This window comes from Tasmannia lanceolata, unplaced genomic scaffold (genome assembly GCF_043159265.1).
Source record: "Tasmannia lanceolata isolate RefF3 unplaced genomic scaffold, GAP_Taslan_0.1 ptg000015l, whole genome shotgun sequence".
NCBI lineage: Eukaryota > Viridiplantae > Streptophyta > Magnoliopsida > Canellales > Winteraceae > Tasmannia > Tasmannia lanceolata.
This window is the reverse complement of record NW_027518692.1, coordinates 37,661,732-37,805,489: the sequence shown is the minus strand read 5'-3', so window position 1 is coordinate 37,805,489 and position 143,758 is coordinate 37,661,732. Positions and strand designations below refer to the sequence as shown.

General features: G+C 38.7%; 9 protein-coding genes and 1 long non-coding RNA gene across 16 annotated transcripts; 3 read left to right on the top strand and 7 right to left on the bottom strand.

Annotated features, from left to right (window-relative positions):
• The first annotated feature begins 7,299 nt into the window (after positions 1-7,299).
• On the top strand, positions 7,300-15,097 carry LOC143847084 (Galactose oxidase/kelch repeat superfamily protein). The gene is made up of 2 exons (XM_077355764.1): positions 7,300-7,673; positions 13,173-15,097. Exons 1-2 carry the CDS (start codon positions 7,611-7,613, stop codon positions 14,415-14,417), a joined length of 1,308 nt encoding a protein of 435 aa, XP_077211879.1. The 5' UTR covers positions 7,300-7,610; the 3' UTR covers positions 14,418-15,097.
• Positions 15,098-17,683: 2,586 nt separating this feature from the next.
• LOC143847083 (uncharacterized) lies at positions 17,684-25,315 on the bottom strand. Its single transcript, XM_077355762.1, has 2 exons — positions 24,802-25,315; positions 17,684-17,947 (listed from the first exon to the last, which is right to left on the bottom strand). The coding sequence occupies exons 1-2, from the start codon at positions 25,273-25,275 to the stop codon at positions 17,942-17,944; spliced, it is 480 nt and encodes a 159-aa protein (XP_077211877.1). The 5' UTR covers positions 25,276-25,315; the 3' UTR covers positions 17,684-17,941.
• A 2,714-nt stretch (positions 25,316-28,029) lies between these two features.
• Positions 28,030-35,366, bottom strand: LOC143845893 (uncharacterized). The gene is made up of 2 exons (XM_077354299.1): positions 34,779-35,366; positions 28,030-28,253 (listed from the first exon to the last, which is right to left on the bottom strand). Exons 1-2 carry the CDS (start codon positions 35,262-35,264, stop codon positions 28,209-28,211), a joined length of 531 nt encoding a protein of 176 aa, XP_077210414.1. The 5' UTR covers positions 35,265-35,366; the 3' UTR covers positions 28,030-28,208.
• Positions 35,367-54,123: 18,757 nt separating this feature from the next.
• On the bottom strand, positions 54,124-56,276 carry LOC143847082 (non-specific lipid transfer protein GPI-anchored 6-like). The gene is made up of 4 exons (XM_077355761.1): positions 56,163-56,276; positions 55,379-55,783; positions 54,562-54,645; positions 54,124-54,360 (listed from the first exon to the last, which is right to left on the bottom strand). The coding sequence occupies exons 2-4, from the start codon at positions 55,716-55,718 to the stop codon at positions 54,203-54,205; spliced, it is 582 nt and encodes a 193-aa protein (XP_077211876.1). The 5' UTR covers positions 55,719-55,783; positions 56,163-56,276; the 3' UTR covers positions 54,124-54,202.
• Positions 56,277-60,873: 4,597 nt separating this feature from the next.
• LOC143847080 (carbon catabolite repressor protein 4 homolog 1-like) lies at positions 60,874-77,770 on the bottom strand. 2 transcript variants are annotated; one of them, XM_077355760.1, is made up of 13 exons: positions 77,631-77,759; positions 76,998-77,343; positions 72,497-73,268; positions 71,696-71,782; positions 71,524-71,607; positions 71,361-71,447; positions 71,163-71,249; positions 62,921-62,974; positions 62,723-62,814; positions 62,495-62,609; positions 62,268-62,418; positions 61,935-62,089; positions 60,874-61,568 (listed from the first exon to the last, which is right to left on the bottom strand). In XM_077355760.1, the coding sequence occupies exons 2-12, from the start codon at positions 77,153-77,155 to the stop codon at positions 61,944-61,946; spliced, it is 1,833 nt and encodes a 610-aa protein (XP_077211875.1). In that variant the 5' UTR covers positions 77,156-77,343; positions 77,631-77,759; the 3' UTR covers positions 60,874-61,568; positions 61,935-61,943. The 2 variants fall into 2 exon arrangements, with proteins under 2 accessions (XP_077211875.1, XP_077211874.1); XM_077355759.1 differs by having other exon boundaries at positions 76,998-77,770.
• Positions 77,771-88,901: 11,131 nt separating this feature from the next.
• Positions 88,902-90,875, bottom strand: LOC143846200 (uncharacterized). The gene is made up of 2 exons (XR_013234694.1): positions 90,305-90,875; positions 88,902-89,345 (listed from the first exon to the last, which is right to left on the bottom strand). It is a non-coding gene; the product is annotated as an uncharacterized LOC143846200 (long non-coding RNA).
• A 5,273-nt stretch (positions 90,876-96,148) lies between these two features.
• Positions 96,149-105,737, bottom strand: LOC143847078 (methyltransferase). Of its 4 annotated transcripts, none has more exons than XM_077355754.1 (10): positions 105,521-105,737; positions 105,330-105,412; positions 105,153-105,263; positions 104,862-104,966; positions 104,081-104,185; positions 103,509-103,647; positions 102,227-102,342; positions 102,076-102,132; positions 96,855-97,012; positions 96,149-96,541 (listed from the first exon to the last, which is right to left on the bottom strand). In XM_077355754.1, exons 1-10 carry the CDS (start codon positions 105,651-105,653, stop codon positions 96,514-96,516), a joined length of 1,035 nt encoding a protein of 344 aa, XP_077211869.1. In that variant the 5' UTR covers positions 105,654-105,737; the 3' UTR covers positions 96,149-96,513. The 4 variants fall into 4 exon arrangements, with proteins under 4 accessions (XP_077211869.1, XP_077211870.1, XP_077211868.1 ...); XM_077355755.1 differs by having other exon boundaries at positions 96,845-97,012; positions 105,330-105,418; positions 105,521-105,736; XM_077355753.1 differs by having other exon boundaries at positions 105,330-105,418; positions 105,521-105,736.
• Positions 105,738-106,399: 662 nt separating this feature from the next.
• On the bottom strand, positions 106,400-116,694 carry LOC143847079 (translocator assembly/maintenance protein). Of its 2 annotated transcripts, none has more exons than XM_077355758.1 (10): positions 116,510-116,694; positions 116,323-116,382; positions 116,081-116,140; positions 115,931-115,999; positions 115,484-115,579; positions 111,020-111,124; positions 110,867-110,944; positions 107,567-107,695; positions 107,089-107,186; positions 106,400-107,005 (listed from the first exon to the last, which is right to left on the bottom strand). In XM_077355758.1, exons 1-10 carry the CDS (start codon positions 116,606-116,608, stop codon positions 106,870-106,872), a joined length of 930 nt encoding a protein of 309 aa, XP_077211873.1. In that variant the 5' UTR covers positions 116,609-116,694; the 3' UTR covers positions 106,400-106,869. The 2 variants fall into 2 exon arrangements, with proteins under 2 accessions (XP_077211873.1, XP_077211872.1); XM_077355757.1 differs by having other exon boundaries at positions 107,089-107,194; positions 116,510-116,689.
• A 172-nt stretch (positions 116,695-116,866) lies between these two features.
• Positions 116,867-117,955, top strand: LOC143845560 (uncharacterized). The gene has a single exon (XM_077353942.1). The coding sequence runs from the start codon at positions 117,043-117,045 to the stop codon at positions 117,769-117,771; it is 729 nt and encodes a 242-aa protein (XP_077210057.1). The 5' UTR covers positions 116,867-117,042; the 3' UTR covers positions 117,772-117,955.
• Positions 117,956-133,041: 15,086 nt separating this feature from the next.
• On the top strand, positions 133,042-137,167 carry LOC143847076 (transcription factor BHLH094-like). 2 transcript variants are annotated; one of them, XM_077355749.1, is made up of 6 exons: positions 133,042-133,924; positions 134,576-134,779; positions 135,066-135,131; positions 135,409-135,477; positions 135,564-135,635; positions 136,689-137,167. In XM_077355749.1, exons 1-6 carry the CDS (start codon positions 133,604-133,606, stop codon positions 136,803-136,805), a joined length of 849 nt encoding a protein of 282 aa, XP_077211864.1. In that variant the 5' UTR covers positions 133,042-133,603; the 3' UTR covers positions 136,806-137,167. The 2 variants fall into 2 exon arrangements, with proteins under 2 accessions (XP_077211864.1, XP_077211863.1); XM_077355748.1 differs by having other exon boundaries at positions 133,044-133,924; positions 136,677-137,167.
• The last annotated feature ends 6,591 nt before the right edge of the window (positions 137,168-143,758 follow it).

Genomic DNA, 143,758 nt, shown 5'->3' with positions numbered 1-143,758 from the left:
TTGTTTTTGTTGATTGCTTCTCATGTACTAAAGATTATTAAATTCTCTGGTTTAATAATCAAAGCATAAACTCCAAAAGTGTATTAGTGCAAGTGTGGTTGACTGTTTCTACAAACCACTTGCATTTCAGGTATAATTTGTGTCTAAATTAGAGTTGCCTAGTTTTACTTATCACTCCCCCTCACATGTGGCCCCACACTTTTGGATTGGCGAGTCCATGTGGATTTTTAATATCGTGGAGGTATGAACCCATGACCTTTTCTCTGGTACCATGTGAAACAACCAATTACTCAAAAAGCTTAAGCTGTTGGAGAAGGCGTTATTTAATCTTTTTTACTTTAGCACGCTCGATCATGAAAAAAATCAACGGTATAGCTTGTCTTTGTGGAAACCTAATCAAGGCTTGATGGATCACTAAACGAACAAAGATAGAATCAAAATGCCTTTTTCAAAGCATAAACTAAGGAACTTTCTTGGATCAAAGGCCTTATTTCAAGATTTATCTTTTAAATTTTGAGGTATACCCACATTGCATTTCTACCCTACAAGCAACATTTTTTGCATTTTTTTGAGTTATCAACATAATAATGTTCAAGCAGCTGCTAAGAGGGTTTTGTGAGTAGGAGAAAGAGTCTATTTATTTACAAAGTTTATATTCTACGAGACATAAAATATAAATGGGTGTGATATACTGGACTCTCAACTTCATCTCTAGTATCATAATCATATCAATTGCGATTAGCCAAATTCTTAATTAAAGTGCTTAACTTAAAAAATAGAGTACGGAAACGGAAGAATCCGATGTACGTTACGGTTAATTTAGGTGGCATTCTAGGTGCCACATTTGATGTAGGATTGCCACATGGCACTACAGTTTTTCTCTTTTTTATATGGTCACATGGTGCCACATTAGCCGTTCCAAGTGCAATAAGGGTGCGCAACGTGGCATGTTGAGTCATGAAATACTCATAAAAAGGCTAGGTCTAAAGTACTCCTATTTTGCCTAAGATAATGAGGATCTTGAAGAGCATACTTAATTTCATGATTTGGGTTAGCTCGAAACATGATTTGAAGGCCTAAGGAGCCTTTTTATTTATTCAAATTTAATAATCTTTAGTACATGAGAAGGTACATTTTCTTAGTTCTCTGGTTTCATAAACCCTTCTTTTTTATGTCTATACTTCATATTTTAAAGATTTTTTTTCCTTTTTTATTTTCTTGGAAATATGAAATCTTCTGATTGTTATTGTGTTTTCTACTATTGAAAATGATTATTGTAAAATTAGATTTGAGGAAATTGTTTATTGCCTATATTTACCCGGATCAGTTTATATTCAGAGGCTTATTTTAGTCCTGCATCCAATAAGGGCATATTTGTAAATGTCTTGTTGAAATGGTGAACAGAGACAGTACATAGAGTTCAAGAGAGTTTTGTTAAAAACTCTCATTTGAAAATTTCAATGCTTGCCCTCATTTTTGTGGGATTGTGGGACCATTATTTGTTAAAGTATGTGGTTTTTTGGGTTGGAATTTTGTTATCTGAAATGGGCTCACATTGAGATTCCTCTTCTCTCTCCTTTCTTGTCCCCAGGTTGCGGCTACAAATTACTAGGCTCGTACTTTTTCTCGTAAGGATTCGCATTTGAAAAGAAACTATTCAAGGATTTGTTGATAGATCGCTGATTTCAGATACTACCAATCGTGACTTTAGTGCTAACTTTAATAAGTGGGAAAAGATGGTAGTTGCTTTTTTCCTTTTTAACTACTAGAACCACATATTAAGTCATCTATTGCCTTGTGAACCACAACAAAAAGTTGTTCACACACATACTTTACTATTAACAACAATCTTTCTCAGGGAGATTCATTGACACTGACAATTGTCCAATTTGTAGAAAATGTTAGATATCGATTGAAAAGTTGTTTGGTAGAGTTTTGGATTTATAAGAATATACTTTGATTTTGTAGCGTACTAAGGGTGTCTATTTTGGGACTTTGAAAGTGCTAGATCAACGATGGTATATAGAATTCTAGCTTCTGATTTTCACTGGAGCATGGCTGATGTTATAGTAGTGGAGGGATACTTGTCTCGAAAATCATCTCATTGTGTATCTATCGCCACCTCATTTGAGATTACCGTTGTTGCTGTGGTCAATCCTAATATATTGAGTTTAATCTTTAGCTAATTTATCAAAATTAATGTCCTGTGATCTTCTCTTTGAAGTGTCTTCTTCAATCTTTTTTAGTTGAAACTCTAAATATACATTCTCAATCTTGATGGTTCATGCTTGGGTAATCCCGGTCCTTCAGGGATTGGAGGGGTTCTAAGAGATGAGCATGGCGTCACAATTTGGGCCTTTTCGGGACCGATTGGTGTGGCGAACTCTGACGAGGCAGAAATTAGGGCTGCCCTTCAAGGTATCAGATTCGCCGATTCTATCAATATGGATAAGTTAATATTGGAGGGGGATTCAGTTAACGTCATAAGGTGGCTCAAGGGTAGCAAATCCTTTCCTTGGAGATTTGATGCTTGGATCGATGAGATTAGAGATCGGATTGGACGAGTGAGTATTGCCTTTATTCACGTCAAACGATCGGCTAATGCAGAGGCAGACAAACTAGTTAGAGATGGAGTTGGTAGACAGGAGTTGGAGCTTTTTGATTTTCTTCCCCCCTAGGGATTTCATCTTCTTGTATCATTTTTCTTGTATAGCCTCTGTGGGTTGACCTTCTCAGTCGGCTCCGCTCCGATCTTTGTATTTTCTTTTTCATTAATGGTAATCTACCATTCAAAAAAAGAAAAGAAAAGTTAAGGAACATTGAATCTAGAAAACAAGTCCCCATCTCTGCCTTTGGACCTCATTTATATCGTATATTTGCTTGACCAAAGTTGTTATACACTTCGTATTGTGTCTTTGCAATTTTTTGTCATTAGAAATATATCTTTCGGGAGTGGCTTTTCATGAAGTTGGCCTCTCTTGCGAACTCCTTACAGGGACTGAAATAACAAGAGCAAGGTTTACCCAAAATTAACTCTCTACCCAAAGAATAATCAACCCACAGCCACGAGGCAAAAGAAACAGTTTAATTTGATGAGGTGTTCTTTTTTTTTTTTGTCCATGTTTCTTGAATGGTGTTGAGTTAGTTTTAAAGTAGATTCTACCATCGGTTTTCAATTTTCTTTTCCTTTCCATTTTTATTGGATTTTTGTAAGCTATAAATAGAGTGACATGAGTTTGAAATTTCGTTGTCTTTCTTTGCGCATGTCATTTTATGAGTTGTACAGAAAGTAAACCACAAAACCATCACAATAATATCTTATTATTGTGCGATTTAGTGACAGTTTCACATTTATCCATGGATGTATGAAGAATAGTGAGTCATATCTTTGTAGCTTATGATTTAGTGACAGTTTCACATTTATCCAATATTTAATAAAACTCCAGAAAGGAACACACCCAACAGGATTCTGGGCAGAGCAAAGGACGAGCAACAATGGTGTTCTATTTTACTAGCTCTTCTCATTTTTCTGACTGCACATATGTTGTTTTAGTGCATTTTGGTTTCAGATCATGTTATTTCTTGTTTTGGGTAATGGATTTGGCTTCAGATCATTTCATCTTTTGTTTTAGTGCATCTATGGCCCCTTTGAAAATTGGAATTTTAATTTTTTCAGAGCATCTGCTCTTTATTTTGTTGATACATTTCAAACCTTGATGGTGTAAAGAGAAGGCTTTTGCTTGTAGTTGATGAATGCTAATTTAGTAGTGTAACATGCTCTGCCCTAACTTGAGAGAACTCTCAAGTCTCAAACATTATAGTAATGTCTTTAGATAGGCTTTGGGCATGTTTGGACAATTAGAATGTGGCAGTGAATCCTGGCTGAAAGGGGGTGAATTTATCAGCCCCTAAAGAAAGGTGTTTAATAAAGTGAGGAGTAACATTATGACAACAAGGGGTCCATGATATCATTTTTTCTTAATCGCATTTCATGATTGGCTGTTGCATGTGAGAACTGCCACGTAGGCTCACTTTTCAGCAGATTTTGTCTTTTTCATTTGATTCATCTGATGCTCTAACATGCAACAGCCAGCCACGAAATGCCTTTCTGTGATGGTCCCTAGCAAATCTCGAAGTTATAATATTCATATCAGTGCTCTTCTCCACAGGGATAGAAATCTTTTGACGAGCTGTTTCAGGGATTGGCTTGTACCTTGCTTGGATAAAATGGGGCTGTTGTCTCCACAAGGATAGCAAGCGGGGATTTATGTTATCCTAGGATAGGCTTGTTATCTTCTCTTATCAGCCCCAAGCAGCAGGATAGTGAATCCTCAGTTCACTATTCCAGAAACAATTTATCCGATGATTCCTATGCCAGTGGAGAACAGCTCCATTGCAAAATTAGAATGATCTTGGTTTTTTAATCAGCATTTAGACGAAAATTGGACATAAAAGTAGGGGTGCAACTCGGGTCGGGTTTGAAGAACCCTACGCTACCCGAGAAATATCTCGGGTTGGGTTGGGTTTTTTCCGGAAAACCCACGATTCCCAAACCCGGCCCTACCCATGATAATTCTTGGATTGGGTCGGGTTTTTTCACCTTGACGCGTTGTAGAAAAAAAAAACAAATTTTCACACAAAAAATCTCTAAATATATGTAATCAAGTGTATAAATTTAAGAAGGAAATTATATTTCCTCATCACAAACATGATCAATGAAAACAGTTATGTCAATATATTGAAAAATAATTTGCTATGTTAATCAAGAGATAATTAAAAATGTCATAGTACCTACATAAGTCGAGTCGGATTTCACATTTTTTTTCTTTAAACCCGACCCTACCCAAGATTGAGCCGGGTTTTTTAAACTAAAACCTGACCCTACCCATGCTATTTTCGGGTTGGGTGGGGTTTTTTGCAACCCTACTTAAAAGACTTTCATTTGGTTGGACAGTTGACACAGCACCATCAACTTGAAAGTCAGCCATTAGAAATCCAAGTTGGGCCCACCATATTAATGCTCCAGATCAATAAATCAACTATCCATCTAACTACTACTTGACATCTCCACCCTACAATGGGGACCACTTTCTAACTTCCATTTTCTGCTACTGATTAGATGGACAGGATTGTCTGGTCACTGTGACATGTCAACTAGCGGGCCCACCAACTGAATTAATAAGCATACGATGGCCCACTTTGCTGGACCAAAAAGGAAATATTCCAAAAAAAGGTGAAGATTTGTCTACGAGTTTGACAGGTTACCATAGAACACGAGCTTGATCGGTTACCATAGAACACTCAAGGACATAAACATAGGAAGAGATTAGGAGAAACAAGGAAGGAGATAATTTTAATTTAATTTACTTAATCTAAGAAAATTGTGATGATTTTCTTTTTCTTCCTTTGGGTGGATGTTTAACAACAGCACATCAATGCTACGTTTAGGGGAGCCTTAAACTTATTCCTAATAGGGCGTTTTAGGCCCCCCCATTATATAAGTTTGCGTGCTTGCTCTATGAATGTATTGCAATTTGCAAATTAGACACGATTTCTCTAGGTACTTGAATAGTTAATAGAAGAAGAACAAATGAGAGTAGGAAGTCAGTGTAGAAAGGCTAGCGAAAAGTGTTAGAACAAACCCAACTATATTTTACAAGCAGAGCAATCATATCTTCACTACACATGTGGGATGCTTTGTATCTCCCTAAACCATTTTATGGAAGCTGGCCTATTGGTCTTTAATTGACATAAAATCTCAAGAAATGACTTCTGTACTCTCAGTATCTCTTTATTTTGATCACTTCAAATGTTATTGAAAAGGCCAATACTCACAATTAAGTACATTTTAGTTACCTAATTCAGAATTAAGGGTTTATCCATGATTTGTCCTTCTTGTTTACTAAAAAGTTAGCACCCCACATAGAAATAAGTCTACTTACTCCCATTGGTTGAAGATCTTTGACCCTCCTACAATGTCACAGGCCCATAAATTGCACCAATGGGAAGGGCGACGAATGGCAACCCCTAATTTTTTTATGATCGCGGGTTAATAGATCGATCCTCGTTCTTTTATGTGATAATCAACAACATTTTATCTCAATGATTTCTCACTGTATTTTTTTTTTACGGCAACGATTTTACTATTACTATTAGGTAAATTTGTCTGAGAATGCTAATGATGCCGTTGGATAAACGACTCTCGACACGTAGAGTGAAGAGCCAGAAGGCGTACCAAAATAAGGTAATGACAGTAAATAAAAATCGAATAATATCTTCGCATACGTTAGTGAATGTAATGTAGTCGTCATTGTAATTAATCTCTGCGTCGGACTCCTAAACAAAGTGTTAATGCTACAGTATATATAAGCACAGCCATTGTGAGAAGTTTTCTGTGGTATGTATGTCTAGGGAGCCCTTGCTCTCCATGGTTGAAGAAAAGGCATTGTGAAAGCTTTGAGTGTTTTCAAGTTCATTTGTCTGTTTAGAATTCTTGAAATTTCAAAGGCAAGATCAGTAATCTCCCATAAGGTGAACCATAAACCTTCTTTCTGTGATAGCAATAGATCACATTTCTGAAAGTGATAAAAAACACATTTACTTACTCCTTTGCATTTTTTTTCTATCCTTTTGTTATGTTGTTTTTCCCAGGAGCACAACTTGGGCCAGGCTCAACCCGAACCCAAAGAGTACAAGTCGATTAAGGGTCCGGTTGGTTTCACACTTCGTTGAGTTGGGTTGGGCTAGGATTGGGAAAAGTGACCCAATTTGATTTTGGATTGGGTTAGGGTTGGGGCCTTGGGCGACCCAAAGAGACCCAACTCGGGCCATTTCACTAATTTTATCATGATTTTAAAAAGGGAGATGATATTTTCACCCCCTCTGTAGTACGCATTCACCCCCTTATAACGTGAACGGTGGGTAACTTTAATGCTATTTGACGTCAAATCATGTTAAAAGGGGGCGAATGCGTACTCTCAGGTGGGGGATGAAAATATCACCGTTCTATTAAAAATCTTAGGTTATATTTCCTTTTCTTTTTGTATTTTTTCCCATTTTGCCCTGGGGCAATCCGAACCCAACCTGACTCAGCCGGACCCAATTTGAAAAAGACGGGTTAAATGGGTTGGGTTAGGGTTGAGATATTTAGAGGTAGTAAGTTGGGTTACGGCGGACCTTCATCGACACGGGCTCGGGTTGGGCTAGGGTTTGGCCTCAGCCCGAACCGGATCCGGCCCGGCCCGATCTGCACCCCTCCTTTTTCCTATTAAAGAGTTGACTAGTGACACTTTTGGTGTGTGTTTGGGGAGAGTGGGCTTGACTTCCTGCCGTGTGAGAGGAGAAAAAAAAAAGGATAGTAATTTCTTATTTTTTGTTTAAAATGAAAAAAAAGACCACAAAAAAGTAGTTGTTGAAAGCCATGGTTCCAGCTGTAACTTTGGTTACAAAAGATTGAAGAAAAAAATGCATAGTGCTCACGTTTTGAAGATGATGTTTTTGTTGTTTGCATTTCAGAGAAGGAACAATGAGGTCATATGCCTCTATCTTTTGACACCCTTTTGCCTTTTTTCTTGACAAGTTTTTTCAGATGATGTTTGTGGGTTTTTGAGATGGAGATCGTTGAAGCTTCTTCCAATATGCAGAGAGATGGTTCTCGAGCTCAAGCCCCATTGGTAAGCTGATTTTCCATTTTGTTTGACATTGAAATCTTTATTCTGTATGTTTCTTATAATACCCAGATTCAGTTATGTGGGATGTTGCAGATTTTATGCTGAAAAAGTGAAAGAATAGTATATAGATGTTGGGTTTTTGTTTTTAGGGCTTTTAAAGTAGAACTCTGTGCTATCACATTTTTAGGGGTTTTATGAAATCAATTTTAAGGTGGGATGGGTTCCAGATCTGTGGTTATTTGGAAATGGGTAGATTTCTTTTTCTTCTTTAGAGAATGAAATTAGTTGGTGGCATGGTCTGGGAGTAGCATTTTGTGAATTCTTTCCTCTTATTTTATTTGAATTGCTTTATGGGTTTTGGTTCTGATGAGGGACTAGGCAGTGATATTCATATAGTCCACATGGTCGCCTAGTTAATATTCCTTTTTCTTTTTTGGATATTTTATATATTTTTTCTTGGGTTTTTGGCTGTTGGATTGTAGACTTGTTGTGCACACAGTTTCTGTCAGGTGCAGGTTTTACAGCATTACGCCATTTTCAGACCGCTATTTGTTTGTTAACATGTGTATTTTGAGTCTATTTATCCATTGTGCTGTTCAGAGTTTCTTGAAAAATATGGTCCCAAAATTAGCTACATGCTTGCTTTGGATTTCTTTTCTGAAGCCAATAAAATAAAAATCACAGGATTACATCAAAGAGCAACACCTGCTCAAAATACAATTTGCCCTTCCAATTCCTTTCTTTGCTAGACGACTGGCAATTTCATTTGTGCTTCTAAGGATAGGCCGACATCCCTCTACCACACCTCCCATCTCGTTTAAGATCTGACCAAGCCTCCATGGACCATCCTCATCAATGTTTATCCATTAGTTGACGTTTGATGAATCATCTTCGATTAACAATCTCCCTTATAACTCGGATTTAAAGAGTCGTATACCTGTTAAGGGTGCTCATACTTCTCTGTTGAGTCTGTATGGCCTATTCGCCTCGAGTAGGATAACATAATATCTCCCTTCTCATCTCTAAAGATACCCTACCCCTAACGGACCAGGGTTGCCGAGAGAGCATCCATCAAAGTCCAGTTCGACAATGTTTGGGAAATGAAGTCTCCATTTTTCTTTGGAATTGCTTCAAGCATTTCCATGTAGCTTGTTTTCTAGTGGAGGTGTTTCCATCAATTAACACCAATTCCCAGGGTTGTTGTCAGTTTTACAAAACCTACTGCGTTATCCAATCACACTATTGCAGTGAAGAGGTTTAAGCACATTAGCTAGTTCTATAAAACCTACATCGTGTAAACAATTCGCCGTGGGCAGATTGTTTCAGACACGTTTCCTATACCAGCCTTTGCCTGCACGCTAGCTGAAAAATCCACTGCCTTGCGCTTTTAGGTCTCTGTGTTGTCAACATTTCACCATGTATGAAAGTTGGTCAGTAAAAGTGCTGATTTTGAAACTTGATATGGTTTTTATTATATAACAGAGTTATCAAACTAATACTCCTTTTTCTACTATTGTTTATCTGAAAATGCCCTTCCTACATTGATTATGTATTGTAATTTTTGTAAGTCAGCTCATTTTCTTCGGTACCTTCGCAACCATCTCTTTATGGAAAAGTTACCAAAACAAGTGGGTGACTGGGTGGCAAGGCCAGCTGCCTTTTGCATGTTTTGGTTGCTCTATGTTAATGTGATTATGTAGTACTTGTTGCATGATTACTTGGTATATCCGGTGTCTTGGTTTTGCTTTATGACATGGTTATTTAGTCACTTAGTTGATTTTATGCCTTGTGTTTGAAGTTAACCACTAATCTTAGTTGCCATACAAAAAAAAAAAAAAAAAACTACTAATCTTAGTCAGTTAACAAATTAGATGTAAATCTTATGAATATTATCTTTGTTTTTTGTTTGCTATAATTTATTTTTGATCAATTCAACTTTGAAATGAAAATTTCATTAATAGAAATAATATTAGAAGAGATTTTACAATTGATTTTTATGCTTTCAAGTCATGATGTGAATAATGAAATGCTAGGGTGACATGGTGTGTCCTTGAGCCATGGTGTTAAGAGACATCCCTAAATCCAAAACGCCAACCATGAAATACCATCACATGTGGCGTGTGAATATGGACATGAATAGTGACTCATGAATAATGACTCATGATGTGAATAATGAAACCCTATCTGTAATGTTTGTCCATATATATGTTAGAAAATGAATTCATTCGTGACGAAGAAGTGCATTGTTCGTCTAATGAAGCACCAATCACAAGTTTCTTACAGACAATGGGGTTTCAATATTATTCATTGCTTGCAAAGTACTAAATATAAACAGTTTGTGTAGAACCATGGTTTTAAATTTTGACCGAAATCCGAAATTCGGACCGAAATTTCAGATTTCGGGCGAAATTTCGTTTTTTCCGAAATTTAACCCAAAAACCTGTTTTTTTTTTTTTTAAATTATTTTAATATTTTACCGAATTTTTATATCAAATAAAATACTGTTTTCTTTGTTTCGCTGGATTTCGGCCGAAATTTCGATTTCCGGGGGGTCTGAAACCGGTATCGAAACTGAAAAATTTAAAACCTTGTGTAGAACTAGTGTGTGGTCCGTGCACCGGTTACATGCGATTAAATAAGGGCTTACAATATTATGAAGAATCTCAGAATCTCATAAATATAGACAATCTCACTAGATGTGAGGTAGGTAGCCCTCGAGAGAGATTACAATTTTTTTAAAATGGTTCCATAGATATTACAATTTAACTATCAATTTTCTTCTATTTGAATTTTCAATACTTTTTTTTGAATGGTAAATTTTCATTACTTTTATTTTTGAATGGTAAATTTTCATTACTTTTATTTTTGAAAAAAGGATGCCTTTTATTAAGAAAGAGGATTAACTATGGCCAATGCACATCGGGGGGTGAAGAATTCCCCATAAAGAAAGAATCACTAGAAGCTCTGTATTTAGCTAGATGACCAGCCAGATTGTTGGCGCTTTTAGGAACAAGCGCGAAAGAAATACTTCTGCTCACACACGGCTCTAATCTCGTAAAGGAAATTAGAAAGTCTCCATGAGCCATTGCTAATCCCTTTTGCCCACACCAAGGTGTTAGATAAGTCGCTTTCTACTTCCAAGTTGCTCTTTATCTGATTCAGGAACATGCTCAAACCCAGGTGATGAGAATTTAGGCCCAGTAAATGGCATATTTGCCCAATAGGATTTTAGGGATTTATTTCCATGTTATTTGGCTTTAGGATTTTTATTTTCATGATTTTAGTTTTAGGATTTTTATTTTCTATGTTACTTTATTTCCAGGTTATTTCAATTGCCTATATAAGGCCATGTATTGGAGATTAATAGTTTTTGATGAAATAATATTGATTGAGATTTCTCTCCTCTAATTTCTGTCTTTCTATTCTCCTTCTTCCCTCTTCCTACTACTTCCCTTCTTCTTCGTCTTCTCTTCTCTGTCCTACGGCAGTTAGTTTTCCCAATATCCGGAGGAATCGGAGGTGTGAAAACGATAGAAGGACCTCCTATTCTGATGGTCGCTTCCATAAACTTCAATGCAATTTGGGTCTCATTCCCGGGGTCCACATAAGAATTGCCTTGATAATACCTTGAATTGGGCCCCAATAAACTCGAAATCAACTTATCCTTCTGAGATTTGACCCCTGCTGATTTAGAGTGTGTGCATATGTTTGACAAACTTTCCGTACGCTTCGCCCAATGCTGCCTCTTAGAAAGTCTGAGATGGCCCACCTTAGCCTTGTGGGAAGTAACCCGGCTTCCATTACATTTGAATTTAGAACTAGTTTTTCCTTTGCTGAGTTCTAATTCCATCAATGTTTCCTTGGGAGCTGAAACAATGCCACCTAACACAAGGGAATTAGCAGCTGTGGACTTCCCTAAACCCTACTTTAAATTAGAAGTTTTGGAGGGGTGAGAAAAGATTTCATCTCACCCTTCCACTTTTGGTAATTCTTCTTGCAGGCTCTGCCTGCCATCTCTGACAATCAGCGAGAAACTCTCCTGGATGTAGGATCTGCAGTGCCTCTTACCGGCCGTTGATCTCATCTTCTCCATCTATCTGGTGGTAGTGGTACAACATTGCCTTTTCCGATTCAACGGTAGGACAAAGATCTGCTGCCTGGTTCACCTTCTCCTTTCTGATCTGCTGCCCGGTTCACCTTCTCCTTTCTCCTTAGGCTTTGTTCACTTGTTTTCCTGGGAAAGGAAAAGCAAAGGTTTCCCGGGAATCTGACGTGGCATTAGGAAAAGAAATCCAGGGAAACTGTGCAGGAAAAGGTTTCCCGCGCTGTTCACTTGCGCAGGAACTGTGCAGGAAAAGGTTTCCCGAGAAACTGCTTGCCCACTTTTTTCACTAGTTTTCCTGGGAAAGCAAATCCGACCAAAATAAAGGGAAAAGGAATCTTACACTTGTGAGAAAAGACTCATTTCCACATCATTTTTCCCAATTTCCATGTCAGATGTGACATTTTCCACCTAGGCTCCTTCAAAATCCTGTGAAGACAAGTGAACATGCGAATTTTAGCTTTCTCGGGAAAAAAGGGGGTGTTTTCCCGGGATTTTGTCTCCCGGGAACGCGAGTGAACAGAGCCTTAACTGATCAGCCGGAGATTCGGCCCGACGAATTTCTTCTATGAGCTCCTTTTCTTCGAGAGTTGAACTTCTACCATGAACTGCTCCTCCTCCACCTCCAGGCAAATATGTTTTGGAATCTGAAAACCAGTAGTGATCGATACCTTCTCCCTAGCAAAATCTAGGTCTACCACCTCCAAAGTTTTGGGAATGATTTCCTCCACCTTGCCCATGCTATTGCTCAACTTGTTGATTTTTTTTAATAGACCTTGTTGAAAATTTCCAACGTGTGGAGAGGAACTTTATAAAACCGGATCCAAACTTGCTTGGAGAGGGTATGCAGGTTTGGATTCCATTTCAAAAAATCCCAAAAGAAGAACGATACCATTGGTTCCTGAACGTTGTGGAATTTTTCAGCTTCAACCTCCGTGGAGAAAATAAGCAAAACAAACAGATCCCCGACCCTCTTTATATCCGTAACCCCTAGATATTTTGACTGCTCGCCTATAATCTCCCTAGAAACTCCCTGGTCGAATCTTCCAAGAAGACATTGTTGAAGGATTCAGCTTCTTGAAGATACAGAGACCGCATCCACTAGGAGTGTACCTTCTGGGGGTTGCTACTTTCTATACTCTGAGCTCCCATATCTCAAGGATGTGAACGGTGAAAGTGAGCATTTATTGCTCCACAAATAGAAAAGCTGTTTCCTTTTTATTTATGCATATGATCATTTACTGATTCATTTTGACTTTCGGCAAAATTTTGCTTATTATTTGATATCTTAGTTGAAAATGCAGGCTTGAAAAATCATTATGCTTTAATTGATTTGTCATCATTCTATCTTGAATGGTCAGTGGTCCATTAACTGTATGTTAACATGGATCAAATTGCAGGTTGAAACTGTGTCGTGCTATTGTAGAGTAGATTCAGGCTTAAAAACTGTTGCGGTTGCAAGAAAATTCGTCCCTGGATCAAAACTTTGTCTCCAGCCTGATATCAAACCCCAAGCGCACAAGGTTAAGAACTCACGTAGGGAGAGGAATAGAAACCAAGCCCCATTGCTGCCAGGCCTTCCTGATGATCTTGCTATAGCTTGCCTCATCCGCGTTCCACGTCTTGAGCATAGCAAGCTTCGACTCGTCTGCAAAAGATGGTTCCGGCTTTTAGCGGGGAACTTCTTTTACTCACTCAGGAAAAACTTCGGAATGGCCGAAGAGTGGGTTTACGTAATCAAAAGAGACCGTGATGGAAAGATCTCTTGGCATGCTTTCGATCCTACCTATCAACTTTGGCAGCCACTTCCACCTATCCCTAGAGAGTATTCCGAAGCCCTAGGGTTTGGTTGTGCTGTTCTCAGTGGTTGTCACCTTTACTTGTTCGGGGGAAAAGATCCACTCAAAGGGTCTATGCGACGTGTCATCTTTTATAATGCCCGGACAAATAAATGGCACAGAGCTCCAGATATGCTTCGGAAACGACATTGTTTTGGTTCCTGTGTCATAAACAACTGCCTTTATGTTGCTGGTGGGGAATGTGAAGGGATCCAAAGAACCTTGCGGTCAGCTGAGGTTTATGACCCCAACAAGAGCAGATGGACCTTCATTACCGAAATGAGCACTGGTATGGTGCCCTTCATTGGGGTTGTTTACGATGGAAGGTGGTTTCTCAAAGGGCGTGATTCTCGTCATCAGGTCATGAGTGAAGCCTATGTACCCTCTACCAATCACTGGTGTACAGTCAATGATGGGATGGTTCAAGAATGGCGTAACCCTAGCATTTCATTAGATGGGAAGCTCTATGGGTTGGACTGCAGAGATGGATGCAAGCTGAGAGTCTATGATCGAGTTACGGATTCGTGGAACAAGTTCATTGACAGTAAACTCCACTTAGGGAGCTCGCGAGCCTTGGAGGCTGCGGCTCTTGTTTCCCTCAACGGAAAGATTTGCATAATCCGTAATAACATGAGTATTAGTCTGGTTGATGTTTCTGGTAAACAATTGGAGAGCAACACTCATCTATGGGAGACTATTTCCGGCAAAGGTCCCCTCAAGACTTTTGTTACAAACTTATGGTCTAATATTGCAGGTCGAAATGGTCTCAAGAGTCACATTGTCCACTGTCAGGTGCTTCAGGTCTGAGGAAGTCTTTTGAAAAATCTCAACTTGCTTCCGCCTTTTCCGAATGAATTCAAGTGATTTAGTGCAGAGTTTCTGGGATATGCTGATATTGGGAGATGATTGAAGCGATGGGTTTTCATATGGAAAAGAAAAACTTTAAAAAGTTCTTTCAGATCACTTTCATTCACATCAAAGAAGATAACCCTTTTTCGTAGGCCTGATAAGGAAAAACTGTTTTCAGTTTATGCGACATCGAACAGATTAATATGCGGGTTACATATAGGAGAAAAGCAGTAGTGAGAGAGTTTGAGGAAATTGAGAAAATGCTTCGAAATTTAGAAACAGATAGTGATACCAACTTGTAGACGTTTTACTGCATGTTCTCTTGATTCATGTGTTACAAATTCAAAAGCATTGTGGGGTCCAATCAATTGAAAAGGATACAGTGATAGAAATCTTATTCCAGTCTGGAAATCCATACATTTTTTTTTTTAGCATAGAAAGGTTAGCCATTTGAACACCTATGAAAGGAGCAAAATACCATAGGCCTTTGCAGCTTCAGGTATGACTTATGGTTTTGGTGTCTGTTATGGGTTACTAGTATGTGAACTCTCTTGAATGCTTTGTGAATATTGATGTAGATCACCCATACAATCCATTAGAATACATAGATTACATGTTTCTGTTTACCAAAATGTGGTATCGTTCATCACTTCATCCACTAATTATGGTTGAAGGCAAGTTTGTTTTGCTTAGTGCAGAGCCTACAGTAGCTTATTTTAACAAATGAACAGAACTACATTAGATCTTATTGAACCCTTCTTAGATGAAGTTTCTCTTTTCAAAACTTCTCAAACAATGGAAAATTAAGAAAATTTGAAGGAGTTTTTCTTTTCCAAACTTTTCCAGAAATTTCCTGCAATCCAAACTAGGTCTTGGTTCCATTGTAGATGCAGACATCTCAATTTCTAGTGGCTCAAGTCTAGAGTGGCTGTGTCTAGGGCTAGATTAAATTTTGGGTATGTCTACGCCTAGTAAAACCGTATGTAGTTAATTTTATGGAGAAGATTTTTGGGGCAGGGCCCAACAAATGAATTGTTAAGATCATTTCAATAAGTGGGCTATACTGCACTTATTTCTAGAGAATTTCAGGCCACTCTATGGCTTCTCTATATTATGAATTATAAATGTGCCTCTTGTTTTTACCATGGCCTCTCTCTTTTTGGGGGGGTTTGGAACTGGGGAAAAGAAAATGATCGAAAATAATATTTTCCATGAGAAATAAAATTTAAGGGTCTAGCAGGTTTGCAGTTTTCCTTGTAATTTGGGGGGAAAATCCATTGAAAATGATTTTACCAAACGCTAGAAAATCTAATACCATCCATCATGCCAACATAAGTCATTGAAGTCCCAAAGTCACTCTTATTTCTAATTGCACGTGGATGAGATCTGAGCCATTCTTGGCTTACCTATCGGATGGACAGTCTAGATCTCAGAAAAATAGGATCCCATTGTTTTCAAGAAACAGCGTGGTAGATTGCTAAGGCCCTGTTTGTTTTGGATTTTGAGAACCGATTGCGAGTCCAAAACTGATTATTGGACCCAAATTTAGGCCCTGTTTGTTACGGATTGCGAGTCGAAAACTGATTATTGGACTCAAATTTAGGCCCGTTTGTTTTGGATTTTGAGAATGGATTAAGATTTGAAAACTGATTATTGGACTCAAACTGATTATTGGACTCAAATTTAGGCCCGTTTGTTTTGGATTTTGAGAATGGATTGCAATTCGAAAACTGATTATTGGACTCACAATCCGTTCTCAAAATCCAAAACAAACAGGGCCTAAATTATCTATGTACATTCCCTGACTCAGAAGATCACTATTTCCAGTCTCCTCATTGTCTTATCTCTGATCTCATATAAACAGTATCTACAGAATCAAAAGATCCATATGGGGCTGTTCATCATGGGGATAGAAATCCTGGACAGGCTGTTTCTGGGATTGAGTACCCTGCTGGTATAAGTTTTTCTCGAAATTAAATTGTCCACGGTTCACCAATTTTGTTCTAGTAATATTTTATCCAAGAACAAAGGTCGACATAAACAGAGAATAGCAAATATATCCATGGATGAAATAAAACCTAGATAACTATCCCCATGTTGAACAGCCCCTTGTGGGACAAGAGTGGATAACTTATTCTATTAATACTTGTAGAGTACAACTCCAAATCGTCGGGTCCAACCACTGCACAGTGACCAACTTCCTAATTATAGTCTTGCATCTGGGTTAGATTTGTCAATTTAGCAGTAGCACAGTTTTACAGAAAATATTTCAGAACATTCACTAATTGGCATATCTAAAACTGATAAAACTCATCAGGTATGCTGCAGAAGGTGAGAGATTTAAGGTTCCAACCATCAGTTGAAAACAACTTAAAACACATATGCTATCAGCAGATTATCTGATACATTTGAGTTAACTACAGCTTACCAGATATTAAAAGGAAAAAATAAACAGTAAGGCAATTGTTAGGTTTTGTATCTGGTTTCAATATTAAGAACTGCTATTAGCACTTGCTGGTCCTGAACTTGACTTGTTTTATTTTGACGTCTTCGGGAGAGTTCTGATCAAGATTTGTTTCTCTGGAGTACCAAAGGCGAGCATAAAATACTTCCAAAAAGAAAGTTATAGAGTAAGAGGTCTGGTAATAAACTAGCTCGATTGGGGAAGGCCAATCATATTCAACCGGCTTTGGAGTGAGTGATGATGGATCTGGGCCTGCTAAAAAGAATCTCTTTTTTCTTTTGACCCCAAGTGAGAAAGCAATTGTCGGGGTTTTGTATATGGTTTCAAAATTAACAAATTCTCTTTGTGCTTGTGCCTTGTTTCAATATGAGGTAACTCTCTGTGTCATGTTTACTAGCTAGTGTAGGAGTGAGTTGGGGTTTTTGGTAGGCAAAACGTAACGTAGACACTACTTGGAGAGTCTCTCAAGGTTTCCTAGTTAGACTAAAGTTAGATGCTAGTTTTAGGATTTTAGAATAACAACTTGGTATATAAGGTCTCTTCTAAAACCATGCAACTGAATAAAATATCACATGAGATGAGAGCAGAGAGTAAGAGAGGAAGGGTTAGAAAGAAGAGACAAAGGGGTTATGATTGGGCGAGAATTGTTTTGAGATCTTGGCCTTTTGATATTGGGTTTTCTCCCAGTAATCCTTGTATATTCTAATACTGGAAGATCAATTCCCGTTCTATAGATGTAGGCTACAGCATGGTCACGACATGGAGAGAAAGACGCGTTGTCCGTGCATGTTTTTTGACAGAATATATAAAAGAAACACAGTATTACAATCATTGGTCTAAGACAACATTTAGGTCTGGTTCTGTTTTTCCTAGTGCACAAACATTTACGTAAGAACTCACAACCATAAGGGCATTGCCTGTTTTTATTGCTAGTACACGACATTTAAACGAATTGAAGAGCTTGAGACATGGAGAGCTTGAGACAGAAGTAGCACCAACACAGAATATTATCACTGGATCACACCTGCAGGATTCAAAACATTGTCATTATGACTATGAGGATTATTTGGATTCCCACTTGGTAATTAAAATCAAATTGCCACTTGACAGCTCCTTTCTGGAATCTGGATATAATCTCTGCCATCTTATATTAGCCAGCAGCAAATTGAGACCTACCATGTGTAAAATGTACTGTGAAATTCTGAGTAGCTGCAGACTACAGCATGGTCATTCTGCCTTAACCATGAGGTAATAAAAAAATGCACTAACAGCTTATAGCGGAAGATTGGCATAATTCTTCTGGAATTAGCTGGAAAATGATGTAACAAAATGTATGTTGGAGTATAATTTTGTTATAGAAAGGATAATGGACCTCAAAGATGCACAAAATGGAGATAATGGGCCACATGAAAAAAATGATGTAATTTAAAAGCATTAGAAACAATGGCAGCCAAGAAAAATGAAATAAAAGATCACAATACAATATACTTCTACTGTAAATTCAGTGATACATAGTGGTGACCTCATTTTGTTATGTCATAGTCCAACGAGTGGTGGATTGCAAACTGGACGTGTGCCCATTCCTTGAGAGCGAGCCACTTTCTTCTATATCTTTCATCAAACAGATCCCATAAAGCTTCCCTAGGTTTTTTGATACAAAGAGGGAGCCTGAGCTACCATTCAAAAAAGAGAGGGAGCCTGAGCTGAGATATGTAAAGGAAAAGATCCTTTCTTACAATCCATCCTTCTAGAAACCTCTTCATGAAAAGAATCTTCATATCCTACTCACAACAAAGAACTCTCCCAAAAAATTAACATGCCCCATAAAACTGAAAGGACATATCTCAAGTTAATTATCAGAATCTCAAGACAACAATGTAATGTCAGCCAAACGAAGGTGAAAGTACCGTGCTCCCGTCCCTACTTATGTAGCCGAACTTGAAAATTCTCAAAGCACAACAATAATCCAAGTACAAAACAAATATTTGATAAAATCTACATTAGAACCATGGGAAGTGATATATCCACCCCTTTTGATCACTTTGGGACACCCAGCAGCAGTGTATTAGTGACTGTAAAGGGGCTGATGTACTTCACGTCAGAAGTATTCGATGGGGCTGATTGCCACGTACACTGCTGCTGGGTGTCCCAAGTAATCAAAAGGGGCGGATATTTCACTTCCCTAGAACTATTTGTAATATTCCTGAATGCACTGTAAATTATAGATTTAAAGGTAACATTCCATAAAATTAATTGAATTGTCAATAATTTTAGGTGGTGTTTAAGAAGGGGCCATGTGAACGGGATCTTAGATTCTTTTCAGTTCTCTCTAGAAAATCAGATAACAAAGGCCAATGGGAGGTTTTGTCCACAAACCCCAAAAACATGAAAAATAAATACCTAAAACATGCCCCATGTTATGATCTAGATATGAGATTATATAAGCAACTAGATTGAAGAGAAAAGACCAACAATGAACAAAATCTTTCATCGAAATATTAACGACATAATGAGACAGTATTGCCTCCACAGAAAAGACAGTATTGCGGTGGGGAAAGGTTCCGGGGCATGGAGATCTATATGCTCGGCTCAAGAATCTTTTTTACCCCACCTCAGATTCAAAGCAGGAAAAGGTATTCAATTAAATTCTGGTTGGATCTATGGATTGGGACTCAAAGTCTCAAATCTCGATTTCGGGAGATCTTCAGAATTGCCTCCAATAAAGAAGCCACAATTGCCGACTATCTTAGGCGGACTGAAAGTTCAGCTGGAGTCTTCTGGGACATCAGATTAAGACGCAACTTGAAGGATTCCGAGATTGAAATATTTACATCTCTTATTGAATTGCTAGAGGGTCACTACATATCCCCAATGGGTGAAGACGAATGGATTTGGCACCCTGATCCTGGTGGTATTTTCTCGGTTTGATCTTTCTTACGTCTGTTGAATGAAGGTTCGGATCCTGATTTGGATTACGCTCGTATTTGGCGTAATATTGCTCCTCCTCGGATAATGGCATTTATGTGGACGGCTGCTCACAAATGTATCAACACAATCGACAGACTCAAACGTCGCGGTTTTCATATTGCCAACAGGTGTGTAATGTGTATGTCTGATGAAGAGAACATTGACCATTTATTCGTCCATTGCCCTTTCGTCTACTGCATATGGATGGCTATATTCAAATTATTTGGGGTAAGCTGGGTCATGGATTATCGAATAGATCCAATGATTACTCATTGGAGGGGCATTTTCAATCGCTTCATCGGCAAGAGCATGTGGGCTGCTGTGCCTTTTGCGATCTTGTCGCATATTTGGTTGGAAAGCAATTCAAGAATATTTACCGGTAAGGAAAAATCGTGGCGATACATCCTGCTTGAAGTGAAACTATCTATTATTGTTTGGGCCCGACGAAATGATGAAATTCCCTACTCAGCAGGAACTATTATTCGACAGTGGTGCTCCGTATCGCATGAGAAGAGGCGGATTAACCAAATTACCCCGAAATGGAATCCACCGCCTGAGGGGTGGATGAAGTTGAACTTCGACGGAAGCGCTCTAGGGAATCCAGCCCGGCTGGGATCGGTGGCATTCTCCGAAATTCTGATGGGGAAACAATTATGACCTACACAGGTCCGGCTGGTTGTTGCGACGCTAACGAGGCGGAAGCAAAAGCTCTTCTAGCCGGTCTAAAATGGTTCTCAAACAACAGACTTGGGCCTCTTATGATTGAAGGCGACTCCTCCAACTTTGTGGGCTGGGCAAGGAACAAAGGGGGAGGTCCTTGGTGTATCCATGCTATTATCGACGAGATTCGGGACCTAGTGCGGGACATCAAACCCTCCTTACAGCATCAAAGAAGGACTGCAAATTCCGATGCGGACGTCTTGGCTAAAGAGGGGGTTCACTTACCGGGTTTTCGATTAGTTTATCAACCCGTATCGGACTCTCATCCCAATTAGGGGCTTCTGTTTTTTCTTCTGATTTTCGGGAACATCTTGTCCCCGATTGATGTATTTTGGTGCTATTCTCATTAATAAAGTTACTTTTCAAAAAAAATAATGAGACAGTATTATCGGCATTATCGAACTCCAACAGAATCCCAAATGAGGCAATAAACAGCAGTAATCCATGGGTTCCCATACGATTAGCATGCTAGATACATTTATCTTGCATAAGCCTTATCTAGTTATCTGCAATGCACTAGCAGTGGCTCAATTCTTTCCTTGGTCGACCTTGAAGTAGTTGGAAAGGATGTAACACTCCAATGGTAGAACACATGCAACTAGGAGAGGTATCCTTGCAGGATCCTCACTAAGATTTGCTTCAATTGAAACATAACTCCTAAACACAACTGAATACAAGTCTTACTAGGCGATGGGCACATTTCAACCCCTCAAAACTACTCAAAGCTTGTCCTTATCTTGAGATTTCTTTGAGACCTACCTTAGCAAATGTACATCATCATTCACCCTCGCAGATACATTGGACCTCAGAGTTAGAGTCCTTGATAGAGTTGAGGGGTTGTGGCAAGCATGGCACCTTAAAGCCATAATAACGTGTTATGAGGGGGTGTGTTGGGGCAGCAGGGATATTTTTCCAAAGCCGAAGTTATGTGAGTGAAAATGGAAGAAGGATGGTGGCGGATATAGCATCTATACTTGGATGTAGAGGATCTTTTTTTTAAAAGGTCTTGGATGTAGAGGATCTGATCCTCCATGTTCTTATTTGGGACTGCGATTATGTGTGTGAAAGCTGAATAAAACTAAATGGAACCTGATAATGGAGCACTTTAAAATAAAGCTTGCATAGAAAAAAGGAATCCTATCCCTTGATGGAAGAATAGCCTTGATTAAATTTGATCTTGCTAACTTGTACCCATACTCTGTATGTTCCTATTTTCCAACCTATGCAGTGTCATTGATAGAATGGAGAGTATTCAAAAGAAGTTTTCCTTACATGATCGCGGCAGCAGGGTGGTGGTGGTTAGGTGTACGGAGATTAAAGGAAATGAACCAATCACTCTTAAGCAAATAGCTTTCACAAACGTGAAGTCTAGAATGCCCATATCCACCTAGATGCTAGCTTATCTTACCTTTCACAATAGCTTCCGGAGCCAAGAAATCTCACCTATAACCCCACAAAAGCCAAATTGGTACCATTTTTGTGATAATCAATTGATCATAATACAATGCTCATGAAACAAAGTCTAGAATGCCCATATCCACCTAGATGCTTGCTTATCCTACCTTTCACAATAGCTTCCGGAGCCAAGAAATCTCACCTATAACCCCACAAAAGCCAAATCGGTACCATTTTTGTGATAATCAATTAATCATAATACAATGCTCATGAAACAAAGGTCCCAAATACACTCCTTAATACCTAGAATTATGAAAGTTGCTTCCAGATTTTATTGATCTTGGCACAATCATGCAATGCAAGAAAGACCTCTATCAGATCTCCTTTAATGATATCTCAACAAGATTAACAAATACCAAGAGGATCCATGCATCCCAAGATCTATACTAAGATCAACGAGATTAAAAAATTCCAAGGGAGGATCCATCCATCCCAAGATCTATCCTAAGATCAACAAAATTAAAAAATACCAAGAGACCAAAATCACAAAAAATACCAAGAGAAGATCCATCCATCCCAAGATTTATACTAAGATCAAATGCTATCATTTTAAGCTCCTCTTCTTTAGAAACTCTATAATCATTTATCAAATTTATATAAAGGATACCAAAATGTGATTCATTAGTTGTCAGTTTCCTCCACTCATCAACCATATAAAGGTGGTGAAAGTAGTTGAGAATCACCTCCACCACCTCACTTGGCTACACATAAAATCTCCATCTAAGCAATTAGTCTGATATGTTTACCTATTCCGAGTATTTTCTTTAGAATTAAATGTCTAGTGGACGAGCTTAATTCTGCTGCCTGCCTTGAGCTATATAACCATACATTTCTGCTTTCACCTTATTTTCTCTTTGGATGCTTTTACCAAGAAATCCCTCTTTAGTGACACCCTTCCTATCTTCTGTGGATGTATTGGAAGATATTGAGGTGTTGCCCATCACCCAATATGTCTTGGTTTTCTAGTTGGATGATAGAAACAACAGTGTATGTACCACTGTCCGATACCTACAATATTCATCTAAAAGAACACATCGGATCATGTAATTCAATGTTTTCCTTGGCAGGGGCGGAGTAAGGAATTTACACTTGGGGCGACCGGGGGGGGGGGACTAATTTACACTTTGCCTGCATTGGTCTTTGGGGTAGGGGGGTGACACATTATGATGAAAGGAATGTGAAACTCTATATGTGCCTGGTCACTGGACTAATTTACACTTTGCCCCCCCCCCCCCGACACACTATTTGTGCCTCCGCTCCTGTTCCTTGGGTGACACATTATGATGTATCATCTGATACACACCAGAAATCCGATACTCTCACTAGATGAAGACCCGACTCTTCTTTGTTTATTACATTGTAATTCAACCCCAACAGTTATAAATTACTTGTAATGTATAGATTATATAAGGAAATGAGAACCATGCTCCTTTATTTTATGATGACACTCCTTACTTTATTAATCATTTTTATGATTGGTTGTCAATAGTTCTCGGGAATTATAACAACTAATTAGAAAAGTGTAAATAAAGAGAGAAGTGTCATTATTAAAACAAGGGACACCCAATCAAAATGCACATTTTCTGCTTCAAAAATCTTAACTCCATGAGAAAGAAAGCAGCACAATAGTTTGGTTATTATATTTAGAATTAATTATTTTTTTATGGTATATTTAGAAATAATTATGCATGAATGGAAGTTAATTGCACTATCATGTGAATGTGAACCTGGATTTTGTTTTGAAAGGAATGAATGTGAACCTGGGTGGAACAATTACTTCTTTTTTTTCTTCTTCTTTTTTTAAATGGAACAATTACATTTTACATGAATAATCCCCAAAAGTGAAACATGGAAAACTGAACAATTTGAAATATACTACGAATCTAGCAAATCAAAAGATTTGTGCCACTCCTAGAAGTGTCTTTTTGGAAGCTAATTTTGTTTAACTTAGTTTAATGTTATTTTATTTTGAGAGATGTAGTGAGGACAAAAATTCTGAATAAGTCCATATTAGGCAATCAAGAATGTTAAAACCACAGCTTGAATATGCATCATACAGAGAAGCAAATCAACTAGTCCTTAATTAGCTTTCTTTAAGTGCAAATGAAAAATGTCAATATGTTTACTTGCCATCCAGAATGATTGCAGATACGCACAAAACAAATGGATGAATAATAATAAAAAGAAAAATGAAAACATTCAAGTGGACTTTTAGTTAGTCACCATGGAAAACCCATAAACTTATTTACTGAAGAGCATAAGAAAAGCCGATGGTCCTCATGACCATCACCCTAAAACCTAAATTGTGCTCCATCCAATCTACACCCAACCATTGACTGGTTCCAATACACCCACGAGATGGAGATTGGGTTGACCCACAATTTAGAGAGGTCCCACAAGCCACCAAACCAGGAATAAAGGCTGAATAAATATTGGAAAATAATATCAGCACAGCCATGTTTTAATAATTGTAGTAAGTTTATCTTGTCTTTTATCATTTAAAGAGCAGTCAAAGGTAAAATATTATACTTCCCAAAAAGCTCTGACAAGCCAATTAAAAAAAAAAGACAAGCAGAGTTTATGCAATTATTAAAACATGGTTGTGCTGCTATCATTTCCCTTAATATTCTAAGTCAGTGTAATTAACAGCAAGTAAAAAGGGGTATTACCGTTGGTTGTTAAAGTAAGACTTCTGAAGAAAGAAAAAGACAAAGATCTAGGGTTAGGGTTTTATACCTCTGCAATAGAAGAAACACCTCTCAGACTCTCTTGCAAGGCCTTATTTTTACAGGTGGGAATGCTCTCAAACTGCTTCACAGGAAGCTTTTCAGACAGAAACCCGACGTGGAATTCGATCTCGTTCGATCCTTCTTCCATCTCGATGCTCGTAACCGAAACCCAAACGAAAACCTTCTTTGCCTGAATACCGGAAAGATCCGATATGCTACCGTACGAGAGTTTTCCGGTGATTTTTTTGCTGTAATAGACGAGATCGTCGAATTGCACGTAGCACGAGTGAGATAGTTCGATCTCGAACGTTCCGTCGTCTGAGAGAGAGTATGCCGTAACGGAATCGGGCACGAGGCCTTTCGGGAGGCCGAATTTCGGGAGGAGATCGTGGACCGAGTTGGGAGTTTCGGAATCGGATGCCGAAACTGTTACGATATAGAAGAGAAGGGATAAGGCGAGGAGTGAAAGAGAGTTTGACATTTTTTGGGAGGAGGAACTGGTCTGAAGAAGACTGAGGAGGAATTGTCTTATAAATAGACGGGAAAGGAATCAAGGATAACGTCAGTGAAGGGTATTATGGTCATTTTATACGTGTCGTTATTCTTGACCAATAATGATAAGGTAACCGATTTGGGGACCAAATGTGGAACCGAATAAGAAATCTTTCCTTCGGCCTTTTGGCTTTTTTTCATTAAATTGCAAAACAAACCCTTCTATGCCATGTGGCATGTGGAGATTTGTTGGGTTATACTCTCGGTTCCACTCGGTCTCCATAACTGCACTCATTTTTTTATTGGTAGTTTGATGCGAATTATTTGCCTTGGGTTAGAGTTGAAGTTATTTAATTAATGGCGGGGGCCCATAGTGTAATTAATAATCTTTTAGTCACTGAGGGCGCCATTTCAGCTGCTTTAGCAATTAGCATACCTCTGGAAAGAGGAAGGTCTACTGGTTAAGTAAAAAGAGGAATGCTAGATTCATAGGGGCCCTTGCAAAATAAGGGGCAAAGGGCACACCTATTGGTCAAAAACCATTAAAGACAGTTATGATTCCAATTTTATGTGTCATCTTTAATGCTATTTGACCAATGAGGGCGCCCTTTGCCCCTTATTTTGCAAGGGCGCCTGTGAATCTAGCATTCCTCAAGTATATAAATGATTAAATAACACCGACTGTTTGTTTAAGATTATGACAACCGGTTGGGATTGCTAAACCAATTACTGGACTCAAATTTAAATGTAATTTTGAGGAGTCCAATATTCAGTTTGGCACTCACAATCAGTTGTCATAATCTTAGACGACGTGCCTTTAACAATTTATGCTATTAGATTAATTGGTTGTTTCACATGGTATTAGAGTTATTGCCTCTCGGGCATGTCCCAGGTTCAAACCCCAACAACGTATTTGGCCAACTTAGAAAAGGGAAAGGTCTAGAATCATCCAATTAGTGTGGGACCAAGGGCAATAGGCTTAACTTGTGATGGCGGGCCCTATCAACTTACACGTGATAGCGACCCTACAGGCTGAGGTTGTCCCAACCTTACCCTGTCCTCGAATTATTTTTCTTCTGAACAGGCTATGAACAAAGAGAAATTATATGATGTCCGACCGTGAAAATGTAAAGGGCGGAAGGAGACAAAACCTGCTGCCTTAGTTTTTGATCCAAGGAAAAGTAAAAAACGGGGCTTTCCCTTGGATTAAAAATCAAGGGAGAGAGGTTTTCTCTCTCTCCGCTCTTCATTTTCACGGTCGGGCATCATATAATTTCTCATGAACAAAAGTGCAAAAGGTTATTCAAAACATTCACTCTTTTTATATTTACTTTCGATAACATTTTTGGAGATACTGTGTGAAATAATTTGTGACTTAAGCCGCTCCGTATATCCCAATTATACATTGGTGTGCGACATTTGATTATTGGTGTCTGACATTTGATTTAACATATAACATGTGTTTTGATTAGGGGTGGCAACAGTTCGGTTTTGCTTCGGTTTGACCCCAAACCGGAACCGAACCGAACCGAAACACTCTGAGCCGAACCGAACCGATCATACACTCCAAACCGATGAAAAGGAGCACATTTATCATTTTCCTATGAAAGGGGCGCATTTATCATTGTCCAAACCGAACCGAAACCAAATCGAAACCGAAACCGAACCAATCATCGGTTCGGTTTTGCCAGCTTGATTGGGTGAATAAGATTGCCATTCAGCAGGGGACTAGGCCACTATATAAATGGCTTTCCAATGGATTAGTAGATCAACAACCCTAACTAACATACACACATATGGTAGAGCTTGTAGTCCATATTCTTTTTGAGCATTCCCAATAACAGATATTGGATCTGATCGATATTGATATACCATCGATATTGATATACTGAGTATTTGGAATTGAATATTTTCGGCAGTAGATCACAAAATCTTGCCAATTTTCTGTCTAATGAATGAGTCCGTTTTAAAATTGCCAGGCCTTCAGGCCACTCCCGGGTCTATGCTTCAACAGAAATTACACTTACTGTTGGAACCCATTGATTAACGTGTCATATTAATTCTGTGGAATTAGGAAACATGGGTTGGCATGGATTGAGCTTTTGCTTAAAAAATGAATTGGATTTCTCATAACTTGATTACCTTACAAGGAAAAAATCTCAATTTGAGCATATTGTCAGCATTCCTCTTTTTATGATATAGAAGGTTGAAGGAGATTTCATATAAAAATTTCTTATTTTTAAGCCTAAAAAATGAGAACTTTCGGCTCCAACCTCAACTTTCAAATCGGAATTGTTTTACTTTAAACCCATTAGTTTATCCGTAATTGGTAGGTGGGCCCTTGAACAAACAATCGAACCATTATAGACAACATAACATTTTATTGACAGGACAAAATTACTCTTAGGAATGCTAAACTGAAGGTCGCCTTAGGAAAAAAAAAAACATGATTTCTGCAAAGGCACCCTCTATTTCATGAGTTAATTTTCAATAGAGTAGAGAAGTCATCTTCAACGGCTAAACAACACCGACACCACCGGAGTCTCATCTCTTGAGTAATACGTCAGCATAGAGTCTGGCTGACAAGAGGATGGACACAGCAGTGAAAAATCAATCTAAAAATTATGTTTTGATTATAAATTTTACTATGGAAATAATGCTCTAATCAGGTCTTGTTCATCAATACTATGGAATGCATTTCTAAATGGATTTGGCATAATTAGATTTAGGAACGACACCCATAGAGAATAACAACCCAAGTGCAGATAGAATTTGTCTATTGAGTTAAAGCACACACATATAGATCTTCATCAATGGTCTACAGAGATAATTACAAGATTTTGGATCGTAAAGTGAAGGGTTGATTGTGCAAGAATTGAGTTTACTCAGACCTTGCTACATTCGCATGTAATGTGTCCTTGTCTACTCTGTAATTAGCAAGGTTGCTTCCCTTACTGGTGCTGGAACCTGCAAAAGTTGAAAACCATAAATCCAAGTTAGCAGAGCTGAGAGAGGGGTGGATTGATCAGCAACAGGAGGAATTCATTCTTTTTTAAGCATATATTGGTAGCCCCGTAGCAGCATTAGAATTCAAGACTGAAAAATAGTTACCAACTGATTCACAGTTCTACAATAGGAAAGGAATAAAGGGAAAGCTTCCCAGATCACATTTGGGCTCTTTTTTGGCCGACTGAAGGAACTCTCTTAACACAAGCCCTTTATAGTCCATGAGCAAAGCCAACAGAAAGAGACATTATCCTGTTGATAATCCATTTAATTTTAATGCCATATAGACTTTATCAACTAGGACAAGTGTATATATGCCAAAGAAACAGAAAGTTCAGTCACATCATCTCAAAAGCACTGGGAAATCATGCAAAGCTTTTCCTAGACCAAGAGTTGGTACGTAGTCTTTTAGTATTAAAAAAAGGTACTATGTGAGAGTTGGTACACAGTAGTTTAGTATTAATATCGAACATAGAAACTAATCCCTGCGCACTCAAAGACTAATTTTTCTCCATTGTGTGTGCACCCACCCACCCACCCACCCACCGGCATATACTAAAAAGGCTTACTCTAAAAGATGGGAGTCCCATTACTTAGTCTGAAAAAAAGTTGGGTGATACATGACATGTGGAGCTTAGTACCGAACATTGAAAGCGGAAGAAGGTTTGGCGAATAAGCACAAGCTCCTAAAAGTTGTGACAGGAACGAGTAAAGACACTCTACATGTGACACCTCTCCTAGATAACCTTCACCAAGAGCAAACACAGAAAAGTTTTCAACCATGATTGTTTCTAGCTTATTGGTTCTTTGATTCTGTTACAAAAGCTTCTTTTTGTACCGTTCAATTCAAAGAAACAAAAATGTAATAAAAAAGAAAGAGAAGGAAAAAATACTGATCTATATATTAATAGATCAGTATAAATATATTTATTCACTGCAGAATAGCTAGAGAGGTTTGGGGTGGCATATTGTCAAGATTTGGGATAGAGCGGGTGTTCCCGGCGACTATTAAAAAGTTGTTTGAAGGATGGACTTCGACTCCTTGGAAGAAAAAAGGAAAGGTGATTTGGTTGCTCTCTTTTCTTGAAGTTTTGTGGGTGATATGGAAAGAGAGAAATGACAGAGTATTTGAAGGTGTGGCAAAGTCTTCCAATTTTTCTCTTCACAAAAGTTATTTCTTTAACCATTGTCTGGGCCAAATCCATTCCTCTTTTTTGCTTTGTTTCGGCTTTTGAGTTATGGGAGGGATGGAAGGTGGTATGCAATAGTATGGAGTCCAGGCCAATAGTTATCCAGAATTGGCAACCCCTACCAAATGGAATGCTGAAACTTAATTTTGATGGGTCGAGTGTTGGAAACCCGGGACCCTCTGGCATTGGGGGTGTTCTAAGATATTCAAGGGGGGAGGTCTCTTGGGCTTTTTCAGGACCGATTGGGGTAGCGGATGCTAGTGAGGCGGAGGTTAGGGATGCTCATAAAGGTATCACTTATGTGGATAGAAATAGCCTGGACCAATTGATAGTGGAAGGTGATTCTCTCAATGTCATATGGTGGCTCAAGGACTCTTTGGTTCCCCCATGGAGGTTTGCTCATCTGTTTGATGAGATCAGAGATAGAGTGGAGGGCTACTCGGTTACCTTCTGTCATGTTAGAAGATCAGCAAATGGGATTGGAAACAGACTAGCCAGGGAAGGAGTAAATAGTCAGGACCTTCAAATGTTTGATTTCTTGCCCCCATAGGAGGGTTGTCTGTTTGTTTCTTTGTTTTATATCTTTATTTTTGTTCTTTTTTCTCTTTTCTGTATTTGGGTGGACCTCCTCGGTTCTCCTTAATTATTACTGAAAAGCTTCTACCATTAAAAAAAAAGAAAAAATACTGATCTACCATCCATCCTCGAATTTACATATAAACCCAAATTTATCTAGGGGACATATAAATGATGCTTCATTAAATTGTTGGTTAGGTTCAGAAATATATCCTTTGCCTGATAAAATCAACACATAAGCCTTGGATGATTCAATGTGCATGAATACTGTTAAAGTATAAAAGATTAAATACCCTCCTTCTCCAACAACTTAAGCTTTTGGAGAAGTCGGTAAGTTTCTAACATGGTATCAGAGCCAAAGCACTCGAGTTCAAACCTCCCTGATGTCAAAAAAAATAAAAATCCACAAGCAATTGTCGGCCCAAGGTGGGACCACATGTGCCCCGTGTTTGCCAAGTGGGCCACACAGGAGGGGGAGTGTTAAAGTATAAAAGATTAAATACTGCCCTTCTCCAACAGCTTAAGCTTTTGGAGAATTCGGTAAGTTTCTAACAAATACAAACCTCACTGTGCACACAACATGCATATGTATCCATAAACACATAATTCAAAACATGAAGCACACTTGTGTCGACGGTTCACTACTATACCATCAAAAATATTTATTCCAGACAGCAGATGTGAAAGAAAACATGAGAATATGGGGTGCAAAAACAGAGAGGTTGAGGACAACTCTCATTCAGAAAATGTCTAAGGAAAGCTTGAGGTATGTTGCAATTTATAAAGAAACAAAGACAATGCTATGGAAGTTAAGCACCAACAGATGGCATACTAATAGCAGCTGAGGCACAATGATGTCAAGCAACCATGTACAACCTTTTTGCCTAACTTCCAATCATTTTACATGGGATGCTTTGAAGGGAGATGAACAATGTCATGAATTATGTGAAGGGATTATCTGAAGGCCCATAGCTTCTAGCTTCAACCATTTTGGAAATAGGATCTTTTATCTGCTTTCTCAATCCATCTTTGCTCCGCCAATAACGGGCAGCCAATAAAGAAGCGGACAAATTGGCTAAAGATGGCATCACTTGTTCGAGTCTTTTTACTAGCAAATTCTTTTCCCATCGTGTAATCATTGTGAGGTCTGTATTTTTTCCCCTTGGCTAAAGATGGCATTGCTCGGGTCTACCTAGGGGACATCTGGTCCTCTCTTGTATATGTTTCTTTTTGTGAATACAAATTACCATCTTAAAAAAATCATTTTACATGGATACACACACACACACACACACATTCATTTATGCGATTAATTTGTGATTTTCATTTGTCTTAATTGTGATTGCTGTTTTCTTAACTACACATGCATCATATATATTAGGAATGCAGGACAGATAGCGACAACGATAAGGTAGTAGACTGTATGGAAGCAAGCCAATTGGCTTCTCAGTTTGAAACTGCCTTAGCATGCGAAGCAGTAGAAACGCTATCCACATGATGAAGTGATGGGTCCCTTACCTATTCTTGTGAGTAGAATGGCATGCAATTTAGGATGGGATCAAGTTGATCATTAGTATCCCAGAAAGGAAGAGAATCACACACAAAAAAAAAGAGAGAGAGGAAGAGATGCGAGAAAGATAAAATGGGAAGAAAGAGGGCATGGATCTTAGAAGTACGAAACGGGTACTGGGGCAGGGGCAGGGAAGCTGGAGTCTCTAAGATTGGGAGTGCCATAGGAGCGTTTATATAATATATTTTTATGTCTTTCAAAATCCAAGTACATCAAAAAATAGTAATTTCTAACCATCTTCATAATTCTTTCAAAATTTAAGTACATTCAAAAGTAGTAATTTGTTATCATCTTCATTCTCGTTTCCTATCTCCTCGAGCCTTCTAAAGACTCCTTTGTACTTACTCCAATGAAGTATTTTAAAGAGTTTGAGAAGTTTGATGCACGGAAGTTAGTGATGATGAGACTGATGGAGTAATAGGAGCAGGTTAGGAGCACCATGGAGCGGTTTCCAGCTCTTCGGGATTGTGTTCCTTGGTCGCTCCTTTCTAAGGAGTGGAGGAAGGAGCGACGAATCACAGTTCTAGCATGGAAGCGGCACCCATGAGGAAGATTCCTCCTTTTACGGCATGGATAGAAGCACCAACTTAGGATATGGAGAACACAAACAAAATTGATTGGCTTATTGATTTGAAAAAATAAAGGGGTTGGGGGGGAACCTGTAGGCAGATGTATCATTATCCGGTTATCCCAAAGAAAGGAAGCCTAGACTAAAGCTACTGTGTGCAGACAATGTTGGGCTTAGGGAACCCCATGAGTTCTAAATAAACTCATTGGGTCCAAGTAGAGAAATCATCTGTTCTTCCCCAAATCAAGATAAAATTGTCGGTTACAGAACCCTTTTGTCCCTCTCATTGTACATTTAATGCTAGAAAAGAGCACTATGTGCGAAGACAAAAAATTTCTAGAGCTATTCAACATTTGCTTTGCTGGGATTGTGATTTGCAATGACAGAAGAACTGGACATTCGATCTGAAACAAACTTGATATCTAGTTCACCTGCTTCATCATAAACAAATTGTTGGAATGTAAGCAATAGTATATGCCCATGAAACAAAACCCAAAAATTTGCGAGTTATATTTTCAAAATTCGAGTATCGGAGCTTTTGAGTAAACAATCTGTTGGGAAAGTTTCCTTGTTTCCCATAACTTGGTTTTCCAAGTTCTGGTTTGCACCCCTGTCAGTTTTGAGTAGTACTATGATGGGTGACCTCTTGGGAAGTCCTCGTGTTGCATCCCTCTAACCTTTTCAGAAAAAAAGAAGGTTCTAGTGGGTAACCAAAATAGAAATGAGACGGTTTAGGTTTTTGAAAAACCCAAGTTTAAAAGGGAAACTGCACGTACAAGTGTGGTGGCTGGAGAAAGTGAGGGAGAAAGAGAGAGGATAGAAACGGAGAGAGCAAGAGAGCGAAAGAGTTTCCTCTCGGGTTTTCTCTTGTGGAGTTTTCTCGGGTTTCTCTTGGGTACGGTCTTGGTTGAGAGAAGCAAGGAAAGGGTTGTGGTTTGTGGGTTAGCAGTTTAATCTAGCAAGGAAAGGGTTGTGGTTTGTGGGTTAGCAATTTAATCTTTCTGTAATCCTTGTATATTGTTTTCTCATAGCGAAGATCGTGTTCTAGCCTGTGGACGTAGGTATCTTGGCTGAACCATGCAAAATCTAGGTGTTCAACATTTGGTTTATATATTTATTTCTCCTTTTCACCTCTTTGTGCACGACGGGATTAGATTTGCTAAGCAGATTTTCTCAACAAGTGGTATCAGAGTTCAGATTGGAGCGATCGTCATTGGGCTGCAGTTGGAGTGATTGTGGGTGTTGTGGTTGGAACACGATTAGAGCGATCGCTGGTGCTAGAAAGATTGTTCGTGGAATTCTCTCATTTGAGGTGGAGCTCTGCAACGAGGGTGATCTGAGATGACGTTAAAATCGGTTTCTAAGTAATTTAACATCGACATGTTTAACAAAAAGGTTAGCTTCACCCTAAGATAGATGAGAGTGAAAGACATCCTTGTTCAACGGAGCCTGGTTAAGGTGTTGAAAGGAAATGATGGAAAGGCAGAGCCGATGAGGGATACCGAGTACATCGGATGCATCATTTGATCAGAGACATAGTGAATAGTGTTCCTAAGATCTCGATGGTTGGTGGAAATAGAGTGGTGCACGCACAGGATCTCTTCCTACATTGGTGCAGAGATATATTTCTAAGTTGCATACGATGATAAGGAGATGATAGTTCTTGTGTTGGGAAGGATTGACTGAGATCCTTCTCCAAGGTTGACTGGGTAAGTCAACGAGTTGGCAGCTATACCTGTGCATAGCTACACATGTGCATTGGCCGTATTAATCGAGTCCGCTGGAGTCAGAACCGAGATGATTCGATGGTGTGAAGGTACTTCAGAAGGCAAATGGTGGTTTGCGGCGACATCAATGGAAAATCTTCATTTGGCTGGGAAACAAGCCAATATGGGGATTGTTGGGAAAGTTGCCGCGTTTCCTAAAAATGTTTGAAATTTTAGGGAAAATGTTTGAAAATATTTATACAAGCTGTTACAACCGGTTTACAACATGTGTAACTGCCTATAACTAATCATATTTGAAAACAAATAACAAAACTAAAAAACTAACTGTTCCTACCACCCTACAATCCAAGCTTAGATCCGTTGATCTTAATATATTCTAACATTTCCCATAACTTGGTATTCCAAGTTCTAGTGGGTAACCAAAATAGAAATGGGACGGTTTAGGTTTTTGGAAAACCTAAGTTTAAAAGGGAAAACACACGTACAAGTGTAGTTGCTAGAGAAAGTGAGAGAGAAGGGGAGAGGGAGGAAGAGTTTCCTCTAAATTTTTTCTCAGGTTTCTCTTGGGTACGGTCTTGGTTGAGAGAAGCAAGGAAAGGGTTGTGGTTTGCAAGTTGGTCTACTACTTAAAATCCCGTAGACGCAGGCATCTTGGCCGAACCACTACTTACAATCCCGGTGTTCATCTTATGGTTTGTGTTTATTTCTACTTTCCGTTTATTTCTGGACGGACTTTCTCAACACTGTCAAAACATATTTAACCAAACCACTAATCTAATAAAAGAACATAACAGGATATCAAGTCAAAGCCTAAAAAAAAAATAAAAAAAATAAAAGAAAAAGAAAACTAATTACCCGTAAGAGGCCTTTGCAAACCCCTTGAAGTAAACCCTTGTCCTTGCAGGATCGCACGTCCTTGAATTGCGCGATCTGAAGCTTCTTGGTAATCCATCCAACCTCAAAATAGATAGAATCGGACGGTGGCAAATCGACCTTGATCTCATCAACATCAAACCATAAGAACAATCTCTTCACTTGGATCCCTTTCAGATCTGAGATCGATCCGTATTTGATCGTACCAGTGATTCTTCGATCGTAATAGACGAGATAATCGAATTGGATATAGCAGGGTTTCTCTAATTCAACGACGAATTTTCCGTCATCGGAAAGAGAGAAGTTTTGGACGGAATCCGGCAAGAGTCCGCTGGGGAGTCCGAATTGCGGGAGCAGTTCGTAGACTGTGGTGTTGTTGGATTCTGAAATCGCTGAGTCTGCGAAAGTGGAAGAAAAGAAGGAGAATGAAAAGAGAAGGAGGAGGAGGGTTTTCGAAGAGGGAAGCATTTCTCTGAAATGCGAAAAATGATGTTTTTTGGTTTTGCAGGAGAAAAAGGGGGTTTTTGAGCAAGTTTTGAGGGTTTGGAGTGCAAAGGATTTGAATGCAGCTTCTTTATAGGGGAGAAAGACTACCTTCAAAGTCACTTTCACAATCAATGCTAAGAGACAATTTTTAGGTCCTGTCAAGGATGGGGCGAAATTATAATATTTTGGAATAAAATGACTAGAATAACCCTAACATCTCTACACTTATTTCTGCTAATTGTTAATAATCATCTTGTAGATCACAAATCAAATGGTTAAGATCATCTCAGTAGTTTGATTTTTGTAAGATCTTCTCACAAATCAAATTATCCTACAACCATCAATTATTTGCCTGATGCAGTGCATCCATGCAGTTCGTAGGCCGAGAACCACAAGCAGAAAATTTTGGACCGTCAGATCAAGCAACGGATGGCATCGATCGTTGATCGAGACCGAGATTATGCCGGATCATATTTTTCAGGGTCAATCAATGCAAGATCATCAAGATTATGGACGATGTTGAAATCAACGCTCCTTATTTCACCAAGGATCTAAAATTATGTTCTAGATTTATTTTAGGGCAGTGATAAATCAACCCCCCAAATTGATAAATCGACTCCCCATGTGTCTAACTCTCTCCTCTTTCTCTCTCTAACCCAGAGGAGAGAGAAAGACACATGCAGAGTCAATTTATCATATTTGGGAGTCGATTTATCACTCCCCTAAAGATAATGATAAACATGATAATCCTAATCTAAATAATCTTCGCATAATCTATTCTAAACGCCTCACATCCCTCATCTAATACTTGGGATCCAAACATTCTCTAACATAGGAACTTAGGGAATGTTTGGCTCTGCTGAAATTATTTCCTCGAAAAAAAATCCATGGAAATTGATTTTTTTTTATCGTTTGGTGATCTATTTTTGCGTAAAAGTCTTTTCATATAAAAATTATCAAAATAAAATAAAATAAAATAAAACGGCAGTGTAGCTCTTTTTTCTTTTTTCTTTTTTTTTTTGAAAAGGTTTCGAAGAAAATATTTTTCAGAAAATAATATTTTTTAAGGAAGAAAAATTCAACGAAAATTTTTTCATCTAGCCAAACATGTATCCGGTTACTTTGATTTTTATAGCATGGGCCTATCCATAGTAGGCTCATTCGATCATCCCATCAGTTACAATTAGCAACGACTTACAGATGTTCGTTAGATATCAAGCAAAAAATGATCTGGGGTGTCACAGTGTAATCACAATACTTAAAGTGAGATTTTAATTGCGATGGATCCAGCTATTCAAACCTGAGTTGGAGATACATATTCCACCAATCGAATTGGAGAAACAAAAGTTAGAGCAACATTAGATGTAAGAAATGTTGGTAAGGTTGAGCAAACACATCTGCCATGTGTGCGGCATAGGGAATACGGTGATGATGTATATGGGCTCTATTTCCAACATTAGATGCCAGAATTATTTTGGTTCTTGACTTCTGTGGAACAAAAAACTTCCTGGGAGATTGGTGGGAAAAAAAACTCCCTGGAAGCATCCCGGTAAAATAAAAATCCCATATTTGATTGACCGGACTATGGTGGGAAAAAAAAATCCCGGTAAAATAAAAATCCTTTGGTTGCTTGAACTGTTGGGAAGAAAAAAGTTCTTCTTTTGGTTATTTTGGTTCCTCGGATTTCGTGCGGGATTATTTTGGTTCTTGGGATTTTTTTTTCCAGCTTTGGGTTTCGTGCGGGGTTATTTTGGTTTGTGGGATTCTTTTTTGCCCACTATATTTAGCAACCAAACGTGGGTTACCTGCGGAAATTCCACAAAAGTCCTAAGAACCAAAATAATTCCGGCATCCAAACGGAGCACGAGAGCTATGTTATGAAGACCTCTACAAATTGAAGGGTTAGAATCCTCCAACAAGAATAGGTTTGCTTTATAACCCACTTTTCCAATTCTTCCTTATTCTTTGTACCCTTTTTCATTTTGGAAAAGGGAGCCTAAGAGTTTGCATAGGGAGCTTACCTATGCAAACTCCTTACCACCGGCGACCAGAGAAGTTTTCCGGCGAGTAGGTGAAGTCTTTTGTTCATCTCTGACCAACGAGTCTCCCCCTAAAATTTCAAGTCGATCCGACAGATAGAGAGGGAGAACGGAGCTTTCAAAGTTGAGTGGGTTAATTTACTGGTTCAAGAAATTTACAGAAACTTCCACTTGAAAGCTCCGTTCTCCCTCTCAGGCCGTCGTATCGACTTGAAACTTTAGGGAGTGACTCATCAGTTGGAGAGGAACGAAACGGTACCAGCCACTTGCACGGAAACTTTTTTGGTCGCTGACGGTAAGAAGTTTTCTGGGAGTTTTCATAGGTAACTTCAATATGCAAACTCTTAGGTTCCCTTTTCCGTTTTTATTTTTCTGCAGCCTGCTATTTTTATGGTGTGTTCCACCTTTTTAGAGTCGATTTTTCTTTCTTTCTTATTCTTCCTCTTCTTTTCCATTTTTCAGTCACCTTCCATTTTTTGGCATTTTCTATTTTTCCGGTGTCCACTCTTCCTCTTCCTCTTCCTCTTCCTCCTCTTCCTCCTCTTCTTTTCTTCATCTTCCAAGTTGCAGGTCAGCGGAGGTGGAAATGGAGAAACATGAAAATTCAGATATAAAGAAGAATAGGAAATTTTGGTCTTTTGGAGTGAACAGTGCCAAACAGACGTGAAATCACATAATGGTGCTATCTGCTAGTCATTTCAGGTGTAAAACACATTTTTATCACAAACTCCTACTAATTTTTATGCCCATATAAAGGGGAATGATTTCTAATATTATGGTTCTAAAAAAGCTCTTAAAACCTTTTAAATACTACACGACAAACAAGTGAGTGCATGCGCTGAAATCATTTCCCAATATAAATTGTTGTTAATCATAGCAGTAAAAACTTTCCAAGCTGTCCATTTTGTGAAACAACCAATTACTCCAAAAGCTTAAGGTGTTTGACATGGCGTTATTTAATCTTTTATACTTTAACACTCCCCCTAACATGGCACCTCTTTTTAGGTTGGGCCAACACATGGCACATGTGGCCCCTCTTTTAGGTTGGCTATTATATATATATATATATATATATATATATATATATATATAAAATATCAAAGAGTTTTGAACCCGGGGACCTTTGCAATGATACCATGTGAAACTACCAACTAAGTACTCCAAAAGTTTAAGCCGTTGGAGATGCCGTTGTTTAATCTCTTATACTTTAACACATTTTAGATTTTACACAGTATGATGAGGAGGATGGTTAGATCAGCCAATGCAAAAGATTTTTGGAAGGATTGTTTAGATCCTTGGGCAAGCAGGGTGTAGCAAATAACTAGTCACAATCAATGGGCAAGCAGGTTGTAGCAAATAACTAGTCACAATCAATGCACATGTGCAGCACATAAATAGTACAAACTAGGTAGCTCCGACCATTCATTGTTATGTTAAATCATTCAACGTAAGTTTTTGTCCTACATCATGATGGCTCAAGCTATCATTTGCATAAACAGTCCCGGCCCCTAGTCTCTAATGCAGACATGTCGGATTTATTTTTACTTCACGTGTTGTTGGTGAATTGCACTAATTACGTACCTTGACTCATCGAATGCAAGTTCAAAGTTCAAACCCACACCCACCTCTCTTTCCACAAGCATTACCAACTACGTACCTTGACTAGTGGAATCCAATATGTATCAGCGCTCTGTTGGGGTTTCATGAAATATCAAAAGATCCCTAGGAAAAGTGAATACATGCGAAAGGGCTTATAAGGAGGAGTTGGGCACCGTCCGCTTTAGGGCTAGCTAGCTCTTTTAAGGGCGAGTTCTATTAAGAGAGGATAGGGTTTAAGCAGGATGCTTAAAGCATTACACCTAAGGTATCCAGTTTGGAATACCAAGTTTGTTACCTCCAGCCCCTGTATAAGAGATATACTAGGGGTTAATGACTGGTTAATGGACTCTAGCCCATGTAGGCCTACTAAACCGGTCCATTATCTTATTGGGATTATATTAGAACATACATGGTTTATATCATATACCTAACAAGTTCTACCTGGGTCTTTACAAGCATTGTATAAGTGTATAGTGGTGATGGACTGATGGGTAAGACACACGTCTATAATGTGCAGTCCCTTATAGATTGGAGGGTAGGATCATCCCATGGAGATGATTCACAGGATATGGCCTACTTATGTTCTGGCCCATCAAATGAACGGTTTGGATCATCCTAATTAAGAAGTGGGAGTGAAAAATACTGGACTTTATGTAGGGGGCTGACATTCATAAAAAATAAAGAATGAAGAAGGTGACCAACTGCAAACTTCGAAAAAGAGGGCCGGGTTTGGTTCCAAGCTTGACCATCCTCTTTCTTATCACCAGAGAGTAGCACAAGAAGAGAGGATAAAAAGATCAGCTACTGCTCTCACTCTCTCCTCTTATCATTTTTCCCCCCACTTTGTACTGTTTGTTTTTATGGGGAAGCGAGAATTTTCCATGTAGCATTGAAATCATGAAAACACTGTAACTCTCCATCTAAGATATGGTGCAATCATCCGCTATTACTCCAGATTATGGTGTATCAGATCTGCTACCGTCATCTTCCCTACATTTCCGTGTCTTTTTGCATGGGACATTCACGCGTATGCGCCCGTTCTCTAAGACGGTCAAACTAGGGAGAGAGAGAGAGAGAGAGAGAGAGAGAGAGAGAGAGATATGGGACATATCAATCTACGGGACCCATCCATAGATGGATTCATATTAGTGAGCAAAACTACAGTTGGGACCTACTATTTGACGATCCAACCCATTCATCTATTAGGGCCCACACGAGTACTTTTGTTCTCTATCCATTGCATTAACGGCTAGGACAGAGTGATACAAGACACTCTTGTTTTAGGATGGGCCCAAACACCCACTGCAATGTTGCCAAGTGTACCAAGGTGGAGTATTTTGTCATTTTAACAAGGGTATTACAGTCAATAAAAGTGTTCATTATGTCGTGTTGCACAAGTGGCATAATGAAACTGGCTGTTATGGACCTCCCTGACATGGGCGTTTTTTCCTGCCTTTAAATAAGGCCACAAATTGGATTTTTTTTAGTTCTATATATTTTGCTGCTTGTCATCCTATTAGTAGTTCAATGCAAGACGTAAAAATGAGTGGTAAAAGCAGCTGTTGGGCTGATGATTTCTATGGTTTTAAAGATGGAATGAGAAGAAGCATACAATGGAGATAATTTGAGTTCGGGAAAGATCAGTGGCATACATGGAAGAGGCCAGGCATTGTTATTGTTTCTTAAAGGTTCTCATCCTTCTTTTTTCTTCCTTTTTTTAGTTATGATTTCGTTTGGCACTTCATGAAATTTTTTCCAGTCTTTAGTTTAAGCTGGAGATCTTTTCCTTATTCATATCTCTCTCTCTCTCTCTCTCTCTCTCCACAGACGATATGGGTTGTAGAAATGGGAACTGGAATTCTGAAGTTGGTTTAAAGGTTTGAGACTTTGTTGGGTTTATAAATAAAGAAACCAAAGATGAAACTATTGATTGTTAGAAGGTTTTTAAGTCAAATTAAAAGAAGAAGGATTTCTAAAATATCATATTTTGTTTAAACCCATTGAGGGTTAGAGGAGGACTTTGTATCAATACATTGTTATTTTTTCCATTTTGATCTTCATCATCATTTTTTCCCTGTTTTTGGATTTTTTTTCCTCGTTGCATGCAAACTTTCACAAGAGCAAACCGAGCAGTCAGCCACAAGATCACATACAGAAATAAAAGTGAATGGAGAAAGAACGTGGAGAGCTGTGAGAAAACAGAATGATAAATAGGACCTGATGTTACATTCAAAAAAGAAAAAGGACCAGATATTGACATACTTTTCTTTATTTCAACCATCTTTATTTGCTTTTCGATAGCTTGTTGGAGTTTTAACAGAAAATGAAAGAGATTTGAAATAAAAATTAAGGTGCCAATGTAAAAACAAGTGGGTGCACATTTCAGTTAGAATAAAGAGGAACTTTACAATATTCTATTGGTGGTCATTTCTCTATTTCATGTGCATGGATTCTTTGCCCCCTATGCCGGCATGTTTCGACATGCGAATTGGACATGGATTCATGTGGGACACAATTAGATTCTTCTTGTAATCCTTTTCCACATAAATTCTGTTTTTTCAGACAAATCCAACACATCGTTGTCTCTTTTAAAATGTGAATCTTGTATACTTTAATTATCTTTTTTTTTTAAGGGTATACTTTAATTATCTCTAAACGTGTTTTATTCTTATATATATATATATATATATATATATATATATATATATATATATATATATATATATATATATATATAAACTCAATCCGTTATCTTTTAGTAAAAATCCTAACTCTTCGATCCTCCACCCTCAAACCTTCCTTCTCCTCCTTCGAATTAATAAAAATCTTAACACCTCAACCCTCAATTTTTTGATATATATATATATATATATATATATATATATATATATATATATATATATATATATATATATATATATATATATATATGAGGAAACTTAAGCTCACAAAACTTATGGTGAGCTAGCTTGCCCAATCACATGGGTCCCACATTTTGGGGAGTGATCCAAACTATTCATTTGCAAGGCCTTATCATAGATAGGGGGTGTACCAAAAATCAGCTCCATAGGATCATCCTAACCCGTCCATTTGTGGAGGACAAAAATGGGGCAGATTTGTGTCTGTCCATTTTTGTCCTCCACAAATGGAGGGGTTAGGATGATCCTATGGAGCTGATTTTTGGTACACCCCCCCATCTATGTAAGGGACTTTCAAATGAATGCTTTGGATCATCCTAACAAAGTGGGCCCCCATGTGATTGGGCAAGCTAGCTCACCAACAGTTTCCTCATATATATATATATATATATATATATATATATATATATATATATATATATATATATATATATATATATATGAGAAAACAGTTCCTACACACATGTGTAGATAAGTAATCTACACACTAGCTAAAATACAGTGGGGGCCACATTATTTGGGTGATCCAAACCATTCATTTTTAAGGCCCTCACATAGATAGGGTGTCCACAAAAAATCAGATCCATAGGATCATCCTAACCATTCGAACTGTGGAGGCAAAAAATGGACTAATTTGTGAAGGTTTATAGACATCCATTTTACCTCCACAAATCGTAGGGTTAGGATGATCCTATGGATCTGATTTTTTGTAGACACCCTATCTATGTGAGGGCCTTTAAAATGGATGGCTTGGATCACCCAAACAATGTGGGCCCCCACTGTATTTTAAGCTAGTGTGTAGAGAACTCTCTACACATATGTGTAGGAACCGTTTTCTCTATATATATATATATATATATATATATATATATATATATATATATAAATATATATATATTTTATTTAATTAATATTACTCAATCTACGAATCCTACTTTATGGTGTTTGCTGAATCCGACGCATCTGTGTCCGATTCCGACATGCGAACTTGAATCCATACAACATAGATTTCATGTAATCCTTATCTAACTTATCCAAGTGTAAGACACCCCACACATGCTGTCTAGCTCTGCAACCCCTTTCCACTAAGCATCCTATGTTATAGTACCCTTATAGGAGAGTGTACAAAAGCTTAATAGTGTGGGGCATCACTCCTGCTGTCTTTGTGGCTATTTGGAAGGAGAGGAATTCACACATCTTTAAAGGTAGAGATCCTCTCTTTATCGGGTGGTTTTGAATATGAGATCAACAATAGTCTCTTGGGCTTTTCCTCATCATTCCGGTTTTGAATATGAGATCAACAATAGTCTCTTGGGCTTTTCCTCATCATTCCTTTTCAGGATACTCGGCGGATACCATCATTAGAAATTCGAACACAATTCTAAAATGAGGTGTTCCCAAATATGAAGCAGTAGTGAGATGCAAACTCTCCCTAGAAATTAACATCAATTAAAACTCAATGTCTACTGTTGCACCTTTGGCAACCTAGGCGAGGTAGGTATTGGAGGTGTTTTCAGGAATTATTTGCTCGACATCATCTACTTCTTCGCAGGCCCAATCAGCATCACTGATTCCACAAAAGCTGAGGTTTGTGCTCTTCACCAAGGTTTCTATATGACCATTTTTACCACACATGTGGTCGGCAATTTGTAAGTGGAAAGTGATTCTTCTAATACAATTTCATGGGCAAAAGTGAAATGCGAGGGGCCACAGAGACTTGCCAATCTCATTGTTGAGATTAAAGATTTATGTTTGCAGGGTGTTTTCTCCTTCTCTCTCATTCTTAGAAGCACCAACTAATTGGTTGACCGTTTGACCAAATTATGAGCATCTAGCGACTCATTGTATATGGGGTGATCTTTACCCCCAAAATGCACTTATAATCCTTTCTATTTTAATAAACTTGGCATCTATTACAAAAAAAAAGTTGAGTCTACTGATTTGCTCAGGCATAATGAATCCAGAGTTTTTATATGGTGGCCGACCATCAAACAACAAGGGCCGAGAGAGAGAAACCCTCCCCTTTGATTTTTTATTTAGGTTAAACTCCCTTTTTTGACTTTTACAATGATTAAAAATCAACATGGTTGATTTTTTCTCTCCACCCTTTATATGTAAAAGGCGGCCACCGTATAATTTCTCATGAATCCATTCCATTGGTGCATGTCCCACCAAGATGAATGGAATGATCTTAGCCCATTGGTTAAAAGCCTTCCATTAGGGTTTTTTCTGTGCAAGAGTTCGCTTATTTATTTTCACATACCTTTATCTATAGATGCGACCTTTGAGATTTTTTTTAATGATGATTAATTTATTAAAGAAGCAAGCAAATACAAGCAAACAAGACTGAGATAGTTGATCGGAACAAGGAAATACAAGCAGATAAAAAGGGTAACTACATATAACGAAGAAAACCAACCCCCTTCAGGGAGGTAGAAGATCAAAGACATTTAGACTACCTCTTTGGGCTCCTGCTCTAACATAAACCTATCCACCTCCTATGAGATGTAATTAAAAATAACTTGTTGTATATACCTTGCCCTAAAGGAAGTTTCAAACCCACTAGGCCATGGAAACTTCAAACTTCATGCACATTTGTTGGGGTTGGCCATTCTTGGATCACCTTGATCTTGGCATCATCAACTGAAATCCCTTCTCTTGAAATGTTAAATCCAAGAAAGAGGATTTGTGGCATCATGTAGTAATACTTTTCAGGGGCTGCATATAAACGTTCTTGCCTTAGCAAGCGTAACACATCTTGAATGAGCTGCAAGTGCTCATTAGTAGTCTTGCTATAAATCAAAATATCATAAAAATAAACAATAACAAAACGTCCAAGATACGGCTTTAGAACCTGTGTCATGAACCTCATGAAGGTGGAAGGTGCATTGGACAATCCAAATGGCATGACTAGCTACTCAAATAGTCCATCTTTAGTCTTGAATGCCGTCTTCCATTCATCTCCAAACTTGATTCGGATTTGATGATATCCACTTTTTAAATCTAACTTTGAGAAGATGGTGGCACCGGAAGTAAAATTAGCTAATCGATGTGATTTGCTTTTTTTACACGTTAAAATATAAATAAATATAAATATTTATAAAATCTAAAAAATATGCTCGAGTTTTCATCAGGTTGAGGTTGAGCCATTTTTATAGTTGAATTCTCATAATTTTGAACTATGGTTCTTCCTAAGTCAATCTTGTTTAGAATAATTCAATATATAGTGGAGCCTGACGTGGTTATGTTTCCCACTTTCACTCAATGGAAATGCGTGAAGTTGGTGAAAATAGACAAAGAAATAGACTACTAATTAAATAGCATATATCTAGGCTATGTTGTCTAATATTCAAGATTCAAGCATAACTATACAACAGAAAACACTCACACACACACACAAAAAAGATAATTAAGTGATTGATTAAATAGAGAGCATTTAGGCCTTCATCAATATTGTTACTCGGTTTATCGATCATTGATGGTGAATCTGTCTGGATGAGTAGGAAATGTGGTGGTCCTCAGAGGCCTTTGTTTGAGGATCACAAGTGGATGGAGATGATACGATGTCCAACCCCGTGGGAAATTAAAGAGACGAAAGGATAGTGAGCATACATTTGCATACTAGTGAGAATGGAAGTATAAATATTGTTATATAGACAGAGAATTGCTAAATTCACGGGCGCACTTGTAAAAATCTACCTGCAAGGGTGCCCCATTGGATCCATGTCACCTCCCTGCATTTATGATTCCTTTAATTTTGCATTTTGGTGCCATTATAATTTATAAATAGGGTTGGGGGACGCGTCTGCCATGGGCGCCCTTCAGTTTAGCATTCCTCGTATATAAGTGATGCAGGCGTAAGCATAGTTAGCAAAACTTCGTTTTAAACGGCGTTTTTTTGAAAAAAAAATGCGTTTTATTAGTGTGCCGCTTAAAACTTTTACAATGAATAAAACTTCGTTTTTTTGAGACAAATGTTTTAAACATGTTTAAAAGCATTTTAAACGTTTTAAACACCTTTTTTTGACCAACTTTCCAATTTTACCCCCACCATATTTTGCAAATGACAAAATTCTAAACTCATTTTCTTGTGTTTCCGTTTTTTATTATGTTTTTTTGAACCAATACCGCATTAAACTCAAATTCCTGACGTCACTTGTTTTTGTCGAATCACGTTTTGCTAACTATGGATGTAAGTGTTATGTACCCAATATATATCAAATAAAACCTCGATTTCAATAAAAGGGCCAACCTTAATTATTCAACAGCAAGCTCATCTCTGGAAATACTTCGTTCACCATGTCACTAATGTCTCGAAAGATATGCTCATAGTATATATCAATGACTACTTAGATCCAAGGCTTGGAATGTTGGTTTCGATTCTGACAGAATTGGAAGTACTTCATGGAAGTCAGTGAAGGTTTATTAAAATCCTGCAATAATTATGGAAGTTTGTAGAAGTGCATGAAAATAATGAAAAATTAAGATAAAATTTCAGGAAATGCTAGGATAAGCACAAAATACACTCTTGCCATGTTCGCTTTGAATTTTGAAAACTGATTATGACTTCAAGACTGATTATTGGTCTCAAAATTATATGCAATTTTGAGTCCAACAATCAGTTTTGGACTCGTAACCAATTCTCAAAATCCAAAACGAACGATGGCTAAATCATCACATGCATAAACGATAAAACTATTAATAGAAGTTTAACAAGATCAAACACCTAGTGACATATGTTGTTACGTATAGGTGAACCGATAGGGTTGATTATAAACATAAATATTTCACATTGTTTGAAAGTTGATGTTAATACAATTCCTTTTACTTTTGAACTTACGCATCTTATTAATTATTGAATGTCATTACTAAATTCTGGATACAAGCAATTTCTTGTATTAGTGAGTACATCACAGACTTCAGTTTGGACTTCGATTCTGTTCGAACTTCTATCCTCACAGAAGTATACTTTATAAGAAACTAAAACAAGTTGATGAAAATTTAAAACTATGCTCAGATCAAGTCTCATCAAATATATAAGAAAATCTCGGGGCAAAGCTATATATTGGATCTAGCCCAGACAATGACATTAACAGAGGTGATATCCCTATCTATGATTTGTGGAGAGCTTAGGAATTTTATTCTCTCCATTTTGTGGTGCTCAATACTCCTTCCATTCTAGATGGCCTTCTGATGCTCTCAATTTAAATTTTGATGGCTCTAGCTTCGGTAACCCAGGACTAGCTAGGGAGACATCATAAGAGGTCATGAAGCATCATCAGACTGGCTTTCTCAGGATTTGTGCCAATCAAATATTTTAAGGCAGTGATTTGTGTTCCGCTTGTGGACCTTCGAGGTACTACTTAGGCATATGGTTGTGTTTCACTAGAGTTAGCCCGCCCATGGACCTCATCCCATTGTTCCAATACACACGGATTGTAACATGGGCCAGGCCATCTTAGGGTGTGTTTGGCGTACCGTTTGAAATAGCGTTTAAAACGCTGTTTTGGTTCAAAACGGTGTTTTGCCAAACGGCGTTTTCATGTTTGGTTGGCCAGATCAAAATGGCGTTTTAAACGGCAAACGGAGGTATTGTGTGTTTGGTTGCAAATGCCCCAAAACAAAGTTTTAGTGGTAAAATGATCAAAAAGGGCATTGTTTGGTTGGCTTTAATGTAACTCAACTACTCTCTCATTAGGCCCAATATTAAAAGGTCATTAGGATCTCATTCAAACACTATTAAAATTAAACATCATTGCCAAAAAAAAAAAAAAATGGCTATACCTTTGGGGTTCTTCTCCTTCTTAACGGCCGGATTTGACGAACGAGTCGAGGCGTTGAGGCAGTGAGGCGGACGAGTGGGTTTGTAACTTTGCAAAGTAGATGAAGAAAGTAAGAAACTAGGGTTTCTTTTAATTCTTTTGTCTTTAAAAAATCAAAATTAAGAGATCATATAATGATATCAGCAGCCCCTTGTTTTGAATTAAATATTAACAATTTAACAAATTTGTGTCCTCAAGAATGATATTAACACCCCCACTTTTTTGGTATTTGACGTAACGCATAAAGTCGCACGCATATATGTAAAAATGGGTTTTTGTGAGGTCAAACACGTAAAAACCCGCAGCCCAAAACTCCGTTCAAAACGGCGTTTTGCAAACGAACCTCCCCCCCTCCGTTTGCAAAACGTCGTTTTGAGGGTTCAAAACGGTGTTTCAAACGGCGTTTCAAACGGTGGCTGCACACCCAAACACTCCCAAACGGCCGTTTGGCTCCAAAACGGTGTTTCAAACGCCAAACGGTGTTTTAAACGGTACGCCAAACACGCACTTAATAGCATAAGAGTACGTATTCCCATTTAAGCCCTGCAAAATTCAGAAACCCTATTATTATTTATTAGTGCTAGTCACATTGTGATAGAAATCCTTGGATACGTTGTTCTAGGGATTGGCTATCCTGTTTGGATACTTTTATCTCAAAATTATCTTATCCGCCGCAGTCCACTATTTTGTTTCAGTAATATTTTGTCCTAGAACAAAGTTCGACTTGAAGGACAAAATAAAACCCATCTTGCTATATATCCTCACGGTGAGCGGATATAGAAATTTTCAGATAAGGTTTACTTGGGATTCGCTGGATCCTGATTTGATAGTTTTTTATTGAAATTATCTTATCCGGTGTTCACCACTGTTATAGAAATCATTGGATAAGCTGTTTTTGGGATTGGCTATCCTGCTGGGATTAGTTTTATCTTGAAAACAACTTATCTGCCACTCACCGAATTTGTTCTGGTTTTTAAGTCCAAGAACAAAGACCATTTGAACAGAGGATGCAAGTCTACCCAGTTTTGCTAATGCCAGACACCACTGTTAGGCTGGGGAGATCATATGGGCCCCACTTCCTTTCTTGGGACCTAAAGCCCATGATGCAAAAGTAGCACCTGGGCCCACCTCTGGCTGAGATTCTCTAGTCTCTTTTTCTTTCTCTAGTGAGGCACCTTGGGCCCATAGTATTAATGAGCCATTCTGTCTTAAACCCAACCTTAGGTATAAAATTCATGATAGCCACATGGGATGGGATGCTTTTTTGTCCATGCCATTTATTAATGGGCCCATTTTAGGCCCACAGTTAGTGTGAATACACCTAATGTTAATGTGTGTGGGTCCCATCTGACCACCTGGGTCCATTGGTATAAATGTGGAAGTCATAGTTATCACGCTGTTTTGATAAGGACACCCCTTGATCTTGCCATGTTAAACGTTTTTTTCATTGGCTGATGAGAATTGTAACATCTAACGAAAAAATTCAAAAAAAGGCAACTTTGGCTGTTTTTAATATGGTGTCCGTAGGGCCCACACTATTCAATGATCTAAATCATTCAATTGTTGGACCCCGACATAAGTAGCCATGCCCTGAAATCATCTCCATAGCAGGGTTAACCCTAGGATCATCATTCATTTTCAGGGCACTACCTACTTATGTTGAGCCTTGACAAATGAATGGTTAGAATCATCAGATAGTGGGCCTTACCATATCAAAACATAAGGTGTAAATTGGTGGGCACTACCGGGCTTCACCTTATCAAAACATCTGTTGTAAACTGATGGGTCCACTATGTCAGATGTGTAAATGTGTTTCGAAATCAGACTTTTGGAAAATGTTTTCTAGAAAAAAAAATTCTTTGAAAGAAAACAAATGACAATGAAAAGAAGCATGTTGGTATGTATTATATAGAACAGCCACCTTAGATGTATAAAATGAATAAGACAAAATACGCCAATAACTGACCTGTGTGGCTGTTCTCTCCCACAACAGTGAGCCACTAAATGGCTTTCTGCAAAATTATATTAGGGCCCGTTTGGATGCTGAGAAGATTTAGATTTGGATTTCTCACATTTGCAGCCCTTTTTGCATTGTGATTTGGATCCGGATCAGATGCTTTGATTGCCAAATCAGCGATTGACAGTGAAAAAAATCAGATTTCCAAATATGCTGAGGAAATAAGTAATTGGAAATCCACAGATGTGGCAGTTTCCTTCACCCTCTTTGCTCCTCAAGTTCTCAATCTGTCCCCTCCAGTAGGAAGTACCTCTCTCTCTCTCTCTCAACATGAACTGGCTGATCTATTCATTTTGTATTCAAAACTCAATTCCAAATCCAAATACAAAATATGAGGTATCCAAACGGGCCCTTATAGATAGAGATAATTACATCTATATGATTATTAATTGCTATAATGAAATTTACATTGAATAGTTTGAAGAAACTTCACATTTGTGAGATTTTTAAATAAACTTTGGGCCACCAAACCCAACCCAATTTTTCTATATAAGTTTCAGTAATATCTATGAAAAAAAAAAGTTTTAGTAATATCTATGAAAAAATTTGCATTTATAAGGTTTTAACAAACCTCTCTTTTTGTTAGGTGAAGTAATTAATATTTTAAACTGGAATGCTTAAAATATTCCAAAGTGATTTGCAGATACGCCGTGCCCCAAAAATCTTCTCCATAAGATAATCCTAACTCTATTTTGTGAAGTTTTTTATACCATTCTTTTTTAGCTTTCCAAGCTGTCTATTCTACACATCCTCTAATGGGGGATTCTGAGGGCACAGCCTATCCACGGTTTTAAATTTCGTTCCAGTACCAATTTCGGTCTCAGCCGGAATCCAAAATTTCGGCCGAAATACAAAATTTATGTCTGAAATTGAATAAACATAAAAATTATTATTTTATTATTTACTAAATTTCGTCCGAAATTACCAAAATTTTGGATTTCACCAAATTTTGGTTTCGGTCTCAACCGAAATATTTCGGATTTTGGCAAACTTTAAAACCATGGGCCTGTTTATGGCGGGGACCAACAAATGAACGGGTTAGATCATCTAAATAAGTGGGCCTCATTTTACTTTTTTGTAGGCATTCATTTACACTGAAATATGGGCCAATTGAAATATTTACACTGAAATATGAGCCAATTGAACATTTTTAAGGCATGGCCTATCTATGGTGGCGTGGGGACCAACAAATGAACGGGTTAGATCATCTGATAGGTAGGCCCCACTTTACTTTTTTGTGGGCATATATTTTCAATGAAATAAGAGCCAACTTATCATATAAAATCTCATAAACAAGAGTTAATAGTCTCTCAGGTTATATCTATACAAGATGTCTCTAGTGCCACTTAAAAGTAACATGTGAAGCAACCTGTAGTGTCACATGTCACTTTGGTTTTCTTGCTTTGGACTTTAATGGTTCATCTTTATCTCGAAGGGGAACACTTCACATGTTATTACCTAATAGAGTGAAAAAGATATTGACTAGAGGTACAACTAGTTGCTTTTAGATAAAACAATTTCTTTCACATCTGAATCCCGAATACTTCGATAAGGAATGACTTCACAAATATTTAAGGTCACTTCTTCAATTTGCTCTCTACATGAGTTAATAGTTTTCGTGGTAGCTTCAACAATGTTTTTTTTTTTTTTTCTTCTGACATAGGGTGTCCCCACACCACTTTTTAGAGTGGGACTAATTCCCTCCGGATGCGCGCAATCACCCGTAAACCACGCGCATCGGGTAAGCCCAAGGGGATTCGAACTCTCGTCTCTGGGGAGCTTCATCAATGTTTCCCACCAAATAATAGGCATGAAGAAGGCCATCTATTCTATGGAAAGGATCAGTTGAAATCCTATAATTTTTTGCAGGGAATTGCTAGCATCCATCGCAAAAGGCATTTCGCGGCTGGTCTGTCACATGTCAGACCACCCACTTCGTGAATGGAGACAAAAGCTCTTGTCTTCATTCACGAGGTGGTTGGTCTAACATGCTACACACAAGTTGCAAAATGCCTTTTATGATGGCCCTAGCAAGTCCCTCTACAAAACCAACATATTTCTCTGGAGAACCAGTGTTTACACCCGCGCCACAACCATCCAACCAGTAATACTTCTGTTATGAAGAAAGGTTGTGATAAGAATCACTCAATTTTTTAGGCTCTTGCTATAGTTAAACAATATATATATATATATATATATATATATATATATATATATATATTTTTTTTATTTTTATTTTTTTTTGAAAAGGATAGCTAATTTTATTACAGAAAACGACCGAGGGGGTCAAAGAGCAAAGAAAAATATAGAGAAAGGGAAAACAAGATACATCGAGGAAGCGTTATACGATACAAAAATGGAAACTAAGGAGGAAGAGAATCGAAAAGAGCTAGCGCATCCTTAGAGACACCCTCTCTCGCCAGACGATCGTCCATTTGGTTAGCAGAGCGGCGAATATGTCAAAAGGGCCAAGAATATCTAGCCACCCAATCAAACATTTGGCTTTTGAGATTTCTTGAGCTGCCTTATGACATTCAAAGAATCTCCTTCAACTGTTACGTTTTCCATTCGATCTCTAGACAATAATTTCAATCCTTGATGAACGGCTCTCACTTTAGCCTCTGAAGCATCAGAGATCCCAATGGGCCTTGTAAAAGCCCACAACACCTCACCTTCACAACTCCTTAGGACCCCACCAATACCGTCCGAACCCGGATTACCAAAACTGGAGTCATCAAAATTAAATTTTCCAAAGCCCGGGGCGGAGACATTTTCAGCTTCGAAGCCGTCGATCCACATATCACTCTCCACCCTGCCCAAAGATCATAAGCAGAAACAAATTTGAAAGAAGGTAGGATCTTCACCCAAGAGATCGTGAGAGCTAAGACTCTAATAAAAAGGTAATCTGGGTTTCGAAAATTCCCTTTAAACACTCTTGCTTTCCTTTCCTTCCATAACACTCAAATAGTGGGCAAGAAGGACACAATCTAGAGCGTTTTGGCCTTTTGCATCCCGGTGACAAGGGGCCAACACTAGAGAAGATCAACAAGCTTTTCCGGGAAGACCTAAGAAATATCAAATCTGCTAAGGAACTCACCCCAAATTTCTCTGGCAATGCGACAAATGAATGAGTTAAACGATATTCTTTAGATAATTTGTCCAACACAAGGATAGCTATAATGTCCTGAAGTTCTTTGTAACATTGTGAAGTTTGCTCAACTCTTTGCTCAGTTTCATGATGTTCCTCAACAATGATCTTCGATTGGAGCATAGTTGACGTTGAATCTAAAGGATCTAGCGCTGGATTGTGAAACAACCAATTACTCCAAAAGATTAAGCTGTTAGAGTTGGTATTATTTAATCATTTATACTTCAATATGTGGCGCCTCTTTTTTGGGTTGCCAGTAACAAGGCATATGTGGCCCCTCTTTGGGTTGGCCGTACACGTGAATTTTTAATATCAATGAGTTTTGGTTTTAGAACTCAGCAATAGCTTTGATACCATGTGAAACAAACAATTACAACAAAAGCTTAAGCTGTTAGAGTTGGTGTTATTTAATCATTTATGCTTCAAACATGGATAGATAATTTGGCAGTTAATTCTCTTGATAGTAAGGTAGAAACATCTAAATGAGTAAATGTAGTAGAAAGAGTAGGGCTGGTGAACCCCTAACCTCCATGTCATACACCTACGTTGAGAGAGAGAGAGAGAGAGAGAGAGAGAGAGAGAGAGAGAGATGTAACACCTAGGGGGTGTCAGTTTGGTCTTAGATCAGAAGCTCGCTCGAGAGAGAGGGTTAACCTTACCTGCTAACATTAGCGTAAAACAAGGTGGGCCCACATTGTTGGGGGGTCCAAAGTGTTCATTTGGATGGCCCTTTCATGGATAGGGTGTCCACAAAAAATCAGCTCTAATGGATCATCTTAGAGTGTCCATTTGTGGGTTGAAAAAATGGGCAGATTAGTGGACAAAAGTATATGTTCATTTTCACCCCCACAAATGGACATCATATGATGATCCAATGAAGCTGATTTTTGGTACGCACCCCATCCATGATGGAGCCTTTCAAATGAATGCTTATGATCAGCCAAACAATGTGGCCAACCCTTGTTTTATGCTAACGTTAGCAGCTAAGCTAGCAGGAACCCTTTTCTTATATATATATAAGTTATAACCCTAAATCTCTAACAGGTTATGTAATTATTTAATTTAAATCATTTGATTGTACATTACATGTCCAAAAAAGCCCAAAATAACCCAACATATATAGGATTTTGGGGCCCAATTGGCCCATTAACGAGCTCGGTAAGGCTCGCCCCAATTAGCCCATTAACGAGCTCGGTAAGGCTCACGTGCCTAACCGAGCCGAGCCCGAGCTCAGGTGTTGAGCTTAACGAGCCGAGCTGAGCCGGCTCGATTACATCCCTAGTAACACCATAGTGAAATTATATTGAAATGAAATTATTATTGATAGAGAGAGGAGTCTGATAAATCTACATTGAAATTAATTGGCGTGGAGACTTTCTAACCACCCAACATCAGGAGCCAGACAAAACACCATATCCAAACCCCAACAACCATCTCCCTTACACCCCACCTTTGACCACTTCTCACACCGTTACTCTCTCCTGTCGTTCTACTACTGCTGCTCGGACTACTCACAACCGTAGAGTTCCCCTTCCCTGAAACGACCATACAACTAACGTTAGTAAAGATAAAATTAAAGAAGGAAAAATTGATATTTCCACCCCCACTCCCCCTTTTCAGCATTCCCACTCCCTTTTGTTTATATTTTCCTAACAAGGGAGCTGAAATACCATTTTCCAAACAAAAAAATATCAATACTCCATAAATACCCATCTAAAAAAAAAAAAAAATCTTACCACCAGTCGTCGTGCTATTAGTTGTGGTAGTGAATTGCGTGAAGACCTTAGCTTCTGACGAGCCTGGAGCCAAGTGTAGAAGATCTAATACCATAAACCCAATCGTGTGTTCAGCAGAAGCATTATCAAGAGAAATATAAATATGTAAGGCACTATCATGTTTTTGATAATTGCGCAGACTCAACTTGTCTTTTAATATTTAAACAGCAAGCCAAAGGTTCCTACAGTTCCCCAAAAGCTCTCAGTACTCCGAGCCAATTAAAAGGAAAGACAAACTGAGTTTGTGCAATTAATTAAACATGGCAGTGCCCATATCAGTAGCCTATATAAATAAATATATAAATAAATACAGGCTATTGATGCTGCGACCACCCTGTTTTGATAATTGCACTAGCTCATATTGTCTTTTAATATTTAAAAAACTGTCAAAAGTTGTTGCAGTTCGCAAAAAGCTGTAAGAGGCTAATTAAAAAAGAAAAGGCAAACTGAATTTGTGCAATTATTAAAACACGGTATTGCAAAAATCAGTAACCTAAATAAATATATCTACCTATAAGGGAGACGAATAATCTTGTTTTATAAATAAGCTGTCAAAAACTGTCACAACTTAAGAAGCCAATTAAAGAATAAAAACCCACTGCAAGAAAGTCTGTTTTTCTGTATCTCAATTTAACTGCCGGAAAAAGATACCGGCGGTCACCAAAAAGCATCAATGAATTATTAGGGTTTACACCTTATATACGTGCCCATAGCGACAAGTTAATTCATCTCATAATTATCAAAACATGATCGTGCACCCTATGTAGAAAATACGTACCGATGCACTGAGTAATGTTTACAGGAGAACTGCATGCAGTAGGGAGATTGACGGCGAGAGACGCGTTGATCTTTATACCAAGTTGAGGATCATCTCTATCTTTGATGAGTATACAAAGGCATTTCTTGCTCTTGTCTAGGACAGTCTTCAGACCGGTGCAACAGTCCGGCGTGGGCGCCTTCGCATTTCCCTGTACGTAAGGAAGACAAGTTGCGAGCCCCACTAAGGAATCGGCGCATTCGGCCCTATCACTGGCTACATCCGATCTCGCAAAACCGATCAACAAAAGCACAATGATTGATGATAATCCAACGGCTGGTAAGCCTCTAGCTTTGGCCATGGTTGTGAGAGAGGAAGGAGAGAAGTTCTTGGGAGGACAAAGGGGGTATGAAATTGTAATTTGTTTTTTTTTGAAAAGGGTAAGCTGGGGTTAGGCAGACCCCGACCAGATATATTGAAAAAAATGGAGATTACAAAGATAGAGCAAGAGCGCACCCAAGCCACAAGCGACCGGGAAACAAGAACAGACTAAGTGCAAAGCAGCACGGACAAAAACAAATCAAGAACAACGGCCAAAAACCAACAAGCAAGCAACAACTAAGTGAAACAGAATTTCAAAGCCCAACAGCAAACAGAGGGGACACGAACCCAAAAGCAAGAGGTCCAGACCCCACTTAGGACTTGTAAGATCCGGGGATGAGCCCTTTGAAGGGGATTCTTTGGCCTGGCAGAGAAGGGGGTGGTGGTGAAGCTTTTCCTTTCTTCTTTGAAATTGTAATTTGTTCACCCCTTATAAAGTGAAGTTCTCTACTCTGAGGACAAGAGATGAAAAAGATGGGAAATGGGTAGAGGGGTTGCAATAATTATGTTGGTTAAAAATGGTAGAGCCACCCATGTGAGCATGACAAAAGGTGCTTGTGATAGCATTGATATTTTAATGGGACAAATTCCATATGAAAAAAGAGAGGAGATTTGGCTTAGTTTCTTCTCATATTAAAAATGAATTCATTACCATACTTGTAATTCCCTAATTTTACTAAATAGGGATTTATAGGTTAAAAAATAAGCCATTTTCTTGGAAATATTCTTTAAAAAAAAGTTTAAATTTTTTACTAAATATGATTATTGGTGATTAATCAGTATATGTGTTACAGATTAGGGATTTATAGATAAAAACCATTTTCCAATTGGGTTTGTAAGTAATTATCGGCGGACAATCGGGGTTTAGAGATTTAACCCGCCGATCTACGGTTCTCTATTGGTCGATGTGCCCGTATCATTTTTTTGGACCGGTGATTTCCCATCCAGTCTTGAATCCGACGGTTGTGATCATGTGGGCCCCAGCTTAAAACTTCATCCAGCATGTCACTAACTTAGGGGGTGATTATTTAGTTTAATCAATGGAAGGTCAATTAGTTAGTGGAGTGGGAGTGAGATAATATAAGTGTAATGGTTCTGTGCTTTACCAACCACACTCAAGACAAGTCGGTGGTGTGGGAGTAAATGCCTTTGGGTAGAGTGGGCCCCACTTGGAATAGAAAACGCGTGCATTGTTGGCCACAATCATGACTCGGTGAAGAAGACCTTGGAAAAACTTGTGACTACTGTTGAGGTGATCTGTTCGAATCTTCATTTGACACGTGGCAGATACAGAGATGCTTTGAAATCAGTCAATTGACGGGGCCCATTCTGAATGGACCATCGGATTATCCTGTTTGCATGATTGTTGAATTGTGGGGCCCATTGATTGATGACTAGGGTCGAACATATACAGCCAATTGGTGGGCCCATTGTGAAAGAAACACACTGATCAGACTATTCTAAGCGTGGGTTTGGATCGCCGGAATCAGGCGAGGGAAGGGGGATCTGATTCCAACTCCGACCGATTCCAGACTTTTTAAAAAAAAGCAATGGAAAAAAACAGAGTTAAGGAGGAAGAATTGTGTGTGTACCAATCAATGTGTTCTCAATGGTTTCATTTTGATCTAAAAGAGTTCAGGGCCTACTAAAGGACAAAAAAAGATTTTGAATGAATGGCTGTGATTTGAAGGTAATCAAGATTTAGATCAATCAAAAGTGGGGCCCATTATGTCTACAAGAGAGGTCGTGCCCTACCAAAGTGTCCCCATCCAATGGTCGACCTATGTGGCAACCGAGTAATATTTGAATCTAGTGGCATTCATGTTTGGCAAGCTCACAATAAAGTTTGGAGAACGACAGGGCAGACATTACCCTCTTGGATCAATGGTGATGATTCATCCTCACGTGCGATCACGATCAAGACCGTTGAGACTGTAGAACATCACGAGGCAATTCAATGGTTTAACTAGTTAGTTATAATTTGCAAAATCAGGACTCTTAAGCACCTGTTAAGAAGAGGCTTCTAAATTTTGGCTTCCGACCCAATACGGCAACTAGAAATCCTAGAAACAGCGCAACTTTCCAACAATATTAATTGGGAAACATCGTTTCCATTAAGATATTGATGAAGAGGATCACCAATAAGGAAAACGACCGTGTACGGCATTTTTCTGCCCAGGTCCATGAATATTGTTGAGTCCGGGTTATTGCCCTTCTTTCCACCCCTTGTCAAATAATTCTATACCATTCATCAAGAGTGATACTAGAGACATGTTTAAGCAGTGGGTATCTGCGTAAGTCGGTCTTGCGAATAATATCTATGTTCTACATCAGAACTGGAATTACTGGGTTGCCCTATGATGACCCCATCAAATCAATGCTCCACTTTTAGGTACCTCACCAGTACGCAAGAAGCTCTGGAGCTGATGGAACACGTTAAGCAAGGCCATTTAAACCTGTCCCGTACTAGAGTGTGGCCCGCCCAATCCCATAACTAGACGGTCCCCCACTTAGGACCGCAACATACTATCATGCTTCCGCATCTGCCTCGCTCCTTCCGCAGCAGCACACTCTGTGGCAACTTTACTCTGGTGGCCATTTCTAGGTAGTCTTCATACCTAGATGGACCCCCACTTAGGACCATAACATCCAGATTACCAAGCACATACCACATCTCCATTTGACCGTGATTGTGTCCATGAATCCTGGTAATGTGCACTGATCCTGCCTGTTTAAGTTTGGATTTTAGGGATTGAGCTTCTGGCTCAATGGTCAAGGTTTTTTTCTTCAAACTGGAGGTCTGTGGTTCAATCCCAACTTACCTAACCAGGAAAAGGTTGATTTTGAAGGTCCACACACCCCTACCATTTTCTTACTTAGAAAGTTGGAAGAGAAGATAGGCGGAGTTCTTACTTTTTAGTAGGGCTGCAACTCGGGTCGGGTCGGGTTTTTTTCCGGAAAACCCACGATTCCCAAACCCGGCCCTAACCATGATAAATCTCGGGTCGGGTTTTTTCACATTGACGCAATTTTTTAAGGAAAATTCTTGTTTGGCAAGGCAACTCAACTTGTAGAAGTAGAAGTTACACTCACAGTACACTTGAATCAAACAATGATGCAATTACACTCAAATTACACTTGAATCAAACAATGCTGAATCAAACACTTGAATCAACTCAACTCATAGAAGCAGAAATTACACTCACATACAATAACAGTGGGTGCGTGGGTTTTCACTTTTAACTTTTAACTAACAATAGAAAAAAATGTACATACTATAACTTATGTAACTCGGGTCGGGTCGGGCCGGGCCCCTTCAAACCCAGCTCGACCCGAGATTCATGCGGGCTTTTGAATGCTCAACCCGGCTCGACCCGAAACCCATGAAACCTAAACCCAACCCAGGCTATTTTCGGTCGGGTCGATGCGGGTCGGGTAAAACCCGGCTCGAGTTGCAGCCCTACTTTTTAGTCTTTCCAAGCTTTAATACTTAACTAAGCTCTTTATTAAAGAAACAAAAACTAACAACATGAATTTTTTGAAAATTGTTTAGATGGCAATATAGATAACTTGATTGGTTTTTGAGATTTTAGAAAATTCTATTAACAAGCTTTTATAGTTTACCAGAAGGGCAAATTTTTCTTAAAAAGTTGCAAATATGAAAATTCAAAAAAGTTGCAAAATACGAAACAAAACTTCTTATGAAAAAAGATGGGCAGTGATAAATCGACCCCCATATATCTTAAATTGACTCCTATGTGTCTTTCTCTCTCCCCTTTATGGGGGTCGATTTATCACTCCCAAAAAAATTACGTTCAGCTTTTATTACAAATTAAAGAGGCTGCTACATAATAATATATATGGAAATTGCTAGCATCCATCACAAAAGGGTTTTCAAGGCTGGGTCTGTCAAATGTCAGACCAGCCACCTCGTTAATGAAGACAACAGTTTTTGTCTCAATTCACGAGGTGGCTGGTCTGACATGCAACAGCCGTAAAAAGGCTTTTTTGATGGAATCCCTGTTGCCTATTATAATTAGTCCCACCGCTTGTCTTAATTTGGGGGGTACAATACGTTGCAAGTTATGTCCTGTTAAGACTGATTAAGAACATTGGGCCCTCTTTCGATTGCAGGAGAAACATTTCTTGAAATATTTTTTTGCTTTCGCAATTTGCAGGGCCTAATCATCATCATCCTCTTTGAAATTTTTCCAAGGAATATTTTTTTGCTTTAACAATTTGCAGGGCCTGATCATCATCCTCTTTGGAAGCCATTTACAGCATCAAGTAGATACAAACGTGGTTATTTTTAAGTAAACGGTAATTGCAAATGGAAGATTGCAGCCTCTTTGAAAGCCATTCGCTGCATGAAGAACTGATAAATATAGAGTCGGGGTGCAGGGGTTGGATTGTTTTGAGGCCAACCCTAACCAAAGCCGAGGTCACATCACCTAAACCTAACTCGACCCAGCCAGAACCACGGGTTGAGTGTCAACCCTAACACAACCCGCGTAACCTAATTTTCGAAATCAGGTCCGTCCGGGTCGCAACAAAATCACAATAAATTAAGGAGACAGGGTTGTGTTCAGGTCGGGTGGCCCAAGCCCTCAACCCTAACCCAACCCAGACGTTGAACCGGTTGGGTTTGGTTTGGGCCCCAGCTAAGTTGGACCCCTAATATAGAACCATCATAACCATTATTTGTAAATATTTTTTTAGAGGCATAGCCTACATGTAGATTTGAGAATGCTTAAGCTAAACAGAGCCTTAAAAGTGCTTCTGTAAAGTAATTTGCAAATAATCTTATCTGCAAAAGGTTTGAAGTTAAACACAACTACGTGCAGATGGTTATAATAGTTTTCCTAAACGATAAAGTTAATGGCTTCCAAATAGACAATAATGCCCCATTTGTAAATAGGGATTTCATAGGCAATTTCACGGGAAGCCATTTCGCAGCTCACTTTTGCAGGAGAGAATAGCCACCTCAGATGAATTAAAGGAATAAGATAAAATGGCTGTTATACAAGGCAAAAGTAAGCTGCGAAATGTCTTTACGCGAAATTGCCAAGCAAATCCCTTGTAAAAAATACCGAACTAAATTGAGTAGTGACTGGATATTAGAGCTAGAGTTAAGATAATAACAAAAATGGAAAACCACAAAAGTGAAATATCTTTAGAAGAAAAACAGTACAACAACTGATATAATTAAGATGGATTTGATGAATAATAGTAGCTGCGAGATGGAAAGAACAGAAAAGCTTCAAACCAAGAGTAGTACCTTAGATCAGTTCTGCAACTAAGAGTTAATAACCTCCCTGAACATAAACACCCAATTAGTAAAAAGTATCAAAATCAGGGGAAATGGAGACTGCCCACGTTAATTGCTGCCTTGAATCCACACAGGAAAACCAACGTCACCATTTGAACAAGTCGAACCTTTATTATTCATGTATTTGATCAGTAAAGAAAGCCTCTATGGCTTACAACTATGCATTTAGCCTCCAGAACTGACATCAGTAATAAACTAAAGCTCCGTGCAATACCGTGCTTTTGATTCCAGGCATATGATTTGTAGAACAACTTTCATGTGGAGGATAATTTCTGAATAATAATTATACTAGATGGTGGCTAATGCATGAATAACCCGAAAATTTCAATAAAGACATTTCTTCTATGAAACAAAAGCGACATGATACAAGTAGAGATCAATGCACTCCACAAGCAAATGATCTGGAAAGAGAGTACAGTGTGTGCGGTCTACCTCCCGATACCTTTGACGGAACTCACTAATCCATTAGCTTCTTCAAAACAAAACCACCAATTCAAGGACCTAACACAGAAGGCATTGTACACAACATCAGGCCATAGACAAACAAATGCTCTATAGATATGCAAAACTATTAGTGCAAAAAATTCAGTACAAGGAAAATCATCTCTTGATATATATTTTCTGATTTTTAAAGTATTGGTTCAGAGGTTTAGTGTAGTGGGCAGGGGCTCCATGGTAAACATAAGAAAGAATTGGTTTCAATCCATATTCTACAACAAAAAATTCAAAACAAAGTTGATTCTCAAATCCCTAACAAAGCTAATCCAATTGGTTAAGAAGAAAGCCTAAATTTTTTTAGTACCGGAGTCTCCGTCCAACCAACCTATGTTACCCTTGGAATAGAAGGAAGAAAAACAAGAAACCTACGCTGCAGTTTTAACGCCTCATTCTAGGTTTGCAGCGGAATTCTGCTAAAAGCGCTATGTGATCAGAGGACCACTCTGGAGAAGGAAGGGCAGTGTCTTTGCGTAAGCTTTCCTCATCCAATAGTTCTAATAATGATTCCACCGTCAAAGAATCCGCTGAAACACAATCCAATCTGAGATATCAGAGAGCTTCCAGATGGGAGCCAACTATCAAGTTTTTCAATAATGTCTAAACAGTGAATTGAAAAATGGATGGTAAAATTCAAATATTAAAGGAGGCGAGGAAATAGGAAATAATTGATGGGACAGAAGAATCTTGCAACAGGGAATTTACCAGTGTAAAATATGTAATCAAGGGTGCCAATGAAATCTCTAGTGCAGTTTGTAAACAATGGTTCATTTGTTGTGGGGTCCATTCTCCTCCTTTGTTGCTCTAAACCAATTCCAACTCCCATCATTCTTGCAAAGGATGAGTAAGCACTGACCTGTAACAAGGTGGTGTCACAACCAACACAAATACTCAATAGTTACAGGGAAAGCACCTTGAAATGTCATGGTTACCAAGGGAAGCTGGTGAGTTAACTTGCTGGCGGGACGCAAGATTCCAAGGGGGTCCACTGCCAAGTCAGGATGCATCGGATCAACCTTCCCCATTGCGAGAAGCGCATGCGGAGCGCTACAATCAAGTGCAATATTTTTTTAAGATAATCAAGAAATTTCTACTTGCCTCAAGACAATTTACATATTTTGCATCAGAAACTAAGATCATATGAGAACAATGGCACATACCTTCCGGGTGTCGAATTAAAGTCCCCACAAACCAACATTGGGATGTTTGCACTAGCAGCTATTTTCTCCAATCCTTTTAAAAGAGTATGCACCTGAGATGATTGAATAATATCCAAGAGAAAATTCAGGTTGAATGGCTAGAAACCCAAAAACACAACAACAACTCCACAGAAAGAGAGAATATGCTAGGATGAGAACCTGCCAGAGCTTAACATCCTTGAGATCTTGGTGGACATTTACATGTGTGTTCGCCTGTTGCCACACGACATGAGAAAATAAATAGTTACATGGTGCCTCCAAATAATGAATGTGGTGCAAATGCACACATCCATATATCCAGCCTCAACCAAAACAGCAATTCATACCAACAAATGCATAGCAATAAAAAAATCATAAGAAAAATAAGGGCCTGTTTGGATACCTCATGCATTTGTATTTTGATTTGGATTTGAGTTTTGGATACAAAACACATCAATCATCTTCATGATCATGTTGAGAGAGAGAGAGAGAGAGAGAGAGAGAGAGAGAGAGGGATGTCTCGCTGCTGCCGGAGCAACGTCGAGGAGCAGCGATGGTGAAGGAAGTTGCCACAAATAATGATTTCCAAATAATGTCCCGCACAACAGAATTGAAAATCGGAATTTTTTGCACTGTTGTAGCTGATTTGGAAATCTAAGGATCTGATCAGTTCAAAATATCGACTAAATCCAAATCTAAATCTTGTTGGTATCCAAATGTGGCCTAAAAGATTTTGTGAAGATGGAAACACAAGACAAATGAAGGTCATTTTGTTATGATAAGAGCACATCAAATTGACCCAAGACAAGTTACACATCGCTTGGGCAGTGTGGTCTAGGAATTCAGAGTATCATTAGGTCCCATTATATTAATAGTACTACACATGGATTGGGCAGTGTGGTCTAGGCATTCAGAGGACCATTAGGTCCCACTATATTAATAGTACTACACAATTGGCTTCTGGACGGCAGAATAATAGGCAAAGGAAATCATCTTTCCTGAAATTTAAAATATAAGGATGTATTAACCAAAGCAGAAATAAGTAAAGTCAACACTCTAGCATACAAAACTAATGCCGAAAGAGAATTGACTGACCAAAAAATAAAATCAATTTGTACCAAAATTTGCTACATAAGTCCAGAATAGCTTGGGCGAAAGAGTTTGAAGACGAAGGAAACTTCCCCTCGTGAGGAGTCTTGACAAGCTTATTCTCCTCCTCACCAGGAGCCGATTCTTGAGGCTAACCGAGTTGGAGACTCTATTCCTGCAACAACTGCCATTGGAAACGAGGGCCCTCGCGCAGAAGAACAAGTGCGGGAGGACTCTCCGGATCTAGGACATGAATAGGGAAGTCATCATTCTAAAATCCCTCAGAACAGTACGACTCAAAGCACAATTCAGGACAGTAAAAGGAGACGCATTGATGATGCAATGCCCAAAACTGTATCAAACCATTGGCACCAGCTATTTACATTCATCAATCTTAATTTTCACTACTCCCTGAAGATGACAACCAAGATCTTGGGTCCTCCAAATCACCACCAAAAGCAAATGGCTGTCAGAAACCAAGTTTGTATGCTTCGATATTCCAAAATGGAAAGGGATTCAGCCAACTTCAAAACCAGTGAATTGAATAAGAATAAACTTGAATGGGGAAGAATGACATAAACAGAAACTGGATTAGCAACGCTTTGAAAGCCACCGAGAGATATCTGGGAAGGCACCACATGAGGCGAACCTAGATCTGATACCAATTGGTGCAAGCCTAATGTTTGAGGATCATTTTCTGGGAACTTTAGAGCTTAGATATAGTTTCTAGTTCAGTTTAATAGCAACATAAGATCTCATGGAAACCTTGCAGAAAGTAACTGTAGAAATCTTTCAAATTGAAGCAAATCCCTAGTTACGCGCTATGGTCGTTCTGGAAGGAGGTGTGCTCTAATGCAGAGAAAGCCGACTAACCATCGGCCCAATGGTCTTCCCGGACACCATGATGGTGGAAATTGAACTTTGATGGATCAAGTATTGGCAATCCCAAGGTCGGTGAGAGTGTGTGGGCTTTTAAGAGACAAGATCGGTCTAATCAAGGGGGTGCTTTATGGTCCCATTAGGGTGCACTCAAACGAAGCTGAAGTTATGGCGGTGTGGCCTGGTATCCGATTCTCTGACAACATTTTTCTTTTTCTTATGATCGACTGATTGTGGAAGGAGACTCCCACAACGTTATTAGGTGGTTGGAATGTTGCATTGCAAATTCCCAGTTACTTGGAGATTTGTGGATTCGATTGATGAAATCCATGAGAGATTGGAGGGCTACCCGGCTATATTTCAGCACGTCAGGAGATCTGCCAATGTAAAGGCAGACCCGTCTAGCTAGAGATGGCATAATTAGGGATAGTGGAACTCTTCGATCATCTTCCGCTTTGAGTCTTCTGATTTTCTAGTTCTTTTGTGCTTATTCTCAATTTGTAGTGGTTGCTTGCCTTTTCCTGTTTCTGCGCATCTCGGGCAGCATGCAGTTTCCTTCTTATTTTTGTCTACTAAAATATTTTTGCCAGTCAAAAAATCTTTTAAGTTAAAAAAAACACCTGCACCAGACCTAACTTCCTTCCTTGCTATTCCAATAACAAAGTATAAACAAGCTACAACCCAGAATAATTGGTTTAATACTCAACTCAACTAAGCCTTTGTCCCAAACTAGTTGGGGTCGGCTAGAATAATTGGTTTACTATTCCACTAAATTTAGAGGATGATAATACAGCAGTTTTGATACATGTTTAACATATTAAGTTCATAGTGAGAGTCCCAGCATCCCCATTATGGATGCAAGCTATCAAACCTGAAGCTAAGTTCATAGAGAAGTGTGATTATCTCTAATTATGCAGAGGCACCAACCATTGCATCACTATCTCGCCTAATTTGATACCTGAGATCAAGATGACCCAATCTAGCATCCAAACAGTTATTATATCACTCCTAGATTCTGTTTCTTAGTCTCAGACAAGGCAAGGGAAGCTCTAGAGGGACAGAACCATAACATGCATATTTCGGAAAAAAAACTAGGTTCGATCAAGGGAATGTTAATAGTCAAATCCTATATTATATAGATATGAATCATATGACAGAGAATTGCAAATTGCTAGGGCCCTTTTTTTAATAATGAAATTTTATTAATGAAAAGGGCAAAAGCCCAAGGACCAAGATTATCATACAAAAGAAAAAAAGAAGCAAAGGGAAGGAAAACAAATACATCACGAAAAAAAACAAACAAATGCAGGACAAAGTGAAAAAGAAAACCGCATGTAACCCAAACTAAATTGTATATTTCGTTTCGTTTCGGCCGAAATTTCGGTTTCAGTCTGGAAACCAAAACGAAATCCGGTCGGAATTCATTTCGTTCCGGATTCGGTCGTTTCGGTCTGTTTCGGCTGAAATTGTGTAAAAAAGGCGGAAAAAATTACAGGAATGCCATTATAGCCATTGGGACTGTTTTTGGACCATTCTACCCTCATTTTATGATTGTTTGACCTTTTATAGCCATTGGAAGGGTATTTTCCGTCTTTTCGCATCCACAACCATTCACACCACTATAGATACCCCATTTTACCATTGTTTTCCACACTCTTCTCTTTCACCCTTCTCTTACAAATTTCTTTTACACACTTTCCCAACAACTAAGATCTACTCTAATCTTCTTTTAAGCTCTTCAAGCTTCTCTAATTTTCTAACAATTTCCGGTTTTTTTTTGCATTTTTCATATTTTTGACTCTTTTAAAAAGAATCCCTCTGGAAAGCAGAACGAAAAGTTTCGACCGAAACACGGAATGAGAACAGCAGAAACACAGAAGCGTTCCGTTCCGGTTGCCAAAACGAAACGGCGAACGAAACACATTTCACAACTTAGATATCAAGGTTCCATACATTGCCTTTCATATGACCCACCAAACATTTCCTGAGGGCTATCTTACGTTCCTCTGCCACATCTGGTGGGATTTGAACTTCCGAAAATCTGCTAGACTCAGGTACTTCATGATTCCTCTTCCCGTCTGCGTTCCAGAGAACCCCCATTTTCTGGGGATCCTCTGTTTTTACTCAGATTGCACTTTCTACAATAGTGGTGTTGTCCAAAGTTGTAATATCCACATTCCATGCATCTCCAATTGCGGCCAGGGGTAGTCCTTCTGTTTGCTTCATTTCTTCTATCAGTAGCTCTTCGATTGGTTGCTGGGATGGTTCGATTTTGTTCTGCCGTTTTTAACCCATAGTATTTCGTGGCGAGGTTCAGGGTGAAACGTTGATACTTTGTCCTTTTCTGATTAGCATAAGGCTTTTCCTGCAACAATCCTTCTGCAACTCCATGCTTGAAAAGCATCTAGAGCTGAGTATCCCGCATCGATAAAGTCTAGATATACATCTTTTAGAATCTCTATTTCAAAACCACAACTACAGTAGCTTCTACTGTGATGACCTAAGTATTCTTGTACCGGCGATCTTCCCCTGAGATGACCAAGATAAACGCGAGCCGACTATCTCCCCCGTTGTTGACCAAAGTAATCACGTTTCTCACCTACGTTGATCAATCTCATCCTCAACCTCAATGAGTTCGCCATCAATTCGATCTAGTAGACTGCTCTCGATTGCTCTCGATCATCCTGATGCCTTGGAGAACCGCTCTAACTTGCGCCACATTAGAGTCTATGATCCCAATGGGACCCAAGGAGGCCTACCTCGCTGATCCGTTTTCACCTCTGAGAATGCCATCAACTCTTACATCAGATGCACCCTGAATCCTAGATGGGACCATCTGAGAATGGACCGTTGACAAATTTCAGAGCCGACTATGTTGGGATGTCTGCAACGACTAAAGAAGCACAATCAATGGGTATTATCGCTTCATGTGAATTTCTGCCCCAAAATATGAACGGGAGAACACACTATTTTCATCCCATTTCTATTGGGTGACAACAGAAGGGTTATGTTCATTAAGCGAGACACCCAAATTGGCTGTAAGCAATACACAGATAGTAATGATTTCAGTATACGTATACATATTTTGAAAGGACTTAGCAATTGCGTATTTGAATTGATCTAGGAGACTGCTCTCGATTGCTCTCGATCATCCTGAGGCCTTGGAGAACAGCTCCAACTTCCGCCTCATTAGAGTCTGTGATCCCAATGGGACCCAAGGAGGCCTACCTCGCCAATCTGTTTTCACCTTTGAGAACGCCATCAACTAAGTTTTCTTACCATTAAAAAAATAATTCTTGCAAAAAAATGTCCTTTCATAACTAAGTTTTTAGAGTCAAAGTCAGGAACTTAAATTATGAGTTCACTACCAACACAATGATTCTTAAAATATGATCTTCATGATCTGGGAACCACATAGGACACACGAGATCAGGACCATAATTCATTGGAACCCTATAACACGGCCTACATGGCCCTGGTCCCATGCCACATAGGTGCTCCATCGCAAGATCAACTCCGACAGAAATAACTGGTTTAGCTTCTCTCAGAGGTTGTAAAGACGTCTCATTGATCAAGGTTTTAGAACAAAACAATTATCACAAAACCAATTGCAAAGTGCTCCTCGACTGGTCGTTGCCTACCAGTTCATTGGGTTCAATTACGGACATGTGACATACATGAGGTCTGAGCCACCTTTCTTTTGCTTCTTTTTTCTGTGTGTGCGGCCACAAATCCTTGGATTTGACTATAGGACGGCCAGATTTTTAATTTCTATGGCAAAGGCTTTTTTTCCTTTTTTGAAGAGTTGTTTGCTATGATTTGGCCGACACTTTATTGCCGACACGTGTCTCGGACACGAGTGACACTCCTTTAGACACTTTTAAGTTTACTGCTAGAAGTGTTAGTAACTTTATATGTATGTATGTGTATGAGTTTGACACTATTTCTAGATTTTTAAGATTTTTAGGGGTTGCCAAGTTAAATACCTCATATCCGTGTCGAAACTCGGCACACGAATCCATGTCCACAAATCATGATTTGATGAGTATATGTACTTTCTATTTTAGGCGTGTCCCCATTTCTAAATTTTGGGAGTTCGCCATGTCAAAAATTATGTGTCCGTGTCGACACGCGACACTCGTGTCCGTGTCCACAAATCATAGGTTGGTTGTCACATAATCGAGAACTGAAACTCAACATGCCAAGGACTAATGCCATCAAATCTTGAATTCCCTCTCCATTCAACTATTGTCTAAAATAAATTTAAAAAATGCAATATATAAATATTTCAAAAGAAGATTCCACAATTTGTCAAAACTCGAGTTAATATCGATTACCGAAATTGTCAAATGTAAATCACTTGAACATGTCAATATTAATTATAAACCAAAGACTAATTGTCAAATGACCAAAACAAACAAGAAGGATAAAGTGATAAAGGGGCTCAATTTCAAGATGGATGAAATGATCATATTGAAGTTTCAGTTATCAAAATGGAGAAAAGGCCGAGTGAAATAAATTATTTAATCCATTCCCGCCCTTTAATATCAAATCCCCAATGACCCATGACATTTCTTTTCTTTGAAAAGCTAAAATGATCCATGATATTGGGATTTGGGAAGAACCTAAGTTTTAACACACAATAAAGCCCCGTCTGCCATTATACTTCACCGTTTCCATAAAGCCACCTATAAGCATTCTCAAGGGTTTCAAAAGGGGTTGCTCGAATGATTTTCCATCACCTCCCAAATTTACTTCTCACCCAGGTAACTATATATTCTACTTTCTAACAACAGGTAAGAGGGTAAGGTACAAAATATTGGCTTAAAAACATTCAGATGGCACCTTCATGGTAATCGGTTGAACAATTTACAACTATATCGCCATTGCAGTCTCAAAAACTCTCTCCTTCTTAGTGTATTTTTAATCGTAGAAGTACTAAATCATGGATATCTTACTAATCATCATACGTAGTAGAACTCCGAGGTGCATACCTGATGCCAAACAAGGGGTTGGACATTCAACATTATTGTTAGATGTGTTTCAGGGTTTCCAAATCCATTGGTTATCTTATGCTTTCATGCTCATTTAGGGGCCGTTTGGATACACGGATTTTAGAATCTTGGATTTCCTCAAAATCCTGGATGGGAGACGAGAGAAAACGGAGTCCTTCTGTTTCGCTTCTCTTTAAAATCTTGGATTTTTGGTAAGAAATCCTAAGAAATCCAGGTTTTAGAAATCTCTCCCCCATCATGAGATTTCTAAAACCTAAAAACATGTGATGATCTACTCTCTTGCTAACAAAAACAAGGGCGAGAAATCAGAAAACGATGGCTGGTCACCTTCTCTCATCTCCCATCTACGATTTTGAGGAAATCCAAGATTCTAAATTCCGTGTATCCAAACGGCCCCTTAGGGTATTGTTTCTCACAACTACTACAAAATATGCACTCAATAAGTAAACTTCTGAACACTAGTTGCATATCATGTCTTTGCAAGACTCGTAATGAGTGTATCATCAACGTGGGGCATTAGCGTAGTTCAGGCTGAGCATTATCTGGCTTCACAGGTTCCCTGGATCCTTTGGTGATCGTTTTCAAGCCTTCTGAATATATGGAAGCAAAAATATGTTATTGAACACTGGCCTGGTTAATCTTAGAAGGATAGGATTTGAAGGAAAAAATGACATTTGTTGTCCTGGGAGTTAACGTGGTACGCAATACATATTGTACACCTCATCTCTTACGCCTCTTATGGGAACTTATCCTTGCCCCCTACTAATAGGGTATGATACTTGGGACCATCTTTTCTGTTTTTAATACTATTAATAGACTACCAGCACTGCTATTCATACGCGCGCGCGTGTGTGTGAGGGAAACGTTAAACACTATTTGGAAGCCTCACAATCCAACTGATCCAGATTGGTTAGATGATTGCTTTTCCTCTTCTAGCATGCAACCTATGGGGTGCATTTAACAATCTGAAAACTGAATTTGCTAGAAAGCTGATTTTTCTTTGACAGAGTCACAAAGAAGTGAATTTGCTGGCATAATGGTTAATTGCGCAATCAATTTTCCTGTCATTTCTACTTGGACTACTCCCCCATTTACCTTTTACCTGTACAATTGGAAAAATTTGTTTTCCTTCTGCTCTGTTTACTTTTTGGTACCAATCTGCTATTTCTTAATACATTTCTTAGCAGTGCCACAGGAAAATATGATGAGACACAAAAGCAACGATGTAAATACAAAGCAAATGGCATTCATGCTACCATAATGCAAACAGAGAATACAGTTCTTCACATATTTAGGAACCTGTGCTAAAAATAGCACCATGCATGAAGAAAATTTGGACAACAATGATGGAAATTCAAATGCAAGTCACGCATACCATAATTCATAATTAAAAAGAAGTATGCTTAGTCCTTTAAAAAAAAGTATGCTTAGTTTCTCACCACACAAAGAAGCTGCCGTTTTCCAGGAGTATCAGCCACATAGTTACTAAAGTTTGCTTCTAAGACCGCAATCAATGCAACATTATCCTATAGACATGAAAAGGCCAGTTAAAACCACAAACAAATAAAAATATCTGTAATTTGAAGGAAAAATGGAGATGAGCTTAAAATTGAGTGCACTTAGTGCAGTAAAGCAACCTTAAGCAGTCTATTTAAAGCAGTTTTCTTCTGAGCACTTGGAACCACAGCATCAGTCAAAGATTGTGCAGCCTTATTGAACTCAACCTGTAGACAAGAATGAAGAAATTACCATGTAAAAGAATGCTAGAACCCATGATTTACAGATAGAATGTGTCCACACCTCATATTTTTTGACATGTGAAAACCTGTCCCTACGAAAAAAAGTAGCACAACCATCAATTGCATAGGTAGTTCCACTGTAAACCTGCAATCCATAACTATAGAAGTTAGGGGGAAAAATTGAAGAAACCTTGCATTTTACAAATTTGAGAAACAACAAATTGTAAAGCAACCTCCGCTGTCTTTTTCTTGTAGAGAGCTTGATACCCGTGTTTATCCAGTTCAGGAGCAAAGAACTCCTCAAAGTGATCACTCTGAACCTGAAAGAAAGAAACCATTCCCAGATTTACTTTGCAAGTTTGTAAACGGCATAGATGTCCTTAGTACTTAAAGTTCTTCTGAGTGTCAGAACTTAACAGCACCACATTTAAGAGTAGTTCACCTAATCTGATCCTCATTTGAGTAGATGTAAGGGTCAAAGGGCATGTCACTCTGGCAAAGGTATTGAGAACTTTAGGTTAATGTTCAGGGCGAAGGATCCAAATCTTGAGCCTTTTGTTCAAGACCAAGCAGGTCTCATATGACCTCCAGCTGAAAGGACCCTAAGAATTCTAGCCCGGGGTTGAATCTTAGCAAAAAGGTGTTTCTTGGATAAATGCGAAGAATCAAATATATATATATATATATATATATATATATATATATATATATATATATATATATATATATAGAGAGAGAGAGAGAGAGAGAGAGATTGACTGAGGTGTAGGACTACGCGTACAAAGAATGGAGTACTAAGATCTAGGGCCATGATAAAGATGTCCAAGTTCCAGTTCAGAACTTCAGAACTGATAAGATACAAGGTAAATATGGGCCTATAACTCAGATTTGTGAAATTGAAGCCTATCCACTTGTAGTCAAATAACACAGATCTGAGAAACAAGAGAATAAAAAGTACCAAAAATGCATATAATTTATCCCACAAATACCTATAACTCCACACATATGAAATAGCTTAGTACGTGTTGGTGTACCTCCTGAAGACAAAGGATGTCCGCATGATAGCCAACAATTTCTCGTAAAAGATTCTGTCTACGGTAAGCCCACGAAAGGGCCCAAGATGGGCAATAGCTGTATAAGTCGCTTGTACCATACACCTCCGATAGAATATTGTATGATAGCACGGTGAAGGTTCCGGAAGATGCAGTACGCCCATCTGAATCCAACTGTCCCATCACATCAACTCCATTCACTGGAATCAAGCGGCGTGGACTAGGGGAGGGAGCCGGGATAACACGGGATGTCAAAATGGTGTTCCCAGGTCCCACAGGTATTCTTGTTTCTGAATCCACTGCGACACACTCAAACTTAAGAACATGGCCAATATCATCAGCAGTTGGTGTATATGTTTTAGACCGTCCAACTTCAAACCAAGTCTCACCACCATTCCTTTCCGAAACGACTGAAGGATATAAAGGTGTAGAACCATTATTCAAACTTGGATTCTGTCCTATGGTTGATGTTGAACCAGAAAGTCCAGGATTGAGAGCTGAAGCTCCAGAACTACTACTACTAAATCGCCCAAATAACTCTTCCTCCTCAGTTCCATTTTCATTTACAGCACTAGCAGCTCGATCATGTAAAGCACGATGGTGCTGCCATGCATCTGAAAAGCACCTTGGAGAGCAATGATAACTCTTAGCTACAGGTATTTTTGCCTTAACGCAACCTAGGCACTGAAGGGTAGCTTGTTCAGATGGATGTACACTGCACACAGCAACTTTTCTGTCACTTTGTATGCGATACCTGGAAAAGAAATTAAAGGAATGGAATAAATGAGAAATGTGTCAGCAAGGTAAGACAACCTCCACAATTTAACCCAGCAAATCTGGTTGTAAATCATGATTGAAAGACCACAGCATGATTTGCATTCTTTCATATTTTTAACAAAAATATTGAGTGAGGACCTTCCGAACGTCCTTATTGTTGAAAGTGATTCTCTCAATGAAATTAGGTGGGTAGAGGAAGGAGCTACTTATTCATCGTACTTCGCGGACGAAATTGAGGAGGTGAAGGATAGAGTGGAGGGTCATTTGGTGGCCTTTCAGCAAAGTGGCGCTTAATTAATTTTGAGATCAGATGGAGCTTGAGACTTTTGACTTCCTCCCTCGTTGACAAAGAGGTTCATTGATTTGTTCTTTCTTGTTTGTTTTTAGCTTCGTTTGTATGAACCTTCTCAGTTGTCTTATTGCTCTTTTTAGCTAATATAATTTGCCATTAAATCAAATTATGATTGAAGCTCAATTGATTAGAACTAGGTTGATTAAAACCATAGACCAATACATGCACAGGAACCACGTATAATCAACAATGAAGAAGATGATCTGATCAAAAGATTATGAAAATAATCGTGAGGCTTGAAAGCAACTCTTATTTGGAGAGAAACTCCAAGATTAAATGCACATTCTTGCAAAACACACTTTCATTCAATATCTTCAATCATCCAAAAATCCAACCCTCCTCTTACAATGATGAAAGAAAAAAAAAGAACTTTCTTCAATTTGAAAGAGGTAAAATACAATGGAAACTATCCTATACTAAAACATATAAAAGAGCACAAAATCGTGTGATTTTGTATAGTTGCCTAAACACTAATTAAATAAGGACATTCCCTAAAATCTAAGAAAGAAATATGTGGCAAGTCAACATGTGTTAAAGATGCTAATGAATTTGGTGTTACACATAATTGGGAGACAATATAAGAAAGTCTAAGAAGGCAACATACTAATTAAAGTATTGACATGCATACAAGGCATGCCAAAATTAGATGAAAATCTAAATTTGGGATGGCTTGTGCCTCTTGGGGGTCCATCCATGCCAAGGGGGCCTGGACCAGGTGGTCATATGCTCCAACATCAAATGCTCTAGAGCTATGATATGTGCATTTTATTATTATGTCTATGGGTAGTTGTAATGTAATTAGTGTGTAGTTGTGGGTATGTGGTTTAGGGTTATGGGTGTTAGTTATTGCCTATGTGTTATGTACGTGGGTTAATGGCGTAGTGATGTGGTACTATCTTTATGCTTGTATTTGAGAAGTGTATTTTAATGAAAATGAAAGGAAGGAGAGAATTTTATTGCAACAAAGGAAACTTTGTTCAGGAGAGTAATGGTTCCTCTCGAATTGAATTGTTACGAGGTCTGGTTGCCTCGAATCCACCTTTTCCCCATCTTTTTCTCACTTTTTCCTTGTTTATTTGTGGTATGGCCAAATTAGGCGTGTAACAAGATATGCTTGCAGAGATTGGCAACAAAGGAACTTAAAAGAGGGAAACTATTGCTAAGAAAGAAAACCATGAACGAAAAGCAAAATGCTTGCAATAATTCCAAGAACTAAAAAAAATACATAATTTTTTGGGCACAAAATAAACCCAAACTCCTTTATTCTAAAAGATGAAAATTTCCTTTAAAACCCAAAGAAAATAAGAATAGAACCTAGAAAGCTCTAAAACCCTAAACTAACTCCCCTCCCCCCCAACCCACACACACATACATGTTTGAAAAAAAAAACCTCACTTAAAGCTCCCTATAACCACCTATGAATGGTGACGTAAATAGTGTTGTGAACAGTAACATGAATAGTGCCATGGGAGTGGAAAGGATCATCATTTATTCTAATTCACTTAAGTAACTTAAAGTGAAATTTAAAGAAAATGTATATTTGAACCTTACGACTTAAAACCTTATAAAATACTCATCTAGAACCCTATCACTAAAATAGTCACTTTGGTACTAAGGATGGACTACATCTGCATCAAAACTTGTTTCACAAAGAGTAGTTTTCCCTTATTATTTGTGGCTCATGTCGCTGATCCAATTATATTTTTTCGCTGATCCAATTATAGGTCATGAACAGGCGCCATTTTGGCTCTCTTTGTGTAGGTCTTAACTTTTAACAACCTTTGGATGTTCTATCCTTTGCACATGTTGACCCACCTTTGCACATGTTGATCCACTTCATCATCAACCTCAACATGGGCGGTACTACACCATTATTACTCACAGAAAAGAAGCAGGCACACTGTTTGAAACGTAGTTTCAAAACTCCCCTGCATCATCGTCGTTTGGCCCAAGTCGACTCCCTTTTACCTTGGCCGCATTCTTGTTCGAGTCTGCATTTTGCCCAACAATATCAATCAACATTCCTTCGACTCTCCATTTCAAAAAATAAATTAAAAAAATCATTTGACTCTCCCGAGTTATGACAGCGGCAACCAAGTACTCGACCGCATCAAGCAATCCTCAATCGCAGAGAGCTGAGTCGACTAGGATTTGCTTTGCCGGTGTATTGACCCACAAACGCAATTTGAAGCATTGTTTTTAAAACTCTTCGCATCAATCATCGACTTGCTCGAGTCGACTCCCTTTTACCTTGGCTGATTTCATTCCAGAGTCCAGATTTTACCCTACCAAGTCAATCAAAACTCCTTTGACTCACCCAAGCTATGACCGTGCCAATCAATGACTTGCCTAACTCGATCAAGTTCTCAGCCTAGCTGAGTCAACTAGTTGCCTTCGTGTTCGCATTTTGGAACATTGGGCATGCAATGTAAATGAGACTTCCATGAGCAGAACAGTTAATAAGCTTCACATTTTCTAAGTGATCACTTTACTACCTGTACCAAAAGCGAATAACAACAAGTGCTAAACATCAACTAAGGGCAGCTTTTTTCCAAAGCATGAAAGCTTTCTCACTTACGGTGAAAAGACAATACTGATTGGTGTGAATTTTACAGGTTCAAAAAAAATTCTAATATTGAAATCTAATAAAATCCATCAAGTAGCTTTTGAATGCATAGTATTGTAAAATCCCGTCATGCAAAGTTTAAGACCAAGTTGTACAGAATCTACGGACAAGAGCCGCCAAATTATGGCGATCAACTAAGGGAAAATTGACATCCAGACCCCATCTTGTTCTCTTGAAAACAATTACAGCACCCACATTCACTCAAAGACTTCAACAAAACCCTTAAAACCTCTCATCCCCATCTCCCCCCCCCCCCCCCGAAAAAAAAATTCTCTGCACTATGGGTAAATATTACTGGAAAAAAAAAATTCTAACATACCTTTCAAAAAAAATGCCAACATTGGCAATGACAAGAACTAACTTTTTTTTATTTATTTCAGGCCCATCTGAGAGTAGACAGCAACAGATCCGATCATATACATACATAGTCAATCCTAAACAAAACATTAAAATAACATGATTGAGGTTCAAATGTGCATAATAAGGCCATACAGTTTGAAAGTATTAAAGACCGCGAACAAGTCAATAATCATCGACAATATAGAGAAGTTTAAACATTAAACAATCATATCCAGATTTACTGATTAAAACAAGATCTCGAATTCCAACCAAGTTCTCACTGAAGCATCAAAAGCAGGCGAGTAACTAAATAAACAGCAAAATATCAAATCAAAACAGATAAAAGGCATAGAACAATGGATATGAAGATGGTTAAAAGAATAACTTACCACTTGTACCTCAAATAGAAACCATCAAGAGGGGCTGATTCGGGAACATCATCGGTCGTGATTGAACTATCAGGGTGCCTCAACAGCACATAAGGCGTAAGCTCACAGCCAACAATGGGAATCTCAGATGGAAGGTGCACTCTCACCACACTCAGCATGCTTCCCTACACAACAATTCCTCACCAAAATCTTCCTCAAACCCTAACCCTAACCCTAACCCTAACTCTGATGTCGATGCTGAAACCTTCTTCTTTACTCGAAATAAATCAAATGTGAGGCGGAAACCAGGCGGATCCGCCATCACCCGACCTTGAAATCCGCCAGCCTTAATCAATTCGACCTTAACCTAAAAATAAAAAACTTCGAGAGATTTCAAAACCCTAAATACCGAGAGATTTCCCTCTCTCTCTTTACATCTCTTCTGCCTCTCTCTCACTCTCTCTCACTCTCTCACTCTCTCTGTATAAATATATAAAAAATAAAAAGGAGGAAAAAAGGTTCGATTCGAATATACGAAGTTAAAAAGGATAGATTTTTGAGAATCTCCCGATCGTTGCAATAAATAAAGAAAAAAATAGAGAAAAAAGTAGAGGAAGAAGAAGAAGAAGGTTAGGGTTTTTTCACTGAACTGACCGTGTTATTTTGGTCTCTGGTTTTCTCTTCAGAAGCCCAAAAAGCAAAAATAGAGAGAAGGCTATTTATAAGCTTGCAATCTCGCCTTCGTGTAGTTTCACTCTTTTGGTCGTTTCAACACCCCTCTCTCTCTCTCTCTCTCTCCCTCTCACATCCTATAAATAATGAAATAATATAAGATGATATCGGCAGTACTATGTTTTGATAATGATACGAAGTCACCTTGTCTTTTTTTCTTATAATTAGACTTTCACGGCTGCTTGGATAATAAAAGAAAAGGTGACTTTTTCCCATTATAAAAACATCGTAGTGCGAATAACACTAGCTTTTATTTAGGGGAATGATATATTTGAGCCCATTTGCTCCCCGGGCCAGCCCTTGTTGTGTAAAAAGCGTAGTGGTAAATAGACAGGAGGGGGTGGCTGGAGGAAGAAAAGGGGGCTAATATATCACTTCTCTTTATTTATTGTTATGTTTATCATGGAGTTCACAAGTGCTCTGTTTGGATGCCGGTATATGTTAGGAGGATTTGGAGAAGCAGAAGTCAAATGGAGATTGAAAGCATATCAAAAGGGAATCAGTCAAAGGGGAGATTGAGAGCAAATCTCCCCGAAGGTGTTTGGTTGGTTTGGGAGATTTTTTTGGAAAATGTTATCAGCACTATGTATTTTGATGAGGGCACTCTCACTTTATTAAAAGTATAGTATGGCCCGCACCATTGGATGATCCAAACCGTCCATTAGATGGGCCACAACCTAAATAGGTTGTTCTCCAAAAATTATTTCCATAGGTTGATCCTAACCGTCCAATCTATAGAGGGTTAGGATCAACCCTCTAACATTTAGATAAGAGGGTTAGGATCAACTTACGGAGATTTTTGGGGCACAACCTACATGGGTTGTGGCCCATCTAATGGACGGTTTGGATCATCCTATGGTGCGGTCCATACTGTACTTTTAATAAAGTAAGAGTCCCCTCATCAAAATACAGTAGTGCTGATAACATATCCGTTTTTCTTTTTACAGGAATTTGCTAGCCACCTTCGCCGATTCCACTTGCTCGGCCTGTGGCCCGTTCGGATGCAAAGATTGGAAGAAGTAAATGGGTGAAAAGGTCGCTAGCAAAAGTAGAAAAAAAATAAGTAATCATTTAAATGAAAAATTACCGAAAAATGGTAATACAGAAGGAAAATTACAAACAAAATATGACAATTACCAAAAAAAACTACTCATGAAAGTAATAAACTTATGACAATTACAGAAAAATTACAAGAAAATGCTATCAACACTACCGTATTTGTGTTTTGATGGGGCACTCTCGCTTTATGAAAAGTACGGTATGTCCCGCGGATGATCCAAACTGTCCATTAGATGGGCTACAGCCTAAATAGGTTGTGCCCCAAAAATTCATTTCCATAGGTTGATCCTAACCCTCTGATCTGAATGCTAGAGGGTTGATCCTAACCCTCTATAGATGAGAGGGTTAGGATCAACCTATATAAATAACTTTTGGGGTATAATTTATTTAGGCTGTGGTACATCTAATGGACGGTTTGGATCATCCTACGACGTGAGCCACACCGTACTTTCAATAAAGTGAGAGTGCCCTCATCAAAATACAGTAGTGCGGATAACATTTCTCAAATTAAATTTGCCGAGAATTTCTCCCCTATTCGAGAAATTTCTCTGGCGAGTTTTGAGGCTGCCACGTCACCGACAAGGGACCGAAATCCACGGCCGTCAAACACCCCATTTTGTTTAAATTTCCTAACAAACACACTCGGGCGAATTACTAGAATTACATTCGCTGCTATTTCTCTCAAAATAAGAGAACCAAACAGAGCAAAGAGGAAAATTTCCTTCCTTCCTTTTTTTTTTTTCCCTAATATAACTCTTTGGATCTGGAGGAGCTTGCAGCCTTCCGGGACTGCCTAATATTTGTACCTTGACCAATCTCTGTTCTACACGTGGCATGCATGATCGGAATCCTGATCGATCCGTGGGCAACCTATAAAAACTCACATTGATTTGAAGCATTTCGCATGTGGTCTGTCGCATGTCAGAGCAGCCACCTTTCAACAGATTTTGTCTTCATTCATGAGGTGGCTGCTCTGACGTGCAAACAGACCATCCGCTAGCAATTTCCTCTGACCTTTCTTTATTGCGAAGAATGTTAAAAAAATGTGGAGAAATTGTGTTCTATAACACGTCCAAATCGTTTATGCAAATCGTGATTCCATTCCTTCCATTTTGCCCACATTGGTGAACGGAAAATTGAGAAGAATCGGAGAATGCGTCCAATATTTCCACTCCTTCTTGCTTGTATTTTCCTAATAACGAAGTCCTTTCCATAAAAGACAAAGAAGATTACAAGCAAGTTGAGAACAGGTGGGAGAACAGTCTGGTAGGCTACTTTTTGGGCAGAAGACCTCACTTCATTGCTCTAAGAGACCCCCTCAAGAGAATATGGCAACTAAAAGGAGAACTCCAATTATTTGCACTAAGCAATGACTTCTTCTTCTTCTTCTTGTCGAAGTTTAGCAACAACCCTCATGCTAGGAAACACAAATCACAACTATGGGGTGGGGTAAGAGCTCTAATTTTGAGAAAAAGGTCGCCAGATTTATCTCTAGAGTCCCAGATTGGAATGAAGGTCTTGGGTAAGACTGCACCCTCGTGCAAGAAAACACGAATCACATCTACAGTGGAAGAGCTGTACTTTTTTCGTTTCCTCACATCTCCCTCTCCAATCCTATAATTAATGAAATAATATAAGATGATTACTTTTATCTTTTATTTTGTATCTATTTAGGAAACTGATATCGGCAGTACCATGTTTTGATAATGATGTGAAGTCACCTTCTCTTTTCTTTTATAATGGGCTGCTGAGAGCTTTTTGGGAATTGTAATAGACTTTCACAATTCACAACTAGTTACATAATAAAAGACAAGGTGACTGTTTCCCATTATTAAAATCACGGATGTGAGAATATCACTAGCCTTTATTTAGGGAAATGATGTGGGAATATCACTAGCAGGGAAATGATATATTCGCCCCCTTTTGTTCTCCGGGCCAGCCTTGTTGTGTTAAAAGAGGTCATAAATAGACTAAAAATGGGGTGGGAGGAGGAAGAAAAGGGGGGTGAATATATCACTTCCCTTTTATTATGTCTATGTTTATCATGTAATAGGTATACCATGTGTAGAGCATGGAGTCTACAGACGAGGAAAACTACTTCTTTTTTCTAAACTCAATCTTTGGATCTGGAGAAGGTTGCAGCCTCCCGGACGGCCTAATATTTATAGCTTGTCCAATCTTTGTTCTACAAGTGGCATGCATGTGATGATCGGAATCCCGAGATGATCAGAATGCCGATCGCTCGGTGGGCCACCCATAAAAACTCACATTGATTGGATAATGCTGATAGAGAAAATAATGTTTCCATCTATCATTCCTCTTTAACCTTTCTTGGCCAAGCCTATGCATTTTTTATCGCAAAGAATGAAAGTGTTGAAAAAATGTGGAAAATGGTGTTCTATACAAGTCACATCCTGCCGCCGTTGCTGCAGATCAATTGAAAGTTATCATGGGAACTATTTTTCAAAATGAACCGAAGTCGTTCTAGGTGATTTTGTTCATTACGTTTTGCCCATTTTGGTGAACGGAAATTAAGAAGATGAAAGAACATTGTTCCATGACAAGAAAATAAAGAAGTTAATAGAGAATAAGGAAAATAATGAGTTGATTCGAGAAAACTCAAACCTCAAACGAGTTAATTCGAGGAAACTCGATCCCTAATTGCAATAATTGTGATTATTCCTTGCTGAATAACTATATGGCATCTACATTATATAGAAATTAGGGGGAGCAAAATAAGGAAATAGAAATCAGTGTACTAGGAAAAGAAAAATAAGGAAACCCTACTTTGATATGGTAGTAACTTAAATAAAAAAAACAATATAAGGAAAGCCGATTCTAACATCCCCCAGTCTTTAATTTCAACCTTGTTCGCAAGGTTAATTAGTGATAAACTTTGAAAATTCCTCCTCCTCGTCATTAGGATCGCTCGCCGGCTCAATCATCCACAACCGTTTTTATTCACAACGATTACCCTTATTCCATTTCTCATCACAGTGCCAGCATAGCTCCTTCATCGTTCAGTCCTTGGTTCCTCTTCCATCAATCGCTTCACATGCATGTCATGACCCATGAATTCAATGAAACCTTCTCAAAGTAGGTCGGAGGGGTCGACTTATAGAGCCTTCATACATACATCTATCTTTATTGAGCCTTTCCTCCTGCAATTGCGCATAAGCGATAGCCGATGTTATTGTACGAAGATTATACATCTTGACTTCCCGTCTAATGTCTGGACAGAGTCTTGCTACAAACATCCAAACTAATTAGGAATCAATCTCGAGCTTGATTGGAGAGCCGTTTGAAGCGATCATACTATTGGGTAGCATCGCCTACGAGATTGATGGAAGCGTCTGCGACCCGAAGATCCTCCGTCGTCTAATGGAATCAGAAATATCACTCCGCTCGGGACACTCAGTCAATCGGATCGCTACCATCTCATTGTGGAAACCCTATTATAATGTGAGGAAAATTTTGATCTCAATCAATATAAGTTTCGCCACCTCGATTATCTCGTTCATTGATTTGACGATCATGGAAGTTTGTAGCGCCTTGTTCAGACCGATCTTCATATACAATGGTAGATTCAGACATAGGATCAAGTCTATCTTGGGTGGCCATCACCTGAGGAGGATTCAGAATTTGAGAGAGAAATTATCTAAACATCTTTAACAAATTCGCTTCGAGGGTTTGGATTCTTGATGTCATGCTTCGATCTGCACATCCAACTTTGCTTCCAGGGCTTTTTCTTCTAAGGTCAACCCATTCTTGTTTACTGTAGCCATGGAAGCCTTCAGATCCTTGATACCAATCTCATTTTTTTGACAACGCATAAGAGACATTCACTAGTAAATCGCTATGATACCAACTTGATAGAACATTGTTCTATCCGAAAAAAATAGAGAAAAATATGATAAAGAGGAAGATAATGAGTTGATTCCAAAACTAATTATTGGGGTCAAATTTATGTTTAATTTTGAGTCCAATAATCAGTTTTGGACCCAAAATCAATTCTGAAAATCCAAAACAAACAGGACTTTAATTTTGAGTCCAGTAATAGATTTTGGACTCACAATTGGTTATCAAAACCCAAAACAAACAGGGCCTTCGTTTCACCAAGTAACATTGAAAGGGAAATGTTGGCATCTATGCTTATAGAGTGCATTTATATTCATGAAATATAATGGGTGACATTATTTTTTGATGTACTGTGAAGTATGAAATGATGTTAAGAATTTTGGTTTAAGTGCTAATCGCATTTTAATCAACTCATAATTCTACTATTGGAAGTCTGCAACAAACGATCAAGATCAATGTCTAACTATTAAAGAGAAAGAATTAAACTATAAGATTTATAATTCAATTTTTTTTGTGAAGCCAGGTCACCTTTTCAAAATTAGTCTTACAAATAGATAAAATATTCGTCTTTTGGTAATAGAGAGATAAATCATATAAGATCTAAAGAAGTAAAGAGCTCCTATGTGGCCAATGCCCGACTTATTATCTAATAACATAAAATGATAATAGACTAAAAGTGGGCTGCACTTGGATTGCAGGAATCAGGAATCAGTCCTACTCTGATTACCATAGAAAAGAAATGAAAATATTATAAAAAATTAATAGAAAATTCACTTCAATCGGGCAGAATCGGAATACCACCACTTGGGGAGGGAAACAGATACCAACATTTTGGCCATTTAATTTTGTCCTGGTGACATTTCCACCCCTGATTACATTCAATTTTTTGAACCAAACGCATGAATTGGGTGGAATAAGAATAGGATTTTGATTTCAGCACCTGGCAATCCAAATGCATCCTTAAGATTTTCAGGCCAGGGGAAAACATTGGAGGGCAGAAATCATTTCCCATTTTCTTTCACCATTTTTCATGGCTTTCCGATGCTCTCTATTCCTGCCAACCCAAGTCTCTCCTTCGACCCCTCTCACACAATTAGGCCTACTAATATTTCATGGAATAATTTTTCATAGTTGCCAAACATGTTCTAAATGATTTTAGTGAGCCCCTTAAACTAAGGCCTGTTCGTTTGAGATTGTGCCAACCGATTGTGAGACTTAGTCCAATAATTGGGTTGGGTCTCACAATTGATTGGCACAATCTCAAACGAACAGGGCCTTAGGAAATTGATTGTAATAACCTCCTTAAAAAGTCGGATGTGGCTTTGCTCTATATATTATAGATTGATAGACAAGAGATTGTATTTTTAGATCTTCCAAAGAGTGGATATATACGACCAATTTAGGCCGTGTGTGTTTTAATTTTGAGTCCAATAATCAGTTTGGACTCACAATGGTTTCTGAAATTCCAAAACAAATAGGGCCTCAGTCAATAGGGCTGAACCCATCTAACATTTCACATTCTAATTGAATGTTCAATAGATAAGCTCAAGCCTATAATCTAACTCATTTTCAAAATGAAAATCAAGTTGGGGATTTAGGAAAGCAAGATCTCTTGGTTCTACCACTATCTCCATTCCATTTGGATGCATATTGAAATTAGTAATGGCCAAGAAGCCCATAATAATGGCACCTAATGGATGGATTAGCAAGGCTAGTTTTCTTATGATACCATTTCTAGAACTAGTCTTCCTAAGGATTATGTCTATGATTTTGTCTCCACTCATAAATCCACTTAGACATATCCTAAACCTCAATTTCATTTTGAAGATGAGTTATTTGGTGCAACCATATATTTTTACAAACCCTACTAGCCCAGCCCACAAATGAGTTGTCTCATGTTAAGTTTCCCCTCTCAACTTTCCTGATTTCAAACTCTCACAAATAAGCTGATTGCTACAACCATCTAAATCACCATTTCTGATCTAGACACCCATTGTATTTGTACCGAAGGCATTGCAGGCCCCAAGTTCCTGTGTCATTGGCACCAAAATACTTGGAGTTATATCAGACTACGCTTTGTCCGGATGTCCATCTTTCCTCAATTAGATACATATTTGCATGTTGATTCTCTTCTTCCAGAACCCCCTCCCCTATCCCTCCTCACCCATAATTTATACACAAACCCCTCAACAAATCCACTATGCAAAATGGGGTGGACCTTCACTGCTGGCAGTTACAAATATGCCTCATAGTCAAACAGCAAAGCCCATTACAGGCTTAGCCTAGGTTTGAGCTTTCATAGTTCCTTTTTCTTTCCTCGGTGTTCAATCTAGTCCATTTGAAGCCATACCTACATGAGTGTGAAAATATTTTCAAAGTAAAAGTGCTTTTTGAAAAGGCTTTGGAAGTAAAATAATATTTTATTTGGGAAATGGGTGCTTTTTGAAAGAGGTGAAAAGTGCTTCTATGAAGAGCAATATAGTCCCACATTGGAAAGTAAAAAAGTTCGAGAAGGAAGAGCAACATAAGTTGGAGAAAGGTTAATAAAGCCTCCCTCACTTCTCTTTCTTATCTAGGAAAAATCATATCGTGTAAAGCTTACAACAATAAGGCCTCATATACTCACATGCACTCAAGTTTTTTATATAATCGGTCGACTTGACTCACATTTATATAGAGAGCCTCTAGGCAATTTCACAAAGCCAATTTCACCCTCTCTTTTGAGGGACACAAGTGCCACCTTTGCAATGATTTAAGGGTATTAAAGCAATTTCACCCCCTCTTTTGAGGGACACAAGTGCTACCTATGCAATGATTTAAGGGTATTATTAAATGGAAAACTAAAGTCGGCACATAGGTCATAGGTGGCATTTCTCCGATGAAAAAGTGAGGCAGCAAAATTGGTTTTTTGGGAATTTCATAATTCCTGGACACTTTCGTAGGAATGCTAAACTGAAGGGCGCCGTTTCAAAAAGTTAGCTACAAGCGCACCCCTTGGATCATCTCACCAAAATGCATCTATTAATCCTGGAATTTTATATGTTTCTATGCAAATATAAATACACTTTGGTGAGATGGTCCAATGGGGGATGCACTTGTAGCTAGCTTTTGCAAGGGCGCCCTTAGTTTAGCATTCCTTTTAGTGGTTAATATATATATATACACACACTAGTAAAAAACCCCGTGTGATGCACGGGCCGACAAAGAACTGTACGGACCACGTCATAGGTTGATCCAAACCGTCCATGTGATGGAACACAACATAAATAGGTTGTGCCTCAAAAATCACTTCCATAGGCTGATCCTAGCCCTCGAATCTATAGAGGTTTCCATAATTCCTCTTAAATCGGATGGTTAAGATCACCCTATAGATTTTTTATTAAAAAACCATAAAGGAGGGGGTAAGATTGAAATTATGTGGCTTTAATGGGTGCCTTTGTTAAAAAGCATAAAGGAGAGGGTAGGATTGAAAATATGTGAGTTGAATTGGTGCATTTGTTAAAAAAAGTAAAAAAAAAGTGATGTGTAATTCTCATAGAATTTTAAAAAAAATCAAAAAAATCTCTTATTTTCTCTTCGGTTGTATATATATACTAGTAAAAAACTCCGTGCGATGCACGGGCCGACAAAGAATTGTATAGACCACATCACAAGTTGATCCAAACCGTCCATGTGATGGAACACAACATAAATAGGTTGTGCCCCAAAAATCATTTCCATAGGCTGATCCTAGCCTTCCAATCTTATAGAGGTTTCCATAATATGTTGTTCCTCTTAAATCGGATGGTTAAGATCACCCCATAGATTTTTTTTATTAAAAAAGCATAAAGGAGGGGGGTAGGATTGAAATTCTGTGGCTTTAATGGGTGCCTTTGTTAAAAAGCATAAAGGAGTGGGTATGATTGAAAATATGTGTGTTGAATGAGTGCCCTTGTTAAAAAAAGTCAAAAAAAGTGATGTGTAATTCCACAAAAAATTCTCTTATTTTCTCTTCTACTATATATATAAATACGAGGAAAGTGAAGCTACACCGCCGGTGTAGCTAACTTAGCTACATCGCCTGCTTAAAATACAATGGGCCCACATTGTTTTGGTGATCCAAAGAATTCATTTGATTGGCCCTGACATAGATAGGGTGTCCATCAAAAATCAGCTCCATAGGATCATCCCAACCCTACGATTTGTGGAGGCAAAAATGAACGTGTAAAAACCTTCACAAATTTGTCCATTTTTGCCTCCACAGTTTGAAGGGTTGGGATGATACTATGGAGCTGATTTTTGGTGGACACCCTATCTATGTGAGGGCCAATCAAATGAATGGTTAGGATCACCAAAACAATGTGGGCCCATTGTATTTTAAGCCGGCGGTGTAGCTTCACTTTCCTCTATATATATATATATATATATATATATATATATATATATATGTATGAGGAAAAGGAGTGTGCAGTCGACCACACCTAAGCTTGGTGCGGTCGAGGGCCCCAAACTCATTTGGGCCCACTTTGTTAGGATGATCCAAAGCATTCATTTGAAAGGCCCTTACATAGATGAGGTATGTACAAAAAATCAGCTCCATAGGATCATCCTAACCCATCCAAAAGTGGAGGGCAAAATGGACAGACACCGTTTGTCACAAATATGCCCATTTTTGCCCTCCACTTTTGGAGGGGTTAGGATGATCCAATGGACCTGATTTTTTGTACACACCCTATCTATGATGGGGCCTTACAAATGAATGGTTTTGATTAGCACAAAAACTGTGGGACCCATGTGTTTGGGCCCTCGACCGCACCTAAGCTTAGGTACGGTTGACCGCACCTAAGCTTATTCCTCATATATATATATATATATATATATATGGGAAAAGTGAGCGTACTCGGTCGAGTAGATAAGCTTATCTACTTAGTTGGCTAAAAATAGTGGGGGGACCCACATTTTTTTGGTGATCCAAACCATTCATTTGAAAGGTCCTTACATAGATAGGGTGTCCACAAAAAATCAGCTCCATAGGATCATCCTAACCCATCCAACTGTGGAGGGAAAAATGGGCAGGTTTGTGGACAAACTGTGTCTGTCCATTTTTCCCCATTCCTCCCCCCCCCCCCACACACACACATTTGGATGGGTTAGGATGATCCTATGGATCTGATTTTTTGTGGACACCCTATGGTGGTAAGGGCCTTTCAAATGAATGGTTTGGATCACCCAAAAAATGTGGGCCCCCACTGTTTTTAGCTCGACCGAGTAGATAAGCTTATCTACTCGATCGAGTACGGTCACTTTTCCGTATATATATAGCTTGAGTGTACCAAGCTTATAGTACGCTCGAGTGCCTAATCACATGTGCGCTGACTTTGTTAGGATGATCCAAAGCATTCATTTGAAAGGCCCTTACATAGATGGGGTGTGTACCAAAAATCAGCTCCATAGGATCATCCTAACCCATCCATTTGTGGAGGGCAAAATGGACAGACCACAAATCTGCCCATTTTTTCCCTCCACTTTTGGAGGGGTTAGGATGATTCAATGGAGCTGATTTTTGGTACACACCTTATCTATGATACGGCCTTGCAAACGAACGGTTTGGATCACCACAAAAAATGTGGGACTCATGTGATTGGGGCAGTCGAGCGTACCATAAGCTTGGTACGCTCGAGCGTACAATCTTTTTCCTATATATATATATATAGCATAGGGTATCCCCACCCCATTTATGGCAGGACTAATCCCAACGGATACACACAATCACCCGTAAACCACGTGCATCGAGTAAGCCAGGGAGATTCGAATTCGCGTCTATGGGAGGAAACCCGGCCACAACGCCAGCCGATGTGCCAACCCCGTACAAGTTAAGTTATATGTATACCTATGTAAACCTTACCAAGGTTTATTTGTATCTATCTTTCCTGACGTGAAGGGCACCGGCCTCTATGCCTAATTTGAATCTTCAACTTTAGACCGGGTCTTTGCTTCTCGATCCATTCAAAAAATGGAACAAGAAAAGAAGTTAAAAGAGAAAGTAGAGAAAAAGAAAGAGCACGGGAAAGAGGTCCGTATATAGCCTTTGCTGCTTTGTTACTTTGCTACTTTGCTGCTTTGCTTTGAGTTATTGTAAACTATTATCTTTTATGATTACTACGAGACAGACACTAGAAGAATCCCCATGCAGTTTCGGAAGTTTGAATGGACCAAAGGCCATCAAAGAATCCAAGTTGAAAATAACTAGTCTAAAGAAAGATATGTGGGGACTACAGTTTGAGGACACCCAACCACTGAAAAATCTAAAACAAGGGAGAGATGAATGATTGATAGATATTGTTACACGAATTCTTCCATCTGGTATAGCTACTAGAACATTTCTTGGGGTTTGTTCCTTCTAACTCTCTCTCATAATAGTGGAAAAAACATGAAGTATTAAAGTGGGTTTCTCTCTCACAATAAAGGAAAATATATGAAGTATTAAAGTGGGTGCAAGTCTGCAAAAGCTGTCCCATTTTTTCTGAAGGTTCTTTTGCATGTGCATTTTGTGTGAGATAAGCTTAGGTTCTTTACATCACTTCGGAAAATAGGGATCTTTGCTAATGTCTCAAGGAGTGCTTATAGTCTTCCAATCCATATAAGATGACCCACATCTTGTAATTCATCATCTACAAAAGAAGCTTCTCAATCCTTTGAGGCTAAGCTCGACCAGGAGGTTGTCTAGAATTCCCTGTTTTCCTATATAATATCAAACAAATAAATAGTCAATTAATAGTTGAATAGACATGGGAGGATTCTATCTTGGGCACATGCAAATACTTGTATTTCGGATGGATGTGAAAGAAAACAGGAAACAGAATACCTTGGAAAAGGCAAAAGGGTCCCCCCAAAAAAAAAAAAACTAAGGGATAGAGTAGCAGGGAGTAAACATGATTATGGAGTATGGGTATGATAAATAAAGAGAAGAGACTCTTTTTTCCTTTTCTTTTTTGATTTGAAAGGGGAACAAATACTGCGGGGACCCAGTATTTGTTATGAGCTATGACTTTGATTTTACAATGAAAGAAATTACAGGGAAAAAAACTTGAATTAAAGAGCTTCGACAAGAATATAGGTCTTGTTATATCCTTATTAACAGGCAAACACTAAAGTTTTGAAAATACGAATCGGATTAAATTTTATGAACTCCATGTAGTTTTGGTTTTTAAGATCATGGTGGTAGACAAACTTCATGAAATGTTAAGAATGACATGTTTTTTTGAGGAAGGAACAACCGAACAAGGGATTCTTCTATGACATAAGAAAATGATAGGAAAAATGGAATTTTCCTTTTTTAGAGAACCCAAGTGGTCTTTAGCTGAGAGGCATAGCTTGCAATGGGGTTTCTCAAACTACATGACTCAAAACATGTCAAAATATTGGTAACGTAAATACTTTCATTGGCAAGGGGAGCTGTAGTTTCATCTACTGATCTGTGAGAATGTTCAATATTTTTGCAATTCTGAAAAATTACTTAGAATTTTGATCAGAAAAGGTAAAGAAAATGAAAGATGTCTCTCCATAAAAAAATTTTGGTAGTTTCAACATAAAAATAAGAAATAAACATGAACAAAAAGAAGAAATACACATCATTTTGGGCACACTCTAGTCTGTTCTTTTCTTTCTACAGAAAACAAAAGAATAGTAGCTATGTGTACCTGTTATGAATGGGGTCGGGCCCATTAGGGACACGTCTCTTGTTCATGTAATTGGGGTCCAAACCGGGATGAAAAATAGGCCTCTCTTTTCCCACATCTAAATGCTTGAGATTTCCACCTCTTGGTGTAGCACTAGTAGTAGTTGTTCCTTCACTAGTTAGAATCCCAACACACAAAAACCAAATAAAGAGCACAAAACCAATAAATCCCAACGAAACCCTCAAAAACCCACCACCAATACCCATGTCTTTTCTTCTTTCTCCTTGATTTCCTCCCTCTTATCTCTCTAGAAGACTACCCTGTGGTTGCTTAAGAAAGGAGAGGAACAAGAGACCCCCCAAAACCATATCCTTGTATAGTGATAGTGGTCATGAAAGGATAAAAAACCAAGAAAAAGAAGGAGAAGTAGAAAAGAGAGGGGGGAAGCAGACAAAATAGATAGGTGAATGGGGTAAGGAAAGTATTTTGGTGGGTTGGGGTTTGGTTTTTTCACTTGAATGGTTTTCTTTATAGATTGGAAGTGATTCTGTTGCCACTTTCTCTGACCTTGAACGGGGAGTGGAACAAAAGCTTTAGCTGGTTTCGAACGTGACATGAAGGAATCGGGCTTGCTTTATATCAGTTGGGTCCATCAACCCACACAAAAACCTTGCTTTGGTGTTCGTATTTTCATGCACTTACAAGTTGCAACAACAAAAAAGGGACTTCGCTATTATGTATTCTTCACGTACGTACCCAAAAAAACAATACCTTGGGTGTTGCGCACCAATTCATGTGAGCCACCTTTCTCTACTCTTCTATTACTACTACCATATCTGGATTACACACTATACTTTACTATCGGCTTGGAATCTTATTTAATCTTCCTTTAATGAGGAATGAAATGGATAGACTCTGGCTGAGTTGGAAAATAAAATGCAGCTTTATCTTTAACGTTAACAGTACACTTAAGGCCCAGTTTGGAAAATAAAGGATCAGTGTGTTCATTAAGGCCCTATTTGGATTGCAAGAATTTCCAGGAAAAGTTTGGAGAGGAAAAAGTATTTCTAAAATTTCGTAACCCTATTCAATTTTTGTTTAGAGGGACCTTAGTTTACGATTATATCCCTCTATATTAACCATAATCATATCATTTCCTTCTCAAAAATAAAAAAATAAAAAAAATCATATCATTTCCCTCTGAAGTGTTTTTCTTGCAATCCAAACAGGGCTGAGGAAAAGGTCAGTGTGTGGTGCAGGCCCACCATCTTGTGTATAGTGATCAGGACAAAAGCTTGTGGGTCATCACAAGTCTGGTCCATTGACCCTGGTGCCACCATTATCTGTGATCCTTGATCAAGGGCGATGAAAGAAGTGTCCTCTAGTTTTTTTTTTTTTCCAATCCAAACAAGGCCCGAGTTTACCGCAATCCAAGCTGGGTATTCGATCTCACCCCACACACTGTAACTAAGATTGTCATTTAGTAAGGGGGTGGCTGGAGGAAGAAAAGGGGGTGAATATTTCATTTCCCTTCTAGAATACAAATACATGAATGGAGGATGGTCGATCCAATCTTTGGGAATATGAAGAATAACCCATCTCGAACCTTTCTTAATTTGGTTGGTTTGCACGGCGTCCTAAAGGAGAACCAATCTTTGGGAATATGAAGAAGATTTCATCTTCCTCTAGTGCACCACCCAAGGTTTGATCCTTAGACCATTTGGTTAAAGAATACCATTTCTACCAAATAGACCAATGTTGGGAATGTGAAGAAGATTATCTCTCACATGGGCATGAATTTGAATGAGATTACACAAAAGCAGAAGCTGGTTCCTTGGCATGAATTCTAAATAGAGAATATTCCATGCCTTTGTTCCATAGACAAAGCATATGACATTTTAGCATATGGCATATTTTGGCTTAGCTAAATGGGTCATTAGGAATATTCCTCACTTAAATGAGTCTTACACTTTAAGCCTCTGCTGGTCTTGTGTTACAGGATAATCAAGCTTCATATCTCAACTCGCAAAAATCCAGATCAAAGTATGACAATTTAGCTAAATGGGTCATTAGGAATATTCGTTGTTCTTCAGCAGGATCATAAGCGAAAAGATGAGTGCTCTTTAAGCTTTTACAAGCTGGCGGCGTGCCGGATCTCAGTCTCATAAGCATCCTTTGCAATCACTATTACAACTCTCTTCTCCTTTTGATTTGATGTGCATCTCTTTTGAGGATTTGATGTACCTCTTTTGTACACCAATTATCTAAGAGGACAGCATCAGAAATCCTGCCTTTTCAAACCCTAGAACTGTGATACTAGGATACAGTATCCATACATGACAGTGAGTAGTAAGTTTGTATAGGTGGCTTTAGATTGGATTCCTTCCCCCTTTAGCAATTGTAGTTCAATGATTCATGGGTCCACTTCTGTCCAACCCTTTTAGATTCTGCTATATAGATAGGGAAATGATATTCACACTCTTGTTTTAATAATTCACTCACTCTCTTAAGCACTTCCTTAATTGTCTGTTGATAGCTTTTGGAAATGACAGTTAAATTGAGAACTGAGAGTGTAATTATTAAAACAAGGGATTGTAGGTATCATTTCCCTATATATATAGCAACTACCCAAATGCTTCAGGTCCTACTTAACAAAACCTCATTGAAGTAGATGTTAGGATGATTTGGGCTCTTTTTACCATTCAATGAGAATCTCCTCTACTTTATATGGATCTGTACATGGCTTCTTTATGCTTTAACTCTTTACCTTCAAATAGATACTTCTCTCTCCAAAGTACAAGGCATGGGAAAAGTGATCTGGGTCTTAACTAGTTTTATATTCTAAAGGCCCCAAAGTTGATTCTATGCCACGCCTCAAAGAGATTTTGTTGCAAAACCCTACATTTTTTTGTATGAAACTAAGGTCTTCGTATTGCTAAAGAGGCACTGTCAATGGTAGCCTGAGAGACCCTTTTTCTCTCACAAGCTTCGCTTTGTGTGTCGCATCATTGGTTCTTTTCCTTGATGATCTTCTTGATCTAGCTTCTAATCACGTCAAGATCTAGATTGTTTCATCATACGTCATTGATATACATGTGGGTGTATGGTTATTGGATCTGATTTCTCTAATATGGTGGGTCCATCTGTGGATTAGGACATAGAAATCACAATTCTGAGATGATCCTTACAAAAAATGAGCAATCTGGTATTCAAAAGGCAAAAGTCCATTTATCAGCAGGGCGAGTTGAATTGGTTTCTTTCTATTTTGTTTCATTCTTGGCAGCGGAAAATCCACAGAACCCCTTCCATAAATGTTTGTCTAATAAATGTGATATTTTAGTGCAGCACATTAATGGTAGGTTCCACCACAGAGATGGTTTGAATCCATCCATCAACCATACATACTGAGCAGAAATGGGGTGTTAGTGAAATTAACATTCATCTCAAGCAGAACAATTGCAGATTAAAAGGAACCAAGAATGTTAAATATCTTTTTATGCTCAATCTAATAGAAGTTATTTGTGGGATCTATGCACAAACCTTTTTTTTCGGTTTTGTTTGGTTCTTGTTGAGATTGCAATTTCGTAATCAAGGTGTGGATGTGTGTAAACAATTTAGAATTGATTGTGGATCAATAATTACTCAAAAAAATGTCAATGACCAAGGCAATACAAACAACATTCTCAGATTCGAGGTGAAAATTAGATGTACTTTGTTTTACCAGAGAATTATTTGGTTTTGCATCTCGAATAATTTTCATGATACTTTACAACAATCGTTCCCAGGAGTCTTTTCGTTTAATCAAATACGGACACAGATTATGTTTCGACGGGCGATCTTCAGTTTAGTTCCCCAATGAGGAATAATTAGATTAAAGCAACATGAAGAAATATGAGAACCTCTCACGAAAAGTCGTGCTGAGGTATGATCATAAGATAACTTGAAATTGCTAAGAGGTGGAAAATAAATTCACCTCTATTAGGACCAAGAGGAGAGATGGGAATACTTACATGACAAGATCGTAAGAACCGCTCAAGAGCTACCACATGGCTATCCTTGGCTAGATTTGACACCTGAAAGATCATCAAATGAGCACTACAAATAGAGGATGACCACAAAGAACAACTAGCAATATTCTAATTTAAGAAATTCCCTGAACTTTGCAGCTTGATCTGCCTTCTTTCCAAGCTTTGGAGTTTGCTCTAAAATTCAAGCTCACAACAACTAGCAACTCTCTCTAGTAGGAGACTGTCCAGACAGGGTATCGCCTGCCTTAGCCTAGACATGGAAGATGGAAGACCCCCATCATCTGGTAAAGGAAAAATAGAAAATAAAACACTTACACAATTAAACTGATGATAAAGAATCCCTCCTTTTTATTTGAACAAAGAGATGACAAAATTCAAAAGCACTTCCTTTTTTGGAATGGTTGTAGAATTTATTAAAGGGAGAAATCCCAGAGACCAAGGTGGTCAAACACAAAAAGAAAAAGAGAGAGAAGCTGCCTAAAGGCATAAGATACAAAAAGGAATAGAAAATCAAGGAGGAAAGAATTTCAAATTCCATACGGTCTCTCCCAACTCCTCAGCTGGCTAAACGGTTCACTGTTAGCCGACCTCCTAACGTGCCACAAAGAAACTGCATGACCCTCCAATTGCTCCTGCACTACTTCAATGGCATAGGCAAACCTCGAAGGAGAGGGGTTCTTCCGATCCCTAAACCTATCATATTAAGGGAATCTCCTTCCACGACCAATGTATCCAGGTCTCTCTTGTCCATCAATCAACATCATGTAAGAGCCATCACTTCCACCTCATTGGAGTCCGCAACTCCTAAAGAGTCAAATACACCTCGGATTAAATAGGAAAAACAAATCAGACACAGCTATTCCTGTGGGAAGTTTCATATTTCTAGCCTAACTCTCTATGTTGTGCATGAACACCATGCAAGATGAGCTAGGACTAGATTTCAGTATAGTCCTCTAGTTCAAAGATGGATACCTTCGTCACTAAAGGAACCTTTTGGCTTCTCTATGGAGCTACGTACTACCAAAGACCTAATCAAAATTCAAAGCATTGTAACTGCTAAGCTGTTGCTACCTACCAAACCTATATACAATATAACCCTCTGTTGTGTTCTGAACTTAAAAAATAGCTTAAAGAACGAGTCTTTATTAGCCATTTAAGCTTTCCTTAGATTGGCCAGTTCAAAACCCATTTGTAATTACATTTAATATGTATTGATTTTATGATAATATCATAACTGGATCTACAACTTAAGTCAAGGTTCATTGGTCGTTATGTCACGACCAAATGGCTCAACACCCTTGGGTTATCAATGAACTGTGTCGACTTTGCTCCCGGGGGGTTGCAATCCCACTCATTCACATCTTTGTGCTACTGAGCTCGTGCTCGTAGTAATAGGGAGATTGCCTGTTGGGTTTGTGATCACTGGCAATGTTCTGTTCTCGAAGGACTTACAGGGTGTAAAGTGTTTTGTGATTGTAAGCAGCCGATACACTTGCAATACAATGTGGGAGAAGGGAAGGCACTCGCACTCACAATCACAACTTTTGATAGCCAGTTGTCAGCGGCAGTGACAATGCCCATTGCTCTCATTGCTTCAAATCCTCCGATTCCTAATCAAGTGTTGGGAAAGGCTTTCCAAGTAAATGAATAGATTGTGAAAGACATCAAATCCAAGTTTGGTTCCTAATCCACTAAGGATCCCTTCTCTATGAAGCATGGTTTTAAATTTTAAGATGCTAACATTGTTTCAATTTCCAACCCATGTTTAAGATGGCATACTGATTGGAAACCCACCAATATGATACACCACTGTAGTTTCTCTACCGATAACATATGCTTTCTTATCTTTAAAAAAAAGGTAACACTAGTATATTTTCATATACGATCACAGAGGTTTTCTTTATTTCAATCAGCTGTGAGATATGAATTTAATTTAGCGACTAGTCAGGTACTTGAGACACATCTACATAATTCTTGCTTTCAGAAGTCCGAAATGTCATGGAAAAATGGTCAGAGGGCATGTTTACAACTAGCCAATTAAAATTGGACTTGCACAATTTCACATGCAACCTTAAGAGCAAATAAGGTGTTTTTTGAGATTGATTCCTTGTTTCCTTGATCCGATCTGACTCACCATGGGTGCCAACTCACCATGGGTGCCAGTTCAATCTTGTAAACCAAATAATTTTCAGCCATGCCATGCTACCAACGGTTTAGATTAAAGGTGAACCTGCAACATACATATCCAATTATCCATCATCAGAGACTGGATAAGTAAAAAAACAAAACTCTCCGAAACTACAATACAAACCCAAACAAATAGATGGTACAAACACTAAACAAAAATTATCTTTCATTAGCATTGAACAAAATAACAGCAATCACTTGAGCCACTGATATGAAGGCCAGAGTCGCCCGAATAGGGAAAATACAATGTTCTCCAAATTGTGAGTGTGAATGATGGTAGCCAATGATCCCTTTCAAAAAATGATGGTAGCCAATGATGTGCATATAATAACTTTTAGAAACATACACTAGCTTACGTGACTTTGAAACCAGATCTTTCAACATATGAATCCACTGAAAATGGAGCTTTTTGCTTTATACTCCCCCCTGTAAAAATCCCTGATTTCCCCTTCTTCTGTGACCATGTGGGTCCATATATGGCCAAATTTGTTCGTCCAAACCTTCGGTCAGCAATCTGCACATGATTTTATACAGGGGTTAGAACATGATGGTGAAATAGCCTGTAGGCCCGTAAAGAAATATCACTACTCCAACTTTCAAATGACACTTTGGAGAGTTCAGATAACACGTGTTTGTGTCCATGGCTGTTAGCAACATTAGATAAAGCAATTTGGCAGTGATTTAAGCCAAACCAAAAAAAAAACCATAACTAAGTAAACATAAGAAAGAAGTACCACACAGAATAAGTTGAATATTAATAACTCAAGGAAGTACATAGTTAAGTACTACAGCTGCCACAACAGAACTGAGATTTTGACTTAGAGATTTCGTACGTACAAACATTTGTACCAACTTCCTAACTCTTTTCTAGGGAAGCCAACCTCCAATCCCTCGTAAATCATTGACCCCAACACCAAGATAATCCCAAGAGTCCCCAAGTAACCTTGTTATCGATCCTATCTTTTCATCCTTTAATGTCTGCCTCCGCCTAGGGCACCACATTACCTTGATGGAATTAGCACCTAGTTGGACGTGCATTGATGTAAATCACGGTGCAAATAGCATAGTGAAAATGGGATGCAATCATTGTTACATGAAACTTAGAGATCTTTCCTATATCTGTGCTTTCCTATATGGTTTCTTAACCTATATCTATTTCAGATGAGTTTAGGATGAAAATCCTAATGACATAGTTTGATTTCCAAGCCACAACTGGGAAAATGTCAAAACTACATGATAGGTTTAAAACTTCAATGTGGTATGACACACTTAAGCATCACTATAGTAGTTTCTCTTGATTGAATCTCCCTTTCATATTTCAACCATGGCTTACATGTGGGTGATACATACCGCTATTCCCATCGCATAAAATCATCCCCAGACTGTGCAAGACTTACTGATATGATGTTACCAACCATAAATGGATACACGCATCCACTTAGTGAATCTACAAAGGCTAAAGCTACAACGAATAGCCCAAGTGATTGCATAAGACCTAAAGTCGGGTTGGATAAGTCAAGTTCAATGTTTCAGGTTTCAATTTCGGTATGCATTTCAGCCACGAAGAAAATGGAAGCATTTGGGTTTCGGATGAAAATTTCAATGGAAATCTTATAAAATCATGGAAACATATGCAAATGATGGACATTTAAGATAAAACTTTGGGAAGTACTAGAATAAGTACAAATACACACTTAGAAATCATCACATAGGCAAAAAGATGAAAAAAAAGACTACCTATAAAATTTTAACATTATCAAACACCTAGTGTGTGCATGTCTAATAATTCATTAATACAATGTTTCAAATGTTATTCATATAAATATTTATACAGTGTTGGACGGATTTGGATTCGCGTGTCAGGATCCGATACAGATTCGACGTGTCGGATTCGGCAAACCCCCAAAAGTAGGATTTATATTCGGTAATTTTAAATAAAATAAAATTTTCAATATATATATGAGTTAAGTGAAGCTACACATACGTGTAGCTAACTTAGCTACACCGACGACTTAAAATACAGTGGGCCCACATTATTTGGGTGATCCAAACCATTCATTTGATAGGACCTCACATTGATAGTAAGGGTGTCAATTTTGGCTCGGGCTCGGAAGCTCGCTCGAGCTCGGCTCGAAAAAAGCTCGGCTCGAATCCTTAACGAGCCGAGCCGGCTCGTTAAGCTTAACGAGCCAAGCCCGAGTTAGGCCAGGCTCGGCTCGGCTCGGCTCGTTAAGAAAACCCACTTTTGTATAAAAGAATATTCCTAAATATAATAGACTAGGCTGTTTCATCATGAGGTTGGTGTTGTCATGTCAACATCACCTGTTTTGTCAACATCTAACAAAATGTATTGAGGGCAGTGCTAATCAAACGGTTGTGTTTTTTTGAGAAAAATCGGGGATTGTAATTCTCGGGAGAAATTAATTTTTCTCGTAATTGTCATAACTTTTTACCTTTTGTTGGTATTTTTTTCATAATTGTCATAACTTCCTACCTTTTGTTGGTAATTTTTCATTTTAAACTTTATAAATTCAGCTATTTTACTTTTTGTTTGTAATGATTACTTTTTTTTTTCTTATTTGCTTTTGCTAGCCACCTTTGCCATGTGCGAAACTTTATAACCCAAGCTCGATAAACCCAAGCTCGATAAGGCTCACGAGCCTGACCGAGCCGAGCCTGGTTCGAGCCCGAGCCCAGCCCGAGCCGAGCCTTTGAGCTTAACGACCCGACCCGAGCCTAGCCAAGCTCGGCTCGGCTCGTTTACACCCCCAATTGATAGGGTGTGCCCAAAAAATCAGCTCCATTGGATGATCTCAACCCTTCAAACTGTGGAGGCAAAAATGGACAGATTTGTGAAGGTTTTTACACGTCCATTTTTGCCTCCACAAATCGTAGGGTTGCGATGATCCTATGGAGCTGATTTTTTGGGCACGCCCTATCTATGTGAGGGCCCATCAAATGAATGGTTTGCATCACCCAAACAATGTGGAGCCCACTGTATTTTAAGCCGTCGGTGTAGCTAAGTTAGCTACACTTCTCTCTCTCTCTCTCTCTCTCTATATATATATATATATATATATATATATATATATATATATATATATACGGAAAAGTGATCCTACTCGGTCGAGTAGATAAGCTTATCTACTTGGTCAGGTTAAAAACAGTGGTGGGGGGGGGGGGTCCACATCGTTTGGGTGATCCAAACCATTCATTTAAAAGGCCTTTACCTAGATAGGGTGTACACAAAAAATCAGATGCATAGGATCATCCTAGATCCTACCCCATCCAAAAATGGAGGGAAAAAAGGAAAAAAATGGACAGACACTGTTTGTCACAAATCTGCCCATTTTTTCCCTCCATTTTTGGATGGATTAGGATGATCCTATGGATCTGATTTTTTGTGGACACCCTATCTAGGTTAGGGCATTTCAACTGAATGGTTTGGATCACCCAGACAATGTGGGCCCACACAGTTTTTAACCCGACTGAGTAAATAAGCTTATCTACTCGACCGAGTAGGATCACTTCTCCCATGTATATATGTATATGTATTCATGAAAATTTTGAGGGTAGAGGGTTGAGGCGAGTTTTGTGTTAAGAGAGTCGAAGTGGAGGGGGGTCGATGCTTGAGGGTCGAGGCTCTAGGGTTTTCATTAACAGAGTACGAGTGGTGCTATCATATATAAAAGTTCAGAAGAAAACACATTCAAAGGGAAAATATTTCGGATTCGCATTTTAAAAGAGACAACGATGAATCGGATTCGCCCGAAGAAAAACAGGATTCGTGCGGGACACGCTACGACAAGAATCTGGGTGTGCCCCACATGAATCCATGTCCGATTCGCATGTGGAGATCTGTCGACACTGATTCAGCATAGGGGGGCAAAGAATCCATGCAACATAATTTATACATAAAGAAGTATACCAAGATTCAAATATAATCATGTAACATACACAGTATCCCACCAATACACTTACAGTTTTGGCTTCGGTCTGCGTTTCAGTTTCGATATTTGTTTGCTGAAGATGAAAACATAATGAATCATATCATATCGATTTCAATGGAAATGCAGTAAAACCATGATAAGTTTGGTTTGGAATCGACCCAAGTAACAACCTAATTAGAAGATTCTCCCTACAACCATAACTTCTCCTCGATTCTAAGAAACTATGATGTCTGAAAAAGAGTGATTGCCTTGGTTTAATTAGGTCTCATCCAACCCTAATATTTTGTTAGTCCTTTATAGCCCCTCTTAAGTAAAGAGTTTGTTTTCCTGTTGTTTCAAAATAGGAGAATTGTAACAAACAGATTATCAATTGATGGGTTCAATACAGAGTCAATTTAATTGGATCCCAACCAAATCAAATCAGGGATGTTGTCTGAGTGATTCGTGCGTGAGCCATGTTACACCAAAGATTGGCATGCATGGGGGCTGTTAACTTACCAACTTCTCCAAAACCTTAAGCTATTGGAGAAAGGCGTTATTTATCTTTTATACTTTAACACTCCCCCGCACATGTGGCCCACTTGGCAAACACGTGGCACATGTGGTCCCACTTTGGGCCGACCATTGCATGTGGATTTTTGCTATCCGGGAGGTTTGAACTCAAGACCTTTGGCTCTGATACCATGTTAACTTACCGACTTCTCCAAAGCCTTAAGCTATTGGAGAAAGGCGTTATTTATCTTTTATACTTTAACATGGGCCATGGCCCACCAAAGGGTCTGTGACCCTTAGGGAATTTAGGAATGTCTTTTATTTTAAGAGCTAGTGCTTTTTTGTTCTTTAAAAAGTTATGGTAATCCGACATTAAAGGACACACGTTTATGCTAGAGAAGAGATTTAAGGGGTAAATTAGATTTTTCATGTATCAGTATATTAAATTCCATGAAATTGAGGTTATTGGGTTCATTTTGGGTTACAAAAAGTTACAAACTTCTCTCCTTTGGCTTCAACTTTCAAGGTGTGAACTTGGGTGGATCTTAGGGCTGGCTTCCAAGTATGTTGCTTCAAATGTTTTCTTATTCTTTCTTTGCTCCGATTTATTATAGTTTATTTAGGTAGGTGATAAATCCGCCCCTTTTGATTACTTGGGACGCCCAGCAGCAGAGTACGTGGCAATCAGCCCCATTGAATACTTCTGACATTAAGTACATCAGCCCCTCTGCAGTCATTGATACACTGCTTGTGGGTGTTCCAAGTAATCCAAAGGGGCGGATATATCACTTCCCTTAATTTATTGTTGATCATGGTTATTTTAGATTCTTCTCATAGTTTCTGCCCTAAATCTGTCATTTGGGCTGTTTTAGGATTGTTTCATGCTTTATTAGTTCTGCAATTAGATTCTGTCTTATTCATTTAATTCATCCGAGCTGGCTGTTATTTCCTGCAATAGTGAACCGCGAAATGGCTTTTTACGAAACTGCCTAGACAATCCCATATATATATATTGTGTGTGTGTGTTTGTGTGTGTGATGTCAACTCAACTCAACTCAACTAAGCCTTTTCCCAAACTAGTTGGGGTCGGCTGTGTGTGTTCGTGATGCCTGATTATAAAAAAAAAGGGTACCACCTTTACGAGATATCCACATGAATCCAACATAGCAGTTCCTAACGGATACTCCACTACCTAACATCCATGGAAATTCAACAAAAAAATTAGTTAATGAAAGGTATGACCACAAATAATTGTATTCTAACACAAGAAGAAAATAACAACTTACAATAAAGGTATCTTTTCCAACTAAAGGTGACTTTGAGAGTTGCTCCATCAAAACCCCATAATCTACTACAGTGTAAGGAGGTGTGACGCTGACGTAATCAAATGATCCATCTTTCCCTGCACACAGGTTCATTAACTTGTATAGTTAAACCCCTTATAATGGAAGAAACTATAAACAAACATGCAAATTTATGACAACATTTTATGCGAGACGGGAAATGGCAATTCAAATTTGAAGCAATTTTATGATCTTGCAAGCACTGAAGGAAGGTTGGCTTCTAAGCATGAGAGGCTGTAGATGAGGATGATTAACTCCTTCAGGCAAGATTTTTATGTAGTAAGATCCATCTAGCCGGTATGACCTCCAAGGGTGAATGACTAGAGGCAATGACTCTCCAATTTATAAGAATGCCGCTCACTGATGAACTCTTACTTGCAAGCGCTCATTGGCACTTTGAATTCACAATTAAATTGCATCATTGTGAACTCTCAACTCAACTCAACTCAACAAAGCCTTTGTCCCAAACTAGTTGGCGTCATTGTGAACTCTCACTTCTAAAAACTCTTTTATTTCTTTTAATTACAACCCCAAACCACTGCAAAATGGGATAGTCCACATACCATTATTCCTTTCCCTTTAGAGGGGCCTTCATACCGTCCAAAAATAGTCCACCACCATAGCCATGAAAACAAGACTCCAAAACACCTTAAGAACCATTCCTTAGAAACTCATGAATCTTGAACAAGTTTTTCTCTAACGTGGCAGCCTTTTTCTTTCACACTAGATAGGAGCTAAGTGATAAACTCAAAACTCAACTCAACTAAGCCTTTGCCCCAAACTAGTTGGGGTCGGCTAATGAATCCTTTAGAGAATTTTCATTGAGAAGGTGATCATAAGCATAATTTCCATGGTTGCGGGGGTAACCATGGAGTTCAGTGCCCCACTTTTATGTGGGAAACTCAACCTTCCTTCCAGATGCAAGTTGAGTATTCCTTCTTAAACTGAACTCAACTAAGCCTTTGTCCCAAAGTAGTTGAGTATTCCTTCTTACAAAATGGGCAGCCCAGTGCTAGAGGCTCCCGCCATTGCGGTGTCTGGGGAGGGCTAGATGTACACAGCCTTACCCCTGCTTTGCAGAGAGTCTGTTTCCGTGACTCGAACCCGTTACCACCAGGTCACAATGGAGCAACCTTACCGTTGAGTATTCCTTATTAATGAATAAAAATTTGAATTATAAAAAAGTAAATAAATAAAATTGAAAGTATTTAAAGCATAGAGATACCTGGAAATTGCTCAGCTTGTTCGAGGAAACTTTCAACACGGACTGTGTGTATGACTGAAACATCAAGAAAGCCAGTCCATTCTAAATTTGGTCTCAAAACTTCAGTGACAACCCAAGGATCCATCTCAACAAAGTGCACCTGAAACTCAGCAAATATAAGCATATACAAAACCCAAAGGCAATATAATATGCAAGAAAAACAGAAAATGGAAACAATAAGGCTACACATTTAAAAATACTAACAAATAAACAACAAAATTTCGCTTCAAAGTGTCTGACAGGTGATGCCAACCAAGTGATACATGCATAAATATCATCATTCAAAATATGTCACCCTTTATAAAAGAGTGCTAGCAAAAACCAACATGCAGTGCCAGTTATGAAAGTAATAAAAGGAAAATAGTTGATCACAATTACACATAAATTATGGGTACATTACTGCAAGTAAAAGAAAATGGTACTGTGAAACAAAAGCTTAAATATCAACATGTAAGAAAGAAAGACCATTCAAGAAAAAATACAGAATTAATCACAACATATTAGAAAATTTTCAGATGTTTGAAAAGGCACACCTCTGAACATCCACGGCTGATCGCTTCAATTCCAACAGATCCAGTGCCACTATACAAGTCTAACCAACGACCAGGCCTTAAAGATGCAGGGCAACCACCAGCCACCTAACGAAGCCGAAATCAAGTTACTTTTGAAACAAAATTCTAAGATTCAATAGATAAAACTCAAGAGCAAATTAATGAAAATTTACAACTTCCCAATGAAATAGAACCCAGTAAAAGACAGAAATATCAAAAAATGAGGTGAATTCTGGCGCACAGTCTAATTTAGAATTTGTGCCTTTTAGATGTATCCTTAAAGATGCTTGGATTTCACCAACTTCACTTTACACATAAGCAGCGATCTGAAAAGGCCCAAATTTTAATTTGGGTTTTCTAAACTTCACTTTCCACGTAAAGTAATAATCTAATGATACGTACAGGTTATGGTGTATATGATTTTGCATTTTAGATTTGTGGGTGGTAGTTACATATTAGGTGTCATGTAATAGGGTAAATGGCTCGGTGATGTGTCACACCTTTGTGTTTGTATATAAGAAGTTGTATCATAATGAAAATATAGAGATTTTGCAACTAAAACAGAAACTTATGTTTGAGGAGAGTTATGGTTCCTCTTGAGTTGAACCATTAGGAGGTCTGGTTGCCTTGAATCAACCTCTGCCCCTCTTTTCTATCTTTTCTTTGTTTATTTGTGTTACAGCCAATTAGGCATGTAACATCTCAACAGGCCAAAAATGCAATTTGGGTACACCCAAACTCACTTTATAAATATCAATCTTACCTGTAAGATATCAAAGGTTGCGCCTCTCACAACTTCCATCATTGGGCGCACATCCATGCCTTTGGGTGAGAGCAATTTTCTCCTACGAGCTGTTCCTCCTAGCACCTAGAAGAGCGCATTACCGCTAACAAAACCCATTAAAAAAAGGGTTTTCCTAATCAAGCATCATTTAATTGCTATTGGGAACATGATTTTACACATACTTTGAGGATACTTTTAAATGATGCTAAGGGCACTACACTGGTTAGCAAAACCCTTATAAAATGTGAAATTGAGAGTGGATATACATACCTGAAGCAACTTATGGGTAGTCCGAGGAGGGGATTTAGGAGTCTTAGGATGTTCTTGTAGAGGCGAACGAGTTCGTTTCCCGCCCTTTTCTCGTTCCCTTCTTCGCCTTTCCTAAAATACATGTAATTCAGAAAACAGTGAAGAGAGATAGAAAGAGGGGGGGTGTCGAAGGGGAACCTTAGGGGGTTCGAAATCGGAGGGGTGAAGGCCGTAGCGTTCGAGTAAGTGCTTTTTCTCTTCGGTCATGAAACCTGCATTCCCTGAATCTGGGTTCAATGAAATTTAATTTAAATAGCTGTACACACACAGAGAGAGAGAGAGAGAGAGAGAGAGAGAGAGAGAGAGAGAGAGAGGGAGAGAGAACTTACTGGATAAGGAAATGATTAAGGGGCGAGTAGTAATGGGTTTTGGTGAGGGGACAATGAAGAGATGATTGAAATTGTTGGGGAGAGGAGAGAGAAAGGGGAGAGGAGAAACTGTAATAGAAGAAGAAGAAGCCATATCTATCAATCTATTCTATGATTCTATCTGATACAACACCCATAAAGTTGAGAGACTGCACTTTCTTGCAGGGAGAGAGAGAGAGAGAGAGATTAATCATATCAATAGGATGATCTCAACCCTCCGATCTATAGAGGTTTCCATAATACGCAGTTCGTCTATAGATGATGATTTTTTGGGCACAACCTATCTACGTTGTGGCCCGTCAAATGGACGGTTTGGATCATCTTATGGTGTGGGCCGGACATTACTTTCTACTACAGAAAATCTCAGTACACGATAGTAGTAAAAGTATTAATCGAACATCTGCTTTCCATTGGTTCGATCAATAAATCAACGAGATGAGTGATCCATCTGAGGAGCGGATGTAGGTGGGCCCAAGCTTTGACATATCTAGGCCGTTCACCTTATGGAGGGATGGAGCCCACGTTGGATCTCCTATACCTCAAAATTTATCTAAAAATTTGATCAAATGTATTTTAGCTCTTCGATGTGGACTGTTGCTTGTATTTCTTTCTTCCATTGGCACAATTTAAGAGTTCATCTATCATACAAATGGGACATGCGGTCCGGATGATCCGGGCACTTGATTATGGTGGGACCCTTGATTAATTGCAACTATAAGACAACCTAAACCATCTAATTGATGGTCTTCAAACAGATAATTCAAAACAAAATATCCAACAAGCAAATTATCAGAGGGTGATGATCATCTTATTATTTCAAGTTCATCACAATTAAAGATCTAATAAACCAAAAATAATTCAAATTAATCTTCAAATTATCGAGTTTTTGGCTTCCTGTGCAAACATAAGTTTACTTCATTGATTAGAACAAAAATATCCATAAACAAAATTACAGTATTTTGCAACAAATAAAGATTAGGAAACTTTCTGGAAAATTGTATTATCTTGAAGAAATTACCCTGGGATGGCGTTTTATTCGATTTCACGTCCATTTGACGCTGTAGGATAAAAAGACCAAAATGAACTCTTCTTAAATTTTTTCATCTCCACCACCACCGACGACCATCGCTGCATTTTATTCGAGGAACTTTCCCATAAAGATTCTAATACTCTATTTTTGCTGTGGAAAAAAAAATGATCCTCCACTTCTTTCTGCTGACATTTGCCGATTTTCATTTCAGATGAAACAACCCGATCAATTCTGAGATTTCCAAGCCTTAGACATCTTGCTTGCAAGATAACGAGCCGCATTAAACCCACCAGTCGACAGTAGCCCAGAGATCGCTTGCCTCGCACTTGAAACCATAACTGTTCGTCTCACAATCTTTTGCATGGATTTTGCAGCCTCTTCTCTTGAGTTGATGATAACTTGGCGTATCACTCGACCTGCAAATTATACTCTTCATTCACATAACATAACTTGTATTTGTGCCATGTAAATTTAGCTCCAAGGCTATGGATACCGATACCGTATTCGTTCATTTTTTGCTTTTCTCCCAACTCCATTCCCATCTGACTTCTGACTGGATGAGGAAGAGAAGAAACAAGGGTGCGAGCCGCAGATAAACTGTAATCCTGACATTGACCATTGAATAAATTAGAATGTGTGCAACAAAAGCATTACCCAACACCCAATTTAACTCGGCCACAAAAACTTGTGTTAACATTTCATGTAGTAGGGAGAGGGGTTTGATCTAAAAGAAAACCCAGGAAAACAGGGGAGTGGGCCGCAGATAAACCAGTCCTAGAGTTTACCATTGCATAATTTTTTTTCTGAGAAGTAACATTTTATTAATCAAGAAACCATAAGGCGGAGGCAAGGCTTTTGTGGTCAAGTTTAACCAGGTCACACCAAATCAAACAGAGACCCATCATTTATCCTCCAGCAGGTTTGTGAGAGTTGGGCCATGTTACTTCATATGTCTTTAACTTGGGTTTAGTAGAAACCTGTGATATAGCTGCTTGACGCCCATCTGTTGGCAAAAATTCCAACAACTCTTTAGCAGTGAACTCATCTAGAAATGGCTTATACATAGCTCGGAATGAACCAAAACTTCCTTTGACTATATTCTTCACCTGTGGTAAAATTATACAGATCCACGTTACAAAGTATGCACTGAAAGATGTAGATAAATCATTTTATAATTTTCCTTGACATCTCCAGTGCTACCCAGTTGTCCCGTGGGAAATTCAGCTAGAGTATATAACTATTTTTAAGGCTTTTAATTGGTAACAGAAGTTTAAATTCCATCAAATGCCAAAAACTAATGCAGTAATTGATAAAATTTTACAACTCCACACACACCTAGGAGCTCTATTGACAGAAAACAATGAACCACATGTTTCTATACCTGGCAGTATAGATACGACAATTTCTCAAACTGAAGAGTCGCATGACAAAACAAATTGCTTCTTTGGAGTTTGGACAGAAACGGAGGATGCCAAAAGCAAAAACATTCAGTGAGTCACCCCTTCAGTATTAGTCTCTGCGCTGCTCCTGGCCACTTTTGGTGACCAAGGACCTGTTCGTTTAAGATTATGCCAACAGATTGTGAGTCCAAAACAATTATTGGACTCAAATTTACCTTTAATTTTGACTCCAATAATTAGTTTTGGACTCACCATCGGTTGGCATAATCTCAAAAGAACAGGGCCTAAGTGTGCCTCTCAGGATTATTCATGAACTGATCATGTCTCAGGAGTGGGGACGAGCCCATGGTGGAAGAATTTGGTTATATGGTGTAGCCCATGAAGTGGCCCCATGTATCTGTATATGTAGGTGCACCAATGGGTTATTTTAGATTTCCTTTGTACTGTGATCCACAAAGGAAGTGTTACTTCAACTACACCTGTTAACTGGTATTACGTCACATATCTGTTCCGTCACCCTTCTTCATATCAGTAAGTCATTGAACATCTCTATCCTCACATCCCATATACCATACACAGGATGAAGTATAAGTGACCGAGGACAATCCTCACGGAAACGACAAGGGCAGAACAATCATTTTAAGACATTAGACATCTAAGGTCAATGAAGTCAACCCCAAGCTTAGTGGAGTTTGCTGAAGAAATAGGCCCCATCAGGGAGTTTGATTGAGAGTGTTTTATACTTTTATGAAGTTTTTAAGTCTAGGGATAGTAGTAGGGTCTTTTCCCACTTAAATCACTTATGTGAGTTAGAGCATGTTTAGAATAGACCTCACTCATGCATTACCTGATTGTAGAAGGAGGAGCTTACTTTCATGAGTTTTGAAGGTAGAGTTTGCTATAGAAGGTATTTTAGTCATTAGGATTTCTTTAATTTAGAGTTGAACTTTCTAGGTACTTTACTTTTCTTATATATGTAGCCTTGGGGTACCTTTAAAATGGATGATTTTTTTTATTTTTTTTTATGAAAAATACAGCGTTTGCTATGAAGAACTTCTTTATCATAGATTGTGGTGTGAAGAACAATCAACTTATGGTGTGATGCCCTAAAAATGACATAGGTGTGATGCCTTTGGTCTCGTTGGTATGACTCCAACAAATCTTCCTTCTTCTTCATCTTCTCAAGTAACAGTTTCACCATTCTTTCTTCGTTTGATTGAAATTGTCAAGCTTCAATTTGTGTTGCTTATTTCAAGTTGGATTGTTACTTTCATTCAAGGGCTTTACTCTTATTAAAAGGAGAGGAGACCGAGGTGGTCAAAATACAGAAAGGATCAAAATAAAGGACAGAAGAATACCCAACAAAAAGAAGATACAATCAAGGCGGGAGAGAGTCGAATAGCGCCAAGGTATCCTTAGTCACTCCTCTAGCAAGGCTATCCGCCACTTTGTTGGCAGAGAGGCCATGGTTTTAAGAAAAAAAAAGAAGTATTTTTTCGAAATTTCGACTGAAATTTGGTAAATAATAAAATATTGCTTTTCTTTGTGTACCGGATTTCAGCTGAAATTTCAGTTTCGGCCAAGGCCTAAATTGATACTGAAACCGAAATTTAAAACCATAAGAGCGGCGCACATGCTGAAATACAACAGAGAGGGATTTCACCCAATCGAACATCTCATCAAACCATCTATCAAATCTCCAAGAGACCTTTGTGCGGCATTAAGCCAACGGATCACATTTAAGGAATCTCCTTCTGCGCCAGTAGAATCCACCACCCCTATAGGACCTGCAAAGCCCCAAATTACCTCCCCACTTTGATTTCTTCGGACACGGCCAACTCCAGTCGGGCCGGGGTTAGCCAAGCTAGATCCATTCAAAGGTTTTACTAAGGGCTTAAATTGGAGTAATCTGATTGAATAAGATCTTGTATCAAAGCACTGATTTGTGTTTTAACAAGTTTAAAAAAAAAAGATCTTGTATCAATGGCTAGATAGTTCGATCTCAACCATTGTACATTGTGGACTCTTCCGTTTTTGTTGATTTTAAAATCTAAAGTTCCCTTGGAAGTTTGGGGGGGGGGTCAACCAAGTCACTTCCAGCACGTTTAGAGGTCAGCTAATGGGGAGGAGGAGAGGATCACCTCGCTTGGGTGGAAGTTGATAGGCCGTCAAGGGGATTTTTTTGAAGTGTTGAGGGTCACCCCTCGCATGGGAGTTGATAGGCTGTTGCTGGAGTTTTTTAAAGTGTGGAGGGTCACCCAGGTCGCTTTCAACACGTTCAACGGCCGGCCAATGGGGAGTCGGATTGCCTCACTCGGTTGGGAGTTGATAGGCTGTCATTGGAGTTTTTTTAATCATCTACCTCCTTGATTGTTACTTCTATTTCTCCTTTTGCTTATTTTTGCCTTTCTTCTAAAATCATGTGGTTGGATTTAATTCTATTTTGGACACATGAGCAAACCCTAATTCGACTAGTTTAGGGTGAATTTTTTTGAAGAGCAGATTAGTAGTCTTTCTTCCATCTTTGGTCTTTGCATCAAAATCAGATTTCAGTATAAGAAGTCATAAGTACGCCTATGTTGGCTCCATAAGCACTAGAGAGTAGCTGAAGTAGCTGATGCTGAAGGAACTAGTTTGTGGCGTTCTGATGGTTTTCAGTCATAGTCGCATAGTGCGGAATGAATATTAAATAGCACTGACCAGTTATCTTTCAAAATCAAATATTTAATACACAAAGAAAAACCAACAAAACGCCACAAACTAGTTCCTACAGTTAACAGTCTGAAAAGCAACAATAGCTTCTGGTATTATCTTGCTGACAATAGTATAAAACACATTTATTTTTCAATAACTATGGAAGATATCATCCATGCTGACCTTATTGCGGTCTTCCGCAAATAGCATCCTCAAGTCACCCATGTAAGAGAGGCTGCATATTTTAGCATAAAGATCTTCCTGCATCAATAAGAAAATGTAATGCATAGTGATATTGAATTGATAGGAAAATGAAATTTCTTTAAGAACGCAAACCTCCGTAAACTCAGGTGGTAAAAGGAGGAGAGCGGCAGAAGTTGCAGCCTTCAAATTAACTTCATTGACGGTTACTAAATCTAGATTGTCCACAAGAACATGAACCTGTACAAATAGGAAAGAAAATACCATTTTTTGAGGCTCCTTAGGGTCAGGTAAAGTTATATGGATACCACATACAGGAACTAGTAGGAAACTTGAGCGCACCATTTTGGGGGTGCGCTCGAGCGCACCAACACCTCTCTCTCTCTCTCTCTCTCTATATATATATATATATATATATATATATATATATATATATATATATATAGAGAGAGAGAGAGAGAGAGAGAGAGAGAGAGAGAGAGAGAGAGAGAGAAGTGTAGCTACACATACGTGTAGCTAACTTAGCTACACCGACGGCTTAAAATACAGTGGGACCCACATTGTTTGGGTGATGCAAACCATTCATTTGATGGGCCCCCACATAGATAGGGTGTGCCCAAAAAATCAGCTCCATAGGATCATCCCAACCCTACGATTTGTGGAGGCAAAAATGGACGTGTAAGAACCTTCACAAATCTGTCCATTTTTGCCTCCACAGTTTGAAGGGTTGAGATCATCCAATGGAGCTGATTTTTTGGGCACACCCTATCAATGTGAGGTCCTATCAAATGAATGGTTTGGATCACCCAAATAATGTGGGCCCACTGTATTTTAAGCCGTCGGTGTAGCTAAGTTAGCTACACGTATGTGTAGCTTCACTTAACTCATATATATACACACACACACACTAGTAGAAAACCCTGTGCGATGCACCGGGTGACCAAAAAATTAAAGATCTTCAAATCAGAAATTTTAATCCACAAATACGTAAGAGGAGATTGAAAAATATGTGTTTGAAGTGAGTCTGAACTCTGAATAAAGACAAATCACAATGTATGTCTATTCAAATATAAAACCAAAGAAACAATATTGATCCATTATAGGGGCTGTTTGGATATACGTGGATTTTATAATCCATGTTTTAGTTTGAAAGCAGTATAAAAGAAGGGCAAGAAATTAGAAAACGACGGATGGTCTCCCCCTTCTCACATCTCCCATCTAGGATTTTGAGAAATCCAAGATTTTAAAAAGTTTGTATCCAAACAGCCCCATACGCATGAATAATGGGAAAATAGTTGAAATCTTGTAAATAAGGGAGGGTTCATGTTAAATATATACACGTATACATATAACAGCAAACATGCAAGGAAATAAGCTGCTTAAGGTTTGAACTATAAAACATAGAAACACAGAGAGAGTGTTAAATGATTACCTTAACATGTGTCTAATACATCTATTCATATAGAGAGTAACTCATTTGCGTATGTGAGTGATAATTCAGCTAGAGGAGCCTAAACCTAAGAAATAAAGTTTCAATAAAATCTGCTTATACATTGAGGTAAATTAGACTGTTTATAAATAATAAGCAGATTTTCAACATTTTTTTGGCAGATATAAACTTCATATAATAACCAGAAAATGGAAACGTTCTCACTTCTCAAAGCTGGAAAGGCAGTTCCTCTTTTTTAGAAATACTCTTACAGTTCAAAGATCAAAGATCCAAATCTGAGGGGAAATTGAAAAGATGAAATTCATGGAAAGCAAAACGGAAATTTTCCAATTTCCAAGATCAGCAACAAATAAGAATTTGAACTTTCAAAGCTGAAAAATAACATTGCATTGAAGGACATTGCTTTGGAACCAAATATCCAATTTTCTTTGGGACATTCCTACAAATGGGTGGCGTGATCTTCTTGAAGATCCATTAAACTCCATCTTCAACCATATTCTACAGTGCATCTAGGCTCAAAAATCCCCCAAAGGGAGGTGTGCCCTTGTATCTTCCCCCTCGTCATCAACTTAGATCCAATTCAAAAATCATAGCATTCCAAAAGACCTAATAACAAAATGACTTGATAAGGTCGGTGCTGGTAAGTTGACTCCTCAGTCCTGATTTGAATTGGGTAGAATCATTCTTTGCATCAACAATATCAAAAACAACAGATGTTGGACTCAAATTTATTCACATGTAATGGTGCTTTAAGCAAGTAAGATCAATCTGAGAGATGGTTTTGCTATTTCAAAAGAAACCCAAAACCCATCATAAACCCTCAAAGAAACAAAAAGAAAAGAAAAGAAATGGTCTTGCCTACAAAAAAATTCAGATGTATGCAAAAAAGAAGAGCAGAAAAAAACTGAAATAAAATAAGGAATCCTCATAATAGTTGATCTAAAATCCCAAACCCTTGGCTAGAAAATAATAAATAAAAAACAAAACAGTCTCTGTTGCAAAAATTTTAGATGTATGAAAAACCAAATAAAGTAGAGCAAGGATATCCACAGAAAATAAAAAATGTCTCTTCGCAAGAAATAGAGAAGAAACTGATGATATATTGTTACCCATTGCAAAGGAGAACCCATGGATGAAATTATTCAGATAGAAGACTTGAAATTTCTCAAATAAACCAAGCAGGTAAGGGATCATCTCACACAAGTGAGAAAAATTAGATAAACTAACTCTAATCACCTCCAGCACTTGGATTCCATGGGGAGAGAAGAACCCTCAGCTCATTGGAGTAGCAGAGAGAGAGAGAGAGAGTGAGTGAGAGTCATGTGGTGAGGGAGATCGGCACACGGGGAGAGAGAGGTGACAGGCAAGGAGAAAAGGTTAGACGCGTCAATTATGAGAGAGAGGGAGAGATGCGTGGACACTAAGAAGATGGGAGGAGGAGAGGTATTCACGAATTTACGCTCACGTTAAGATACAGATAGATAAAGATAAAGTATAACAGAAAAGGGGTAGATGGTCAAAAAATTGGAAGTAGACGTGTAAATAGGAGGGAATTTTGCAGAAAATAAAAAAAATACTATCTTTTCTCTTCTGTTAAAAAACATTTGTTAAAAAGCATAAAGGAGGGGGTAGGATTGAAAATATGTGGGTTGAATGGGTGCCTTTGTTTTAAAAAGTCAAAAAAAGTGATGTGTAATTCTATTAGAATTTTGGGAGAAAATCAAATAATTCTCTCCTTTTCTCTTATGCTATATATATATATATATATATATATATGAGAAAAGCGTTGGTGCGCTCGAGCGCACGCCCAGATGATGCGCTCAAGTTGTTTAAAATGTTTCCTATTACACTAAATGTTTGGGTCCCACATACAGGAACCAATAGGAAACATTTTAACAACTTGAGCGCACCAACACTTTTCTCATATATATATATATCCACATGCACAAGTTAAAATGGTTAAGTAGCTCTATAATTAATAATCCTGGAAGAACTGGGGAAATTTTCATATTCGCATCGATCAAAACATCATTCATCATTGACGTCGCAAAATCCAGCCCACATGTATGTATATAGCATATGTTCCAACTCCTAATAGCTAACATCCCATCATTGTTTTTGCATGATAGCTAACATCCCATCATAAACAATGAAAAATATTCATTACCCCATGTTTTTTTGAGTTTCCCAATCTATTCAAATTAATGTAAAAGGAAAATGTATAATCAATCTGGTCCTTTTTTTTCAAACATAAACATGCACCCATTTGTATTTCTTGGGTGTCCTAGGATATACTCATATACATTCATAGATACATATGTACAGTTTTGTTTTTTGTTTTTGTTTTTGTTTTTTTGTTTTTGTTTTTTTTTTGTTGTTGTTGAATGGTTAGATACATATGTACAGTTATAGCATGTGTTCCGAAAAAAAAGAAGATGTTGACATGGAATGCCATTACTGTTGGGGTTCCATGCAAAAGCAAATAGTCCCACATCGGTAAAGTGATATGGATGGGTGGGTTATAAGGGAATGGGCACCCTCCCCCTATAGGCTAGCTTTTTTTAGGGGTGAATTCTACCCGGTTAAATCCCTACAAATGGTATCAGAGCTCAGGGCGTGGTCACCCGGTTTGCCTCTGAGGGCGGGAATGTCCCTCAGGGAAGATCTCGGAAACCCCACTGTAGTATCTCGTGGTTCCCACGTTGCTTCCGCGTGGAGGGGGACATTGTTGGGGTTCCATGCAAAAGCAGATAGTCCCACATCGGTAAAGTGATATAGATGGGGATGGGTTATAAGGGAATGGGCACCCTCCTCTATAGGGTAGCTTTTAGGCGTGAGTTCTACCCAGTTAAATCCCTACAATTACACCATAGAATTGGCACAGTTCACTTGGTGTGTACTATTTACCATTAAAAAAAAAAAACATTCACTTGTTGTGATAGTGAAGTTTTTGAAACAGGAAGGCAAAGCAATAAAGAATGCCATGCAACTTCCTAACTTTTTTCTTGTTCTTTTTGTCAAAAGCCATCGTCATAGTGAAATTTCATTTGGAATCAAGAAGAACAATGGATTATATGGCACTAAGATAATGCACACCCAGAAACAGAATCAATCAAACCCAGGAAAGCACACCTACAGGATGCACATACAGGTTTCTGCAAACGGCCGCTCAAGTAAAACCTGTCCCAGTTCAATGAGTCCTCAACCAATCTGTGCATTCTAACCACCCCATACTTGATCATCCGCTGAAAAATTAACAACATGGAAGCCATTCAGTGATTCCCATCTATGAATTACATTCCCCAAAAATGGAACTCAGGGAATCATACAAACCAAGAAGAATAATACCATTAAAAAAACAGGAAGAATAATAATTCAAGGGAAATGATATCTGTGCCAAAGTGTTTTGATAAACATGCGCTCCACTTATTTGTCGTCTAGCATTTAAAGGGTTTTAAGCGCTTTTTGAGAACCGTAATATCCTCCGACATCCCTTTAAATACTACACGACAAACAAGTGAAGCGCATGTTTATCAAAAACACTTGGCGCAGATATCATTTCCCTAATTCAATCTACAAAACAAGTTTAACAGTACCTTCTCATTCAGCATGACAAATGGGTTGAAGTGTACTCCTACACCAATTCCATCTGCAATTTGAGTAATCTAAAAAAACAAAAAGAAAGAAATTTACTTCTAAATTCTATAGACGCTGGAAAAACAACAATTATAGTTTGAAATTCACACCATTTTAGGGCCGAGCAACGCCATCCATGAAGAGTAGTGGTCTCTATTCTTTTCCAGGTTCTGCATTTTGCGTACCAATAAAACTGAACTTCATTAGAGAGAGGGGAGGAGGATATTTGTAGTTTATATAAACATGTGTGTGTGTGTGTGTGTGTGTGTGTGTGTGTGTGAGAGAGAGAGAGAGAGAGAGAGAGAGAGAGAGAGAGAGAGAGAGAGAGAGAGAGAGAGAGAGAGAGAGAGACCTCAGAATGCCATTTTAAGGGATCTGAGACACCTAAAATGTAATCCACCATGGTTGTTGTCTGAAACCAAGAAATCAAAACAAAGCCCAATTTAGAAAACAACAAGAACTTTACAATAAATGAACTGGTAGGGGTACCATTCAAAGGAAAAAAAAAATTGAACTGGTAGGGGTCCTCTTAACCCTACCTTGTCTTGGTTATTGGGAAGAAAAGAAGAACCATAAGCACAGCAAAATTCTACTGAAGGAAGAATATGCAAAGGAGCCTCTACCTCTACTTTCTCCATCTCTCTCTCTCTCTCTCTCTCGTGAAGTTCTGTGCCCTAATTCGAAACTTTTCCTCTAGCATTTCCGAAGAGACATGGTGGAGGGCATTTCGGGAATAAATGGAGGGGCTTGAACGGCATTTCATGAACAACAGAAGGGACATTTTGGGATAATAAAATATTAGCACCACCATTTTATAATAATTGCACTAACTCATCCTGTCTTTTATTATTTAAACAGATGTTAAGTGTGATTACATTTTCCCTTTTTGGACTTCAACCAATCGCGAACTTATTCCCTTGGGCGAACAAAAGTCCTAGAAAAACCCTAACAAAAATTTCTTCCTCTACTTCGCTAACCAGGCAAACAAAAAGGCCTTTGTTCTTGCTCTCGGCGAGCCTACAGAAGGAAACAGGATTCGAAAAGCCCTAACAAACCCTAACTGCGAGGAAAGATGATTCGTAACGTAAAACCCTTGCTCTCGTCACTTCAAACCCTCCTCCGTTCCCCAAACCCTCAATTCATTCAAAAATCCCCCGTCAGCGGCACTGCAAAAGGCAAATCAAAGCTCAAAACCGGTCAGCCATTAAAACGCTCAAAGATCACAAGAAAAACCTCAAAACCCCCATCACAAGGGCGCGGTCGAATGGGAGGGGCCATGGATCGGATCAACAGAATGGTAGATTCTTGCTTAAACGCTCCAACACCAGTCCGATACCTAACTCCGAAAGACAAACAACGAGAAGCCGAGAGAGAAAAGCTAGGGCTTATAAGCAAGGATAAACAGCGCCAAATTGACAATCAAAAGAAGAAAAAACAGGACGAATTGCCGATTATGGGAACGCCGGGAATGGATCTGATCACATTAGGGTTAGTTGATGCTGATAAAATTCCGAAATATGAGCTGACTGTTGAAGATGGGCGGAGACTCGCGAAGGAGTACAGTAGGGTTTTGATGCGGCGGCATAGGGCTAGACAGGCTGCGGAATCAACGCTTCTTAGGTTGAAGAAGGAGGCAATTGAGGCACTTCCAGAGAATCTGAAGGCCACGGCAATGGTGCCGGATCTGACGCCATTCCCGGTGAATCGGTTTATGGCAACTCTGACACCGCCGATTGAGGGATATATTGAGAGTATTAGGGAGGCGGCGAGGAAGAATATTGGGAAGGAGAAGCTCAGGTGATAGAGGTTAGGGATTGTTATCGATCTTTCTTGTTTTTGATAATGGTGGATGGGATTTTTATCTATCTGTCTCTCTCTGTTACTTTGTTTTCCCCCTTTTGAATTGGGTTTTGAATCAATTGCTGAGCTTTAGTTGGTTGTATGGGTGTTGATTTTTCATGTTATAAAGAAAGTTCTCTTTTTTACATCAGAATCCAATGGTAACTTTGCAATTCAGATAGGGGTTGAATTCCATGAATTGTTTATGAAACTTCTTAAGTGCTTTCTGATTGAATGCTTATCTACAGTGAGACATGCAATGTCTGCTTGTCTGCATTTTATATGATGAGTTAATTTCAGCACTACTTTGGAGAAGGATAGAGAGAATAACAACCATTTGCTAAGATCATAAACTTATATTTTCTTTTCAAAGCGTAGTTGGACTTTAATTTCATGTGTAGAACCATCCCCCCTGTTTTGGGACTTGGGAGAACAAGAAGAATACTATTGAGAATGTAGTTTGCATTTATTAAGCTCCTCTAAATTTTATGACACTGGGTGGGGTTGAGTTGTGAAAACTGCTGTTTAAAAGCTCTGTTGAGTCAATCATCAACTTATCTGAGTTGACTCCCTTTTACCTTACCCAAGTTATTGTCCGCCCCATAGAAACTGTCTACATAGAAACTGTCTACCTGAGACTGTCCCTTGGAAGTTCGAGTTTTTCCCTACCACGTCAATCTGAACCCTTTTGGCTCGGCCTAGTTAATAAAAAAAAATTGGTTGCATTAATCATTGACTCCCTAGAGAGTCGGCTCCCTTTTCCATGGCCGAGTTCTCTATCCAATAGACGAGTTGAAGCTTCCTGTTATCCTCAGAATCAGTGTTTAAAAACTCGTTGACTCGACTCGGAACTCACCCAAGTCGACTCCCTTTTACCTTGACCGCGTTCCGCGTTGCACATACCGAATCCGCATTTCGCGTTTTGCCCTACAGAGCCAATAAAAACTCCTTTGACTCTTCTGAGTAATGACCTCATCAACTGTGTTCTTAGCCGCATCTGCTCCGAGTCTACAAGGATTTTTCTTGGCCATGTTCCCCGTCATATCTGCGTTTTTAAACACTGCTCAGAATCACCGCAAAGAAACTTTCTTTGAATCTGCCTAATGCGATTAGTCACACTAATCGGCTTTTAAAAAGAGGAGATAATAAATACGGATATTAGCATCATTCAAAAAAAAGAAGGGATATTATCAAGCACCACCTTAATGAGAGTGATTCTGCCTCCCAATAAAACAAGATTTCGCTTCCGAGTGGCGAGCTTTTTCTTCAATCTTTCTACAATTGGATTCCACACCTCTTCCATGGCCTCCCCTCACAGAGTGGAAGATTAAGATACGTTGTTGAAAACATATCCACAGAACACCTAAGCAACCTAGATTTTAGGAAGTCATAGTTTCAAAACTCCCCCGCGCCATTATGGACTCCTCCGAGTCAACTCTCTTTTGCCTTAGCTGTTTTCCGCATTTTGCCTTACAAAGTCAATAAAAACTTCTTCGACTCTCCCGAGTTATGACCGTGTCAACCGAGTACTCAGCCACATCAACCGAGTACCCAACTGTATTGTGCCGAGTTAATCATGATTTTCTTCGGCCGCATTTTGACTCGCATCCGCATTTTGAAACACTATCGGATGTTAGATCTTTGCCCTGTCGCGACTTAATGACATCGGTGGACCGCTTTTAGCTTTAACACCTTATCTTCTTCTGCGTCACAAAACACAAGAGTATTTTCCGCAAACTGGAGACGAGATACTTCCAACTGGGGCCCAATCTTGAAACCTTCAATGAGACCATGCCTTTTCCTTTATAAATCATTTTGCATGGGGTTTCAGTGATAATCAAAAATAAAAATGGAGAGAGAGGAGATCTCCTTGCCTCAGACCTCGAGTGAATTTATAGAATTCTTGGTGAGAACCATTAACCAGGATAGAGAACCAAACTGAAGACACACCTCATAACCCAAGCTTGCCACCTATCTCCAAAACCCAACCGCCCCAAAATATAGTCCAGGCAATCCCACCTCACGCTATCATAGGCCTTTTCTTTGTCCAATTTACATACCATGCCTTTTTCCGTTCATGAAACAATAGTCCATTACCTCATTTGCTATCAAGGCACTGTCAAGCATTTGCCTATCCCGAATGAAAGCTGATTAGTTTTTTTTTAATGGGGCAAATAAGCTGATTAGTTATTAGATATAAATTTTTTTGAATGATTTTACTGTTTAGATCTTAGGTAAGACCTTTTTCAAATGATCTTTCAGAACTTTATATAAGCAACCCACCAAGCTGGTCGGTCGAAAACCTGAAATGTTGACCGCATCTTCTACTTTAGGAATGAGGGAGTGGAAGGTAGCATATGTGTTTTGTCCAAAACCAAGTCCTCATAGAAGGACTTAAAGAAGTTAGGAATTTCGTTTTTTCATAGATTTCCAATAACATTGGAAGAAGGTTAAGCAAAAAACATCTGGTCTGGGCGCACGATCTCTATTAAAAGCAAAAAGGACAATCCTACTCTCTTCTTCAAAGGACTTTTCTAAGAATTTGAATCATCTACCATACTAAAGTCTACTCCATGATGTCTCCATCAGGTCCAGGGTTTACTCCACCCTCTGTTGACTATAAAACCTTGTAGAAGTCCACAGTCTCCTTAGCAATAGCCTCCTTATCCCCCTGAAGGTTTCCTTCTACCTGCATGATGCTGATCCGATTTCCTCTTATTTTGGCATTAGCTATCCCATGAAAATATGCGGTGTTTTTATCCCCCTCCTTGAGCTATCTGGACCTTGATGTTTGTCTCCAACAAATTTCTTGTTGCAACACAGACCAATTATACTCCTCTTTAAGGATTCCCATCTCTGTCACCTCCTCCGCACTAGCTATGTCAACTTCTTCTACCCTGTTTCTCTATTGTATCCGAGCTAGCAATTAAGACTTTCTTTCTACCTCACTATGATGGATGTCCTGATTCCTCTCCGTCAGCTTAATTTTCACATAACAAAGTTTTTGGCAGGTCACCACATCAGTCGACCCAATTGCAATCGCTACCACCATCTATTTTTATCCCCCTCCTTGAGCTATCTGGACCTTGATTTTTGTCTCCAAAAAATTTCTTGTTGCAACACAGACCGATTATACTCCTCTTTAAGGATTCCCATCTCTGTCACCTCCTCCACACTAGCTATATCAACTTCTTCTACCCTGATTCTCTATTTTATCCGAACTAGCAATTAAGACTTTCTTTCTACCTCACTACGATGGTTGTCCTGATTCCACTCCTTCAGCTTGATTTTCACTTGACAAAGTTTTTGGCAAATCACCACATCAGTTGACCCAATTGCGATCAAATCCACCATCCATTTTTACCCCCCCCCGAGCTATTTGGACCTTGATTTTTGTCTCCAAAAAATTTCTTGTTGCAACACAGACTGATTATACTCCTCTTTATGGATTCCCATCTCTGTCACCTCCTCCGCACTAGCTTTGTCAACTTTTTCTACCCTATTTGTCTATTGTATCCGAGCTAGCAATTAAGACTTTCTTTCTACCTCACTACGATGGTTGTCCTGATTCCACTCCTTCGGATTCGCTTCCACCATCCTCACAATCTCTCCTTATTAGGAACTGGAAGCTAAGCTATCTAGAAGCGAAACAGAGTTGGACCCCACGACTCTAACCTAGGATCCGATAATAAAGGGCAGTGTTCTAGTATGAGGCAAAGCACATTGACACATATCATGAAGGAAGGAGCTCTAAAGAGAACAAATAAAAAACCGATCAATCATGCTCCTGCTGGAATTTCTAGGCCAAGTGAACTGGTCCCCACTCGAGGGTAGATCAATGAGTTAATTCCTGTTAATAAGTTATGAGAAAGCCATCATGCTAGGTAGACCTGGCAAATGGGTGGGTCGGACCGGGTCAACCCGCGGGTGATGCGGGTGCGGGTGCGGGTCACACGGGTCGGGTCAGGAAATGACCCGCATTTTTGCGGGTCAGAATTTAGGTGACCCGCGCGGCCCGCGGGTGGGCCGGGTCAACCCGCGGGTCACCTGCAAATTCAAACAGTTGTTTATTTTGGGAAATGTTATCACTGGATTTTGATGAGGGCGGTATGGCCGGCACCGTGGGATGATCCAAACCGTCCATTAGATGGCCCACAGGCTAAATAGGTGTTGCCCCAAAAATCATTTCAATAGGTTGATCCTAACCCTCCGATATATAGAGGGTTAGGATCAAGTGATCAACCCTCTAACATTCAAATCGGAGGGTTGGGATCAACCTATGGTGCTAGCCATAACCTATTCAGGCATCAAACCCTTAAAAAATAGATTAGCATGACAAAATCACCATCCTTTGCATTAGAAAAAAAAGCCATCTAACTAGATTAGCATAACAAAATCACCACCCTTAAAAAAGCCAAGTGACCCGCGGGTACCCTGTTTCTCTATTGTATCCGAGCTAGCAATTAAGACTTTCTTTCTACCTCACTACGATGGTTGTTCTGATTCCACTCCTTCGGCTTGATTTTCGCTTCCACCATCCTCACAATCTCTCCTTCTTATTCGGAACTGGAAGCTAAGCTATCTAAAAGCAAAACAGAGTTGGACCCCACGACTCTAACCTAGGATCCGATAATAAAGGGCAGTGTTCTAGTATGAGGCAAAGCACATTGACACATATCATGAAGGAAGGAGCTCTAAAGAGAACAAATAAAAAACTGATCAATCATGCTCCTGCTGGAATTTCTAGGCCAAGTGAACTGGTCCCCACTCGAGGGAAGATCAATGAGTTAATTCCTGTTAATAAGTTCTGAGAAAGCCATCATGCTAGGTAGACCTGGCAAATGGGTGGGTCGGGCCGGGTCAACCCGCGGGTGATGCAGGTGCGGGTCACACGGGTCGGGTCAGGAAATGACCCGCATTTTTGCGGGTCAGAATTTAGGTGACCCATGCAGCCCGCGGGTGGGCCGGGTCAACCCGCGGGTCACCCGCAAATTCAAACAGTTGTTTATTTTGGGAAATGTTATCACTAGATTTTGATGAGGGCGGTATGGCCGGCACCGTGGGATGATCCAAACCGTCCATTAGATGGCCCACAGGCTAAATAGGTGTTGCCCCAAAAATCATTTCAATAGGTTGATCCTAACCCTCCGATATATCGAGGGTTAGGATCAAGTGATCAACCCTCTAACATTCAAATCGGAGGGTTGGGATCAACCTATGGTGCTAGCCATCACCTATTCAGGCATCAAACCCTTAAAAAATAGATTAGCATGACAAAATCACCATCCTTTGCATTAGAAAAAAAAGCCATCTAACTAGATTAGCATAACAAAATCACCACCCTTAAAAAAGCCAAGTGACCCGCGGGTGCCCGCTGGTTGACCCGACCCGACCCGTGTTTTTGCGGGTTGGGTCACCCGCGGGTTAGTTTTGACGGGTCACTAAAACTCAGACCCGTGCCCGCAAATTTATGGGTGGGTCGGGTCGACCCGCGGGCACGGGTCGCGTTTGCCTGGTCTAATGCTAGGGGTTCTTCTACGACTCCCGGTCCTCTCAACATATCTAGTCACGTTGAAGTCACCACCGATGCACCACGGATTCGACCACTTGTTTCTAATGTCATCCAGCTCTTCCTGAAACTCTTCCCAAAACATGCTGCCACCTGATTCGACCCATAATCACCCATCAAAGTCTACTTGGAATTATTAGCAATCTTCTTCACCACAATTGTCATATAGTGTCTCCATTTCAACTCCTCAACTAAACCAAAGGCCGAATTATCCTAAGCGACAAGAATCCCTCTAGTCACCACATCTAGAGATACAAAATCCCAACTGATTCGCCCCCTAACTCTCTGATCATCAACCTACTTGTGTTGTATATCTTAGTTTTCTGAATACAAAGTAGAATTGGCTTATGCTTAGACATCAATTGCTTAACATGGGCCTTTTTCTCAAGGATACCCAACCGTCGCACATTTCAAACTAGGATCTTCATAATGAAATGTGTACTTGCACATCTCCCCCAAGAGGGTTACTCCCTCCAAATCTTCCTTTGCCCTGCCTCTAGGCTTGCTTGACAAGGCTCTATCGAAGTTAATTGACGTTTGAAGTCAAACCATTTCCATGATCTTCTTTCTCGAGTTCTCCGTTCTAACTTCCTTAGTCGGGTCTCGCATCAGACTAACCCTTAGCCCAGCCCTTTGAAACACCCTCCTCGGGTCATCCTCTAGCCCAGAATGACAGACCCAACACCCTGCTAGTTTCCAAGATGTGATTCACTAACAACTCCTTCAAGTCACTCTCCGGCGTTTTCCATGCAATCGGGCAAGCTTCTTCCTCAACTGCGTGAATAATTTCTAACTGATTAGATTCCCCATCAACCAGCTCAGACTCCATACTTTTCCTTTTGTTTATCCTCGGATTACCCTTCAGTCCAGCTATGCATCACTTTCACTAACTTCGGCAAGAATATGGTTCCTTGTCATACTGTCATAACAAATACTGAACTCACTAGGGTTTTGATCGTTTGCAACCCCATCTAGGGGTAATCTAATCAACCATCACAGCTGTTCATAGCCCTCTTTCCTACTTCAAACAAGATAATGGAAACAAACCAGCATTACTCGAGCCGAGTCTAGAATGCTTGCCTTTCTTAATGCCTGAGGGGCTGAAGACAAGGCTAAATGTGCATCTCTATCTGAAGAAAATGCTCCCAAATCCCTACCATTGTATCCTTCCACCTCTAATTGAACAAGTCCTTTATCCAGGGTCAAAATCACCACAGGAAGATCCTTTGAAGTGTCATCCTCCCCAGAGACTGCCAACTCTGGAGTTGCTTCCTCCTTGTTTGGTGTCGGAACTGCAAGCCTCATATGCCTTCCACCTTCATCCACAGAAGCGATGTCAAGAAAACAGCATCCAACCCTCCTGCCTTTTGGAATGAAACCTCCATAAGGAGACTGCATTCGATCTCAATTGAGCCTTCGACCGGGTGCAAGTTGGGGATCTGCTGCCACCAATCCTCCAAAGAAGACCACTCAAAATCGCGAACAATCTCCTTTTCTAGAGGGGTGCTTCGATTCCTATGACTTGTCCGAGCAACGAAATGTTAGATTTGCTAAGGTGAAATTAGTACCCTACTTCATCGCAGGGGACAATCCACTATTATATTATGGGACAAGATGGAGCAAGTTCTGAAAGATAAGTTCCTGCTAATCGATTTTCGGGACAAGCTTTATGATCAGATGGTGACCTTCCCAGAGGGATCTTTATCTGGGATTAAGTATATGGAAAGAAAATCAGTGATGGTGTATATGGTGGACTTCTCACATTGTACATTATTTTTCCAGAACTGATACTGTATTCTTAGGCACAAGAAAATCATTGGAAGTGCATTGGGAAAGGGAAAATCAGATCAACTGACTCTGTTTTTGTCTACGGAGTCTGTGCCATGGAAACGCAATACTACCCAATACTATTAAATCTACGAAATAATGCATCTGTATAGGGAATTTGGTACTCATTGCATTCATTCCAATAGTCATATTGCCACTAAAATTTAGTGTCTTATGAAATTCCTGAACCGAATTTAAGATGAGACATTGGATTCAGATAACCGAACTTGGATCTGTCTCATGATATAGGCTTATGGACCTTATATTGATTTCTAGTCAACCACATGCAAGTTTATGGGGAAAAAAACATCTCTAGATGGAAACCAGGAAAATCCACTTCATTTAAATCAGCCTTTCCTCATGAAATTTAGTGTAACAGAAGCTGAATTAGAGAATGGAAATATATGTGGACAAGGTTTAAAATTTCGGCCGAAATCTGAAATTTCGGATTTCGGTGAGGACCGAAATCGAAACGTTCCAAAACCGAAATTTCCGAAATTGACCAAATTTCGGTTGAAATTTCGTCGAATTTTTTGGTAAAATATTAATTTTTTATCTCTTGACAAAATTTCAGCCAAAATTACCAAAATTTAGGCCCAAAAAAATGAAATTTCGTGTGCCTTTACCGAATTTCGGGCGAAATTTCGAGATTTTGCCTAAAATATTGGTTTCGGTTACCCCCGAAATTACTCCCGAAACTGAAATTTAAAACCTTGTATGTGCATAGGGTTAATGGAAAACAAGGAAGGAGCTTAAGACAGTTTCAAAGGCCTTTGTTTTTAGTTTTTTTTTCCAGAATATTTCTATACAATGCGTCTAAGACCTCTAGGTTAAGAGACCCAAATATTTTGATGCAATTGGGGCCTTCTACAAGGACCCACGATTCACAATAGGGCAAACTGCTCTTTATGTAATGTGTAGGCGCATAATATGAGTCTTGCAGTTGCTAAATGTATGAGTCTGTACACAAGACCTTTTCATGGCCAAGACCGCACATGATGAAAGCATTGCAAATTAGCTGCGTTTGTAGTTTGTCTTTCTCCTAATACTGATTGTTGCCAAGAAGGTCATTCTCACATTATCACCAGAAAAGCATGTATCTCTACCCCACTAGCTTCGAGCATGGGAATGAAAGAAGGGATTTCACCTCTTAATCAAGTAGAGTGGAATCAGTTAAATTACCTAATTAATGTGATATCGAGAAACAGAGATTCATCTATTTTCTTCGAGTGAAATGTCAAAATGGTTGTTTTGAATCACTTGCTGTAAATACTAGCCTAGTTCATCACCTTGCTCTAATACTTTATTTTGCAACTATAGTAGACATAACAAGCTATAGTGGTTTAACCAAAGTTTCTTATTATGAATCTATTTGGATGAATTTATCATCTTCGCAACAAGTGTTCATGTTCCACGCCCACCTTTTTTTTTTTTTTTGAAAGTTGACAAAATATGTTCCACGCTCATCTTTAAGTCAGGTATTATAGGTAATTAGCTGTTGTTTTATGATTGTTTATCTAGGTGTAGCATCTCTCATGTGCTTATCATCCTTTTCTAACAAGTTGTTTATGTCCATCCTCCAACCTACGCGCCTATATAATGTGAATGCCACACATATAGTGTAATGTAAATTTAATTTCTACACACGCACGCTCACGTGGTGCCTCTCTCTCTCTCTCTCTCTCTCTCTCTCTCTCTCTCTCTCTCTCTCTCTCTCTCTCACACACACACACACACAGTCATGTTGTGCATGGGAAAGATGCTTTTGCTGTATATTAATGTTGCTCTGCAAACTGTAACCATGATTGCCTGCTTTAGTCTTGTATTTTTTCCAATAGTAAGTTTCATTGAGAAGAATGGTCTCATCTAATTCTAGTTCTTTCCTTCTTGGTAAGCAGCAATGTTTTGGCGTTTGATTTAAGAGAGAATATATATTAAGGGTGAACGAAAAACTATTTACAAAGTAGGAATCCAAAGTGCAAAATGTTCTACAAGTTTTGATGCATCTCCAAATGATATGTGCTGCCTTTTGCCACCATTACTGGCTCGTGGTTCAGTTTCCAAACTAACATTTTTGGGAGAATGCATGCGTTCTATAAACGGGAGATAATTCAGTCCATTTTTTCAGAGCATATCCTTCTCTCTCTTCCTATGGTTTGAGTCATGGATATGAGTGGTTCACTTGCTCTTGCGTGCAGCTCTTGAGTTGATAACAAATATTTTTTCACTATGATGTCTTAGGGACTTTTTTCCTTTCAGTGTTTTCTCAGTTTTGGACATCAGTGTGGTGCAGCCCTCGATAGGTGTGTTTGGCAGATAACACCTTGAGAAAAAACCATATAGGCTGCATTTGGATTGCCAGAATCAGAAAATGGAATCGGCATCCAATTTGGATTCCTATTTTGATTCGGAAGAAACAATTAAGCTAAAAATTTTAATTGAAAAACTCAATAAAAATTTCATTCCAACCTGGGCAGAATCAGAAAACCACATCGTGGGATGGGAACAGAAATGTTGGAATTGGAATAAGATGCCAATTCTAGTACCTGATTCTAACAATCAAACGCCCCATAGTGATTTCGACGTTACCTAAAACTGACATAGTCAGCATCAATCAATACCACATATCCTGACGGTCTCGAAAATGATCCAAATGCAAGCAAGTCCTTCTCAATCATAAAGTCGAGTGCCTGAGTTCCCTTAATAATTTATAATCTCATGATCAAATTCACACAATCCTTCTCAATCTTAAAGTCGAGTGCCTGAGTTCCCTTAATAATTTATAATCTCATGATCAAATTCACACAAGAGAAAAGAACGTTTACTCACGACTTTTTTAAAAGTACTCCAACTCAAGACCCACTTAACTTGGTATATGACCCAATCGACAATGCCATAGGTCCCCATGGACTTCACTGATGGGAGTAAGAAGACTTATGATTAGTAACGTGACTCTTGACCTCTTGGGAACCACTGAGCTCATTGTAAACTTCCCCGAGTTGATTCCATTTTACTTTGGTCACATTCTTGCCATAATCTGTGTTTTGCCCTACAAGGCAATCAAAACTCAAACTCCTTTGACTCTCCCGAATTATGATTGGGCACATCAGCTGAGCACTCAATTGCGTTGTGCCGAGTCGAGTAAGGCCTTCTTCGTATGAGATTATGCCAAATGACTGTGTCCAAAACCAATTCTTGGACTCAAAATTTGAGTCCAATAATTGGTCTTGGACTCACAATTGGTTGGCATAATCTTAAATGAGTGTGGTCTAAGATTTGTGTTGGCTGCATTTCGACAAACTACTCTAACCAATCTCTAAAGACTCCTCTCTAACCTATCTCCAAAGATAGGTTTCCAAAACATTAATGTTTCATAAAAGGATGTGTTAAAACTATTTTCAAAATCCATAACGAATGTGAGTTGTAACTGCCAATAAAAAAACATGGCATTTCCTTAATCATCATTCCCACTCTGTTTTATCTGGAAAGCATGAAAGTTATCCTTGAATATGAAGTTGGGATTTTTTCTTGTATTAATAATCATGGTTCCTTTGCCAAATTTTAACCAATGCACACATTCATGTGCAACCCCACCAGAAGTAAAAGTACTTATCTTGCTTGCAGACATCTATGTGAAGGTTTCAATTTATTGAGTCCTCATGGCCAACAAAATTATACTTATGTATGAGCATTTGGGCATCCAAAAGAACATATTTTTCATTAATCATCCAAAAAAACTTGAGGCATTTGGGATCGATAAGGGCGAAGAGAATGAAAATTTAGAAATGGGATAATCCCGGAATTGGAGGTATGCATAGAGGGAGCCCTACAAAGATAGGTATGCTTTATACCCATTTAAGAAGGAAAAGAGTAAGTGAAAAGGAGATGTGGATATAGAACATCCATTGCCTACTTAAAACATCCCAAAATATCATTTATATAGTGTTATCTACTCAGCTGATCAGATAGAAACACATAATAATGAGAATGCATGAAAAAGGAATGGAAAGAATTGAGTCCAATCAACTTATCACTCCCACACTACTATGCATCCATTGGTAGAAATCAAGTCGGCGATTACCTAAAAACCCATTTGGAGTTTCCATTGCTCTACTTGCTCTTCTCTACCTTTAGATTAAACAAAAACAAAGGGTTACAAATAAACAAAACAATGCACCAAATTCCTAGTTAATAATCAAAGAAGAAGATAACAATTGATTACCTCATTATTTTCTTTTTTGGAGCTGAAAAAGGAGATGACAACAATCAACCACAAAGGCTATAAAAAAGAAATAAAATTGATGTATAAAGATATAAAATTGATAGAAGAACACTAAGAGAAGAAAATGAAGAGAGGATAATTACATTTCTTTTAGTGAGCAGAGATTTTAAATGGTGTAAGCCAACATTTTTCAAAAAGTATTGTATGGCTTACACCGTAAAATGATCCAAATCGTCCATTTGATGGGCCACGGTGTAAATAGCTTGAGCCCAAAAAATCATTTCGATGGGATGAACCCTACCCTCTGGTTTATAGAGGTTTCCATAGGAGAGCGACAGGATCATCCCATGGAATTGATTTTTTGGGCAAAACCTATTTATGTTGTGGCCCATCAAATGGACGGTGCGTATCATCCTTCAAATGGACGGTTCTTCATTCTCATAGTACATTTCATGTTGACTCTATTCCAAGTCAAATGAACCCTAAATGTACAAAATAATATATTGATTTCAATAGCGGTTTAAAAATATCTGCACCACCAGATGTGTAATGAAACCTCATAATCAGAATACTTGCAATAGCTGAAATACAAGTAAAAAATGTAGAGAGGGCTAACTCTATCACTTCCTATTTTAAAGCCTAATTTAAGAAAGTTTTTTTTTTTTTTCGTTAAAAGTAGGGCTGCAACTCGAGTAGGGTTTTACCCGACCTGCATCGACCCGACCCGAGTTACTTAAGTTATAGTATGTATTTTTTTTTCTAAAACTTTGTTACTTTGAAAGTGAAAACTTAAAAGTAAAACTCATGCACACACACAAATCACATGGACTCTTTCTAGCTTCTGTTTGTTCCCCTCCCTTTAGCTCTAGGGTTTCAAGTTTCAACTAAATAGTTAATGCACTAAATAGTTTGTTGTTTATCTCATATGAGTATAATCATTTTCATTTGGTAATGCATCAATTTATTCTCTTTGGACTAGTTATTAGTTAATGCACTAAAAGTTTGCCATGCTCAAGTTTTTTCTACTTCTACGAGTTGAGTTGCCTTGCCAAACAAGAGTTTTCCTTAAAAAAATGCGTCAAAGTAAAAAAACCCGACCCGACCCGACCCAGGATTTATCATGCGTAGGGCCGGGTTTGGGAATCGTGGGTTTTCCAGAAAAAACCCAACCCGCGGGTTGGGTTGGGTTCTTCAAAACCCGACCCGAGTTGCAGCCCTAGTTAAAAGGCTAGATTTTCATACCATGTGGGCTCGTGAAGAGAGAGTTTTGCAATCCCAGAATCCCGAAATCTTAGGCAAGAAATTTAGAAAATTTACTTCTTTTCTAGAGAGATAAAATAGGAAAATTTTAGGTTCTATGCGTTTTTTATTGAGGTCCCACATAGATAAAACGCCCGATGGGAGGATTGTCCACGTGGGCGTGAACACTGAAACCCCCATCCTACTATACTATAATAGATAGATGGATTACGTATGCCTGGCTAAATTGGATCTCCTTGGAGTTTGGCGTGAATCATGCTTCATCTAGCTGAATGATGGGTTGATTCTTGTATTCCACCAAAAGCCGTGCTTCGTTGAACAACCTTTGTTCTTCCTCTCATCTCATCTCATCTCATCTCATCTCATCAAGGTAGGTGTAAGCACTTAAAGGTGTGGGACATTTTGAGGAGGAAGCCAAGATACCTTCTTACACCAAATGCTCACTGTAGTTAGAGAATGGGATGCAATCCTTTTCTGGTCGATTGAATATTCGAATCTCATGTCTACAAGCCACTTCTTATACCTACCAAAAAACACAAAAGAAAGGTACCTTCCATCTCCACGTGAAGCCACGGACAGCCTCAATTCTTGGATATGAATGCATGATAACGATATTTTGAATTATTTCGCCCTGCTCTTACCAAATTCATGAAAATTTATTACTTTAAGGCCCTGTGCGGATTGCAAGATTTTTATGGAAAAGTTTGGAAAATTAAAAAAAAGTAGCTTGAGCCACAATAGTTAAATGTTTTATTTAGAGGGACCAGCAATTTATAATCATAAGTACATCATTTCACTTGCAATCATGGAGATGTAAATTATTCTTGAGATTTTTTTTTCCACGAGAAATATTTTCTTGCAATCCAAACCAGGCCTAAAATTAGGTGTTTTAGCAAGAGAGATAAAGGGTGGGTCCGCTGATATCTGCGTTGGAAATAGCTTATAATTTTATGAGTAGCAAGGGAGCCCTTGCATAAAGAGCCGCAAAAGGCTCTTCATTGGATCCACATCATTTTCAGTTACATTTTAAAATCGGTTGAAAAAGTAAAATTAGTTACATTTGATGACGTGGTTCCAATCAATAGCCCTTCTTTGGCTCTTTATGCAAGGGCTCCCTTGTATCTATCATTCCTCAGAGTTTAAAGAGCAATATCCATTATTTTATTTCTAAAATACACTGTGATGAATTGAGATATTTTGACGCTTAATGCTTACATCATTTCTCTTATAATCATTGAGACGTAAAATTTCCAGTAAGAATTCTTTTCCCGTGAGAAATAGTTTTCTTGAAATCCAAACCGGGCTTAAAATTAGGCAAGAGAGGTAAAGGGTGGGTCCCATCATTTATGGGCGGGTTCACTGATATCCATGAATTGGGAAATATCAACAAAGAAATTGATATTTATAAGATATCTATTAGCTATAAAGAAATTTATATTTATTAAGTATTTAATTGCTAATTTTTCTATATTTTATAAAAAAATGAAAAAAAATGACACCTTTAGTCCTTGTTTGGATTACAAGGTTTTCTGGAAAAGCTTGAAAACATAAAACATTTTTTAGAGTTTCCTATTTTTCTATCATTTGATTTCACTTGAAAAAAAATTACATGAATAACCAAAATTCAAGTTTTTTTTGAAGAAAGCAACAGAATATATATTTATATATATGAATAAGCAGAACCGAGATGATCCTGTCGGAACAATGAGCAAATAAAATAGCAAGACAATGACTCAAGGGGGGAGATAGTCAAAACACTCCAATTCGGCCCGGGAAACACCACTCTTAGCCAGAGAGTCGGCTGCCACATTGGCCGATCTCCGGACATGCTGAAAGACCATGGAGTAGCCCTTTCCTCTATCCTCTATCTCCTCAAAGAAATGCACAAATCTCCAAGGGGGAGAAGCGTCTCCCGAAAGCCAGCGAATAACATTTACGGAATCGCCTTCGACTATCAGACTGTCACACTCCAAGCGAGGCATGGAAAGAATCCCACTGTGAACGGCTCGAACCTCCGCCTCAGAGGCTCGAACCAAAATTCAAGTTTTATTTATGAGAAATTATATGATGTCCGACCGTGAGAATGTAAAGGGCGGGTGGAGAAAAAACCTGCAGAAAAAGGGCTTTCTCTTGAATTAAAAATCAAGGGAGAGATGGTTTTCTCTCTCCGCCCTCTGTAGTCTCACGGTCGGGCATCATATAAGTTCTCTTTATTTATAACGATTTTCAACTATTAATGATATCCCCCAAAATATTACCATATCATTTCCCGCTAAGGAAATTGCGCCATATATTTTTTTCATAAAAGACCCTTTTACCCTTCGCAGGCCCCTTTTCATTCACAAAAAAACCAAAAAATCGTTCAACTTCGAATACGGACGAACTACAAAGAGAAAAAAAACAGCTTATTTCACTCACACCACTTTTCTAGAAATTCTAGGGTTTCCAAAACAGTGCTTCTCTGTGAGAATTCGAAGCAATGTGATTTCTAGGGTTTCCAAAAGAATGCTTCTCTGTGAGAATTCGAAGCAATGTGAAGAAGCTGGATGAGACAAATCGTACTACTTCTGGTCTGTTAGGGTTTTTCGAGTGAATTTAGGGTTTTGGAGATGGATCCCCTTTCTCTGATCTACGAGAATTTCTAGGGTTTCCAAAACAATGCTGCTTTGTGAGAATTCGAAGCAATGTGAAGAAGCTGGATGAGTGAAATCGGACTACTTCTTGTCTGGTAGGGTTTTTTCTAGTCAATTTAGGGTTTTGGAGATGGATCCCCTTCTCTGATCCACGAGAATTTCTAGGGTTTCCAAAACAATGCTTCTCTGTGAGAATTCAAAGCAATGTGAAGAAGCTGGATGAGACAAATCGGACTAATTCTGGTCTTGTAGGGTTTTTTCTAGTCAGTTTAGGGTTTTGGAGATGAATCACCCTTCTGTGATCCACAAGGGTTTATTCCATTCAGCGTCGTCTTCATACAACTTGCCGGATATTTGGAAGTTCCCACTCGATTCCGGAGGCAATTCTGGCATTATTGGGATTCAGACTGAGCCGAGGAAAGGGAATTTAGGGCAGAATTTAGGGTTTATGGAGGCGAGAACGGAGGGAAATCACTGGGATGTGTCGGTTGGGGAATCGACAGTTACTGAGCAGAGCAAGAGTCATGGCGGGCGGAAGCGGAAAGAAGCCGCATCCGAGGATGAGTCTTCAAAGCTTGTTTCTACGAGTAGTGGCAATGGCATGGTTTGTATTCGCGCGATTACTCTGTTCTTGTCTGTAATTCAGTTTTTTGGAACTTCCCACTTAAGGGTATTACTAAGAAGTGTGACATTACTGAAAGAGTTTAGATAGGTAGAACTGAATTACGGATTTAGGGGTAAAGGTAAAAAAATGAATTATTGATCTGAATAATTTTAGAATTTTAAATGCTTTTGAGATTAGGATGTGTTTAAAGCTCTGGTAACTCGGGTGTTACAATGCGTGTTTTTTCTATAGTACTCAGAAGCTGGATTTGTTGAGAATTGGGATGTAGGAGAATGGTTTTTTTTTGGAACTTTCCCTGCCCACTAAGGGTATTACTAAGAAGTGTGACATTACTGAAAGAATTTAGATAGGTATAACTGAATTACTAATCTAGGGGTAAAGAAAAACAACTGAATTACTGATCTGAATTCTTTTTCAGAATTAATTTCAAATGCTTTTGAGGTTAGGATGTGTTTTAATCTGTTACGATGCATTTTTTTAATGCTCGGAAGCTGGATTTGTTGGGAATTGGGATGTCGGAATAGTTGGTTTTGTGATATTCTTATGGGTGTTGGTAACTTGGGATCTAGACTTGGATACTAGATGGTTTTATGTTCTTACTGTTGTGCTTTTGGTTTCTGTTCTATGCAGGCCAATTGTAATGCGAAACGTCTAAAAGTCGTACGATCTAGGGATGAAAATGGGGATTCAAAAGTCGAAGTTGAAGCTAGTTCGGGCACTGGTGACCAGCCTGCTGAACAGAGCGCACAACCCTCTGAGACACCAAGACAAGACTACATCCATGTGAGGGCAAGAAGGGGTCAAGCTACAGACAGTCACAGCCTAGCGGAGAGGGTAACATCTTTTCTGCTTTATTTCATTTTTAAGTTATTGATTAAGATCGTGCCTTGTCGACTTGTCCTAAATACCCAGCAATGATTTCTAGAAATGATTGGGATTACTGATTTTTAGTTTTTGAAATGCATCAAAGAAGAGGATTTAGATCCAAAAGGGTTATAGTGATTCCATTTTGCCACTCGTCACTTGAAACTTTTCAGCACATAAATGGTAAACTAAAAGAAAAAACTATAATCCACACGTCTGAACATTTGTTGTTGACTGGAATTCATATATTTGACAGGCTAGGAGAGAAAAAATAAGTGAGCGTATGAAGATTCTCCAAGATCTGGTCCCCGGATGCAATAAGGTTCAGTACAATTGCTGCCATGTTTTTTTATTGTATGTTAGTTTTTTTTTTTTACCAGACTCTGTGACTGTGATGGACATGCCTTAACTGTGCAAAAAGAAAAAGAGGAAAGAAAGAAAAAAAAGAAAAGAAAACTCAAGAAAACTGAGGGAAAAATTGCAAACCCCTCCAAGCATACCTCAGTGGTTGCCTCCAAGCAAACCTCATTGGATGCCTCCAAGCAATATGGATGCTAGCTTTTTCTGAAGAATGTTCTCACAAGGGTTCCTGTGATCAGGTTATTGGCAAATCATTGGTTCTAGATGAAATAATTAATTACGTCCAATCACTACAACATCAGGTTGAGGTATGGCATCATCAAATGTTTTACGAGTTGTTGTGCAGTAATTATTTTCAGTGTTGAATCTGAGCCATAATTTCTGGGGTTTGTAGTTTTTGTCAATGAAGCTTGAAGCAGTTAATTCAAGAATGAACTCCAGCATTCAAGGCTTTCCAGATAAAGATGTAAGTTGAATAACACTGAGGTGAATTAAATTACCTAGTTCAATGTTTCAGAAAATGAGGAAGCGTCTAATTTATGTTGAACGATGTATTTGTTTTTTCTTGTTGATCTAGTGAAGAGAAGTTTTATTCAGAAACGAAGTGAGAACAAAAATGAATCCAATAGATCAAACAAACACCAAATTAAGATTCAAGCAATTAATGCCAAAGTTTCAAATATTTAGATCTAGCTCCATAGTTTTACCAGCTGATCAACCAATATGTTACCTTCTAGATATGTAAGTCCATTAAAGTCTTACGTTAACATGTTCTCCGGGATTGAGACTTCTTTTGCCCTATTTAGTCCCAAGAAATTTTCCCTTAACATCATCCCCTAGTAAGCTATTTGGAAGTAGATGCCCTATCAAGAATGATGCCTTTAATCATACCTTAACTCTAAACAAATGACAGTGATTTTTTAGTTTTTTATTTTTTATTTTTTTGCATTTTGCTTATGCCAAAATGTTCCATAAGGTAGAAGGGAGAAGTATAAGCAATAGACATTCAAGTCTCCTGTGTTCAATTGGATGGCACCCTTACCACCAAAACAAGTGAATCATCACAATTTACACCAATACAGATCTTAGGTAACCCTGTCATGAAAAGCCATACTTGTCTCGCCTAGGGATACAAAATAAAGAGATGGTCTAAGTTTTTTTTTTGTCTCATCACAAATGACATCAATACAAGATGGAGTGTATTTGTGTTTCATCAATTGATCACCACTAAGATCTTTTCATTAGAGCTGGTCATGTATAAGCCTAGGCTGTTATTGTGGGGGTTGGGCTTCCCATGCTTGGTAGTTACTAGAGGTAGATAAATATAAAAGAAAGATCTTCCAGTAAATAAAATCACTGGATTCCATTCCTTTAATTAGCTGTTATGGGCTGTTACAATTCAAAGAAGCTATCAAAAAAGTGTTTACTGAAGTGAGGGGTGCCATTATTAAAACAAGGGATTGCAGTTTTCATTTCCCACGTATAACAAGTTCTTTTGATGTTTTAGTTTGGTGTGCAGACATTTGATACCTCTGGTATGGCATTTGGCTTGCAATCAACGAGGGAATATGGTCAGGGGTCACCACAGGAATGGCTGCATATGCAGGTTGGTAGTGGCTTTGAAAGAGCGACATAATTCTGGAAATCCTCACTAATTAGCAATAAGGGCATCAACCAGAATGCATCTTCAGTCAATGGTTCTGGAAAGATACTTTTCCGTTATCTTGATTCAGAGAAGATGTGTTCTTAATATTGTTTTCTTCATCCAGTGTGGACCCATATTTCTGTTAATATAGTCAGGCTCAGATTAAACATTTGAACAGTCTTCATTTCCATTGATGTTAGAGAATCATTTTTTTATCTTTATATGTCATATAACAGGATTTCATGTTCATCACTGTACTAGTAAACCTGAACAGAGGGTCCTGTTAAGAGTGTTGTTCTTGTACTCTATATATGACTTAACTAGTGAGTTTCGAAACTCCTGTTCTCTGATCATCTTGTGGAAATCTTTTTTTTTTCTTAAACTAGGTTTATATTAAGAAGCTCAAGCCAAAAATAACTTCAAGTCAGTAAACTACTATAGGATGGCCATTATTTATGCAATTCTGGATGGCCATTCTTACTGTTATGGCTTGAACAAGGAGCAGCCTTGTTTATTTTGATGAAAGATGTATATGATGTGATGTGTAATTTCCATACGTGTTTATTTATTTGATGACATAGGGTATCCCCACCCCATTTTAGGGCGGGAATAATCCCTATGGATGTGCGCAATCACCCGTAAACCATGTGTTTATTTTTAATCTGCAAATGTTAAAGTAATAATACATGGTAATGCGAGTAAGAAAAGAACGAGCTTTTCCATTTCAATGGTGTCATCTCCTGGTAATTTTACTTGTGGTCCTTCGTTACAAAGGTCTTTTTCATTGGTTTCAGTGATTTAAAATCCCCCATTTCCCTTTTATATAGAGAAGTTGCAGTCTGTCAAGTTGAACGTGTTGGGGGATCACTTGATCAGCCTTAATAATCTGGAATTTTCTTCTTCAAGAACCTGTGAGTACTTTAACTACAAAACACCAAGTAGCTTAAATACAAATTAATATTTCTCTATTTAGTGGAAGAACAAGGAAACATTTAGCATGTGACGTTACTATTTCTCATAGGCTAAAGTAGATAAAAAAAAATAAAAAATGGTTGCTTAATTATTTCAAATACAATGTGTGCCATTAATAAAATTATTTTGCATACAATGTACAGTTTGAGAATATATGATATGAAAACTGAACAGTTATTTATATGGGTATAGGGAAGGCATGTTATGTGCGGCCGTGATGCATATTCATGAGTCTATGCTGGCTAAATGCTGAAGCATGTTCATCAAGTATTTTATGTGTATTCGTGATACCAATGTACATGTTGGAAAATATCCATATCTTAAGATTGTTGGACTAAATTGATGGATCAGATTTCTACATATCTTATAAACAAATAATGAAGAAATAATATATGGCTTTGTCGAATCCAAAACAGAAAGTTGAAGTCAAAACAAGTTATCTGAACCCAAAACATGTTACTCAACCTCAAAATAGTGTAACTTGAACCCAAAAATCCTTGTACTGTAAATCAAACCATAATTGAAATAAAATATGGAAAAACAGATTGCACTTATCTCTTTTGATGAAACCGTTTGGAAAAATCAGATTTAAAGAGAGAAGGCTGAGTTGTGCCACTGGTCACTCTCCTTAAGAATCGTATCCGCCCCCTACCGGTGCAACCGGGATCCGCGAATCGACGCTTCAAGATAAAACATAAAAACAGCCAAATATGGCTCCAGTCCACGTGCACTCGCTGACTGGTCCACCCAGAATCACCTTAGAACTGTGCTCAGACACAGAAGGAAGGAGATGAAGCAAAACCAGAAAACATAACATTTTTTCTATATAAATCTCTTTCTTTTTCTGTTGGCAAAAGCCACCCCCAAATGTCTGTCTAAAGATCTTAAGCCTACACCATTGTGTTTTTGCAAAGATGTTTCTTCCCCTTTTTATAGACTTCAAAGTGTCTGTTGGAAAGAGCCATCATTTATGAGTATGACGGTTGGAAAAAGCCACCATTAAAAGCCTTGAACGTTTCTCTTCCAACATTCACATTTGTGACCGTTGGAGATGAAACAGTTTTTCAACTTTAATGGGTGTTATTATCACAACCGTTTGGGGTGTTAATAATAACGTTTAGCAATTAATGGGGGTGTCCTTAACAAAAACGTGAGGTAAAATATAAACCATTTGGGCACTAAAAAGATCTCTTTATTTAAACCCAATATAGCACTCAAAGGTCACTAGCTTTTGAAATAAAAGGGAAACCAAATTTTGAATCTTTCCCTCTGAATTTTAAAGACAAGGCAAGAAGCACTTTTGACTTTTCAAATCCTTTAAAATTTCCAACACGTGTGCAATCCCAAACTCTTGTAGCCTAGGTAATTAATTGTGTTTATCTCGCTATGAATCTAACATTATTCAGGTACTTAGGTATGGCCCAGACTCTGACCTATAAAAGCAGTTAGGCTTCCGATCAACATTATTGTACTTGTTTAACATTTTTATTCCTCTTTATTAGCTTTTTCATGCATAACAGGATTCATATATTTTATTCCTTCATAAGTTTTTCATGCAAAGCAGGGGTAAGGCTGCGTAAATCTAGCCCTTCCCAGACCCCCGTACGGAGCCGCCCTTTTATAAGTTTTGACCGTTGCATGTTTTGAGTGTTGCCTATGATGTTTTTTTTTATTTCTTGATGCAATTTAAATCAGAAACCCTCATTTATGTCATGTATGTACTTCATTCATTAATTATAGGGCGATGATATTGTCACCCCTCCTAAATTACGCATTCGCTCCCCTTTTGGCTTGATTTGACGTCAAAAAGCATTAATAAGGGGGGCGAATGCGTACGCAGGGGGGGTGACAATATCATCGCCCTAATTATATTTCCATTATTAATTTTCAGTTTCAATTTCTAAGAATTGCATAGTATTTATTAACTTGGATTTCTGGATCTCTTCAAACTGATTGATATTTTACTTTCTAGCAGGCATCCATGTCCTTTCTCTTTCGTCATGCGATTTTTTTATTTTATTTTTCCTACATGGTGTCAGTCCATGCAGTGGCTAAAACATGAGTCTCATCTTCTTTCTTCTAAGAATAAAATTCATGGTGGCACTCTTTTTCCTCTTTATCTTGTTCTTTGTTTGCAATAATACCCTGTGTCTTTTTCAACATGGATTCTTTCTTAAAAAATTTGCATAATAACAAACTTTAGCCAGGACTTGCTTTCATGGAACAGTCCCCAAAACCTTACAAATTTTTTGTTGACACTCGAAGGAACTTTTTTCCTCCAAGTTTTAATGAATGGAAGTTGTTAAGGGTATTCCAAAACTTTTTCCAATTGCAGGGCAAGTTATCATTCTTTGAATCTTTGGCTTTTGCCTCACAACCCCTTCATGGTGATAGATAATAGATGTAGGACACTTCATCCACAGGCCTAGCATATCTGGTACAAATCGGATGTGGGGGTCTATCGGGTACTGAAAAAAGAAACGGGGGATACTTTTTAAGTTCTTCATGTTTCAAGAACCAATTGATGACTAAATGTCATTAGGGATGATTTCATATATCCTTGGACCTTGATGATCTATCATGAGATGGATGGAGAGATGGAGTAGAGGGAGGCATGAGATAGAGCAAGAAGATGATAAAGCTTCTAGTTGGTTGTATTTAGAAATTTGTTCTGTTGCGATTGAGGAGTTAGCAAGCTAGTATTATTGATGATATTCTTGTTAGCTGATTGCTTTGACCAGCCTGTGGTCGGAGAGGCCATAATGACTTCAGTTCCCCTAAGTTCCCCACAATATGCTGACTTCGGGCCCATGTCAATGTTAGAGAAATAATTCTGTATCTGTTGGAAAGAAAAAGCAGTAACCAGTTTGCTTCAAGGCGCGAAATCGCTTTCCTTAAGACAGATTTCGCCCCCACTAGAAGTGTGCAAAGGGGATCCGCGAACTGCCTCCAAGATACAATGAAGCCAGTAGGAATGTCCTACTAATTTGACGACGCTATGCACAAGCGGAGTCAAATCCGAAATGCCCTTAGAATCTTACAAGCCTGAGAGAATCAGTCTAATTTCTGTTACTGCAGTATAACAGTAATTAGATAAACAATAAGAAAATAGTTTAGTAAAACGAATTTTGGTGGGAGCAAGAAAGAGAGTATAATGCATTAGAAGTCTTAAGAATTTATCCAGAAATGGGTAAATTCGATTGTACTTTGAAATGGTTGGGTTCTGCAACTTTTATAGAGCCTCTGGTGCCTTTTCATTGTGAAAAGCACCCAAGTATAGAGTCTTTACAGATCGGTTTGAATTCTGGCCGTTAGATCGCGCCCATACGCGATTCAACGAACCAGATCAATCCTAGAGAGTCTGTTGGGATATTTAAATTCCCGTCCTCCCATCTAACCGTTAGATGATCCATCTATGGTACAGATCGCACCCCTTAGATCCTTGACCGTTGGAAAGGGACACAACCCAATGGATCGCACCCACTGACCGTTGGAGCACTGGGCCCGCTGGGCCGACCGTTGTGCTCGAATCAAAGCCCAACCCAATCGAACTATTCGACACTGGGCTTGGGCTTGATGGGCTTTTGAACTATTCGGCCCACCCACTAGACCGATCCACAATCGTCTAGATCCAACGGTCCAGATCAGATCTGGAAAAATTAAAGGCTCCAATCGCTCCTCGCTACGATGCGAAGTGCGCCTAAAAAAGCGCCACTATGCGCCCTATAGCCCATTGCCCACTCCGCGCGTGCGTGTGCGCTTACGCGAACGGTGCGTTGCCCCGTCCCGCGGGTCCAACCATGGGTTCAACCCAATGTGCAATCAAACAAGTAATAGAAAAGTGTAGTGCTTTATAAGCCCTTCTCTTTCTTTTCTCTCATCCGATTTGGGACTATCTTTTTTCAACTACATTACACTATTCTATTTCTCTTGCAAAAAGTAACTATTTCCAAAGAAAAGTTTTTCTTTTTCCAAAACACACTTAAAGAAAATATTTTCCAAAAATTGTTTTGACCAAAAACACTTGATTTTAAAAAATCTTTAACAGTCAATAGTTTTTGAATTTTGTTGGTGTCATAGAACTTGTCGGTGGAGATTAGCCAAGTTTTTAGATGAGATTAGTTCTATGTTTAACGATGTTTTCTTTCTTTTGCTCACCTCCCTAGGAGTGCTAATGATCTAGCTGATCGACTTAGCTAAATTCGAGGCTTTGAGGGTCTTAATTTACTCTGGGTCCTATGTCCCCATTGAATCTGTAATCTCTTTTTATGCTCTGAATATAGTTATCTGAGAAGTATGTATTGCTCACAAATATTTTCTGTTGGCATTCCATTGTGGAAGTGGCACTACAAGTCTTCTAATGCTTGGCACTGGCTTGTTAGTCTTGTTTGGTTTCCTCTCATTAAATTGTCGCTTGTGTCTTCACTAGTTTACTTCTGTTTTTACAGGTTATGAATGAAGAGTCGTAGAGGGTGGGCGAGGGTGGAAAAAATGGGGTTGAATTTATCATTCTTTGTACAATAATTGCCCTATTTTTTCAACGGACAAGAGGGCGCGAGAGGACAGCAACTGGGGCTGTCTTTAACAATATCAACCCTACAAATAAAGAGCTGTCGTTGATTGAAACTAATTGCGTGGTGGGCCCTACTCTAACGATCCTAAGTTGGAAATATAATATACCCATCAGACGATCCTATTCTATCCAAATGGCCCACAAGTGGATGGCTAAGATTTCTTAAACAAATCAATCTACCACAAGGTGGCCAATCTTCAATGGGGGCCCACCATTGAGAGGGCTGTCCTGATCATCGGGCCACTCTCACTAAGAAAGGCTAAACTGTTAATTTTTGTACCACTTTTATCATACACATGAGATGTCTCTTCAGACCAAGGCCGCGTGACTGGCCGCATGATCTTCTATAAGACCTAGGATCTTAATTTCACATTCATTTCATCCATTGCGCCCCCTATGGAACCCAAAAATTACCCTTTACCAGTGTAAAAGTGACTTTTTACATACTCGTCCTAGTTAAAATATCTAAACTCGTACGAGTGCTACATCCACGTGCCATTGAGACAGTTGATCTGGTACCATGATTTCAAATTTCGGTTTACGAATGCATTTCGATCCTCACCGAATCCAAAATTTCAAGATTTAGGCCGAAAATCCGACGAAACCGTTAAAAATAACATTTTCTTTAATACAAAATTTCAACTAAAATTTGGGAAAATATTATTTAATTAAAAAATCAAGATTTTTGGGTTGAATTTCCTTAAATTTCGGATGAAATTTCGGAAAAAAAAATAAAATTTCAGCCTGTTCGGGTATTGCCCATTTCGGTTTACCGAAATCTGAAATTTAAAAGCATGGCTGGTAGACATGAGGGTTGTACAACAGTACAAGTGGGCTCAAAAAGTGATTGTCAAGAAACATCCTAACAACCACTATTTCCCTAAATTTACCCTCATTTTTAATAGCGGTCCCCACCTAATCTTATTCCATCATTCACGAGATGAAGTCCGAAAATTTTACACATCTAAGGGTATTTTGGTCATTCTACATTAAAATTCCCCTCAAATTGAATCGTCGGCCAATCATTTTTCTTTATTTTAAGCTTATAAAGTTGGTGATAGATAGGCGATAGATTAGGACCAAAAGTCCACAGCCACCAAACAAAGATAGAAAAAAATAATAATAATGGGAAAAATACACCTGTGGTTTACCCCTAATGTTTAAAAAGTTACACCCCCATGTGGTTTCAATTTTTGTAAGGTAGACCCCCTGTCTTAGTGTTAGGGTTATTCTGTAGAGTTGATTTTTTAGGCACACTCTATCTATGTCAGGGCCCATCAAATGAAAGCTTTGGATCATCCAAAGATGGGCCCACTGTGTTTTTGGTAGTGTTTGGATTCGGATATGAGGTTTTGAGGGGTGTATGGGGTCTTCATTAGCATTGATAATGTTTCAAAAG

Excerpts from the sequence above, each read along its gene's own strand:
- LOC143847080 (XM_077355759.1), bottom strand. The coding sequence starts at position 77,155 with ATGCTGAGTGTGGTGAGAGTGCACCTTCCATCTGAGATTCCCATTGTT. Across the intron at positions 71,783-72,496 it reads ACATCCTTTGTCTTCAGGAG|GTTCAGAGTGATCACTTTGA; the intron begins GTACACCAACAC and ends TCTTTCTTTCAG. Across the intron at positions 71,608-71,695 it reads ACAAGAAAAAGACAGCGGAG|GTTTACAGTGGAACTACCTA; the intron begins GTTGCTTTACAA and ends TATGGATTGCAG.
- LOC143847083 (XM_077355762.1), bottom strand. The coding sequence starts at position 25,275 with ATGTCAAACTCTCTTTCACTCCTCGCCTTATCCCTTCTCTTCTATATC.
- LOC143847082 (XM_077355761.1), bottom strand. The coding sequence starts at position 55,718 with ATGGCCAAAGCTAGAGGCTTACCAGCCGTTGGATTATCATCAATCATT. Across the intron at positions 54,646-55,378 it reads AAACATTACTCAGTGCATCG|ATCTTCTACACTTGGCTCCA; the intron begins GTACGTATTTTC and ends TTATGGTATTAG. Across the intron at positions 54,361-54,561 it reads TAATAGCACGACGACTGGTG|GGAAGGGGAACTCTACGGTT; the intron begins GTAAGATTTTTT and ends TGGTCGTTTCAG.
- LOC143845893 (XM_077354299.1), bottom strand. The coding sequence starts at position 35,264 with ATGCTTCCCTCTTCGAAAACCCTCCTCCTCCTTCTCTTTTCATTCTCC. Across the intron at positions 28,254-34,778 it reads TTTGCAAAGGCCTCTTACGG|GTTCCAGCACCAGTAAGGGA; the intron begins GTAATTAGTTTT and ends CAACTTTTGCAG.
- LOC143847079 (XM_077355757.1), bottom strand. The coding sequence starts at position 116,608 with ATGGAGAAAGTAGAGGTAGAGGCTCCTTTGCATATTCTTCCTTCAGTA. Across the intron at positions 111,125-115,483 it reads GCGGCCGTTTGCAGAAACCT|GTTCATGTTCTTGTGGACAA; the intron begins GTATGTGCATCC and ends CTATTTGTACAG. Across the intron at positions 107,696-110,866 it reads TTGCGGAAGACCGCAATAAG|GTGAAGAATATAGTCAAAGG; the intron begins GTCAGCATGGAT and ends ATTTTACCACAG.
- LOC143847084 (XM_077355764.1), top strand. The coding sequence starts at position 7,611 with ATGGAGATCGTTGAAGCTTCTTCCAATATGCAGAGAGATGGTTCTCGA. Across the intron at positions 7,674-13,172 it reads CTCGAGCTCAAGCCCCATTG|GTTGAAACTGTGTCGTGCTA; the intron begins GTAAGCTGATTT and ends ATCAAATTGCAG.
- LOC143847076 (XM_077355748.1), top strand. The coding sequence starts at position 133,604 with ATGAATCACCCTTCTGTGATCCACAAGGGTTTATTCCATTCAGCGTCG. Across the intron at positions 135,478-135,563 it reads CACTACAACATCAGGTTGAG|TTTTTGTCAATGAAGCTTGA; the intron begins GTATGGCATCAT and ends TGGGGTTTGTAG. Across the intron at positions 135,636-136,676 it reads AAGGCTTTCCAGATAAAGAT|TTTGGTGTGCAGACATTTGA; the intron begins GTAAGTTGAATA and ends TTGATGTTTTAG.
- LOC143845560 (XM_077353942.1), top strand. The coding sequence starts at position 117,043 with ATGATTCGTAACGTAAAACCCTTGCTCTCGTCACTTCAAACCCTCCTC.
- LOC143847078 (XM_077355753.1), bottom strand. The coding sequence starts at position 105,653 with ATGGCTTCTTCTTCTTCTATTACAGTTTCTCCTCTCCCCTTTCTCTCT. Across the intron at positions 105,419-105,520 it reads CTTAATCATTTCCTTATCCA|ATTCAGGGAATGCAGGTTTC; the intron begins GTAAGTTCTCTC and ends CATTGAACCCAG. Across the intron at positions 102,343-103,508 it reads ACAAGCTGAGCAATTTCCAG|GGAAAGATGGATCATTTGAT; the intron begins GTATCTCTATGC and ends ACCTGTGTGCAG.